At 33.0% G+C, this 140,028-nt stretch overlaps 9 protein-coding genes across 11 annotated transcripts; 5 read left to right on the top strand and 4 right to left on the bottom strand.

Annotated features, from left to right (window-relative positions):
- Nucleotides 1-14,587: 14,587 nt before the first annotated feature.
- On the bottom strand, nt 14,588-15,451 carry LOC100803397 (uncharacterized). The gene has a single exon (XM_006587982.1). The coding sequence runs from the start codon at nt 15,449-15,451 to the stop codon at nt 14,588-14,590; it is 864 nt and encodes a 287-aa protein (XP_006588045.1).
- A 26,765-nt stretch (nt 15,452-42,216) lies between these two features.
- Nucleotides 42,217-43,396, top strand: LOC100500568 (uncharacterized). The gene is made up of 2 exons (XM_003533762.5): nt 42,217-42,716; nt 42,907-43,396. The coding sequence occupies exons 1-2, from the start codon at nt 42,617-42,619 to the stop codon at nt 43,032-43,034; spliced, it is 228 nt and encodes a 75-aa protein (XP_003533810.1). The 5' UTR covers nt 42,217-42,616; the 3' UTR covers nt 43,035-43,396.
- Nucleotides 43,397-51,145: 7,749 nt separating this feature from the next.
- On the top strand, nt 51,146-53,835 carry LOC100306308 (50S ribosomal protein L18, chloroplastic). Of its 2 annotated transcripts, NM_001249876.2 has the most exons (3): nt 51,171-51,464; nt 51,843-52,004; nt 53,528-53,835. In NM_001249876.2, exons 1-3 carry the CDS (start codon nt 51,294-51,296, stop codon nt 53,675-53,677), a joined length of 483 nt encoding a protein of 160 aa, NP_001236805.2. In that variant the 5' UTR covers nt 51,171-51,293; the 3' UTR covers nt 53,678-53,835. The 2 variants fall into 2 exon arrangements, with proteins under 2 accessions (XP_040860705.1, NP_001236805.2); XM_041004771.1 differs by having other exon boundaries at nt 51,146-51,464; nt 51,843-53,774.
- A 1,844-nt stretch (nt 53,836-55,679) lies between these two features.
- Nucleotides 55,680-59,127, top strand: LOC102667872 (protein MAIN-LIKE 1-like). The gene is made up of 4 exons (XM_006587981.1): nt 55,680-55,801; nt 58,545-58,644; nt 58,740-58,967; nt 59,056-59,127. The coding sequence occupies exons 1-4, from the start codon at nt 55,680-55,682 to the stop codon at nt 59,125-59,127; spliced, it is 522 nt and encodes a 173-aa protein (XP_006588044.1).
- On the top strand, nt 58,744-60,414 carry LOC121172823 (protein MAINTENANCE OF MERISTEMS-like). The gene is made up of 3 exons (XM_041005426.1): nt 58,744-59,400; nt 59,436-60,026; nt 60,110-60,414. Exons 1-3 carry the CDS (start codon nt 59,188-59,190, stop codon nt 60,188-60,190), a joined length of 885 nt encoding a protein of 294 aa, XP_040861360.1. The 5' UTR covers nt 58,744-59,187; the 3' UTR covers nt 60,191-60,414.
- Nucleotides 60,415-68,940: 8,526 nt separating this feature from the next.
- On the bottom strand, nt 68,941-72,912 carry LOC100306045 (uncharacterized). Of its 2 annotated transcripts, none has more exons than XM_014779540.2 (5): nt 72,535-72,912; nt 69,999-70,104; nt 69,697-69,868; nt 69,488-69,545; nt 68,941-69,381 (listed from the first exon to the last, which is right to left on the bottom strand). In XM_014779540.2, exons 1-5 carry the CDS (start codon nt 72,669-72,671, stop codon nt 69,234-69,236), a joined length of 621 nt encoding a protein of 206 aa, XP_014635026.1. In that variant the 5' UTR covers nt 72,672-72,912; the 3' UTR covers nt 68,941-69,233.
- Nucleotides 72,913-79,662: 6,750 nt separating this feature from the next.
- On the bottom strand, nt 79,663-81,054 carry LOC102667763 (3beta-hydroxysteroid-dehydrogenase/decarboxylase-like). The gene is made up of 5 exons (XM_006587980.1): nt 81,045-81,054; nt 80,825-80,958; nt 80,539-80,709; nt 80,245-80,331; nt 79,663-79,779 (listed from the first exon to the last, which is right to left on the bottom strand). The coding sequence occupies exons 1-5, from the start codon at nt 81,052-81,054 to the stop codon at nt 79,663-79,665; spliced, it is 519 nt and encodes a 172-aa protein (XP_006588043.1).
- An 8,939-nt stretch (nt 81,055-89,993) lies between these two features.
- LOC100810501 (uncharacterized) lies at nt 89,994-94,519 on the top strand. The gene is made up of 6 exons (XM_003533761.5): nt 89,994-90,857; nt 91,351-91,448; nt 92,882-92,906; nt 93,619-93,739; nt 93,833-93,967; nt 94,131-94,519. Exons 1-6 carry the CDS (start codon nt 90,521-90,523, stop codon nt 94,333-94,335), a joined length of 921 nt encoding a protein of 306 aa, XP_003533809.1. The 5' UTR covers nt 89,994-90,520; the 3' UTR covers nt 94,336-94,519.
- Nucleotides 94,520-99,046: 4,527 nt separating this feature from the next.
- On the bottom strand, nt 99,047-99,587 carry LOC106794337 (secreted RxLR effector protein 161-like). Its single transcript, XM_014761581.1, has 2 exons — nt 99,361-99,587; nt 99,047-99,257 (listed from the first exon to the last, which is right to left on the bottom strand). The coding sequence occupies exons 1-2, from the start codon at nt 99,585-99,587 to the stop codon at nt 99,047-99,049; spliced, it is 438 nt and encodes a 145-aa protein (XP_014617067.1).
- Between the last annotated feature and the right edge of the window lie 40,441 nt (nt 99,588-140,028).

The raw sequence follows: 140,028 nt of genomic DNA, 5'->3' as shown, positions 1-140,028 counted from the left end.
TGTTTTCTATGATTTTGTTCATGCGCTAAGCCAGCCCTGCTCACTAAACGCAATTTCTTCTCTGTTTTGTTTTATTTTGGAATTGGGCTTAGTGAGCCTGCTCGCTAAGCCAATCAAGTTCCAGTAATCTTTTTGGGCTAAGCACCTGCTGGCGCTAAGCCTGTGTAGTGTGTCACGCTAAACGAGCAGTCTCACTAAACGCAATTAGCTCTTTGTTAGAGAATAAGGCTTAGCGAGTCATGCTCGCTTATCCACCATGTTATGTCAAGCTAAGCGAGTGTGTCTCGCTTAGCCAAAGTATTTGTTTTTGTGTTGTCGCGCTAAGCGTATAAGGTTATTTTCATAAGGAGCCTAAGCGAGCAGTCTCGCTAAGCGCCCAGACTATTTTCGTGTTTTATTTTTCTGCTTTCAGTTGAAATAAAAACTAGTCTAACTTGATTCGTGTGCTTCTTTTTTATGCAGATGGCCTCCAGGAAGAGGAAATCTACAGCGTCCCGGCTCCAGGAGCCTTATGACACCACCAGATTCATCTCTGAGGCTACCTGGGAGAGATATTCCCAGAATGTTCACTCCCGGAACATCCTTACAGAGAAGAACGTAAATCTTTTTGTCACAGAGTACAACGAGTTCCGCCGGGAGCTCGAGAGGAGGTGTTGGCATAAAGCCTTGACCAAGCATCCTAATGGTCACATAGATGTGGCCCTGGTCAAGGAGTTTTATTCCAACTTGTATGATCCAGAAGACAAGTCCCCCGGGCAGGTCCGAGTGCGAGGGAAACTGATTAAGTTTGATGCCGCCTCCTTTAATGCCTTCTTGGATACGCCATCAGTTATTCAACCAGGGGAGCAGTACACTTCATATTCCATCTTCTGCAGGTCATGCCCAGATCCTTAGGAGCTTGCTTCCAAGCTTTGTATTCTAGGGCACGAATTTGTTTTGAATGCTGAAGGAGCACCCTGGAAGCTCCTGAGGAAAGATCTCACCACTCTAGCGCAGACATGGAGTGTTCTTTCCTACTCCAACCTCGCTCCTACATCACACACATCTGATCTTAATATGGATAGAGCAAGGTTGGTGTATGGATTAGTTATGAAGATGGATATGGACGTGGGCTCACTCATCTCAGGTCAGATATCACAGATGGCCCAGTCCAACTCCTCCAGGCTTGGATTTCCTGTACTGATCACAACTTTGTGTATAGCCAGAGGAGTTGTCTCAGATTCCCTCACCTTCGAGTCTCTTATCCCTGCCATTAATTTGGCATACATAAAGAAGAATTGCTGGTACCTGGATGATCCTTCGATCACATTTCTAGGGACTCGCAAGGCTTGGGCTCGAGGATCTGAGGACCCATCTTCTTCTGTTCCCCCAGCTCCTACTTCTACATCAGCTTCTTCTGCATTAGCTTTTCCACCACCATCAGCTCCAAGACATGTTGGCACCTTCGCTCAGAGCTCAGACCTTACAGTGCCGATGTTGTAGAGCCTCCACCATGGCCTATGCCTGGTGATGCAGAGCATCCATAATATAGCTCAGCATCGGCCCATTATCAACATGGAGGAGTTTACAACACAAGTGCCCTGCCCAGGAGTCTAGCCTTCTCCTTTGGAGGGAGGTGAGGCTTCTACAGCCCAGGAGCCTCAACCACAGTCAGAGGCCACTCCAGAGACCACTCCACGGACCTCACTAGTCACCACACCAGTTTTGGAGGTCTTAGATGAAGAGGACGACGCTGTAGACACAGATTATGCAGCAGACATGGCAGTAGCCCAGAGCACCTGGGATCCATGGCCCCTTACAGCTCAGGATACTCCTCAGCCAGCCCAGGATGCTCCCTCCTCACCTCAGGACGAGCCTACAGCACCACAGGAGGAGTTTTGACAGGATTTTTATGCATTTTTCCTGTTCTTGATACATTTTTATGTTTACTTTATGTTTTTAATTTCAGCTTTTCCTATTCTTGATACATTTTTATGTTATTTTATGTTTTTAATTTTAGTTTTATGTTTCAGTTCATTTAGTTAGTAAATATTTTCTAGCTCGTCGAACAGTTTGCAGTTTTATTTATGTCGTGGTTTGCCTTGATTTGAAAATCTTGTGTTTGTGAATGATTTGAATTTATCAATTGCATGGATAGAGTGAATTGTGATGCATAGATCACTTGCTTTGAATAAGTATGCAGTGGTTAGAAGAGAAAGAACATGAATTAGGACATGACTGAAAATGTTAGTTGGTTTGATAGGTAAATTGTGAAGGTAATCATTAGCCACAACCCGATGAGTTATGTGATCTTTAATTGTGAGAGAACTACTAGCATTGGGTACTAATTTTTGCATGAATCTCTGAATACTGAATGGATGCATGAATTTTGGAAATGATGAAGGTCATAATTGATTAAAACAACCACTTAGCCAAAAAGCTTACCCTGTTCATGAATGATGAATCCCTTGCACCCATGTTGAGCTTGTTTTTGATTGATTGAGCTGAACCTTGAGCTTGTAAAGTCATATCTCCATCTACCTTTTTCTTAGGTTGTAGGAGAGCATTGTGGTTCAAAGAAAATTTGTCTCAAATTTGGGGGAGACTATTGGGTGAAGACATGATTGGTAAGACAAATAACAGCCACACAAAAAATTGCCAAAAAGCAGCAAATAAAAGCTGCTAAAATAAAATAAAATAAAATAAAAGAAGAAGAAATTTTACGAATAAATGTTGTGTGGGCTATTATTTGAAGCTAAGTGCCTTAAATGTAAAAGGCAAGTAATTGAAGCTGGAATAAAAAGGAAAAGAGTTTATCTAAGGATGAATGCTCTCCCAGAACTTAAGCTTTTGCATCCTAGAAAAACTATGGATTGTTTGCATCCCAGCCTCATTACAAGCCTAGAAAGTCCTTCAGATTCAAATTGTGTTTTTGTAATCGTATGTCATGAGATGAAATTCAAAAGTTGGGACTTGTGTTGGTTGTTGATTGATAATAGCTTAAACACTTGTGCTTGAGAGAAACAGTGACCGTGAGGATTTGGCTTGATGAACCTTCCTTGATATTTGTCTTGCTTGCTAGCTTATTTCACTTGTGTTGCTTAAAAACCATGCTCCTATCTTTGAAATTCTATATATCTATATGAGAAGCTCTTGGTTGAAAGCATTGCTTGCCACTTGTGTTCATGTGATTGAATTCTTGTGAACAAACACAATTTTGAATAACCACTGTGAGCATATCACTTGAGAACAAGTGAATTGTTCTTTCTTTGCTTGAGGACAAGCAAAACTGTAAATTTGGGGGAGTTGTTAGTCGTCATTTACAACTAACTTTTGTATTGAAAAGCTTTATTAAAATTATGTCTTTTTTCCAATTTATGGTTCTTTTTGTAGGTTTATACATATTTTTAGGTTTAGTTTAATTTTTATGCAGTAGATATTCCCTTCAATGTGAATTAATGAGTTTTCAACTTCAGTTTCAGGTGAAAATATGAAGAAATAGAAGGTTGTTGCAGCTGGTGTGTCGCTAGGCGAGGCATACGTGCTTAGCAAGCAACATCCGCTAAGCGAGGCATCAGCTCGCTTAGCGAGTTAGGAGAATATGGAAGAGAATCTACCATGTATGCACATGCTCAGTGCGCCATCAGCTTGCCCAGCGAGTGATTTGTCTCTTTTGGTGCCCAACGCCCGTGACTCACTAAGCCAAAAATCACTAACTCGCGCTTAGCGCGAAAATGGCGCTAAGTGAGCCTTCGAGGACAGAAAGCCCTCAAAAGCTTAAGGTGGCGAAAAAAGGAGGGGTCTTTAGCCTCAGAGAGCAATTGTGCATTACATGAAAGAAGCATCAGGGCAAGAAAACACCAAAACCCCTAGCTTTCAAGAGGATTTTAGGTTTTAGAGTAATTTGTAAATTCCTACAGGTGGAGGAGACATCCCTACCACCGTGTAATATGTATTTTGCTTCCAAAAACCCCTATTGTAGCTTAAAGGTGGTAACTTGCCATGGAAGGCTAAAGCTTTTGTGGGGAAATTCTGCTGAGTCTTGATGTAAATATTTTTTACTATCTATTTAATGTTGTTTTGATGTGTTCATTGCTTCTATCTGTATTTAATTCTTGCATGCTTTTGGTCTGATCACCCATTTATGTGTAAAGTTGGGATTCTTAGCATTGGAAAATGTTTTGAATCCTTAGAACTGGATAGGGCAGGGCTAGATAACTGTATTGTTGGACACAGGGTGAAGGGATTTAGTTTTTATTATGTTGTGACCTTAATGTTGTTCGATTAGGCTAAGTTCGACGAGGGATTCGAGAATGAAGTTTAATTAGAATTAGCTCATTCATGCGAGGCATCGTGGTTTGGGATAATTGTCCTCAGCATAGAACACAGAGACAACATTCGATAGAGAAAAACCTTTAATTGCATCAAGTTACTTAGTAGAAGGACCCAGTGTTTTAATCATTTGTTTATCTTTCGTATTTAGAGTTAATTCTTTAGTTATCTTTAGACTTGCAATTATATCCATTGTTTATTTCCATTTCATGACTTTATACAAATTTCCACTTATTGAATGAAAGTTTTTCTAAATGAAACAAACTCCCTATGATCGATACTCGGTTCTTACCATTTTATATTACTTGTGACTCAGTACACTTGCTGATAAGATTTCATAGTTGAGCGAACTGCTCGGAACAGGTACCCAACAATGTAACTAAGAATGTGGTGTAAACTTTCATTCTTCATTGTGACCTTTTTTTTTTCTTTCTTTTTTTTTTGTTTTTGGTGTTTTGTTTATTTTTGTTTATTTTATTTGCAGAGGAAAATGCAAGGATCATGCATGAGTGAACATAACATGCAAACAATGAAAATAGAATGCATGCAGTGGGCGGAACAAAAGCATGCTAAATGAAGATGTGTGGCAATGCAATGGCTTATGCAAATGCAATGCATGAATATGATAAATGATAAATGCAGGAATGATATGTCCACTAGGATGCCATGAAAAGATGCATGATGAAATCAAGGAACAAGCTAGAGTGAGTTTTCTATGTGCCCCCTAATTTAGGAACCTAATGGAAAGGATCCAAAAGTCCCCTTCTAGTGACAACTCCTAAGGGTGGTTTCATGTAACTTTACTAGCTTCTAGAGATATCATTCCCTTAAGTAATACATTGTGGCGATAGGGTTGAGCTAAACTCATGAAAAACTCACTTTCTCACATTAGACTTATTATTCGCATTTTATTGTGAAGCCTCAAGCATGCTCACTGAAAATTCCTTTTGTAAATTGAAAAGGATGGAAATTACATCCTGTAACAATCTCGTTCCCATGTCATGTGCCAGACAAATTACAAATCCTGGAATCACTGAATTTGTGGAACTGTATGGCACTGGAAGTTGTATATGAAATTGATGGCATACACATAGGGCAAGAGGGTAGCAATCAAGGAGAGCAGAACATTCCACTGAGAAATGTCTTTAGAAAATTTACCAAAGCTAAAGCATTTGTGGAATAAGGATCCTCAAGGAAATATCCGATTTCGAAACCTGTTTACGGTTAAGGCTGCTAAATGTCAAAGTCTAAAACATGTCTTTCCATTGTCTGTGGCCGAAGACCTTGTGCATCTCCAATTCCTTGAGATAAGTGATTGTTGGGTAGAGGAAATTATTGCAAATGACCAAGGAGGGATAGAGGCAGCTCTTGGTTTTGTTTTCCCAAAACTAGTGTCCATAAATTTTTTAAATTTGCCAGAACTTGGATACTTTTGTACTGGAAATCACAACCTCAGAATTGTCGAATAAATTATAAACTGTTGAGTGCCTTGCAATGAAGACTTTCTCTCAGGGAATCTTAAGGGCATCAATCCTTGAAAGATATATTTGACTCAGGAAGGAGATCATTTGTACTGGGAAGGTGACCAATACTACTATAAGAAAGCTTTTCGATAGAGGTATGTAAGTATTAATCAGAATTCAACATCTTTGATTTCAAGTCCTATATTTATGATTTTAATTTGTTACACCATAAAATCTTCAATGTAGTGCGTCATGTTTTTGTTGAACATGCAGATCTCCAAGTAAGATTAAGCATTTCATAGAAATTCAAAGGCTAGCGTAGGATATTCGTTGCTTGCACTTGCACCTGTTATTTGATGACGTGAGAAGTCTTCTGATTCCGCTTGACAAAGATCAATTGGTTATTGACTCCCTTTGACTTGTGTGAAACATGAATCTGTTCTTTAGATTTGTTGTTTGAGATTGAAGAGAAAGTGAATTTTGGTGTTGATTAACTTTCCCAGTCTACTTAATGAACTATAAAAATTTAGTTCTGTAGGATTGTTAGGAAGCTGTGATTTGAAGAAGCACCCAATCAAGAAGGCCATGCAGAAGGAAGAGAAATTGAACATGTGGAGTTGAGGACCCAAGTTCAAGTCCAAAAACTGGGATCTGTATGCTCATTGGTAGAAGGTTTTCTCAGCAAGGCTGCATTAGAAGGATAGGTGTCATAAGTGTCAACAGAAAATAGCATCACACTGATAAATGGTACAAAAATTAGATACCCTTGATTTCAATAGAACAGGATCATGTAAGTAATAGATCTGCTGAAAAATGAGATGTTACTGTTCAAATGTAAAAGATAATGTTGCCCAAAGAAGCCCTTGTTTAGCCAGCACTTTAGGTTGCACAAAAATAAAAAATTTCAAAAGTAAATTTACTCAGCTGTATTTTAGCCATTAAATTATTAACTCTTTTTTTTGCAGTAAATTATTAACTCTAAACATATTTGATATTGGATGTCATACATGTTACACAAATAATATTTTATCCTTAATTATTAATTTATATATTTTACTAATATCTAATTACCAAATTCATCAAGATTAAAAAAAGTGTGTTAATTGATAGTAATAAATTTATCTTAAATTTATAACTTTTTTAAAACTATCCTTGTTATTAATATTTTTCTCTCTTCTAATGATTTTTCAATACATTAATTTTCTTCTTTCAATGAAAAATATTTCTAGTCTAAAAATATTAATATTAGGAATATTATATATTGGTCTTATAAAAAGAGAGAGGAAGTATATTTTATGCATACTGCATTAACATTAAATGATGTTTCTGTAAAAAAAATCTATTTTTTTACAGCATTATTGTTTAATTTTTATTTGCTATTATGCGTGCAAGACATGTCCGGTTGACCACCTAGTCACCAATCCCTCATCTACCAATGAACCTTTTAATTGGAGTGGTGATTTTCAAAGATGTCTCTTTATGATTGTAGGGTAGATTTTGGTTGAATTTTTCAATCTATTTTGTATGTTACGGGATTAGTATGCTGTTACTCATAGTTAGTATACTACTAATCATATTGTAGTTTTGTCAAGATTGTTATGCATTTCCGCTCAAGACTTTGGTTACTTGTAGGTACATGTTGCAGGCTTGCAGCTTAGGCAGGACACATCTTGTGTTCTTACTTGAGCTTGTTAATGCATTTTTGTTGGCTTTTTTTAGTTAAGCATTAATGGAGGGTAAAAAAATAGGGTTTGGATTTTTTTAATATAAAATGGTATAAATGGTAATAAAAAATTTAAAAATAGCAATTAGGGGATTACAAATAGTAAATGCTCTGTGTTTCTTTGCCATAGTTTAATAATATTGGGCTTGGACACCCATTCTGTTTTTGTCATTAATTTTTTGGTTAAACTCACATGAAGTGCTAACAATACACTCTATAACACATTCTTACTAGCACACTCCTTACTATAAGTTAAAATTTATTAAAAATTAAAAAATCATGAAAAAGAGACTCATTAAATAGGATGTAAGATCCATAAATTTTTGTGATTTCCAATCGATTTCAATTAATAGGAGAGTGTGTTGGTAGGAATGTAATAGAGAAAATGTTCTTAACATTTCTCCATACTGATATATGTAATAAAATGAAGAAAAAAAATAATTCAAATTTGTAAATATTATATTTTATATAGAATCCAAGATGATAACAATAAAGTAGACAAGTAGTTAGAATTGCAAAAAAATAGGAAAGTGTAATAAAAAAAATTATTAAGACGACAAAAAGATTAATTATATGTGACATTTTTTGTCCTTTTGAAACTTTGAGAATACAAGTAGTGACCAACCTAGATTATTCAAATTATACCTTGATTTGAAACTTTAATCATAGTAATCCTTATATAATAAAATTATCTAAGAAAACTATTAATGATAATGATCAAATTAATAAGGAAAATTGTTCATTTTACTTAATTATGTTGTATGAAAATTATTTTTAATTTAATGAAACTTATTCTTAGGAGAGATTTATGTAATTTACTCTCAAAATTATTAAGGAAACTATATACATCTTATTATAAATGTAACGGGGTGGGGGAATATTTTTTTGGTCTATCATTACACATGCACACATGTGCATGTAAATGCATGCACACACATTTATAACTTTCTTAATTGTTTATTCATTTTAAATTAAACATAACCTTATATCACCATTTAAATTGTTTTTCAAGCACGAAAGGTATAAACCAGAAAACCATAGTTAAAAAAACTAAGTTTTTTGTTCAAATGAACATAAGCAAATTTCAAAAGTATAAGAAATATGTAATTATCCTTAAACTAGTACAAAATGAATTGTAGAGAAATGATGACACAAATAAATTTGTTGATGTTGCATAGTAAATGTAACAATGTGACAATGTATAATTGTGTGTCTTAGTATTTATATATTATAAATAGACTAGCTATTGGTGTCCTAGAAACTCTTTTCCCTAGGATAAGCTAGTCTATCTCTTCTTCTATTTTTTTATATATAAAAAAAATCACAATTTTCAATCCTTATACGAAATCAAACTAAACCTTATATTAAATAATTATAATTAAGTAAAATCAATTTATTTTCCAAAAAAAATAGTCATATTCTGTTAGGAATTTTATAATTCTTAATTAATTAATATGGGCTACATATTATATTATAACATTTATATTAGTTATTTACATTTAAATGGGTTCAATATAAAGTGATCTATTTAAGTGAGCCCATTAGACTGCCAGAAAATTGATATGGGCTTAATGAGCGGAAACCAGTTTGGCCCATTAGGGGATATTGAGAACCCTAATAGGTTTAAAACATAAGGTATGGTTATGGTCCCCAATATACTAAATCAACAAACAGTTTCTCCTTTCCCCATCTGAAGAGAAAACGAAGGTCTCATAAGGAAGAAGGTGATTTGGTTGAGGAAGGTCATTAAACCAATTGTTCGTGACCGCTGTAAGATTCCGCTGCATGTTAATCAAACTCTATGGATCCAGGTATTCCTTAAAACCTCTTGATAATCTGACGTAATGTGTTTTGATGCTCATTTGGTATTTTATAAGGTTTATTGAAAATTTCCAACAATATTCCTCCAATATAGTATTAGAAACTTGATTCTTAAACTGACATATATGAAATAATATCTATTGAGAGAAATTATTTTTTGTTCAATTTGTTATCTCAAGAGCTTAATTCTTAATTATTTCTCCATGCAATAGTACTATAACACAGGCAAAAAAAATAATTAATATTTTTTTTTGTAAAATTTATTCAATTAAAAAAATCAAAGTAAGACTTTTAAAGAAATTTTCTTCAACATTTTGAAAAATAATGCTTCGTAAGGATATTTGATTTAAGTAATAAAAAAATCTTTAGTCCTAAATCCTAATACCCCAAAAGGTCAAAACCCTAATGAGACTCTAGACTACCTATTTGAGAGCGACAAAGACGACCAACAAGCTTTTCCACATTGAGCTTCAGTGTTCCAATACAAAAGCACTCGATTTCAGATGAATTGTGTGGCTTTGAACTTCAAAATCTATTATAGATTATATGATTCACACCTACAAGCTTCTTTGAATTATGTGGAATTTGTTAATTCATCTTTTTAGGTAAATTTCTTTGCTTTCATCCCATTCTCTCTCTAGTTCATTGTCCCTGCCTATGAGAAATCTTTGTATTCTTATGTTATTACATTATATCTGAAAATTCTTTTTTCTACAAAGGATTTTTTTCATGTTTCATTCTCCTTGTTATTGTTATTTGTTGAGTTAATTAAGATCCTATATTAGACTACTTGGTCAAATGACCTAGCCTTCAATCAAGAAATATGCAAATTGGATTTTGCACCCGAACCTGACCTAATGGCTATTGCTTCCTATACTCCCTTTTTGTTTTCTACACCACTAGAAAATAGGTTTTCAACATAAGTTATTAAGAATTTTCAATATCAGTTCATAACCAATGTTAAAACTACCGATGTTAAAAGTATCAACGTTAACATTGATTATAAAAATCGATGTTAAAATATACCACACAACATTGGTTCTGAAAAAATCGATATTAAAGCACTTTCTACATCAGTTCTAAAAAACTGATGTTGAATGTTCCTTTATAACATCGATTTTGGACAAAATCGACGTTGTAAAGACACTTTCTATATCGATTTTAGACTAACCCATATATTTTTTTGCAAAAAAATTAATAATAATAATAATAATAATAATAATAATAATAATAATAATAATAATAATAATAATAATAATAATAATAATAATAATCAAATTACATAGTTTAATCAATTTATTAGGAGTGCCTAATTTCTATTTCACGTGTGCCACTATTTATTGGTGTTAAATGATTAGACTATCATGTTTCGCTATTTTTAAGAGTCGGTCAATTAGAAATAGTTTTCTCAATTAAAACATAAAAGTAAAAAATTTAAACTTACAAATCATGGTAATCTTCATTTCCAGGGCACAAAAGAATTGAAGAACATGGCTCTGATTCATTTTCTTCCATCGTACTCTTAAGTTGGATCAAACAATGTAATGGTTCTACAAGAATAAAACATATACCTTTAATTTTATTGTGCAATAAAAACACTGGTGTTTATGAAAAACATTGGGGGAGGGGGAGGAAACAAATCCCCAGAAACTAAACACTAAGAATGATTTTTTTTGGAGTATGTGTGATATACAAAATGTATTTTTGTCATCACCATATATTCCAACTTGAGGCCGTAGATTTACCTCACCTAATTCCAAAATAAGATGTTCATAGCATGCCACTTTTTCAAAGAAACTATAAGAAAACATAAGTTACATAACCAATTTAAAGTCAAACTTCAATCACAACACAAGAAAATAAAAAAACAAATAAAAAGACAGGCATGAGGAATACGTAAAAAAACTGGAACATCTACCTGGTCAATCAAGTTAGTTTAGTGCAAATGTCATTGAATTCTTTAGATGGGCCATCAGCATTCAAGAATTAGCTGTAGTTCCTTTTCAGCAAATTGATGAAGTCTCTCCAAACCAGATTTTGCCTCACCTACAAAGAAAAAAGAATCGTGGAAACATTATTAATTAGAGGCAAAACTTAACAAAAAGTGTTTCAATATTTTTTAATAAAAAATATTATATACTGAATTTCTCGATTCTAAATTAATAAATGACATTATTAATTAGAAAAACTTAATTTGTCTCGATTGATCTAAAAGTGAATAAAAAATAAATATCATTCACTAAAAAATAATCCACTGTCCAATTTTATAAAAAATTATTTCATAAAAATTAATTATTTCAGTTCCCCTTGCATATGTAAATATACTATATAAGAACAACTTTTGTTTTATTTTATTTTGTTATTATAAAAATTTACGTATCTTTTTTGGAAATATAAATACTTTGTTTCACTAATTCTGCACTTTTCTAAGAAAAGGTTTATATAGAGACCTACATCATGCAGGATATAACTAACTGCATAATTTGTGTAGCTTTAAAATACTGTTATTTGTACATTGTAGAATTACACCTCCTACTAATTGGTGGGGCTACATATGGCAATTGTAAAATTACACATCCTACTATCCCTGGTTAACCATCCTAGATATAAACATAGAAACAAGAAAATAAGTCTCGAGAAGAAAAACGGAAGAACGTTAGAAACATGAAGACAAATATATGCATATTGTATGTATATTTCAAAGCATTGGATTGAAGAAAGAATATCTTATTCATTTTGAAGTTTTAAGAAAAACTGAAAACAAACCCACTAGTAAGTTTCCCAAGAGATTATCTAATCCCAATGTCATTATGATACTTTTTGTTTTAAATGAGAATTATGAAAAATATTATTAGTAAAGTCATCAATGAAACCAAAAATCCTACAGCATGATGCAGGTACTCTTACACTTCCTCCGGTATTAGTTCCTATGATTGAAAAAATAGTTCAAATTATTATGATGCCAAAATTAAACTCACTGGAATGGAAAAATAATTTTTCCTACCACACTAAATTTGATTATTAAAGTGCATCGTGGTCTTATACCACACTAAATTTTAAGGGTGGATATACACCCTTACGCAAATACTTTAGAGACAAAATAATCATTAAGGAGCCTTGTCCTTTCCATATAATCTATTGACTGACTAAAAGTTATATTATTACTTCCAACTCTAAGATTTAGCCTAACAAGCCACAATTTACATGACAATGATGACAGTAATATATTATCACTCTTTTCACATGAAATTTCATTTAGTGATAGAGATGGTCCCTAGCAACTTAAAAATAATGCTTAGGATTATAATAAAAACCAATGGTTCTTTAGAATAAGTGAAAAAAATGAACAAAGAAAACCAAACCTGTAGCCATTTCATCAATGACAGTTTTACCAACACAAGTGACACCTGCTCTGAGGAGAGCCAGAGCTGTTGGAGCAATAGAGGTAGTCACTGGATGAGTCCTTGCCTAGTCAGGATTCCCGAAGCTGAGATGTATCCTTCCGTGTCGAAACTGTTTGACACAAACACTTCCTTCAAGTTCAAGATGCAGAAGCATGAATTCACAAACTAGTTGACTTTGATGTCAGCAAAAGAGAATTTTTGACAATCATAATTGAATCTTTTAACTGTTTTTACACTGACATCCTTCTTTTACAAGAAATTCAACATAACTCCTAAACTTTTTATTTATGGACCATACATGCAGTCTCATTAAAAATAACAAAGCAAAGAACATAAGTGTAGTTTTGCAAATAATAAAGGTTTCAACAATTCAGTGTAGTCAACACTAACCTCCAGAAAGGAGAGTGTATTTACCTCATATAAATAAATGATGGATCTTCTTATCAGTTGACTTAGTACATGTTTACTTGTGAGGTTTTGGAGGAAAAGAAAAGGGAGGTGCAAACAATGTTGTTAATGACGTATGGCGGTTCATGGCGAAAAGTCAAAAATTTGCCATAAAAATATGGCGGATGACATAGCGACAAATGGTGGACGTCATGATGGACAATATATATATATATATATATATATATATATATATATATATATATATATATATATATATATATATATATATATATATATATATATAACAATAGATAAAAATTAAATATAAATAAAAAATTAAAAAAATAATGGATCGCATTCAAATAAACTAAAAGTTTCATGAGTTCACATAATAACCAAGTACCAACACCAAATAAACTCATTCAAGAGTTCAAAATAACACAAGGATAAAAGCATAATGCAAAGTGCAAAGTAAAGGTTGAAGCTCTAATCATCTTCTTCAATCCCAACATAATCATCTTCGTTGTTATCATAAGGTAGTGGAGCATCTCCCTCTCCCTCTTCTCCATCAAATGCCTCAAAATTAACCATGATTTCATCTTCTTCAGATTCAAGTTCAATATCCTCAAACTGTAGATCCTAATCATTTTCTTGGACTACTTTTTGCTTCCTTGATGAAGATCCAACAACCATTTTTCGTTTTTTAGAAGTGTGGGCAGCAATAGTAGGACTAATACCAGCACTTGTTGGTTGCTTTCTTTCCCCTTTTATTTCTGCCTAGTATACATCCTACACTCTCCAACCCCCGAAGCCTCATACACAGTTGCCCAATTTAGTGCATCATCATCTTCAAATACCAAATCATTTTCAGCATCATTATCATTATCTTCATCCATCTCTCCCACGAGCCATTCATTGCACACATCAATATCATTAAGAGAAATTGGATCAATTTCATCTCTTGCATTATATCTTTGCTTCAATTGTTGGTTGTATTTGACAAACACCAAATCATGTAACCTCTTGTGTTCAAGCCTATTTCTTTTTTTGGAATGAATTTACAACATAACAAATAAATCTTGATATCAATCTCAAATACACTCCAAATAAAACTTGACCATCAAAATTAAATAAAAATTAAAAAGAATAGTTAAAGTTGTCACAATTACTTGCTCAAATACATTCCAATTTCTTTCACATCCTGAAGCACTGCAAGTCAAACTCAAAATTTTAATAGCTAGCTTCTCAAATTTGGAGTTTGTGACCCAAACATTCACCACCAATATGCTACAATTTCAACCAAGAGCATAACTTAGAATTATGAATTATAACATTAATATGTAAAAAAAATAGTATAGTATTTGTATTTGTCATTTGGTAAAAGTTTATTGATGGGTTTTCCTTTGAGCCATTGCAAAGTCAAAACCAAAGTGTTCAGCACCAATCTTGTAAAGATGCAACTCAGTTAGAATTTTCTATTGCACATCAAATTGTGGAACCAACTTCTTAATGCAATCAAACAATCCATTGGTGACCTCAAAATCAAACTCCAAATCATTGTTGTCATAAAAGAACTCTGGATTTAAGAAGTGGGCAGCTGCATGCAATGGCCTATGAAGCTGACAATTCCATCTTTTATCAATGATTGCAAACACATCTTTGTACTTGCTTTCATTATTGTTGAAAGACTTGATAATTGTTTCTTTTGCCTTGTCCATTGCTTCATAAATATAGCCCATGGCTGGTTTCCTTTCACCAACCCCAAGATGTAGCACTTTGACAAGTGGAGCCATGACTTTAAGAGTGTAAACCACACTATTCCAAAAAGAAGGCATGAGCACTACCTTTGTAGCTTCTTTCCCCTTAGGCTCCTTAGATAACTTGTTTAAGATCCATTCATCAGAAATAAACATCTTTCTAATATTAGCTTTCTCTTTGTGGAGCCTTTCCAAGGTTAGATAAGAAGTGGAAAATCTAGTAACAGCATGTCTCACCAATTCCATCTTGTTTGTACAATTTCTCAACAAGTTTAAGGTACTGGAATGGGCATAGATAAACCCAACTAGATTAATTGCCCTTCTAATTGTCTTCCTTATCAAGGGAAGCTTCTCAATGTCTTCAAGCATCAAATCAATACAATGAGCTGCACAAGGAGTCCAATAAATATGTTTCCTTTTGTCCTCTAACAACTTATCCGTTAAAACATAATTGCTCTCATTATCAGTTACAACTTGAACAACGTTTTCTTCTCCAACTTCCTTCACAATAGCATCAAGCAACTCAAAAAGATTTTCACATGTCTTTACAAAATCAGAGCCATCAACAGACTTCAAAAACATTGTACCAGCTAGAGAGTTAACCAAAAAATTAATGATGCATCTTTGTTTCTGATCAGTCCATGCATCAGACATAATAGTACAACCATACTTGACCCATTGCTCCCTGTGGCCTTTCATCAAATTTTCAGTGTATTCAACTTCCTTCTTTAGGAGTGGAACTCTAATGTCATGATAGCTTGGAATGGGCAAATGTCGCCCATATATATTGACCAATGGCTGCAACCATATTCTCAAAGCTTTTCAATTTAATGAGGTTGAATGACAAACCAGCTTAGTACCAAAAGCGAGCAATATATTGATGCACGTTAAATACTTCATTCTTATATATTGACTCTCTTATGTTTATTTGCCTCAACATCTCCATTTTTCTCCGATTGATTGCATTTTTTGGATTCTTACAAAACCTGTCCATTGGTCCTTTTTTAGTCTCACACTTTGTCTTTGGAGCCAAAGTAGTAGCATTGCAAGAGTCAGCAAACTAATCTTCACTTCCATCACATCCAATTGGTTCACCAAATTCAAAATCTCTTATATTTGTCACATTACCACTGCCTACTATAAGTGGTCCCACTTTTTTGTTAGACATACATTCCTTCAGCTCTTTGACTACATTTGGTGGATTTTTCTTGCAAGATGCAACGTTACCTGACTTCCCAATCAAGTGTTCTTTGGCTTTGTTTATTCCTCCCTTTGTGATTTTTCAACAGTAATTACAAAGAATGGTGTTTGTATCCCCTTCCACAAGTGGATGACAATACTTCCAACCAGGGTCTGTCTTATTTTTCCTTGTTGTAGTTGCAGTTGCAACATTAGATGATGGTTCAATCATTGTAATTAGTAGAAGGGGGCTGAATAGAAAAAAAAAAAGCAAAACCAAAAATAAAAAGGGTGTCAAACAGAAAAAAAAAATAGAATAAAAAAAAACAAAAAAAAATAGAACCACAGTGTTGTCGTCGCAGTCTGTAGTCGTTGTCGCCGGCGGCCATCGCCATAACTGTCATTCTACCACCATCGGTAAGGCTATGGCAGCCGCCATCGCTATTTGGTGGCATTTTTTCAAAATACCGCGATGCCATAACTGCCATTTAACAACACTGGGAGCAAAATTATCATTTTTTTATTCAGAGAGTTATATATTGTTTATTCAAATAAATAAAGGATTAGAATATCATTTTATATCTTCATTTTAAAAATTACCAAAATTAGAAAATACTTATTAGAAATGAAAAATTTGTTTTCCTTTTCCTCCCAAACCTTACTCCCAAACATACCAGTCAAAATCAAACAAACATTGAGAGGTAGAGAAACAAATCAAACAAATATTGTAATAGTTGTTATATGTCTGGACTGTTAGACCTGCAAATATGATATTTTCAGCTCCCTTCCAACATTTTTCTAAAAGCATTTAATCTTTACCTAAACCATTTTTGGAATAATGTAGCCTAATTTAGCTTGCACAACATTTTTCTAAAACCATTTAATCAGATTCACACTCAACTATTGAGACACTTCATCAAGCATGACCATTTAACCCACATTATTATCCCAAATCATGTTCACATCATAAGCATATGATAAATTGTCTAGGGCAAGTAATAAAAGTCAAACAACACCAGATTTAAAAAAAAATAAAATAAAATAAAAATATCTTAGCCTCAAATTAAAGCAAGGACAATATAGTACCCTGGTCATAAGTCATAACTTCACTCCAAAAGAAAAAAAAAACAAAATTAAAATTGGTGAGTAGTAACTAATGAGAAAGAAGGAATGGGGGAAAGATCACAAGTTCCATCCTAACAAGCAAATAGTACTCATCAATCTTACAAATTCACAATACTTTGCCACAAACCATAAATCTTACAATTTCTTACAAAAACCCCAAAATTATAACATTGTGACCACAATTGCAATTGCAAACCACTTTCAAAAACAATATACTCTAAACTACCTAATAATGTTACCATTCTTATGCAACCAATCTTAATATGTTCAGCATTATACTTTTCCATCATCTATATATGATATCATGACCAATTCCATTTAAGGTACCTTGTGTTTCTTAGCACATAAATAAAAAGCAATCATGATGAACATTGGACGCGTGAAATCAGCACTTGCACGGTGAGAAGCTGGCAATGATGAAACAAATTGATCCTTATATTTGTAGAGGAAAGAGCAGATAGTTTAGCAAAACACATGAACTTTCAATAGCGTTATGGCATTTCATCAAACATGTGGTAGATAACTCACAATTTAAGACCATCGCAAACGAGAGGGATAATGCAAACACAACCGAACTGAATCGCCAATTCCCTTTCTTATAATTTCATCCTGAAATCACCAAACAAACGCTTTGTTAGCAAAAAGAAAGAAAGAAAGAAAGCTTGAACAAATAGAAAGAGAAAGAAAATGAACTTGACACCAAGGCCGTTGTGGAGAGAATTATAGGATTTGATGTAAGCTCTTTTGGACATTCCGTTGAGCCTCACTGCAAAGGATCGATCGACGAGAACGTCGAGTCTCATGGTGCCAATTTCCAAGCATATGAGAGATTTTGCAACCTCACCTTGATAACGCAAAACAAAGAGCTTCAAAATCGAATAAAATGGAACGGAATGGAAAGGAAAGGGGCTTATGACTCCGATGATGGAGGAATTGAATTGAACATCATAGAGGCGGGGGAGCCTGACAACTTTTTGGATGACGAGTTTGGAATGGAAGAAGAAGAAGAGCCCCAAACGATAAGAAGAAGAACCTAACTCAACTCCCTCGTTTCACATCAATGCACCAACTGAATGCACGCTCATGAACCAAAAATAGAAAACAAATTCAAATTAAAAGAAAGAAAGACTAAATTAAATAAAACGACATTTGGTTCGAAACAACTGCATAAAAAAAATGGAACAAGAAAGTATAGAGAATGTTCTAGCATCGCTGAAGGAGAACTACACATCCTTCTTTTTCCCTCACTTCTTCCCCACGCAAACGGGGACTCGAAGTCGAGACTGGATTTGTCATGGAGGGGGTGGAGAAAGCGACACTGAGATGAGAGTGAGAGTGAGTGGGTCAGAGAAGACCGAGAGACAAATTCAACAAAAGGAAAACCCAACATCAGTTATTAAAAACTCAATGTTAACATCATCGTGTTAATATCGATTTTTTAACAAAATCAATTTATTTACAAAAATGTCACTGCCCTTTTGTTAGCATCATTTTCATAAAAAAAATGATGTTAAAGTGATGATATTGAAAGTATTTTTCTAGAGTGCTAGAATGGTCAATCTGGAATGTAAAAGTACATGTTGGAATGCAATCCCTTTTGGCTTTCAGAATGGCTAATCTAAAAGGTAAAAAAAAAACATTTTGAAAAGAGTGCAAGAAGCAACTCGGGGAGTGCATGGAGCAACAACCTCGATATAAGGGTGTTCAAACTCAAATCAAACCATTTGAAAATCACCAAACCAATCCAAAAAAATATAAGGTTGATTACTCCCCACTTATATAGTTCATCTCAGCACTATCTTCATTCGATGTGGGACTTCAACATGCCTCATTTTTCCTCATGTGTCGAGATGAACTATATAAGTGGGGAGTAATCCTCACCTTATAAGCCGGTTTGTAGGGTTGAGCTAAACTCACGAAAAACTCACTTTCTGACATGCTATTAGAGTCTATCCTAATGGATCCCCATGGTTGTCACGCTCTAGGCAAGTAGCCTTGAGCGTGAAGGGAGGCGTGGTCACACCTAGATAGAGGGGTGTGGTGAAAGTCCCACATGGCGGAGGAGTCATGAGGAAAATTGGACATGTTGAAGTCTCACATCGAATGAAGATAGTGCCGAGATAAACTATATAAGTGGGGAGTAATCCTCATCTTATGAGCCAATTTTTTAGGGTTGAGCTACACTCACAAACCACCCACTTTCTGACATCTAACATAACAAAGAAAAACTTGAAGCAATTTGGAATGCTCACCATTTCAGTTGGAGCAGATTTTATGAAATGATGATGGTGACCCGAGTTTTCATCTCGGTAAAGACTCATGTTACATGATCACCATTGCCACTTTTAGTTGCCTCAATACTTGACTCAGGAGAGAGACTGACAAGGGAAAGTCAGGGAACGCAAGTTGATGAGCCTGATTTTGTTAATTTGTCTAGCATCAGCATCCATTTGTCTTTGCTCAGCTATGGCATTGGTCATGAATTTGCATTAAAAAATCTCAATCTCAAAAAGTTCATAAAGGTGTTTAACCATGGACTGTGAGAAAAGAAATTCCATCCTATCACAACCATTTACTTTGATAACTTGTAGTTTAGGAAAGGTCTCTAGTGCATATTCTCTCCATGTTAATCAGATTGTCAAGCATCAGTTCATTTGTAATATCTCATTTTTTGTAAAATAAATTAAAAATCTATATTTAAAAATAAATAAAGTTTTAGAAAAAAATAACAAAATTTTCATAATTAAATAAATAAGGAGAAATAATTTTCTTAATTAAATAATGATTTGAAGTAAAATAAAAATGATATTTTATTTATTCATTTGAAAGGAAGTAAAATAAAGATTTTTATAAAATGATAAAATAAATAAAAACAAAGTAAACAATAGGCCCTGAGTACCCTAGTTATAAACAAAGATATATTTAGTCTGTTTTCACATAAACGATGTGTTTTTATACTTTCTCTTCTTCTCAATTTTGTTTTCCCTTCCTTCTGTCTTGAAACCCTATCTTTTTTTTTCACACACCCAAACTTGTCTCAGTAAAACATTGATTTTGAACTCGATAACCATTGGATCATCGTGAAATTTGAACACCAGGTTTGGAACTCAATTTTACACATACCCAACGATGGGATTTTGGATACAATGTTTGTAGTGAGGGGAATGTCCCTCTCACATACCTCTTTGTTTTTCCCGCATACACTCAAATCTATCCTAGTAAAACTATGACCATGGTCTTGTTAACCATTGGATCATCGTGAAATTTGGACACCAATTTTGAAACGCATTCTCTTACATCTTCACCGTTGGAATTTTTGAAACAATGTCTCCGAGAGAATTTCCACTTGCACGGGGCAGTGGAATAAAGTTTCAATCCCTTCTCATTCTCTCTAACGCTGGGAAACCCTAGCCGAGCAATTAGTGAAAAAGCTTGAGAAATCTCAAGGAACTGCTAGAGATGTCGCTGTCACTGTCGGACTACACACGTGAGCCCATTTAGAGGTAAGGGATGAGTTATTCACAATAAGGGAGTAGTGAGAACATGTGTAGGGATCCTTAGAGGATTAATTGGAATGGGTTTTGGGGTGTTTCTGCAAATTTTGATTCTATCTTTACAATTATAACTGTGAATTATATATGTTTGATGAACCAATTGATGTCCTGATGAGAAATTGATGTATTTTTGTGTTGAATGTGAACCCTAAAAATTGAGTTTTTTCTTTTTCTAATTTACGTGAATAGTACTCTAAATAATCTTGTCTTTAATTACTTATTTTATACAAATTATTGTCTTTGTTTTGTATCTTCCCACAATGATGATCAACATGTTATATATATATATATATATATATATATATATATATATATATATATATATATATATATATATATATATATATATATATATGTTCTGTGTCATCAAATATTATTATTGTTTCATGTGTTAATTTTTAAGATACATGTAAATATGTGATGGTGGATTGTGAGAAGTTAAATTGTAGACATGAAATTTGGTTGTGATTAAGTGTGTGGTTAACACTTGATGTGACAATACTTGTGTTGTGAGCTGTGAATTATACAATAACCAGACTGGTGTTTACCTTGAGAAAAGTCTTTATGGACAAAGTGTTAAAGGGAAAGTGTAGGATTCCTAGTTAGGAACCTAAAGTGTTAAATTGTAACGCAATGTGTTAAACATGTTTGAAACACTAGTGTGAGGTCATGGGTATTGTATAATTCATGAGTAGTGTCTGGGTGCAAAAGTTGTTTTAGGGGTTGAGTCTGAATCAGGAAGGTGAAACCCTAACAGATTCTTTAGAGTCTAGGCCTTAGGGGTAAAGACAATTGGTTTGAGTGCTCCTTTAAGCCTATGTTGATCCCATATGGTTGGAGCATTCTCGCAAAACAGAGTGATCCTGACTGGTCACCTTATGATTTTACTTAGTGAGAGTGACCTGTCATACCCATTATGTGGTGTGTCTTTGATCGAGGCCGTACCCGAATCAAATAAACATTAAAATGCAGTAACTAGGAAGTGATCCTAGGTCGTCTCCCAACAAGCAATGATCAACCAAACGTTCATAACAAATAGTAGGAAAATAGTAACGAATTGAGGGGGTTGTTTGCTTTTGTAAATTAAATAGCGAGTAAAATTGAATTAGAAAAATATCAGAATTGAAATATGTTGCTTCCCCTTGATTCACAAGCAAGTCTCTTATCCTAGGTTGCGAGAATTTATTCTTATTCAGTTCAATCACTTAATCCAACCCTAAATTAAATTACTAAGCGAAATTCAACATAAGGCATTCATTATGTGATTAAGCATCACACACACCAATTACTCACAAACGATCATTAAGCATGAACGTAAATTAAGCGTAGAGACAATTAATCAAGCACTAAGCATGCATAAATTAATAGCAACAAATTCAGAGTAATTAGTGAAGAGGAAAAATTGAACATAATTTAACAGTAATAATAGAACCTCAAAGAGAACTGTGCTTGATCCTCAAGAGAAAACAACGCTGGAGACTTAGCCTTCCATTAATCAATAGAGAACGAAATTATAGATTGAAGAACAAAATTTTATTGCTAAAACAAAAAGTCAGAACTAGAATTGCAAAAACGAAAAATAAAGGAGAAAGAGAAGAGAGAGGAAAGGAGGCCTAAACTAGAACCTTGGTGCTGTTATATAGTTTTTCAGCCCCAAAGCTTACAAATCTGTTTTAAATCCAAGCCCATAAATAAAATCAAATCAAATCTAATCTAGGTAAGATAAGATAAGATAAGATCTAGATGAAATAATATCTAGATGAGATCAAATCTAAATAATATCTAGATAAGATAAGATCTAATTTTGTAGAATAAAATAGTCTGCCCTCTTCAAGCCCAAGCCCAATACTTGATTCAAGCCCAATTCTTCATTAATTCCTGAAATTAGATTAAAAACATCAAATTAGCTAAATGGACCCAAATAATAAAACTGCCTAATTAATTTGACAATTAAGATTAATCAGTACTTAAAATGGTGCAAAAAGGGTTAAGAAATAGGAGAAAATAATGGCACATCAGTCTTGCTATGTACTCTTAAGCGTCCGAGTGTGATTTTTCGCTCACATGGTATCACATTGCATATAGGCTTGAGTCTTAGTATAATTGTTGCATAATGCCTATGAATTGTTTATTATGAAATTGATGAGTGTTGTTACGTCTTCACTCGAGTGTATGATTCATGTGTAACGTGATTGGTGATTGAAAAATTAATTTTAAATGATAGAGTGGTGAAATAACGTGGATTGTATTAAGTTGAGTTATGTTATAATTACTTCTATAATTTATATTGATTATGTCTTTGTTTATCTATATTTTATTTTAAAATGTGATAACTCACTCCCTGTGTGTTGTTTATGTTTGGATCCTGTGATGATCTCGAATCTTGTGTTCGTGGAAGTAGATGACTTTAAAAAACCTCATGTTAGAGGACGTTGAAACACAATGCTTTGGTAGGATGTGACATTAGAGCATGAGTTTTTATTTTAATTGCATGATGTTGTTTTACTTTATATTATTTCACTGTTTAACAAGATTTCTTTTATAAACTTTGACGACCTTGTTCTGAGCTGAATATGTTTTTAATAAGTTTTATTTGGTAATAGTAAAGCAAATGTGGCCTTTTTACCCACATAAGCTCTTTTATGCTTAAAATAAAATCATTTTAGTTAATTCCACATTTTTATATGTTTTTCTTATTTATATTTATATCGGGGTAGAGGATGTCACATCAATGATCACCATAAGTCCACTCTGTTGAGCTAATAATGCTCTCCATTTCAGCACAATTTAGGATTTTAAGATGCTTCATATCGCGAAAGCCCTTCATCATTCAATTCACAAAGTACTTCCCTAACACCCTTCAGTTCAACCAAACATAAAGTACTTCAACTTTTGCCATTAACATCTTTATACCATAATCCATTAGAATGCTTGGATTAGCACCCAAATTGAGCTTAAGAAGTTTCAAAGTTTTGTAATTTCCAAACTCCACCTAGACTATTTCCATCCTTCTCCAATCAAAATCTTGAAGCATTCTAGTCTCCCAAAGGCAAGATAGTCTCTTGGAAAATCTGAAGTATCTTCTATTTGCACATTCAAAGTTGTTAGATTATTCAAATTCCTTAACTCACTTAAACATGAATCAATGTTTTGGCTTTTCCTTCCCTTGATCTCCTCTTGAGCATTATAGTTTCCCATGTAGAGCTTTTCCAAGCTTGTCAAGCAATGGCAGATCCAAAAAAATTTCCTAACTAGGGCAAGAAATAATTTCTAAAACTTTCACAAAATAAAATATCACAAGGTATTACAAAATATATAATATCATGATAAAAGAAATCTAAAGTACTTAAATTTCTACAACTTACAATTGTCCTCTATGCATTTTCATACTTTGAAAATGTTTTATGATTTTTTCATTGTCAATACTAATTTAGTGTGTGAAATGTAATGTCATTCATTAAAATAACTAACACTATAACACCATTAATCCTTATTTCTTTATATCAAGAACACAGTGTTAGTTTTGATTTAATTTTTGAAATCAAATTAAAGTGGTCCCAATTTTTCTCACCCACTTCTTTTGTTTTCTTAACCACTTGGCTTAGTCAAATCTGCTAACGATATTCTAGTTTTAATGATAAATTTGTTAAGAGTATATTTGCATCCTAAAATTGTGGGATCAATTTTTATGATAGATAGAATCTGATCTATATAAATAGGCATAGAGTAGGGGTGTTCATGGGTACGGGTCACCTGTGAACCCAAATTGACCTAAACTTGTTGGATCAAGTGGCCTCGGAGTAATTAAGAAGGGGGGTTGAATTAATTACGAACGTGTCTTGACTAATTAAAAATCTATTCTTCTTAATGTTACTAGATTCAATTAGGCTTTTACTACTAAGTCAAGAAAGTAAAGAACAGAAATAGAAACTTAACCAAAAGTAAAAGAGATAATTATAAGTACACAACGGAAATTAAAGAGTGTAAGGAAGAAGAAGACAAACACAAGATTTATACTGGTTCGGCCACAAACCGTGCCTACACTTGTAAAATCCTTTACAAGCCAAAGATCCACAAGGGATGTACCCTCCCTTGTGCTCTTTGAATAACCAAGTGAATGTACCCTCCACTTGAACTAATCCACAAGAGATGTACCCTCCACATGAACTGATCCACAAGAGATGTACCCTCTCTTGTTCTCAGTATAACAATCCCCAAGTAGATGTACCCTCTACTTGTACCATAAAGGATGTACCCTCCAATGTGTTGGGACAAAGAATTCTCAGGCGGTTAGTCCTTTGAATCTTTATAAGGGGAAACAAAAGATATCTCAGGCGGTTAGTCCTTTGAAATCTTTTGTAAGGGAGAAGAGAGATACAAAAGAATTCAGGTGGTTAGTCCTTCTGTTCTTTTGGCAAAGGGAGAAGAGAGACACAAAAGAATCCAGGTGGTTAGTCCTTCTCTTCTTTTGGCAAAGGGAGAAGAGAATGAAAAAGATGAATAGCACAAGTTTTTGAACAAAGAACTTTTCTTGAAAGAGAAAGTGTTTGAACAAAAACTTTTAGAAAGATGAAGAGAAATGAATTAGAAAGTTTTGTTGAAAATGTTGAAAAATATTGAAAGATGGATAGAGATGTTGTTACAAAATTCATGCCATGGTCACATATTTATAATCTCTTGATGACTCAAGTTAAAGTTTGTGACTCTTGGCAATTTCTTTAAAACTAGTCACCTTTTAAAAATTGTGACTCTTTTGAAAACTAGTCATTTAAAAAGTTGTGACTTTTGAAAAAATCTTCACAAACAAGTCACTTGAAGAATTTTGACTTTTGGAAATTTATTTTTCAAAATCAGTCACTGGTAATTGATTACCATCAAGGTATAATCAATTACACATCAATAGATGTGACTCTTCATGTTTAAATTTTGAAAATCAAAACGTTTAGAACTCTGGTAATCAATTACAAGTATTGCATAATCGATTACACAAGTTTAAAATGATTTAAACTGTTTAAACAAAGGTTGTGACTCTTGAAATTTGAAATCTAACGTTTTAAAACACTGGAAAACTTTTTGGTAATGATTTTGTAAAAACTTCTTGTGCTACTCAATGTTTTGGAAAACTTTTTTAGTACTTATCTTGATTGAGTCTTGAAACTTGATCTTGATTATTCTTGAATCTAGATCTTGAAACTTAATTCTTGAATCTTGAATCTTAATTCTTGAAATTAGATTCTTGAATCCTTGGAATTTGCATAACTCTTGATTCTTTGGCATCATCAAAATAACCTTGGAAGGCATTGCTTCCACAATCCGAACAATTTGAGTTGGATCATTTATGTATTTGGGTCAAAATTGAATCGAATCGATCAAAACTGTTCATGTATGGGTTGAGTCACGAGTTTATATTTATAGATCCAATTAAAACTGAACCGAATCAATCAAAATCGATCCAAATTTTTTAAGTTGTTTGGTTTGACTTAAAATACTGTTAATATTGGGACTCCAAGTATTGAGACTATTAGTGTTGAAACTTCTTAAGGTATTATTTTTAGGTACATTGTTATTTGTTTCACCTTTTTTTTCATATTCATTTTTTTTTGTTATGTTTATAATATTAACATATCATATTTTGTTTTTTGTTTCATCAAATTTGGTTGCAAAAAATTTGGTTGCGGCAAATCTTATTGTAAGAAATTAGTTTGTAGAAAATAATTGTGATTCAAATTATTATAGTAAATCTCATTGAAGAATATTTTGCTTTAGTTTGTATTATTCTATTTTAGAATATTATGTTAATGGTATTAAATGAATCAATTTTACTACTTTCAAACATTTGATAATATTGTGTTAATTGCATTGAATATTTTGATGAATCATGATATATAATAGTAGTTATAAGAAGAAGAAAAAATCAAATTTAAATGGGTAACCTGTTAGCCTGAACTGAACCAAACCTTTCATGAATGGGTTGGGTCCTAAATTTGACAAAAACTGGCCCGCGAACACCCCTAGCATAGAGTCCCCGGTCTAAACACATAGAAAACAATACTCATTACATCTAAAGTGAGTGTGTTAAATGCTAGAAGTATTCTTTGCAATCGAAACTACAAATGTTGTCAAATTCATTTTCTAAATTTTCTTCAAGAGTTATGGTTGGAGGATAGTAATTCTAATTGAATTAAATATACCATCATGCTGTTTATGGTGTATTAATTTATCATTTGGTATCAGAGCTTGTGTATGCCTTTGCTTAACTGTTTGTTATGGTTTTTAGTTAAGCATTTTGGGTTTTATTATGTCTCGCATTCATTCATTGGTTTACATTGTAAATAAATTGTAGAAAATAAAATAGATATCTATATGATTCAACATTAATATAAACCTTATTCTCGTAATAGGCATGCACAGGTAGTTTTAAAGCATGATTACAATGTTTCCTTTATTTAAAAGCCAAATTAATTGTTTTCTATTGCTTTGAGGCTTCTATGCTACATTAAATATATATGACCTTAGTTTATATAGTTTATGACTTTGGAGTTGAAAATGATCCTAGGTCGTTTTCGCAAACTACTAACAGTTGTAATTCTAAGTTATGGTGTGATGCTATGGAAGATGAATTGGAATCTATGGAAAATAATAAAGTTTGGGATCTTATTGAGTTACCTAATGGGATAAAGCCTATTGAATGTAAATGGGTTTTCAAATCCAAGAAGGATTCATTAGGTAACATTGAGAGACACAAGGCCTAATTGGTTGCCAAAGGATTCGCTCAAAAGTGAAAGAGTTGACTACAAAGAAACCTTTTCTCTTGTATCTATGAAAGATTATTCCTTAAGTATCATAATGACATTAGTTGCTCATTTTGACTTGGAATTACATCAAATGGATTTCAAAATGGATTTTCTAAATGGTGACTTAGAAGAAGTTTATATGACATAACACAAAGGTTTTTTTCTCTAGTGATGGGGCTCACTTGGTTTGAAAGCTCAAGAAATAAATATATGGACTTAAACAGGAATCACATCAATGGTATTTGTTCACACAAGTAATATATTAAAATGGTAAGACCGAGTATCGTATCCACAGGGAATTTGTTTCACTCAGAAACTGTACATTCAGTGTGCAAACATTTGTCTACAACTAAAAGTGAGATAAATATCAAGTTGAGTTTTTGTGCTAAAATCTAGTTAAATCTAGACTAAATATCTAAAGTTTGTGAAGTAAAAACAGTCAAGTAAAAAATGTTGGGTCATTCTATTGAGTTTTCCTTGATGTTGTTATGTATTTTTCTTTATTCAATGTTATCCTAGTGTTCTTATGCTGAGAAATTACCCAAACCAAGATCTCTCTAGTGAATGAGCCTAACTCTCTTTAAACCTCATCCTTGATCCCTCAACAAACTCAGCCTAAAAGAGTTGCATTAAGTCTGCAACATAATATGGACTAGATCACTACACTTCATTCCTAGACATACAATTTTCTAACTTGCTCTACCAAATTCTAAGGCTTTAAAGCACTTTCCAATGCTAAAAATCCTAACTATACATACAAATGGGTGATCAAGTCACAAGCATGTAAAAAAAAGCATAGATAGAAGCAATGAACACATAAAAATAACATTAAATAAATAGTGAAAGAATATTACATCAAGGGTTCTGTAGAACTTCCCAACCAAGAGGCTTAGCCTTCCATTACAAGAAATATGCTCTTAATACAAGGAAGAATAGAGTTTAGTAAAAGAAAATGGCAAAGAAGGGTTGAGGATGTCTCTTCCAACCTCTAAAACCCTAATCTCACTCCTCTAACCTAAGCTCTCTTAGCAACTCTATTTTTGTCGCTTCAGCTTCTCCCTATGATCTATTTTTCAACTCCTCTCTTAATTTCCGCCAACTTCAGTGTTTTAAAGACTCCTTGGACGTTTCAGTTTCTAAAGGCTCACTTAGCGAGTCAATCTCGCTAAGCGAGAGTAAGTGAATTTTGGCTTAGCGAGCTGGGCGCACTAAGCACAAGAAGATATAACCTACTCGCTGGGCGAACTGGCGGTGCACTGAGTGAGCACATCTCTAACTGATTCTCTTCTAGGACTTCCCAACATGCTAAGCGAGTTGTATGCCTCACTTAGCAGATGTCACTCGCTAAGCGTATCTGCCTCGCTTAGCAAGACATCAGCTACTTGAACCTTCTCTTCTTTTAGCCTAAAATGGAAGTGGTTTCAACATTAATTCACAAAATTGGAAATATCTATTGTATAAAATCAAACTAAACATGAAAATATGTATAATTCCTACAAAAAGAACCATAAATTGGAGGTAAAGCGCTATTTTTGTGCAAATATTCAATACAAAACTTAGTCGTGAATAGCAACTAATAGTAATTGAAATTCAATAGTGTCATCTCATCATTTGGTTTTTTTTTAGAACAATATGGATAGATGCATATACCATAAGGTCAGTGAGAGTAAAATAATATTTTTAGTCTTATATGTGGATGATATACTTCTTGCAACCAATGATTTTGGGATGTTACATGATGTAAAATAATTCCTTTCTAAGAATTTTGACATGAAGGATGTGGGTGATGCAACATATTTCATTGGCATAGAGATCCATAGAAATCAATCTCAAGGGATTCTCAGCTTGTCTCAAAAGGCCTATATTAATAAAGTTCTAGAAATATTTCGGATGAAAGATTGTTCACCCAACATGGTACCTATTGTGAAAGGTGATGGATTCAATTTGAATCAATGTCCTAAAAATGAGCTTGAAATGGAACAAATGAGAAACATTCCATATGCTTCTATTGTAGGAAGCCTATGCACAAGTGTGTGCAAGACCTGGCATTGATTTTGTGGTTGGAATGCTTGAGACATATCAAAGTAATCCAGGAATAAAGCACTGGACAACTGCAAAGAAATTGTTAAGATATCTTCAAGGAACCAAAGATTACAAGCTTATATATCAAAGATATGACAACTTATAAGTTGTTAGCTACTCAGACTTAGATTTTGTTGGTTGCATTGACTCTCGGAAGTCTCAACATCTGGATACATCTTCATGATGGCTAATGGAGCAATATCTTGGACAAGTGCAAAACAATCATTAGTTTCTACTTCTACCATGAAGGTTGAGTTTATTTCATAATTTGAAGCAACATCATAGGGTATTTGGTTAAAAAGTTTCATGGCCGATCTACAAGTGATTGATTACATTCCTAGACTGGTAAAGGTGTATTGTGATAATCCAGCTGTTGTTTTTCTGGCTAAAAGCAATAAAAGAGAAAGTCAAACATTGACATTAAGTGTTTAGCCATGAGGGAACATGTCAAAGTGAATGAAATCATCATTTAACACATCAGTATTGAACTAATGATTGTAGACCCATTGACAAAAGGCATGCAAGCAAAGTCATTTAAGGATCATGTTAAGAGTATGAGACTTGACTCCTTCATATAAAGTTCCTTTTTGAATATAGTGAAACTTTAGTTATTTATTTTTTGTTGCAGTTTGTTGTATATATTTTGTTGAGAAAGACATGTAATTTGGACTCAATAAATATTGAACATGTTCATTCAGTTAAATTGTTGCTTTTACTAAAAGTGATTACATTCTAATACACACATGAAAGGTAATGATCATTTTAGAGAACCTACCGCCATGATTCATGTGGTTAGCATCTTCGATGTGAGCATAAAGTTATCAGTGTTGTAGATATCATAAAGTGTGAGAAACATTGGACTTAGTGGGAGAATGATAGTTTTGATTTAAATTTTGAAATCAAAATAAGGTGGTCCTCATTTTTCTCACCCACTTCTTTTGTTTTCTCAACCACTTGACTTGGTCAAATCTGGTAAGAACATTTCAATTTTAATTATGAAGCTGTTGAGAGTATATTTTTGCATCCTGAAATTATGGGATTAGTTTTTATGATGGATAAAATATGATCTATATAAATAAGCATAGAGTCCCTACTCTAAACACATCATAAAACACTCATTCCATCTAAAGTGAGTGTGCTAAAGGCTAGAAGTATTCTTTGCAAGTGTTGTCAAATTCATCTGTCGAATGCTCTTCAAGAGTTATGGCTAGAGATTAGTAATTCTAATTGAATTAAATATATTGTCATGTTGTTTCTGGTGTATGAATTTATCACATAGTATAGTACAAGAAAAACACTCCTAAATGAATTATATCATGGAATTTTTGAAAAGGTACATGTTTTACTCACATCTTGAAGCAAGTAATTCAAGTTCTTTGTTATCTTTGTCTTAACATAATTTATTCATTTTCTTCCTCCTTCTCAATCCTTGAGCAACCCACTAATAACAAGAAAGACTATTTATTTGTGTGATTCTAGGAAAATGAATTGTCTATCCTTGTGTAATCTTTGTATGTAATTTGAAATTATATCTTTTGATTTTTTTTAACCAATCTTTCTTTATCTCATATTTTTATTATCTTTATCCAATATAAATATATAATTATACTAATATCTTTTCAAAAAATGTAACAATTTAATATATCAAAACAATTTAACCTATCTTTTCCATTACTAAAAGATATATTTAAATAATCTTTATTTAAATAATTATTAGATTATTTTTGGGATGTTACATGAAACGGTGTGTTTCATGTAGTGTATGGTATTTTTATTTTGTATTACTGCAACAATAATGAGAATTGAAATAAATGGTTTGGGTTGGAGCCTATAGTTTTTTTATTGAATGTCTTATGTTTGTTTGGACTTTGGGTTAAAAAATTCAAATGGAGCAATATTTTTATTATGGAGCAATTTTTTTCTATATACATTAAAAAATAAAAATAAAAATTGGTGGGGGCAATTGCCCCTACACCATATAAGATGCATTCGCCATTGTTGTCAAGCTCAATATCATGTTGCAAGGGAACACTCCTAGCGTTGAGCAATCAATCAAATCTAGCAACCTTAGATTGCTCAATCCTCTTATTTCTGCAAGGAGCTCTCTAAACTCATATTTTTCATGGTTGAGAAATTCAAAACTTGTGATTTCCCCAACAAAAGCTATGTCTTCCAACATACATTTACATAGATTCAATGCTTGGAGGTTTGTCAAGAGACTGAGAGATGCAGGAAGGGAAGGAGTACAATTTAGACCTCATAAATTCAACACCTTCAATTCTTGCATTTGAACAAACAAATTATCAAGTATTTTCAAATAGTTACCTTGAATATTTAGTTGAAGTATCTTCAACTTGGGACATTCTAACACCTTGAGAAGTTCGCGGATAAAACACCAGTCCAAGAAAATATGATGACAAGTTCTAAGTAGATCCATTCCAGGCCATTCTTTCAATTCCTTATTTCTCTGCACATTAAAGAAATGTTTATGCCTAGATGAAATGGAGGTAGACACATGTTGGGCCACTTCAAAGGTCATGATCAAATCTCTTTGCCCTTCATTAAGTAACAAAGAAGCAGCTCTTAGGTTGTCTATCAATTTGTAAAGCATGTGATAAGTCAAAAGACAATTATGTCTTAAAGACGAATCAAGGCTCTTGATTATTTTGGTTAAATACAAATAAATACAAATGATAAAAGTTTTGTCTAGTATGCTATCAGATCATGATTTATCTTTGTGCGTTTGAAGTTTTCAAACGATACACTTATAAGACGATTTGATGTAGCATTTAAGTGGTGTATTTAAGACCTTCATTTAATACTCTATGTTTAAGATTGTTCTATGTAGAAAACATTCTTCTAGGATATATCATAGTCCTATCAAGAATAAAACAAGTCCTCAATTTGGAAGATGTTGATCCTCATCAAAAGGTGTGCTCTGTTGGTACGAACTTGCTATGATGAAAGAAGTGACTTTCTTGCTGAAGTACAAAACACACTACCCTATCAACATGGACTTTGCATGATGAAGGAGGGTGTGCATTTAATGTAAGAAATAAATGCTTCAATGGACTCAAGGCCTCAGATAAAGAATAGAGTAAAGAATCCAACAGTTAAGAGACAATGAATACTTGGAGATGAAGACTATATATAGAATAAGCTTTGAAGAAAATGGTTACGAATCATCTATTTGAATCATTCTTTTATTCTTTCTTGTAAAGCTTTTTGTAAATTTTTGTAAAGTTACAAAACTCTCAAAACACCTTGTATACCTTGAGAGAAAAGACTAAAAGTGTTGAGTGATATATCCGTCTGTAAGACGATCACTAATTTTAGTCAATGTACAAACTTCCAACATATCTTGTTGATTTGTTTAGATCCAATAGTGACTTGATAGAACAAAGAATATTTGTCTTAAGTCAAGCATGGGATAGAGTTTGCAAGTGTAAACTTGGATAAGTTAGTGAATAATACTTGTAACTTTGATAAGTTCGTGGAAACTTGATGGTTTTCAAGAACTGGATATAGTCTTGGGGTTAAGACAAACCAGTATAAATGCTTTTTGTGCCTTTTTGTTGATTAATTAACAAAGGCTTTGTATTTATTTTTAGATCTTATATCTCTTCTATTTTTCAAAGAAAATTGTTTTCTTCATTGTTAAATAAAATCTAAATCAAAACCTATCTAAGTATTTTTAGGTTTATCTGCATCAAACGATAAAAAATGTGTTTAATAGTCTTAAGAAAAATTTTAAATTTCTAAAAAGACAATTCAATCCCATTTTTGTGTTATTTGATTCTACAAGTTGTTTCTCCTATCTCCCAATGTATCAACATGCTTATGCAATCCCAGAAACCCACCAAACACCAACAAATCTCTTGGGGTATAGTCATTTCCCATGGATCCCAAAAGGAGGAAGAATGTTTTGAGTTCATGACTTTCCAAATGCTCATAACTTAGCTCAATAGTTTGTTAGGATAAAATTCGCCAAAGATTAAAAAGTTGGCTGTAAAAAAAAATGCAATTAAGCCTAAAGTTTATGATGATATATTAAGTATTAAATATTAAGTGTGTAAGATGCTATTGGTACTTGTTATTTGAGATTGTAATATCTTTTTTTCTATAGGGGTGACAAAAGGAGTTGACCCACTTTTTTATTGATCCACTAAAAATGGGTTGGCACCATCCCGCATAAGCAAAATGGGTTGAAAATTCAAGCCCTCACTGTTTATGCTCGGGTTGGCATGTTGACCCGCCAAAATACTATGATAAATATATTTTAATTAATTTTAATTAATTTTATATTTTATAAATACTAAAAGGTGAATACTTACTAAAAAATTGAATGTATTACCTTGATTTTTGAATAATAATTTATTTAAACAAAAAATAAAGTAAATAAAAATTAATAATATATGTACAAAATTTTAAAATCAATATTATATATATATATATATGTGTGTGTGTTTTTCATAAAAAAAAAGGTTGGTGGATTGTCTCACTCCATTTTTCCCTCAACTTGTTTTGTGGTGGGTCAAACAAGACGTGTTAAAGTGGGCTGATGGAGGAAACCTCAACCTAACCCGCAAAATGAATTAGCCAAAATGGGTTGGCCTAAAGAGTCCAACCTGTTTGGTTACTCTTATTTTTCTATTTTTTTTGTTTTCCTATGTATAAAAATAATTGTTAAATAATCTTCTTCATTAACTAGTTTTATAATATTGTCAATCTATAAAAGATGAAATATGATATAGACGAGATAAGATATGAGATGAGAGATGAATGATTACATAAAAAGACATATATGATGAAATAATGTGAAAAACATTAAGAGATAAATAAGAAGAGATGAGATGGAAAGAGAAACAAGGTGAGATGAAAAGCATGAGAAAATAAACAGAAAAAAAAGTGGAAATAAGATGAAAAAAATGATGGAAAAAAAATATAAATTACCACTTCAATGTTTGAATCAACACTGATATTTAATTCGTAGCTTTTACAAAATAAGCATTTTAATCTTTTTTTTTACAGAATATGTATTTTAATCCTTATTATTTTCAAATCGTGCAAGATAACTCTTGCATTTATTATTCTATTAAAAATGAGCAAAATTCTTCATGTGGCAGACACAGTTTAATTTATTTCAAAATCATCCATATGACTTACTCTGTTACTCGGTTATGTTGTATTCTAAACTATATAATAACAGAAAAAATTATTCAGTTATTAAATTTTCAAGTAGGTCCTTAAACTATTTTTATTGGATCTTAAAAAAAAGTTCCTATAATTAGTTTGTAATAGCGTGAAACGGCTAGAAAATATTCATTTTTTTTTTACGATTTTAAAAACTCTAAAGATAAAATTAAAATATTTACAAATAAGAAATTCAATTAAAAAATAGTTTAAGGACCTACTTAAATTTCAAATAGATAAGGAATAACTAAGTAATATTACAACACTTTATAGATTAAAGTGTACTTACAATCTAAAACTAATTACTAACGGTTGAAAATTACAATAAAATCAAACTTATATGTATATATATATATATATATATATATATATATATATATATATGAAAATCTAAAATTAATCGTAATCACAATCTAAAATCTTATTTTCCTATTGTATTGGTCACTAAACATTAATTGTCTCCATTTAAATAATGTAATATTATATTGTTAGCTTCCCAATGCAGTTTTATTCGATTTGAAAATTTCAAACAAGTTCCCCGAATACTTTCCTTTTAATTAAAGTGTTCATGTTCATTGGTTATAACAACATTAATCGATATCTTCCTAAAGAAAGCATTATTAAGAATAATATAAAACACTATGGTTACTTTGAGCGTAACCGAAACATAAAGTCAATACAAAAACATGACTTGCAGATCATGTTTCTTCAATTCAATACTAGTTTAATCCTAACCTAAGAGAATAAGCAATAATATGTAGTTACAAATTTTATAAACACATGAACTGTACATGTTTATATATGCTTTTACTGTATAAATAAAATCACTTAATTATTCATAAAATTAATCCTATCCTAAGACTTTAACTTAACTCTTACAAAATAGTTATTCATAAGATCAATGATAAGATGGAGTAACCTAAATAACTAATAAAAGGGTCTTAAATAAAAGAGAACGAGAGAGAGAGAGATGAAACTAACAAAAGATGGATGCATGTGGGGACCAATTCCCCTGCTTTAAGAGACAAAAACATGCACATAATTGTGTACACGATCCAGAAGTTTTCCAAGAAAAGTTGGGGGCATCAATAAAATAATGGAATGGATATGTATAAACTTGGTATTTGATGATTGCATCCAAGCTTCAGTCCTTGTTAGTGGTACGTTGTTGGTCTCTATTGGCAATATGATCATCGCAACGGATTGTACTTCATCTTGCACTTGCCAACCCTTCCGTTTCCTTTGGACCCTTTCTATTTCGTCGTCTGCAAACGGGGTTAGTTAAGACCATGTTTGTGTCCACATCTACCTCCCCAAGTCCAAGTCCTAGGCCATATCTACCACAAACCACCAATTAGTATCAGCTTGAGGATCGTTTAAGAATAGGTGAGAAAAAGTGAAGCATGACCCATAATTTAGGCCACAACAAGAAGTTAGTACCACATACAAATTCTTAGCATAGTCAACTTTTATTGGATTATGTTTTTATCTTTAAAACTTTTTTTGTAAAATTTAATTTTAGTTCCTAAACAAAATTTTTAGCATTTTGTATCCTTATATTTTTTTTTGTTGATTATTTTTGTCTTTGCTATTAAGTAATAGTGTTAATTAATGACGTAATTATCATATTATCGATCAATCAATAAGTCTAATGTGATAGTTATATATAATTTCATTTTATGAATTATTTTTAATTTCTCATCAACTAGTTTAAAAGATAAGAAATTAAAAATATAATTCATAAAAAATAAATATATATGTGATTAAATCAGACTTCTTAATGATATAATAAATTATGTTATTATCATTTTATTAGTTAACATAGTTATTTGATAATATGGTATAAAATTATTAAGAGAAAAAAATATAGGAACAAAAAGGTTATAAATTTGTTTAAATACCAAAAGTGAATTTTGGAAAAAAAATATAAAAACATAATTAATCCAATTTTCTCTTGTATAAATATTGTTGAACACAAACTGGTGTTTTCATATTAGCAGAAATTCTTTTACTAATTTGGGAATCGCATCTATGAAATAGATAATAGGACTTACATATTTTAGGATTCACAAAAAAATTCTCCAATATAAAAAAATGCTAATCAGTATGTTAATTACTATCTTTTCTCAATAAATTTCCTAACTTTCTGGTCTCACTGATTTTTTTATCAAATTACCAAAATGGGTTTAAAAACTTTAGCATGATGCTTAACAGAATAATTAATCATATGCCAGAGAGAACCTCTAGATATATTCTCCATCGTTGTACACAAATAACGAAACATATGAGATTTAAAAATTAATGGAGGGGGAAAAAATAAAATAGAAAAGAGGGACAATGGAGGCATAAAGGATTTATAAAGAGGAAAAGCAAAAGACCGACCATCCATTGAATTCGCAAACATGCACTCTGCCTACACATGTGAAAACCACCCATCAATCATCTCAATTCGCTGTTCATTATTTCCATTTATAATAAAACAATAATCATAGCAGCAATAATTATCACTGTAGTTGTCAGTCACATTGCATGTGAAAGGAAATAAATTATAAAGTCTAATCTAAGCACTAAATTGAAAAATGCCAAGAATAAGAGGGAGGTAGGTGATGAACCGTTGCATTGGGTTTCTCTGCATTATGACAAATTTATATCAAATGGTGTTAATTAAAGGATGTGCATCTCATAGAGTGTACGAGCTTTGCTCCGAATTGAATGCGTATACCACATAAAAACGACTTACCCCAAATTTGGATATTCTACGACAGAAGCTGCCATTCTTTATGGGGCCTCATTACCCTAATTAAATATATTGACTTTCAGTTTCCTTCGGTACGTTCAAAGTAACCATGGTGTTTATAGTATTCTTAGTAATGATTTCTTAGTTAAGATGTTGATTAATTGTGTTGTAACCAATGAACAGAGATCATAAACGGAAGGATAAGGCTTTTCTGCTGTCTCTTTCCTAGTTATTTCTGTACTGTCTCTTGAAAATCACACAATTTTAAAATTGACTCACAAAATTAAATATTAACACAACTATATGGACAGCACAAAGAAACAGCGAAAAAAAGGACAGCAGAAAGGACAATTTCATAATCGGAAGGTATTCGGAGAACTTGATTAAAAATTTCAAATCAAGTAAAATTACATTGGAAAACTAACAATATAGCGTTAATAAATGAAGATAATATGTTTAGTCACCAATAAAACACGACAATCAAAAGTTTTTTTATGGATTAATATTAGTGTAGTAAAAATAATTTGAATTCATGATCCCTCTTCACATTCTTCCTTCAACCATCAAGTTAGTTTTATAGTTTTTATTTTTTTATATTTGTGATGTATTTTTAATATAAATTAAACTATTTGTTTAGTTATTATAATTGACGTTATTTAAAGTACTAATGTTATTAAAAAATGAAAGTTTTAGTTTTTACATTCTTATTTTTATTAAGGTTAGTCTCTATGTTACATCTCTATTAATAACATAAAAATGTGATTGATAAGGCTAACACATGACAATGTCATGACTAAAATTAATGATTAATCTAATCATTTGATCTCAATTTATAATATCACTTAATCATCATATGAAATGAAACATAAGTTTTAGTATCTATATTATATTAATATAAAATAGTCCTTACATTTATATTATTCATTAACTTTCTTAATAAACATTCTTAATAATGATTCATTAATTTGAATTGTAATTCGTTCGTTTCAAAATATAAGTCGTTTGAAGTTACTGCAGATGTATTAAGAAAAATAATTAATTTATTGAATTCCATAAAAAAATAAATGATTTTCCTAATATATCTTTTTATCTCTACTTAAATAATAATTTTAGAGATTTACTCCTTGTACACAAAATTCTCAATAATAATAACAAATTTCTATTCAAACTTGATGGACTAAGACTTTTCCACTTTACTTAACTTCATTGTATCATGTGTTACTTGTGGAAAAGCCAAATGATTTTTGGATTTAATCAATGATATAAATGCATGAGTAAATACTAGTGACTTAGGAAATAGAGTTCATGAAAATTAGAAAGATTGTTGTATTAATGCATAAAATATTGATTAAGGATAATTTTTAAAAAATTTAATATAATATTGATTTTGTAAAATAACTTATATTTTGAAATAATTTTTCACTTAAACAACTTATATTTTGGAACAGAGAGGGAGTAAGCATCAGCATTGACACTAATTACGAAAGTATGACTATCTCTCATATCAAAGATTGTGATGAGCATCTTTTTAAACCCAGGTTAAATGTGTTTTCCTGCGCCTTTTTTCTTCCAAGAAAATCCTCTAGTTTGTTTTCAACCAGCAACTCCACCCCAAGTCTATGAGATAACACACACACAACTTACAATTAAGTCGACATCTTAAGAAAGTATCTTAATTTCAATCTTGCCAAACCAATGTATAGCAACATTTAGCTTTGCTTCTACTAGACCTTTCTTGTATCATCTAGTGCTTCCAATCTATATACATATATAGAGTACTAGAAGTAGAAGTTGAAGCAATAGATATTTAGGCTTATGCTACTACTTCTAACCTTGAAAAAATGATGCACTAACTACTACAATGTTGAAACATGATTGACGTTGACAAAATCTGTGGATTATTGAATATTATTAATTTGAAAAATCTAAATGAAGACGATGAGTATTTCTAACCAGAGCCAGTTTTGACATTTTAGGGACCTTATAATGAATAAGGGCTCTTATATTTTTTTGATAACCATGTAATTTATGTGAATTATTCATTGATTTTATTGAAGATTAATTTTCACCGAGAAACCTGATTGATCACCATTAACAAGGCTCGAACTTGAGACATTTCTTAAGGGGATTGAGCCTAGTTTCACTTGTATACAAGTATTTACTAAATAACTATATTTTATTTTATTTTTAGACCCCTTTTAGCCATGAGCCTTGGGTTGTCCCACCTTTGGACTATGTCTATGGTCGACCTTGTTTTTAACTATTCTTGGGAGAGTTCCTCAATCCATGCCTAGGCTCTACCACTATCTTATATGTCAACTATAGAGGATAGATTTGCAACATCTCGCTTAAATTCGTACATATGACATGAGGTTGTGTCTTGGATCTAGGAGTAATGTAACACTCCGATTGAATCACACCAAAATGAGAGGGATTTAGAGATTGTGCAGGTATGAGACTGTACAACTGATGATGACTTAAGGTAATTAATTGGTATTACCTATACCAACATGATGCATCTACTTTTTAGTAGCTTATTACATGAGAACTCCACACTTAAGCGTGCTTGACTTGGAGTAGTTGTGGGATGGGTGACCTTATATGAAGTTTCTTAGAAAGCGCTGAAGCAGATTGTCGAGGTTTGTGCATGTATGAGACTGTACAACTGAGAATGACTTAAATGAATTAATTAGTATTACTTATACCAACAAGATGCATCTACTTTTCGGTAGCCTATTATATAAGAACTCCACAGTTAAGCTTGTTTGGCTTGGAGTAGTTATGGGATGTGTTACCTTTTGGGAAGTTTCTCAGAAAGCATGTGAGTGAGGACAAAGCATGTTAAAAAGTCTTGTGTTAGTTTGTGGAGACAATCATTGATCCTGAGAATAGGCGAATAAATTTTCGAAGTCTCGAAAAGGACTACCTATGGAGGGTTCTGACTAGTGGAGGGTTCTGATCAACGAGCAGTTGAATGAAGTGTCACCATGTGAAATATCGTAGTATGAGATCCGCCGAGAAATTGACAATCAAGGATGTTACAAATAACATCAAAGCAACATCAGCCTTAGAGGTTGTCCTCTTTGGTTGATCTATTTTATCAACTTGAATCCTGTTAAGACCCTAGACCGACATCAACTTAGTCACTCATCCTACGTTTACTCTAATTGTCTTGTCACGTTGCCTATTGGAATAGTCAACGACTTTTCTCGCACATTCACCATTGATGTTATGCATCTTATGTCTTTAAGTTTGTATCTAACCTTCACTCTTTCCTTCATCTGATGATTTCTGACTTAGGTGTTGGAGTCCTGGCAAGTGATGACACCTTAACTCGTCCTTATTGACTCATACATGTATCCACTCAGGTCTACCCTAGTAAATAACTAGAGTAATAAAATATCAATTCTTAAAATTATATATATCACTAATAAGAAACCATTAATTTCAACCACATCATTGTCATGATCAAACGTATCAGTTACATGATGTCATTAACAAATATGTAAATATAAGGATTGATCCTCAACACAAATTAATGCAAGTATAAAACTAGAACTGACATTATTTTTTCATCAAGGATCTAATTGTTAAAGTAGAATTAACTATAGACACTAAATAATTCATTTAACTTTTAACATACAAGTATAAAAAATATAAATAATTGCATATAATATCATATAAAATCAATATTTTTATGCTCAAATGAGATAATATTATTTAAATGACATTTTAAAGCATAAATGGTTCCCTTAGATGTTAGTGAATGTCATGTCAACCCATAATATATTAGAATCTACGGCACCATTGCATTTGTGTTCCCATCTTATTATTCTATTCTATCTGTTGAATATTTATATGAATCCATAGACCATACAATTCCAAAGTTTAAAAAAAAATATGGGCATTTTTATGTCAATGTTGGGGTACTGATGGGTCTGAAAACGAAGGTCATCATACATACTTATTGGAGACCCCCACAACACAAGGGTTGGTTTTTCTTTTGGATGCCTTGAGTTCAGTCATCCATGTTCCCATTTCCCCACTAAAGCATGTGGGCATCACATGCCATGAAATGGATAACTAATCCTTTGTCCAATGACTCAACTTGTTTCATCACAAATGGCTCAGAGTTTGCAGATCAGCATTGGGGTTTGGTTCCTCCCTTCACAGAATCACCACCTATCATTGTTGACCCCAATGAGATAAACTACCATGAAGTTAAGACCCGAGAGACCTAAAAACTTTTGCTTAAATTATACCCATTATTATTCCTAACCCACAGAAATAACTATAAACATGTCAATAGTGGTGTATGAAACAAGGAGCCGAGGAGGTCTAAAAGGGGTAACTGAACATGAAATTGTGCACCCAAGGTGTATGATTTATTTTCAAAGAGGATGAGGGAACAAAGAATATGTTGTAGAAAGGTAATGAAAAATACCAGAAGCTATTAAATATGGCAAAGAAGAAAGTATAGGCTTTAACCCTTTTTAAAAAATAATAGAATCCTTCATTGATCATGCGAATCTATTGGTGTAATATTTTTCTAATTTAATCAGTGATCTCAAATTAATTTTGATATATATGCTTTTGTGTTAAATGCTCAGGTATTTCTTGACTTGTAATAATTCTCTCCGATTGGAACATAATTATCTATAATAAAATTAAAAAATACTTGTATATATGAAAGAAAAAAATAAAGAAAAATAAAATAATAGAATCCAGTGGAAATGAATTCACGTGTGAGGAGGGTCTGTGAGGAAGCGTGCAGCATGTGCTTGGTTACAGTCGGCGACCTTTTGTTTGATGAGATAAGGGAATTCAATAAAGAGTGATTTTCCTTCCATCTATAGCCTCATCTCACGGATCTTGCTTTCTCTTTCTCTCCTTCCTTTCTTTGTGTACCTCTTACAATTTCTTATATTATTGTTATTGTAATAGTCTCCCACATAGACATCCCCTGCATAGTAGTATATAAGGCCAAGAGATTAGAGGTACCCCAATAGTCCAATACTTGTTCACTTGGCACCAAATTCAAAGGCTCATCAAAATCAAATACCAATTCAGTTGCGTACCCAACATGGCCTCATGGAAGAAGACCATTGCCACCCCATTCAAAAAAGCTTGCACTTTCTTTAACCAGCAACCCCCAAGGGACCATAAGAATAAGTCTCAAACAGGTGTGTACTTAATTTAACATAACCGTTTGATTGAGCAAAGCACGTGAGTGAGTTATTGTAAATTTTCTGATTCTTGTCTTTAATTCTTACCAACAAAAAAAACATCACAACTATCTTATCTTAACCTCATCAATTGTATGTTGCCAATTGTCATGTACTCGTGTATTGATCATTGGTTTGTGTGATTCAGCAGAGCAACAGAACCGGATTATGGATCTGCACGGTGAAGTCATGGCATGTGGCTATGAAGATGTTCAAGTTATGTGGTCAATCCTTGATAAGTCAAAATCCACAGCCTGCAATATAACTTCTTCATGACACAAAAGTGTTTTTTCCCTTCTTTCATCTACCAAGAAAAAAAAACCCATATATATTCACAAAAAAAAAGGTTCTACTTAAGCGATATTAGCATATGTTTTAGTATGCTAATGTTTCAAGTCATGATTGCATCATACTAGCTTGTTTTGGCTAGGTGACTAGCTTTGAAATCTGGTGGTATGAATGTAATTCTCATTGTAGAAAATGAAAAGAGATTGACGTGTAGCTATTTGATAGGTTTGAAAATCAGTGACCCTTCTTGTTTGATTATGGTGGTGGCGGTTTCACTCTGTAATTTTTGCAAGTAAAGGTGTTATTAACAGGGAATCCCCATGATTCATGAATGGAGAGATTTTTTTTTCTTCTTTTTTTTTTTTTTTATGAAATGTACATTGTTTTCTCTATTCTCTGCTTTTCTCTTTCTCTGCCCTTTTCACTGTACAAGATGGTGATTTTCACCGGGACAGGGGGACAAAACGATTAGATGACCGTGCTATCAAAAAAGTTTTTTCCTTTTTAAAAAAATTATATAAAAAAGACTCCATATTAAAACATACTACGTTTAAAAGTACTACAGAATGTTTTGATGAAAAAAAAACATGGTACACTAGAAAGTTTGAAGAAAAATTTGATTGAAAAGTGAAACTAGGATGGATGGATGGATAGATTAGCTAGAAAGAAGGTTAACCATTTTTATCTAACACTTTTTTTAAATACTCTTTTAAGATCGATAGAAATTGAATGAAATTTTTAAATTTTGATGAGTTTCACTTTTAAATCATGAGAAAAAAATTATTAATCCACTATTTGGTTTATTCACTGTAGCAGCAGTGATTGTGTGGAAATTTTAAAAAAATTGACGAGAGTCTCACATTTTTTATTTTTTTCATATTTTTTTTTCTTTTCATTCTATTCTATCAAACAATACCTAAATGAGAAATGTCATCATCAAAATTAATTATTTTCTAGGGGATATAAGATTGATGTAATGAAGGTAAAAAAAAATAAAAACAACAGAGAGACCTATTGTTAAAAGGAAAGAATATCAGTAGCATTCTTCTAGCTAGAAATGCTTAAATCAAATTATTTGCATGTCATATATATAAGATAAAAAATATAATTCATTAATAACTAATTGTAACCTAGCTAGTAACTAATTTCTAATTAATTATATCACTAATATTTTTTTTCGTAATATAGAAGTATGAATTACCACTTTAAGTTTGTAATGAACAATACATCTAAATAAAAGGAAATTCATTGCAATTATCTAATAAAAAACAAAAAAAAATATCGTGCAATCCCATTGAAAGAAAATGAATCTTTTGAAAATTAATCATCTAAAATGAGTTAATTTGTCGAAACCAACATGAGTCAAAAGTTGCTTCAAATAGGTGTTCAAAGAACAATTAACGCCAATTTGTGGTATAAAGCTTAACTGCCAAAAAAAAAAGAGGTTATGTTCATATTTAACTACTTTGTAAAAATCATCAACCTCATCATCTTAGGATCAGAAGCATAACTTCTCGAGGAGAAGCTTGCATTCTTACCTAACCATTTGCCAAAAGTAAAATCACCGTCAATTACAAAAGTAAAATTCTAGTTTGGTGTAACATGATATCAATTTCATTTTCTCTTGAACTTTTCTTCAATCCTTCCCATGTATCATATTTCTTCAATCCTAAACCACTTAAGAAATATGGTATCATATTTCTTTTTGAAATACACATTCTCTTACTTTTTCTTCTAACCACAATTTGAATGTTTCATGGAATCAAAGTTGTAATTCATGAAGCTTTAAGTGATTACTTCATAGCACCTATTAAATTCAACATGTTTTCACTATAGGTCAAGCCGTCAAGGGCTCTAGTGTCGGTGTTGCTATGTGGTGTTCGTGGTTGCTCGCCTAGTTGCAAACCAGTGTTCACCATGTTTTCAATATAGATGAAGGAATTAATCTGTGGAAGGATATAACATGTTTAATCACAAAATCTTTCATATTAATAAGTGCTTAGCACCAAACTAGAAGATAGAACCTTTATGTAGTTCATGCCAACTTCAACACGATCCTCCCAATTTTCCTTCTACTACAAAGGGGCTATAGGTACCTACAAGGATATTTGCAACGATCAAATTAGTTAGCATGTGTAGGAACTTAGATGTGAGAGATGAATGAATGCATACATTATGGGCAGATTGGGCTATTTGAATTTTATGGGTCGTTAATGAGATGTTTGTGTTAGAGGAGTTGAATCTCCAAACTAAAATTGTCCCATAACACCAAGTTTAAATTTTACAGTTAGTTATTTTAAATAATTTATTTATTTTAAAATTTTGATTTAATTAGGTAATTAGTTTATCCCTCAATTCGAATGAACTAGTGTAAATATTAATCAGAAAAAATGAATTAGTGTTGACCAATGACCAAATCATAATGATTTTTACTTTTTTGTGATTTCACTTTATCTCCAATGTAAAGTTCTTGAGAAAGATTGGATTCCATATTTCCATGGGATCCACCTTGTTGGCGAGTACGCCTTACAAATTTGAACGGAGCTTGGTCAAATATGGCACAAACAAAAGAAATATAACAAACGCGTGCGCGTTATTGTATTCTTTGGCATTCTAAACGTGGTAGGATTTATATGCATGAACTTGTTTACTTAGTGATTTGCACTAAATAAATAATTAAATGGGTGAGTTCTGATGGAAATAGATCCTTTCATACTAGACTTTTATTTTATATATAACCTTAATATGAGAAGAATTTTTATTTATCTTCCTCTTCATAGCTATTACAAAACTACTTTTGTAAACATTAATTTTAAGGGGATTGGGTTCTTTGTCGAATTTTTTATAGGACAGACCTCATCAGAAAAAGAAATTTATTCTATTATTATTATTATTATTATTATAGTACCAACAACACTTGATACAAATGACAATAATTTGTATCTCTTAAGTGGTTTAGGATTTGAATTTTGATTGCTCTTTGAATATGAAATAAATCATGTTGGGAGAAACATGCTCACCTTGTGTGTGTTAAAGATTCCCAACAAATTTATTACTATTCTCAATGGTAATAACTTTGTACCACTATTATGGCTAGCAAAAGAAAGAATAACGAGGAGGTATGTTTAGAAAGTAAAGAGGTACATTTAGGGAATATGGATTTGCAGACCTATTATGGCCATATGTGTCTTTAAATATTGCTTTTAGAGATTTGCTATATCAATCTCACAATTACTATTTTCATCCCCCACATGATAATATTTTAAAACTCTAAAAATATCCTTTTGATGGAAATACGATTTTGTTGAACTATTATACAATGGAATCATATTTATGTTGTTGACTAAAGGGGTGAAAATATTAAACAACAAAAATAAGATTTCATTATATAATAATTCAATGAAATCATATTTTCATTGTTGACTAAAGGGATGAAAAAAATAAATAACGGAAATACGATTTAGTTGAACTATTAAAAACAATGTTATATAAATAAGGACAAAAAATAAGAATAAATATATTTTGTGAGGACTAAAAAAAATATATAGGAATGAAAATGAAAAAATATTAGATTGCAAAGATGAAAAATATATTTAAACCTTATTAGTTTGTTAATTTTTGTTAACAGGGGAATCCAAATGGCAACCTTTCCTCCCTTCAGTTTTTTTTTTTCTTAACCACCCAACTAACATTTTATCTCAAATGTAGAATTATAGATGTCATAATCTTTGTCTAACCTCCAATATAAACTATAGGGTAAACCAGCTCCTTCACAGTCTCATGAGTCATGAATTAATTATACTAGAAAATAGAAATGGATTGTCCCCATTTAAAAATCTAAGCTCTAAATTATTCGCAATATTTTCACTAGCAAGAGTGGTATCAGTGCATTATTTTCTTTCTTCATAATCAATAATCAAGTTTTCTTGATGGAGTCATGGGTTGTTTATTCAGAGGGACTGATGCAAATCTCCATTCGTCTCATTTGGGGGATTCACATGAACCTTTGCCTTGAAAGCACTTTTCAGTTTTCAGTCAGATTTACTGTTAGTAACTCAAATAATGTTGTGCTAGGGAAAACACGGTTGCTAGTGCCAAAAAGGACTATTTACTTTCATTTTTTCTTTTACATTCTAATGACAGATTAATTGTAAACATAAGATTATGCATGGTGATGACCCATTGTTTGCCTTAGAATCCCACCATTAGGAAATTTTTGTGTGATTTACAACATTAATATATTATGTTTAATTAATTAAGTTAGATTCCTGGTTTTCTTTTGTTTAAAATTCTTGATTCTAGATTCTTGATGCAAATGGGAAAATTACCCTTCCTGTACATTTTTACAAAAGAGAAATATTTGCTTGCGGTTTGGAGGACGTTGTAATGCTAATTAACTCAAACAGAAATTCTCTTTTTAAGTTTCATTCTCATGACTCGTGAGGAATTATAGTTGACACAAAACACCCGATAAAATTGAACAATAGAATAAGCCTAGTATATTACCTACAATAATGAATAAAGAAGCTCTGTTACGATCTAAAAGACTAAATAACGGTGACTTTAGTTCTTTCGTTTAATTTTTTTTATTTATTTTAGTTCTTAATTTTATAAAATGTCATTCATTTTAAAAAAAAATTGGTACAAAACGACGGAAAGAAATGAAATAGAAAATAACTAAAATGAATAATACTAGCATTGTGTATCCTTATTCCACACTAATGTGCTACCATTTGTTTTGATATCTCGTTTTATGATTTGCTTTTGTTGCTCCCCATTTGTTATATTTGCTTTATATTTGCTCCCCATTCAGCCTTTTAAACTAAAGGTACTTGTAATTTTTTTCCATTTAATTTGATGAACAAATCTAACTGGAAAGACCGTAATCAAACAAAAAAAATCAATAAAGATGAAGAAAAAAAAATGCAAAACAAAACATTATGATATATTAAAGACTACAAAGTTATTTATGTTGGGTATTTTTAATAAACCTTATAAAATACCAAATGAGCATCAAAACACATTATGTCAGATTATTAAGAGGTTTTAAAGAAAGTATGGATTCATAGGACTTGATCAAAACGCAGCAGATTATTAAGAGGTTTTAGCGTGACTAAGTCACAATGATCACCATTGTTACTCATACTCGATGACATAGATCAAATATGGATAAGCGGCATGGAAATTGTTGGATCAAGTGGCCTCGGAATAATTAAGAAGGGAGGGGGGTTGAAATAATTATTAATGTGTCTTGACTAATTAAAAATTTATCTTTCTTCATGTTACTAGATTCAACTAGGCTTTTACTACTAAGTTAAGAAAGTAAAGAACAAAAACAATAACTTAACCAAAAGTAAAAGCGGCAATTAAAAGTACACAGCGGAAATTAAAGAGTGTAGGGAAGAAGAAGACAAACACAAGATTTATACTGGTTCGGCCACAACCCGTGCCTACATCCAATCCCCAAGCAACCAACGGTTCTTGAGATTTCTTTCAACCTTGTAAAATCCTTTACAAGCCAAAGATCCACAAGGGATGTACCCTCCCTTGTTCTCTTTGAACAACCAAGTGGATGTACCCTCCACTTGAACTGATCCACAAGAGATGTACCCTCTCTTGTTCTCAGTATAACAATCCAAGTAGATGTACCATCTACTTGTACCACAAAGGATGTACCCTCCAATGTGTTAGGACAAAGAATTCTTAGGCGGTTAGTCCCTTGAATTCTCTGTGAGGGGGATACAAAAGATATCTCAAGCGGTTAGTCCTTTGAAATCTTTTGTATAAAGGGAAAGGGAAAAAGATATCTCAAGCGGTTAGTCCTTTGAAATCTTTTGTAAGAAACAGAATATATCTCAGGCAGTTAGTCCTTTAAAATCTTTTGTCAAGAGGGAGAAGGGAAGAAACAAAAGAATTCTCAGACAATTAGTCCTTTGAATCTTTTGACAAGAGAAAGAAGTGAATGAAGAAGAAGAGTAGCACAAGTTTTTGAACAATGAACTTTTCTTGAATAAAGAAAGTATTGAACAAAAACTCTTAGAAGAATGCTTTGAAAGAATGAAAGAAATCTGAGAGTTCTCTCTTTTTAAAATTTGTGTCATGGTCACATATTTATAATCATTTGATGACTCAAGTTAAAGTTTGTGACTCTTGGCAATTTCATTAAAAACTAGTCACTTTAAAAGTTGTGACTCTTTTTGAAAACTAGTTACTTAAAGATTGTGACTTTTGAAAAACTCTTCAGAAACAAGTCACTTTAAGAATTGTAACTTTTGGAAATTTATTTTTCGAAATCAGTCACTGGTAATCGATTACCATCAAGGTGTAATCGATTACACATCAACAGATATGACTCTTCATATTTAAATTTGAAAATCAAAACGTTTAGAAACATTGGTAATCGATTACAAGTATTGTGTAATCGATTACACAAGTTTAAAATGATTTGAAAATGTTTTATCACTAGTTGTGACTCTTGAAATTTGAAATCTAGTGTTTTAAAATATTGGTAATCGATTACATGCTCATGGTAATCAATTACAACTTTGTAAATCAGTTTTGAAATTAATGTTGGCTACTGGTAATCGATTACTACCTTCTGGTAATCAATTACCAGAGAGTAAAACTCTTTGGTAAAAAATTTTGTGAAAAATTCTTGTGCTACTCAATGTTTTGAAAAACTTTTTTTAGTACTTATCTTGATTGAGTCTTCTCTTGATTCTTGAATCTTGATCTTGATTGTTCTTGAATCTTGATTCTTGAAACTTGATTGTTCTTGAATCTTGATTCTTTGAAACTTGATTCTTGAAGCTTTTTGACTCCTGATTCTTTGAAACTTGCTTAACTCTTGATTCTTTGACATCATCAAAATAATCTTGGAAGACATCCCCACCACTGTGCAATTTGTAATTTTCTTCCAAAGCTTTCATCTTGGAGTTGAAAGGTGTTGCCTTGTGATGGAAGGCTAATTCTCTGTGTTGGGAAATTCTGCTCAACATTGATGTAAATTCTTAACTATCTAATTATAGTTGTTTTTATATGTTCATTGCTTTTATCTACACTTAATTCTTGCATGCTTTTGGTCTGATCACCCATTGGTGTGTAAAGTTAGGATTTTTAGCATTGACAAATGTTTTTAATCCTTAGAACTGGATAGAGCAGGGCTAGATAACTGCATTGCTATACATAGAGAGCAGAGTTTTAGTTATTAATATGTTGTAATTGTAATGTTGTTTGTTTAGGCTAAGTTCGACAAGACATGTTAGAACGAGATTTAAATAGAATTAGTCCATTCACACGAGACATCGGTGTTTGGTAATTTTGCTCTCAGCATAGAACACAAAAATAAATTTAAATAGAGAAAAATCCTTAGTTACATCAAGCGTTCAGTAAAAGGATCTGACGTTTTTAGTCATCTGTTTCTTTCACCATATAGATAGGTTACTTTGTAGTTAATTTATAATTTTAGTTTATACCTTTAGTTTGATTCAATTTACATGAATTTTTACAAATGTTTATTTGTTGGATGAACCTTCACCGAATGAAACAAGTTTCCTGAGTTCGAAACTCAATTTCTTACCGTTTTAATACTACTTGATTGATTTGATGCACTTGTCGATAAATTCGAAGTTGTAAAGAGAGCAAACATAGCCCATATTAATTAATTAGGAATTATAAAATTCCTAACACTTTAAGAAAAAATAATTAAATTTTTTTATCTTTTGGAATATAATTATATTTTATTTTTGGTTCTTAATTTTTTTTACTTGACTTTTGGTCTCGGTAATTTTTTTTATCCTTGTTATATTATTTTATTCCTTCTAATATATTTATTTATTTAGTTTTAGTCTCTATTTGTTCATTTTAAATAGTTTTTTCAAAAAATATTTAATAACAACTATCTTTTTAAGCATGTTAGTAAAACAAAAATGCAAATGATTTACATATTTATAGGGACTTAAACAAACCAATAAATTTATTAAACAAACTAATTAAAAAATAAGACCAAAATATAATTTAAAAAATTATAGGAACGAACAAAATTTGTTGAGAGAACAAAACAAAATATTACTATATTTCGTAAAAAGAATGACATATTTAAGCCAAACAAACATAAAAGAATTTGAAGTAGAAGCCTGAAAAGCGTGAGTGAGGGGTAGTGATAGAAGGATAAGGTGAGGTGACGATAAACCGTGGAAAGTGGAAACGGTGGTGTAGTCTGTGAGTGTCATTGTGAAGTTGGAGACAATGTTAGCTTCTTCTCTCTCCTTCCTCCATTCTTGTTCATCTTCCTCTTTCTTATTGTCAATTTCACTTCCTAATCCCAAACCCTCTCATTCCCTACCTTTCGTGCTCGAAGCCAAAGACAGGACCCGTAGGGAAGACAGGTCCGCGCGCCACACTCGCATCAGAAAGAAGGTCGTTCACTCACTCACTCATTTCACTTTCCCTTTCGCTCTTTGCGCAATTTCTTCGCTTTTCATTGTCAAATTCGACTTTTCTTCTACGCTAATGTTGCATATTGTCCTAGCGAGTTTTTCACGCTAGGAAAATATGCATATATATCATTTTTTTTTATTATTTTTATTAGTCAAATGTTATTCGTTAATTTTTTTTATTAGAATGTTAGTTATAGAATTGGAACTCCTACCTCTCCCCCTTCTTCCTTGGACCCTTAAAGCATCTTTTAAAAGTATCAAGTGAACCTTATAACTCGTACTTAAAATGAAATAACTCTATTCATTTTCAATTCTCAAGTCAACCTTATAACTCGTACTGATTTTTATACTTTGTCAGGTCGAAGGGACACCCGAGAGGCCGAGGCTGTCCGTGTTCCGGTCGAACAAGCATCTCTCTGTGCAGGTGATAGATGACACCAAGATGCACACGCTCGCTTCGATTTCGACAATGCAGAAGACGGTTGCTGAAGAGTTCAACTACTCCGCTGGCCCTACACTTGTGATTTCTTTATATAGATGCTATTATGCAGTGTTCAGTTTTTTCTTTGTGTTGGATGCTGTTATACTTTTTTATTGCTGCCTGATTGGACTCTGTGTTGTGAATGATAATATTGAACATATATTGCCTGTGTTCAGCAATGATAGGGAAACTTAATTTCCCATTTCGTGATTGAAAGACTGTGCTTTCTGAATAAAATTAGGGGTCAATGGTGTTTTTTGTATATGTAAAATTGCGACTTTTTTGTTTCTGCCCCTGAATTTTCATCTGCATTTCCTAAATTCCTGAGTCTGAATCTGAGTCTGTTAAGTTACTAGTTATTGGACAGTTTCTTGATTATCTCTGTAACAAGGGGAGGCGGAATCCTTGTGTTCCGCGGCTAGTATGGCTTTTAGAAAGATCACAATGTAATTGTGTAGTAACTTAGCAGAGTTAGACTGAGGCAAAAATTTGAGTATTTAGAAACAAAATGGAAGGGCTAATTGGCGATTTCATAGGGAGGAAAAACACCATTAACCCTATAATAAAATACCAATTAGTGGAAAATAAATTAGTACTTAGAAACTCTATTCAAAGAGGAAACAATATGCACTTCAAAAGGCATTGTTCGCTGCCCTCACCTTTAGGTAGGGGTGGTGTGGACTCAAAGAGAGATGCATTACAACTGATTTCATCTCTCTTTCTCTCACACACTCTATCTGTTTATGAATAAACTCAGTAGAATACCTTTTACTATTAGCTACCAGATTTTTTCTTAGATATAGATTTCAAGTTTCACGTTTTAGCAACTGTACCATTGAAAAATATTGAGTGGGGAATACTGAGGGAAGCCAACAAATGCAGTGAGAAGGATGAATCTTTGGGTTGCTTGAGTATAAATATACACGTGTTTTTGTTGTAATCATTTTAAGTCAGCTACATCAGTTGCTGCAGTTGAAGGCTCTATTGCTTGACATGAAATAGTTACATCTGATGATGATGTGCTTTCACCATTCCAATTTAATTGTTTTGTTTTTATTTGATTCACAACACTATATATAATTACAGAAGCAAGAAACACTTACATCTTGAAGTTCATCTCCACTTACAGTGGTAATTACTAATACATTATAAGTAAATTATATTTTTAACTGACCATCAGAGTTCATAGATTTTCGTATTTTTCTCAAATGTGTTAATGTATACAAAAAGCATGATGCAAAATGAGTCAAACCAAAGTGGCTACCTAACAGTGAACTTTACAATGTTTTATTAAAAAAAATAATAATCCTCAATCTGTCTAAAAATTCAATTATGCTAATAATCTTCAAAACATAATTGATATCTTCACCAAAACAGTTGTACCATGCTGGTTCTGTTCATTTTAGTCTTAGAAATGTCTAATTCAGTATCATATAAAGATATTGTTTTCAATGGTTATAATGCCACTGTCTCCTTTGCTTAAAAGGTTTTCTTACCATATCTTTTTTTTCTCCATATACTGGATGATGGTCCTGATCCTTTGCAATTTTTTTTTGTTTCAGGAAGTAGCAAAGAGGATGGGTGAGATCATTGCGAAGTCCTGTTTAGAGAAGGGGATCACAAAGGTGGCCTTTGATCGAGGTGGATACCCATACCATGGCCGTGTTCAAGCACTCGCTGAAGCAGCTCGTGAACATGGCCTAGATTTCTAAACTGAGTCTCTCTCCTTTGTATCTCTTTGTATTTCATGTTTAAATTTATAACCCGAGGCTTCAACAATTTTTTTAAATGACATTTCCTTATTTCTAATGACTTTATTGTGATCCAATTGCTCCTATTCATCTATCAATTTCTTTTTAGTTCTAGACAGTTTTCCTCTAGTCATCCTAAAAATGTTAGATGTGTTTATATTGTGTTCAACTCTTGCAATCATTAAAGTGTTAGACTAACATGTGACATTTAAAAGCTGATTGGAAGCAGCGAAGTATTTATAACAAGCCAAAACAGGAAAGAGACTGATTCATATGAAGCTACTGCTATACTGTTATAGGATACGCGTAATTTGAATTTCTGGGTATCACTCAGTTTAGCCAGTGGTATATGAATTTCCAATGCCCACCTGGTACATTTAAGCCAAAAATGCCTTGAGAGTTGAGACATCCTGGATCGCATAAAACGAATTAAAAAGCATCCAGTAGGGGGACATGCTAGGTGCACCCAACAATATTGTTAATGCACCCAGTAATTATGTGAATGGGCAAAATTACCCTTGCTTAAAATTTTAAAAAGAGGCGCCCCCAACAGCCCCCCACCTTTCCGCCTTCTTTCTTTTCTTCTACTGCTCCTTCTTCTTCCCCGCCTCCGCGCCTTCCTATTGCCATTTCTGATCAGCCGTCATTGCTGCGTTTTTGCCGTCGAGGTTAGTCTCCCCTAACTCCCCTCCCCTTTAATGTCCAATGGTCCTGTAGCATTTAGCCTAGGATAGTGGAACCTTAGGGTAGAAGACGTCGTCGGAAAAAATGGGGAAAACGTGGACCTGGAACATTTGGTTCTTCCAGAAGAACCGTCTTCCGGGAACTTTCCGGAAGAACCACTTCTTCCGAAAGTTCCAGAAAAACTTCTTCCGGAAAGTTTCCGGAATAAGGTTCTTTCAGAAGAATCAAATGGTCATCTGGAAGAACCTTATTTCGGAAAGTTTTCGGAAGATGTTGTTCTGGAAACTTTTCGGAAGATGGTTCTTCCGGATGACCATTTGGTTCTTCTAGAAGAACCTTATTCCGGAAGACGTTGTTCTGGAAACTTTCCGGAAGATGGTTCTTCTGGATGACCATTTGGTTCTTCCAGAAGAACCTTCTAGAACGTCTTCCGGAAAGTTTCCGGAATAAGGTTCTTCCGGAAGTAGGAATTTTTTTAAAAGAATTTTGTTTTGCTTTTTTTAATAAATGAAGTTTTTATTTTATTTTTATAAATTAAGTAGTGTATGTTTTAGAATCTTTTTTTTAAATTAGGTTTGGTTTTTTTATGACAAATGAAGTTGCTTTTTTTTATAATTTAAGTTGTGTATGTTTACTAATTATTTATTTTTAAATTATTTGTGTTTTTTTTTATAAATGAAGTTATGTGTGTTTTGGAATTTGTTTTTTTTAAATAGTGATTTTTTTATATAAATGAAGTTGGTTATTTTTATAAATTAAGTTGTGTATGTTTTGAAATTTTTTTTAATTAGTTTTTTTTATTTTTATATATAATTTTAGTTGTGTATGTTTATTAATTATTTATTTTTAAATTAGTTGTGTTTTTTTGTTTATAAACGAAGTTGTTTTTTTTTATAAATTAAGTTGTGGATGTTTACTAATTAATTATTTTTACATTAGTTGTGTTTTTTTTTTATAAATGAAGTTGTTTATTTTTTTATAAATTATGTTGTGTGTTTTGAAATAAATTTTTTAAAATTAGTCTTATTTTTTTTATAAATGAACTTGTTTTATTTTTATAAAGAAAGTTGTGTATGTTTTGAAATAATTATATGAATAGTTTATTTGATCCAAAAAAATACGTGTTCTACATGATTTGCAGATCATGGTTAGAATACGAGGTTTAGGTCGTGTTATAGGTAGAGTTATAGGCAGAGATAGACAATATGAAGATGATGCAGTTGATGTTCCATAGAGGCGTAGGCTTACTGCATCAGCCCGTAGGCAATGAGTTCATCAGATGACTGAGGATGTTCCTCACATGACTGAGGATGTCCCTCATATGGCTGAGGATGCACCTGAGATGACTGCGGACGTACAGGCAACTGTTGCAGAGGACTTAGGTCGTGATGGTGCTGAGGGGTCACATGTTGATGATGTGACACCCTCTACCTCGACATATAAATAAATAAAATATATAAAAAATATCGGTAACCAAATTCACACGGGTAAAAGGTTCACATTCACTTCACTATTATCAATTAAAACTTATTAAAAATATATTCGGCTCGAAACAAGGCCGTCAAAATTTACAAAAATATTTTGTTAAATCAGCGAGATAAAATAAAATAGACTAACATTATACAATTAATATAAAACTTATGCCCCACTATCACATCCTATCAGAGCATTGTGTCCCGACATCCTTCAGCACAAGGTTCCTTTAAGCACTTCACCTAGCCATCTGTTCCCCCGAACACAAGGTTCAAGATCATCACAGGATCCAAACACAAACAGCAAACCGGGAGTGAGTTATCACATTCCTAACTACTAGAGAGAAACAAAACAACATATAGTAGCCAAATACAATTTACTTAGCATATCTCACATTATTTCATCACTTTGTCATTCAAAATTCACTTTTCATCTATCAATCACACTTTTCAATCATCAATCACATTACACAAGAATCACACGTTCTGATCAAGACATAATAACACCTCAATTTGATAATAAACAATTAGCAAGCGCATGAGACAATTTATGCTAAGACTCAAGCCTATATGCAATGTGGTACCATGTCAGTGAAAAACCTCATCGGGCGCCTAGGAGTACATGACAAGACAAACCACACAATAGTAAGTCAAGTCACTCTCACTAGGTAATATCATAGGGAGACCAGTCAGGGTTACAGTGTTTTGCGAAAATGCTCCAACCATATGAGATCAACATAGGTTTAAAGGAGCACTCAAACTGTGTGACTTTCAAGGCCTACACTCCGAAGAGTCCGTCAGGGCCTCTCCCTCCTGATTCAGGTCCAACCCAGAAAACATTTTATCACACAGACTCTATCTATGAATTGTACAAAACACACGACTTCTCAATTATTCTCAAAATAATTTTAACTCGTCGCCATTTAAGGGTCTTATCATTAACTCGTCGCCCTTAAAGGGACTTAACATTAACTCGTCGCCCAAAAAGGGACTTAGCATTAACTCGTCGCCCTAAAAGGGACTTAACTTCAACTCGTCGCCCTAAAAGGGACTTAGCATTAACTCGTCGCCCTAAAAGGGACTTAAGATCTTGTGATTGTACAATTCATAGTTCACAACTCAATACACATATATATCTCAATCATATACATACTCAATTTATCACATACACTTAATCTCAATCACAATGGTATAATCTCAATTTAACATGTTATCTCACCTCATGAATCATATACACTTTACCTATAAACTATGCAATACACACATCTACTCAATTGTTTTCAAAATCATTTTAACTCGTCGGGTTCCCACAGTGGATCCCATCACAATACTCGTCGCACTTAAAGGGTCTTACAATTGTGTGATTGCACAGTTCATAGTTGACAATTCAATACACACATCTCATCTCAATACACATGTATTTCATCATCCGTCACATGTTCAATTTATCACATACTCAAAGTTTGAATCATCATTTCATAACCTCAACATAACAATTTATACAAAAGATTTTATCACAACATGGAATGTAAAACCTCTGAAATAGTTCCTCATAATTGTATCAAAATCAATTAATCAAAATCATGGGTTAACACAAAAACATCAAGAGCACTCAAGTTTATCAATCAATTCTCATCAGGACATCAATTGGTACATAGAACACAATAATATTGTATTCATAATCATAAAGAAAAATTATAATTCAATAAACATCCCAAAATAAACCCAAATTTAGTTCTCTAAGGATCCCTACACATGTTCATTCTAACTCCCAATTGTGATAAACTCATCCCTTACCTCCTCTGAGCAGACTCACGTGTCTTCAGCTAGTGATAGTAACATCTCTAGCGGTTCCCTGAGATTCCTTCAGTTATTCATCCGAGATTCCTTCAGTTATTCCTTCGACTGCTCCGATAGAATTCCCAAACGTCAGAGAGACGGAGAAGAGATTGAAACCTCCACTTGTACTGTCTTCATGCGATTCCTATTTCTCCCTCCACGAATAATATCTCAAAAATCCCAACGGTGGAAGTGTGCGCAATTAAATTTCGAACAACATATCCAAATTTCATGAAAATCTAACGGTTTACGAAACCGGGATCGTAATTTTACCGAGACAGTTTTGAGTTTCTACGGGAAAATAAAAGGCTACAATGCGAAGGGTATTTCTCTTAGCTCAAACATAATATCGAAATTTCCAACGGTGAGAATGCTCAGAATTGGGTTGCGAACGTGGTGCTTAAATTTCACAATGATCCAACGGTGAATGAGGCCGAGATCGTCATTTTTCTGAGGCAGGTTAGGAGACGTGTGGGAAAAATAGAGGGTTTTGGGAGAAAAGAAAAAAAACGAAATTGTGAGGTAGAGGAGGCTAAGGAGTCAGTCTGAAAACTTACCTATCATGTTGCTATTTATAGCTAGGGGCATTTTAGACCTATTATTTACTCTATTTATTTATTTATTTATTGTTTTATAAAAACAAACTTTATTTTATTCTCTATCAAACAAATAAATAAAATACATTTTTTATTTTCTCTCAAATCATTATTTTAATTAATAATTATATCTCCTTATTTATTTATTTATAAAATCTCATCATTATTTTTAAAATTCTATTTATTTATAAATAAAAATTCTTTTTAATCTAGTTTACGAAAATTGGGATGTTACAGTCTTACAAATGATGCTGAGGAATTTCCAGGTGGGCCACATGACCCATCAGTGTTGACTTTATTTGCGGACCATGTTGCACATGTCATTTGGAGTGGACAGGTATTTTAATTTGTTAATTATTTCTTATTGTTGATTTGTTTGTCATTAATTTTTTTTATATTTGTATATTTGGAATGCTTTGTACTTCAATTTAGGAACGTTCTGAGTTGAAGTTGGTGTCGCATGGGAGGAAGGTGATGTTAATTGGGAGGTCAGTGCCTAAGATTGAAGGACTGGTTGCTGTCACAGGATTAAGTCCATTGATCAGGTGTTCAATTGTAATCGGCGATCCTGGACTTATATCCGCATTTGTGGAGATGTGGCAGAGGGAGACCAACACATTCCACCTTCCAATAGGAGAGTTGATGATCACACTGGATGATGTGTTGTCACTCCTCCATCTGCCTATCAGTGACGCCTTCCACAGCTTTCATGCTCTTTATGTGGACAAGGCGATATTTTTGTTGATAGAGTTGCTTGAGGTGTCTGCTGAGGAGGCTAGAGCCGAGACAACACGATCACGCGGGGCATATGTACGGCTAGGATGGGTTCGAGACATCTACGAGATGAGATGTCAGGCACGGCGATGGGTTGTAGCAGCTCATGCTTATCTACTGCACCTGGTGGGTTGCACTTTTTTTTTCTAACAAGAGTGCAACATATGTTCATGTGGTGCATCTAGAGGCTTTTCACGAGCTGGGTCAGAGTGGTGGTTATGCCTGGGGAGTTGTCGCGCTGGTTCATATGTATGACCAGTTTGATGAAGCTTCTAGGACCACGACACGTCAGATTGGGGGGTACCTGACTTTATTACAGGTAAATTTTGTGTTTTTAAATATGTTACATTGTAGTGCTGGATCTATGAGCACTTTCCGAGTGTGCATCAGTGTGTCACAGATGATGTGTACGAGGAGACGTCCCCACGTGCTTCCCGGTGGTTGACGATGAAGGCGCATATGAAGGGAATTACAGGAGCGTCGTACCGGGCACGTTGTGATACTTTGACGGTCACAAATGTGTGTTGGTTGCCTTACAGTGAGCATCGAGGGGTTAGGGAGTTTAAGCTGATTTCATCGTTCCAGGGTCAGCTGAGATGGGGTCCTATGGTGGTCACAGTTCAACCGGAGAGGGTGCTACGACAGTTTGGTTACATTCAGAGCATCCCTTCGTCGCCTGTTAGCGCTTCGTTGTCATATGATGATATAGATGACAGGTGGATGCATTCCGCGGACCATGTACTAGCTGTGGGTGAGCTTTGTGTAGTCCCTGGGCAAGTATCTACGGATTACATGGAGCGGTTTTTCCAGATATCTCACCCATTCATGATACCAACCCAGGCAGGTGACCAGCCCAGACATGCACCTGCTCCAGACCATGAGGAATACATGCAGCCGGCCATCCCACGGGTTCCAGTGACATTTGACCCCCCTCGACATGCAGTGGTAAGATTATTTGCGCGTTTAATGTTTGATGAATTGTTATTTATTTTAAATTTTGTAATAAATGTTTTTTATGATTGTCACAGGATGATTACGAAGGCTATGAGGCGATCATAGAAAGGTTGGAGCGTGTGCTCAACCTTAGGATGGTCACTGCAGGCACATAGTTACATAATATTATGCAAAATTGTCTCACGATCCCCAGGGGGGTGCTAGTGCAGATGGGAGTGTCAGGGCTCGACAGAGACGGCGCACAGACCATTGATTATTGTTTTTATGTTTTGTAGTTGACATAATTTTTTGTATTTGTTACACTTTTTTATTTAATATAGTTTACTTGTTTTGCACTGTATATTATTTTATGATATTAATTGACGTATCGATTCTGATTCTAATCCTGGTCCTTAAGCGAAGTTTTGGACTCTTATGAATTTTTGATAAAAAAAAAAAAGTGAAGCTAAAATCATGACTTTCGTTCATAAGAATGACATTCAAATTATAAATTTTTAAAAATAAGATAAGTAATTGTTTGTCTTTTAAAGTAAAAAGATGAAAATGATATTTAAGTCGGAAAGAACTTTTAAAGTAAAATGATGTAAATGATATGTTGTATTTATGTAAATGATATTTAAGCCTCTTGTATAAGGTTGTTTGGACGTCAAAGAACTCAAAAAAATTAATGTCGTACATCGGTTTCATCGAATAACACCTCAAAAAAGAGACACAAAATTGAAAAAAATAGGAATCAGACTATTTTTACATGTTTAAGTATCCATGTTTGGGGTTTTTTTTGGATTATGTGCGAGTCGCCTAAGACATTGGAGGGGCGCTATTTTTCATATTTGGACGTTAAAGAACCCAAAACAATTAATGTCGTACCCCGGTTCCATCGAATAAGACCTCGAAAAAGAGGAACAAAATTGAAAACAAATAGGAATCGGACCCTTTTTACATGTTTAAGTACCCATGTTTGGGGTTTTTTTTGGATTATGTGCGAGTCGCCTAAGACATTGGAGGAGCTCTATTTCTCATGTTTGGATGTCAAAGAACCCAAAACAATTAATGCCGTACCCCGGTTCCATCGAATAAGACCTCGAAAAAGAGGAACAAAATTGAAAACAAATAGGAATTGGACCCTTTTTACATGTTTAAGTACCCATGTTTGGGGTTTTTTTGGATTATGTGCGAGTCGCCTAAGACATTGGAGGGGTGTTATTTCTCATGTTTGGACGTCAAAGAACCCAAAAAAATTAATGTTGTATCCCGGTTCCATCGAATAACACCTAAAAAAAGGCACAAAATTGAAAAAAATTAGGAATCAGACCCTTTTTACATGTTTAAGTACCCATGTTTGGGGCTTTTTTTGGATTATATGCGAGTCGCCTAAGACATTGGAGGGGTGCTATTTCTCATGTTTGGACGTCAAAGAACCCACAACAATTAATGTCGTACCCCGGTTCCATCGAATAACACCTAAAAAAAAGGCACAAAATTGAAAAAAATAGGAATCGAACCCTTTTTACATGTTTAAGTACCCATGTTTGGGATTTTTTTTGGATTATGTGCGAGTCGCCTAAGACATTGGAGGGGTTCTATTTCTCATGTTTGGACGTCAAAGAACCCACAACAATTAATTTCGTACCCCGGTTCCATCGAATAACACCTAAAAAAATGGCACAAAATTGAAAAAAATAGGAATCGAACCCTTTTTACATGTTTAAGTACCCATGTTTGGAATTTTTTTTGGATTATGTGCGAGTCGCCTAAGACATTGGAGGGGTGCTATTTCTCATGTTTGGACGTCAAAGAACTCAAAAAAATTAATGTTTTACCCCCATTCCATCGAATAACACCTCAAAAAAGAGGCACAAAATTGAAAAAAATAGGAATCAGATCCTTCTAAGTATGCCTAAGGTCTGAAGGTCAAACAATTAAAATAAATTATATTTGGACCAGTCAAACAACACATTCAACTTTATTATGAAATTTAAACACGTCGTAAACAGATAAAATTTACATGGAAAGCAAAGAAATAAACATTGCATTCAGTCGTTTAGCGATGTCGCAGTCACCTCGTCTTCGAATTCCATAACATATTTAGTAAAGATAGCTAAAATTTCTATTGGCCCATATTTTTTCTAGTAGTTAGACTGTACTAACACCTTCAGCACTTCATCGTTGGTCTTCAGCTCATTAATTTCATATTTTAAAAGTTTATCTGAGTACTCAAAGGGACCTGGTTGGCAGAAAAACAATCGTCTTACCGTTTGTGATTCATGAATTCCAAGAGGGGGAATTCCTTTAGGTGCAACTTGCTTTATTAAATCCTTAAGTTCATCGATGGTACATCATGAAGGAATTTGAAATTTCTTTGGATTTTTTCCTGTGAACGTGCATCCAACAAATTTGTTCTGGGGTGGCATGTTCCATTTCCCTTTGTAATACAGGATCGCGTCATGAGTACGGGGCATAGTGCGTTGAAGTAAGTTTATTACTCCATCTGCTGTTCTTCCAACGGTGCATAATAACTCAACGGACCAACACACAAAAATTGATCATTACACATTAACATTGTGTTGATATCGTCATCATTTATCAATTGCATACATTGAAAGCGAATCTGGTTACCTGTATGGGTGAATGGCTGGCGGTAGTGAATTTCATCCAAAAATTGTTTGTCGGTTAGCTGAAGGGTATTGTGTACTTGAATGGGCACCAGAGTGGAAGTTTGGAAGTAAACCCCACTATCATTGTGAATAATCGATCCATTTGAAAAAATGAAACCCAACCTTGAGTTGACAATCGTCTGACTGCTAGTTTCTCCTAAAAATGCCATACTTTGTGTATCAATTGGGAGACTATGTGAAAGCAAGATAATGTGTGATTTATTAGTCGTGTCTCATATATATACATGGTTCTCACCGAAAGATTGCTTCACTTTTTTTACAAAAAAATAGACACGCGTGAACATGTTTCGTGTTTATGTTTCCTTAAGAATGTGTAGTCAAGTCAGTCAATGTGGTGTCGTGCTCAAACTTTAATACGCATGCATGTCATTATGTGTTGTCAATTATGACAACGATGTATCGTACACGCGTAATTGATTTTTGTTGGACCAACTAATTTTTTTCTTAACAAAACGAGTACTTAATAATATTAATTGGTTATTAATAGCTTACAACAAATTATATCGCATAATGAATACAATTACAAAAACAATGCATGTTTAGTCTTCATTTAGGTTGACATAGTGTCTTTTGAATGACATGAAGCTTGTGTACTGCTACATTCTACTAATATATGGAGTTCTCCACTGCTTTGCCTGAGAATAACAATTGCTTGAGCACAACAACGCTGGAGGCGGTAAAGGACAATGGTCTTTCAAATAAACCTGTTGTACATGAACAAACATCATTAACTCAAATGAATCAGGAAAGCCATTGCATAATTGTTATACTAACTATCTTCAATGTACCTGAACAAAATGATTTCCAAACACGTGACCGACACATATCATGCGGTGCCCAGAAGAATCGGGTGGTGGTTGACTTCTAAGAGGAAAAAATGTCATGCTTTGTTGTCGGGACAACGATACAAGGATTACGTTATACCGTGATGCAATCACATATCTCATCTCCGTTATATCCATCCACTTATCCACACTAACCTGAATCAAGCAAACATACACATGTAAGTTATTTAAAGTTTGTTTTTAAAAAAATAACCTAAAAACATACCTCTGAAAACCCATCAACAAGTAGGGACAGCCTTAATTGTTCAAATCTCTTTGTGCCATCGAAGAGGTTGATGTACTCATGCAACCATCTGCCAAGTTCTTTAATCAATTCGTTACGCACTAACGGCCACGAATTTTCCCCCATACCTAATAAAGTGGCAATGGACCGATATCCACAGTTACCGTCCGCTTTCACATCCACAACGTCAGGAATGAAACCTTGTATGAATGGCGCAAATTGATCCAACATCGAGATGATCCTTGTTGGCTGAGGCAGTTCAAAATATGATGCACTACGTTTGACTAAAGAGTTGCTGCTTTGAACAGAATGAAAAGCATCAACATGCTCCCAGTAAGACAGATCACGCTTTGTGGATCTTTGACTTCTTTTCATCGGTTTCTTCAGTGCACCTTTAGTGTTGACCTTTGACGGAGGAAGGCACATAGAGTTATGATCAGGGTATGCAATATCTCGAAGTTTACTCTTCAGAGTTACTTTGCCACACACATCAAGTTCCTCAAACCTTTTAGATATGGTCTCAATCTCTTCCTTGATGCTGACTTCGTCCTTACATAACCCTTGATCGGAAAAGCAAAGTCTCCTCCAGAAAATATGGACTGACTCCACTGGGATGCTGCCAATAGTATACCTAGAAAGCTCACATGCATAAGGAAGACCGTGCGTGCTTCTCATCACACAACCACAAGAAGAGGGATTATTGCCGAGATAACGTAGACGATCAACCTCAGAAGCAATCTCATTTAAAGCGTCCCTTGAAACCATCCCAAGAAGTCTCTTGTATAAGGTTTTTTTAAATACATGTCCAACCACATGCGTACTGATTTCAAAGGATGTTTTAATTTCAACGTGTTGCAGCGTGATCATGTTGTTCATGGCATCCCAAACACTACACAGGTCTCCAAGACTATTTTGTAATACTCTTTTTAGAGCCCAATGAGTTGATTCAACCCTACATTTAAAATACACAACAAACATGAAAAATATACAACAATTAAATACCATTTATTAATAATCCTTACTAACAAAAAAAATAAGTTCTTAATACCTGTTTGTTGTTGCGTTGCCTAGGTGCATGACCTTATTCGTCCATGTTGTAATAAATTTTTCCTTGTGGGAGATAATCCATGTGTCATTAACATAGTCAACGAACATCGGCCAAGGCAAATAAGCAATTTGAAACTTTTGAAGGGACTCGGCGAACTGGTGTTCGGACAGACAATCAACCAAAGTACCCCAATTATCCATTACATAGTCTCAGGCATTTTTTTGACCGGTTAAAGATTTGCACTTTGTCTTCACATTCTTATCGATATGAAACTTGCACAACAAATTTGTACACTCCGGGAACACAGTTTTCACTGCATTCATCAGTGCTAGGTCTCTGTCAGTGACAATAACAACAGGGAGGCGATCGTTTCTTAAAAATAGATCTCGAAATCGTTCCAAAGCCCATACAATATTATTAACACGCTTAGCCTCCAGATATGCAAACTCAGCAGAGAATGTCATCGCCATTGGTGTCACCTCAACAAAGTCAAGTAGTGAGAGTCTGTACCTATTTGTTTTGTAGGTACTATCTATAAAAAAACACCAGATGACATGTATTTCATAACTTTACTGCATCTGGGTGACACCAAAACAGATCACGCACCACAACTTCATCCTTCAATGTATGCCAATGAATGTATTGATCACGTTCGAGAAGCTTCATCAGATGTTGCATTTCGGTATCAGCTCCTCTTATTGAAGAACGATATACACTTCTTGCATTGTAAATTTGCTTGATCATGGTGCAACTGTTGGCATTGTGCTCCTTCAACGTTAGCAAGATATTTTTTGGTTTCATCATCGACTTTGTCATATCAGCAATAATTTTGTTTTCATCCTTAGTCAATCACCCAGCGTATGGATGTTCAACTAAGGACTTGGCCAATTCATGATTATGAATCCCACAGATCAACTTCACCATCCAACTTTCCCCTTCATGCACTGGTTTCCCACGAAGCCTGAAGGGACAACCACATTTCCTACTCCCAGTGTCTTTTCTAACAAATTCTTTATTCATACACTTGTACAGACCACTCCTTTCACACCCAATTAACACAAATGAACTTCTTCCTCTGCTACCAGTATCTGTGTCAGACCTCATAATCACTGCAACAAATCCGTTTTCATGGGCAACTGTTCGAGCCCACTACAAAACATCATCTCGAGTACCAAAGACCTACAATGCAACTCCGACATATTAATTTTTATACGAAACATACGTTCAACCAAATGACTCAAACTAATGAGCATGATTACCTGACAGGTATTAAAAGCATTTGAACAATCAACATGTGGTTCATTCACACCACATTGTTCTTCATTATCATAATTCATATGAACTTCTTGTGACATCGTATAGTCATACGTCCATTGATCTTCGTCCATCTTAATGACATATTATTAAATTATGCATCATACACAAGTACATTCAAATTACCATATAACCATATCTAAGAATTGACTACATATTAACTAACAAACATATTAAGAACTAATACAAATACATTCAAAATTTATAACTACATTATTTACTTAAACTAAACTTAACACTATAATTAACAACTAATATAACATTTTTCTACTACAACAAAATACAATTATTTTACCTAAATCGTTTAATATTATACCAAAATCATTATACCTAATTAAACAAATTATCCACAATTTCAAAAATTTCAAATACAAATATTACAAATTATAATATTCATATATATATATATATATAAATTTTTTCACTAATTTTAAAATAGAATTCTAAACAAAATTTAAAAAATTAATATTCCGGAAGAACTTCTTCCGGAAGTTCACAGTTCTTCTTCCAGAACAACTTCTTCCGGAACACCTCCTTCTAGAAGTTCAGAGTTTTTCTTCTGGAAAAAGTTTTTACCATTTTACTGTTCACTTTCTCTAACAAATCTACACACAAAAACGCAAACAAAACCAATACATGCGTACTTCCGACGAAATAGGAACAACAACTACGACCGAATACCAACAACAACGACGAAATGCGTACCACCAATATTTAACCTTCACTGAACGGCTACTTCAAACACACAAACGGAACCACCAAAACTTTGAAAGCTTTTTATGGAAAAGGAATACGAAGAACACCGGGATGAAAGTGAAAGCAAAAAGGTGTAAAACGGAAAAATAGCACAGTAAATTTAAAGAAAACAACACAGGGACAAAATCGTCATTAAATATGCATTAAATATTATTTTAATTTTGGTTATTATTATAAAATGAAATCTATATTTACTTCACGTTGTTATAAAATTAAAATTATTTATTTATTATATATTAAGTTTTGTAATACAAATAAAATGTTATCATAGTAAATATTTTATTTTTTTTTAAAATATACCAATTAAGTAATTTGTATGATTCAAATTATACTCAATTGTCACAATTTATTATTCAAATTTACATGCATGTAAAATATGAATTACAAATGTTAGCCATAATTATGTATACTAATAATTTATGTATAATAATATTATTTGTTTTATAACGTAATTGATTTATCAGAAGAAAAAAAATTCATTTAAAAAACAACATCTGGAAGAAGAAGTTGGTCTTCCGGAAGAACCTTCTTCCGGATGAAGTTCTGAAAGACCAACTTCTTCTTTCGAAAGTTGTTTCGGAAGAACGTCTCCCGGAAGTTCATCCGAAGGAAGGTACTTCCGAAAGATGGGATTGCATAAGGGCAATTTCGCCTATTCACTATTTGCTGGGTGCACCAACAATGTTGTTGGGTGCACGTAGCATGTCCATCCAATAGGAGAGTCACAGGTGAGTCCCACAAGATTGTTGATGTTTTATGTGTGTCCAGTGTTTCTCTTGCATAAAACTGTTGTCTCTATTGGAGGAATAATCATCACAATATCACAGCTGAACACTTTGATGAAATAGTCCGGGCTATATATAAGGTTACGTTATTACCATATCTTATTGCGTTGCCAATGCATAACTGTGGTGCCAGAAACCAGTGGGGTGAACAATTCGATTAATAACAACAAGCTCACAAGCTGAACAATCTTAGCTTAACCTTGCATATCTGCTCTCGTTTGAACTTCCAAAACTGCATTGACGAATCATGACCGTTTCATTAGGATTTGTTTTGAATAGACACTTGGACAAATGAACATATTGAATACTTGTGTATATACCTGTTGTCGGATTATTAACATCTATAGTTAAATTCGGCATCATTAGGGAAACAGGAATTTGCTGCCAAAATAAATTCCCCTAGCCAATGCAGTTCTACCTAAGGCGCCGATCGTGGTTGGATTCACCTTGTCAAAATAAACTAGTTATTTGCACTTTATAAATTACTCCTCTTATGTACATAGGCACAGAAAAATCATATAATTCATGTAAATTTACACATTGAACCACTTAAATTTCAGTCAAATTGACTGATTTTCCCCTATAAAACTTAATTTTTTTACGCATTGTATATCATATATACAAAATCAGTTTGTCATATTTTTTTAGTAATATTACTCGTAGAGTTGGCTAAAAATATGTAATATTTTATTTTCATTGATTAAATATGCATAATCCAATAGGTTGTTCTTTTGCACTTTTTTAATTTTGTTTTTGGTAAACACCATAGACTTGTTTCCTCTCCTCTCCTAAATTTTAATAAGTTAGTAGACAAATGTTTTAGCCACCATTTTTCATGAACACATTCAAGTTATAACAAAAAAAGCACATGGATTGTGAGGATTGGCAAAAAAGACCTTTGTAAAACAAAATTATTTATTGCTCACTTTTATTTATATATTGAACAGAATATGTCAAGGTCTACTATAAATTTTTAATTACAAAAAAAAAAATCTAAGGAATTTCTTATATATTTACTTGATGCACATTTTGCAAAAGAAACAGTGATATATATAGATTTACTCCCTTTAATAAATTGTCTTGTCAAATACAAAAATTGAAAGTATTAAGCATCTTTTTGTCTTACATCTAAAATATTCTCAAATCTTACATTCTTAAGATTCAATTAGTTCATCAACCTTTTCCAACTAATTATAGTTCTTCTCTGCCGGGAACAAATAGGAAAAATTAAAGGCTCAACGGTGTAATAAAAATAGAAGTTGGAACATCAACACAATAGATAATCAGTTGTCCACATAGTCTCATACAAGAATAACAGTTTACTATAGAGTGATCAAAACACATAGCATACTTCCTAGACGTGGACAGATGCACACAACTTTCAAGTCACACTGTTACAGACCATTTCAGGTTTAGTAGCTATGTTACATATAAAACACAGTTACAGACTTCATAACCTAATACAATTACATCAGTGTCTGTGATTCTACATTCATACTCATAGTCTTCCACACTATCACACAACATAGAACGGAGCAAACACTGGTTATGCTCAAGAGGCAGAGACCGTTGGCTGAAATTCCTCCTCAGATCGGTTCAAGGAAACCAGTTCTGGTGCATTGTCAGCACAGAAGTTGTTCTCTATGTTGTCAGCCACTTTTGTGGTTGATGAGGAAGGATAAGGTGCCTTGCTCCCAAGCCTTTAACAAAAATAAATGATACGTATAAGAAAATCATGCACAAAATTGGAGACTCTAAACTGATTAGATATTAGATTCCCCATTAAAAATCGCAAGTAGATAGTACCTGTCACGACGCTTCTCAAGAAACCTTTGAAGTGAATGCCTGCGTGCTATTGGAAATTCTGAAAAGAGACATAATGCAAAAGCCAAGCCAGGAGGGATTTAAAAGTTTGTTACATTAAAATAGCACAGTGCAGTTATTAAAGGGTAAATGACAAAGAAGACAAAATTGTTTGAGAATATCATCTCTAAATATCATAATGGGAAAATTACCAGCTTGGAGCCTGCAGATGGAACTCTTCTGCGAGGAAGCAATATTGTTAGTGATTCCATGTGGAGAAGAAGGCCTAGAGGGAACGGGTGAAATGAGGGTAGTTTGGGTCACAATCTTCTTCATTTCAGTAGACTTGGCAGCAGCAGCAGCAATAAGCATTATTTCATGCACCTGTTAGTAAATAAAACAATGTATGATTAGAATTGCATCATAAGCTCGCAACATGTAAAGTTAGAGCCAGGATTGAAGAAACAACAGCTGCAAGATTGATTCATGATTTAAAAGTGCAGCAAGGGCATACCTTCTCTGCAGGGATTCCATCATAGACACAAACACTCCCATTATAGAAGATGGTAAGCTGATTTGCACTAGGAATCACTGCATTAAGTCCAGATGCTGGCACAGACCTAGAAGAGAAAATAATAAATAAACAACCAATCAGAAACACACATGAGAAAACATCAGTTAGCATGAACTTGATGGAAATGTAAATTAGACTTTCAAAAACCTTTGATGCTTTAGTTCTAATAAATTTCCTCTTATATTTTCTAAATTTTAAAGTGAGAAGCTTTTTTTAGTATTAAGAGATGTGTGAAGAATTAATTTTCAATTGAACATTTGAACTCTAAACAGCTTAGTATAAGTGCATGCTTGTTTTAGCCTTTCTCAAGGGAAATGATAATCTTTAAAGATCCTTCAAGAAGCTACCAAAAAAAAACGTTTTTTTTCCTCACAAAATAAGCTAATCCAAATATGAACTTAAGTAGGTGTCTTTATAATTGGTGCTTACAACAACAACAATAACAGCATTACCCCACTAGGGACCAAAATATGTATCAATGTTAACAGCTTAACATGAATGCAAAAGTTTCAAGTTCTATTGGTAATTATTGACCCTTTAAAACACACCAAAATACTGATAAAAAAAATCAGTATGATTCCCTTCATCAATTTTTAAATCCCTCACTCCAGCAAAATCCTTGACCAATATGGAAAGTGAAAGCCCATTAATTTTTTTTGGATGACCCAGGGTATCCCTCGGCTGAGAGCCAAGGACTAATCCCTCGAGATACTGAAGTCCATTTAATGGTTAATCTCTCTTAACAAATGTTTTTCCATACACAAACCTGGGAATTGAACCCCTAACCACATGCATAAGGAGCAAGGTTATCTGTCAACCATGCTACACGATGTTGGTGTCATTAATAATGCTGCATAAAGAATGCCTATTAAGATTAATTATTTTCAGAAACCAAACCTCTAAACATAAATCAATAACAATCAGATGTAACTTAATTTGTGATCCACCAGCCAATGCCCTTGAAGCCAAGCAGCTAGGAAGCACTTGAATTTGGGTTCCATAGCCAGGGCATAGATAGTATTTAAATACATACTAGAATATGGGTTTATATTTTGAACTATAATATTCTTTTTTATTAAATTTGACAGGGAAGGTCATGTATCATATTTGTCAAGCAAAGACCCTCAGACCATTACAAAGTTGGTAAACTGAAACAGAGTTAAGCCAAAGACATAGATTTAAGGAAAATTTTGCTTTTAAATTTTAATTTCATCAAAGTAGAACTCTCCCTTTCCAATTGGATCCATCCATTATCCAAGTGAGAAAATATATGCACAAAAGCTTTTTTATGAAACTAAACCAAAGGCATTGACTTCAAAATGAGTCCCTGGTACACAATAGAATAGCGACAAACTCATCTCCTTAGAAACAACGAGACATTTAGTAGACTGGTAGAGATGTCACCAATATTGATTCATACCAGGTGGATTAAATGAAGAAATGTTTCAGGTATAATTTATGATAATAAAGTGCCTATCAAACTCAGAAAATTCTACAAGACAGCTAAAGAAAACATCAATACTCTACAGTGTACAGTGTAGCAGAAATATTCCACCTGGAGTGCAAAAAATGATAATAACAAATGAAAATAACAGTATTGATGGTAATGCGTGGATAAACAAGAACACATAAGACTAGGATTCTAGGAATGAATACATCTGATAGAAAAATGGAATGGCACCTACTAAGGACACGAAGACATAAACTTTCTTCAAGTGGGTGGTTTGGTTATGTGAGAGGATGAACAGAGGTTCCAATGAGTAAAGTGGATCAAAGAAAACTTCAATGGAACCATTAAATATGACCAACTGCCAAATTATCCCTTGAAAATTTAGTTTTTGAATGGTATCAATTGATCTACACAGCAGATTCCACCTCGTAGGATTAACTGAATAAGGCTAGGTTGGTTGTTGTGCCCTAGAAAATATTTTCCTCCTCAATTTCCCAGAATTTCATCCTTGAAAAGGAAAAAAAAATCATTACCCAAATCAAACACCCTCTATCCCAAATCTCTCAGGTTAATTCACTTAATCCAAAAGATGGGTCTAATTAAAAAATCCTCTCAATTCATCAGAAAACTAAGGGTAGGGTTACAACTTACAAGCACAATTGAAACCCACTATCTTTACTTCTTCTTTTTTTCCCAATTAAACAACCTTCTCTATACATATCTCCAATTAAACAAAACCCCCTTCAGCCACACAACATAAGTTTAATTTTTTTAAAAAAAAATCACTTCTTAAATGGCCACACAACCCGAAAGCATATGGGTCCTCTATTTCATCTCACACAAACGGAAACCATCGAATTAACACAAACCACTGTCTTATTCTTCATCTCACGGTCTCACATCCAAAAGAAATTGTTCAAAATCAAAAGGGTAATTGAAGAAAATAATAATAACTTAAAAAAAAAAACCGGTTTTGTGGGAACAAAGTGCATGAATTCATAGAAAGCGAGACATAGGAGTTGTTACTTGTTAGAAACATACTTGTTGGGTGACCCATCAGACAAATTGGTCTGAACCAGGTGGTTTTCCTCCGTGTTGGAACATACTCCTTCAGGGGGAGAAGATTCTAGAACCTCGGACTTGACAGTGACACCAGCAGCCATTGTTCGGAGAAAACGAGGGATGATGGATCAGAAGGTGGGAACAGAAGAGAAGAGCAGAGAAGAGAATTGAATGAAAGAGGGCGAAATTTTGAGGAAGCGAGAGAGTCTGGGAATTTTCAACGCTCTGAGGAAAAAGCTATGTAGATTCCTGAAGCCTTCTTCGGTGGTGTGACAAACCATCAATCGTTGCCGACTTTTCTATTAAGACATGTGTTTTTTGTGCTTTGGTTTTTCTATTTTTTATGTGGTTTCTTTATTTGTTTGTTTTCTGGTTTTGCGTCTCTCATAAGTTGCAGTCACATGGCCTGCTGGGCCCACTGGAAATTCCTGACGTTTCAACTCACTAAGTTTTCGTTTGTTTTATTTTATTTTTCTCGAGCAGATCATGTTATGTTATGCGTTTGTTTTAGCTTGAGTGGGTGTTAGATGGAGTTTTCTACTCTTCAAGATAAAAACGTAGAAGGAAAGTAAATGTTGATCGGGGTTCAGTTGGAAGTAATTGAAAATCAGACACAATGTTGGTTAAGTATGTGTTTAAAATATTATCCTTATGAACCTACAATCTTATTTGGTAGATAGTATTTTGATTACTTTTGTTTTTGATATGATAAATATATTTACTCGTTGACTTTTATTAATGGACAAACTTATCACTAAAATAATTGGTAATGTGATTCATCTCTAATAGTCAGTATAGGAACATAAAAAATCAATTCTTTGATTGTTAATCCTTGAATAAATGTTATCAACACAGAAAAAAAAATTATTGTAAAATAATAAGAAAATCATTGTTTGTATTTAATCAAATATTATTTATTTAATTATTTTTTATAATTTTTTCATAATAAAATATGAATGTCTATTAGTATATGCAATGACATCAAATTACAAATTATAATAATAAAAGTTTCTTGATTTTTAAATTACTTTTATTAAATCATATACAATTTTTTTATTGACTAGTCATTTAAAAAATCATAACCTTAAAATAAATTTCAAATAAGGTGATTGTTTTTTACAAATTAAAAGTGTCATTGGAATTACAATTTTTCCTAAAAAATTATTCAAGAATCTAATTTAACTACAATGTTTTACAATAAACATTTTTTTTACTTGAAACTTTCATCAAGCATGAGCTTAAAAAAATTATTTTTAGTCTATAAAACTATAAAACGAGTATTCTTTTTTCTTTTAAACTCAACTTAATTTACAAGTTTGTTAAAAAAAATTGTCTCAATCATTATAATTTTTTTTCAAATTATAATAATTAGTCACAATCTACTATTAACATGTTAATATATTTATTGTACTTTTTACACTTTCGATAACTAAATTTTATATTTTCATCTTTTCAGAGATGCATTTCTCAACCGAGTGAGAAGACTAAAAGTGAAAAAAATATTATATGACTAATATGTCTCTATGTTGACAATTAGAGATGACTACGTTGACAATCATTTTAGTGACAAATTTATTCATCTGTGACATGTAAGCTATTTTATTAATGGTGACAAACGAAAGCTAACATCCGGATATATTTATCGCATTTTTTACATTTTTAGGGGACTAAATTTTGTATTTTCATCTTTTTAAAATACATTTATTAACCAATTATATGTTCAGAATAAAAGTGACTATTTATCAAAATCTTTAATGAGTATTTGATAGATGAATAATCTATTACATGGGCGGCTTCTATCATGGATTAGTATTTTAAATGATTCATGGGTGTAACAATAATATTAGTCTTTGGATTTATTATTAGAATATTTAAATGGCAGAAATTAAAAGTAAATAATTATATAACAATTAAAAAAAGTAAAATGACAACTTAATTCCTACTTTTTTCTTCTCACCTACTTCACCATCTAGAAAATATCCATCAGGAACTAAGGATTTTGCACAAGTTTTTCTCTCACAACGGCAAATTTATCCTTGTTGTGCCAGCCTCTAAAGGTGGTCGCACAACCATTGGCACTAGTGGCACACATGTTCTCGCATCACCTGTGGCACACGTGATCTCTCCTTGCTTGCAACACACCGCTCTCATTACGCCATCAAACTCAAAGGCATAATTATTTTTTGAAATCTCGTGGATAAAGAAAGAAAAAAGGTAGTTGAGAGAAAATATTTTATTATAAAGATAATGTTATAAAAATAAAAATAAAAGGAATAAATGAGAAGAGGATATAATGTCTTGAACTAAATAATAAAATAACAATAACAAAGTAACTTAAGACATATTAACAATGTAATATAATATACAATAAGTATAAAGAAAAATATTTTTTGGGAAGAAATTTTAAATAGTTTGGGTTGAAACGCATAAACGTTATCCTTAGAGAAAAAAAAAATGTTCCACTACATTGGTAGAAAAATCTCTGATTGTGCTTCTCTATCAAGATACGACAATCTGTTGTTCTGATCATATGCGGTGAAAGGATTCCAGAAATTTTTGAATACCAATATTCTTGCTCTTAAGAAAATAATTTTTTTATAAGAAAAAAAAGTGAAAAAATTAAAAAAAAAGTGATATTTACGAACACAACCCGAGTCTAATATCTAAAAACTCTCAATGTGTAAGGTGGAACGTGCACGAAAAAGAATCTCAACAAACCAATTATAATTGGAACTAACCACTAAGCTTAACAAAAAAATCTTGTTAGATTAAAAAATAAAAATAGAATAAAACAAATATTTTATTTTATAAAAACAAAATTAATATAAGTAATAAATTATATAAATTTTAAATTATAAAACAAATATTTACTAACATCTCCCCACATATTTTAAAATATTTTAAGAAATGCAATTTGTATAGAAACATAAAAGATGGAGCATGTGAAATTATATTTCAATGTAAGAAACATTTCGAGTTTGAGCCTTATACCTAGTGTTGATGGACCTCAGAAAAATATAGAGACTTAGTTGTCTTAAACTACACCTTATTTAACTAGACTTTAATACACAACCCTTGCAATATTGGTGTTCATTTAGGTTCTAATTAGTGGTTGTGCGTTACACGACCTTACGCATGTATCTTATTTCGTGAGTGTCACTTAGAGATTAGTCCATATCTCACAATGACGACCTCACCACCACATTCACGAGATGAATCCTCAAAGAGTTGTTTGTGACCTTCACCCCTACAATAATTGTCATCGGATTCATTAAGAGATATTTTTTTATACCAAAAATAATAAACATATGTAAATACCTCAACATTAATATTATCACAATTTATAATACACCTCGTAGGAATGTGAAACAGGACAACTCCATAAAAATTATTTTGGTGTACTTTAGTCAACAAACAATTCTGTTGTTACACGTTGAACTTCATTCATGGTATCACTAATCACACGAAGACGAGTGTTTATTGTTGTGACTAAACAATGAGCTTTAATTACATTCCCCTCGACGACTCGAGTAATTGTTGGCGCATCAACCCTTTTGTAAGTGGATCTGCAATATTGTTTCCTAACTTGACAAAGTCAAGAGAAATAACACCATGATAAATCAAATTTCTAATAGACTTATATCTCACTCTTAAGTGTCTTCTTTTTTCATTAAAGTTTTTGCTAGTAACTTTATATGTAGCAACTTGACTATCACAATGCATTGAAATTGGAGGTATAGGCTTATTCAACAATGACAAATCACATAGCAAATTTTTAAGAAACTCAGCGTCACTAGCAACAATTGTTAGGAATTTTATAATTCCTAATTAATTAATTAGTGTGGGCTACATATTATATTTATTAGTTATTTACATTTATAGGCTCAATAAAAGTAATGTAATTTGGTGAGCCTATTGGACTATCATCAGAAATTAATATGGGCTTGATAAGCGAAAATCAGTTTGGCCCGTTAGGGAATAATGAGAACTCTAACAAGTTAAAGCAAGGTTGTGGTCCCTAATACACCAAATCAAAAATTGTATTTTCTTCTCCCCATCTAACGAGAAACCTAAGGTCCCAAAAGAAAAACGGTGATTTGGTTGAGGAAGAACACAAAACCAACAGTTCCTCAGACCCATCAATTTCGCTGCTTATCATGGATCCAGGTATTTTTCACAACCCCTCTTGATAATCTAAAGTAATATGTTTTCGGTGATTATTGGTATTTTATTAAGATCCCTAAAATATCAAACAACAGTGTCTAAAGCAATAATTTCTATTTTCATGGTAGAACGTGAAATAATAGTTTGTTTAGCAGATTTTCATGATACTACACCACCAACTAAAGTAAAGACATAATGACTTGTCAATTTTAATAACAATAGGAAAACATGTATAATGAATGTCATAATTAATGGTTCCTTTTAACTATCTAAAAACCATTTCTAATGCAGTCCAATGAGAATGATTTGGATTATTAGTATACTTTCTTAATCTACCAATTGCATATATAATTTTAGGCCTAGAGAAGTTTGTCAAATTCAATAAAGAACCAATAATTTGATAATATTTATGAGAAGAAATTCCTTTACTCAAATTTTTATTTAACTTAATGAATGAGTCATAAGGAGTAGAAACAAGTTTCACATCAAAATAATTAAACTTCTTCAATAGCTTTTCAACATTTGCAACAAAAGAAGAAATGTTAGATATTTTATTAATAGAAAGAGGCAAAAGACTTAACTTAAACAAATCATCACAAATGTAGCCTTTACCAATAAAAACACCATGTCTAGTAATAACAACTCTATTGGACTCAAAAGCAACCTTGTACCCTTGTTGGACTAACAAAGAAGTACTTATTTAATTTTTCCTAATATTAGAAATGTGATATACTCCATCTAAAACAAGAAAATTATTTGAAGATAGCACTAGCTTCACTCAACCTTCTCCTAACACATGTGTCATACTCTCATTCCTCATGCTCACAGCAGGTGTGCTTGATTCTTGATATAAAGAAAATATTTTTCTTATCAGCACATACATGAACATTAGCCCCAAAGTCTATAAACCAATCATTTGAGTTAAAAACACAATTTAACTCAAGGCTAGTGACATGGTACGTGTCAAATGGGGAATCAAAACGCTTGGTTCCAATTGCATCAATTTCATCTATAAAAATAATGCATGGTGACTTTTCTTTTGCTAGTTGAAAGGCATTGCGAACAAGTTTTGCTCCATCTCCAATGAACATTTGTACAAAATTACAGGTTAGATCATTTTAATCAAAACCCAGTTGAGAGTTGTGAATACAAACAATAATGGTCTTATTGTGCAAGTGAAATAGAGGAAAAGGGTAACTAACTTATTGATCAATACAACACTTGCACTATACACCTAATCACACTTAATCTTTTTTATACACATTCATACTTATTCTATTTCTTTATTTCATTTAATTACATGCATCATTGATTAAAAGGGACCCCTGCTTACCCCACCCTGCAATCAAACGTTGAAATGTGTCCATTTCACGACACTACAAGAAAATGAGACAACATCTTTTACCCTATAAACAAGAAAATGCAAATATCCAAGCAATCCTACGAGCAAGGTATTTATAGATGTTGGTGTTGCCCTCCCTTATACTTATGTCAGGGTTATTTTAATTAGTTAATTTTTTGATTAAGGGCTAACTATTCTAACAAGATGAGACACATATTCGTGCAATAAGGTATACCTATCAATATGCTTCAATTCATTTCATTTCCACCAAAAATTGCTTTGACATTAACTAAAGATAGAAAACCTTAATTGATGTATGTAAACATTGCAATGCAAGTTTCTTGCATTATGTTTTTAACCTTTTCCACCATCGAGTAGCTTATCTGCTTTTGATCGCTTAGTGGAACTCCATCATCTTGAAAAAGATGAGTCTTTGGCTAAATGAGAGAATGATTCTATGGTTAATATGACTCATTCCTTAGCAAGAAGTTTGATTAATGGCCTACAATTATAGCAAGGATTTTTTTGACTTGGTTAATAGTATAAGAGGTCACATGTTAAACAAGTGGCCTCAGATATCTTAAGAAGGGGGGGTTGAATTAAGATATTACAAACTATTTCCCCAATTAAAAATTCTACTTTAATTTTAATGCAAGTTCCAAGTTCCCTTAAAGATGAATTTCTAAATGATGATTCAAATTAAACAATCTGAATGTAAATGTTAAACAACAATAAATTAAAGAGTTTAAGGGAAGAGAAAGTGCAAACACAGTTTTTATACTGGTTCGGCAAAGTCCATTGCTTACTTCCAATCCCCAAGAAACCCGCTTGCGAGTTCCACTATCTCGCAAATCCTTTACACTTTCTGAAACACACAAGGACATCCCTTCCTTTGTGTTCAGATGGTTTACAACAAGAGACTCTCAGTCTCTTAGCCCTTTGATTAGAAAGAGAAGAAGAAGAAGATGATCTCTCTTGAAAGAGATAGATGTTTACAATGAAGCACTCAATTCCTTATTGAATAACACAAGTGTTTGGCCAAGGAATGTTGGATGATAAGATATTTTTGTTTGAAAGGATTATGCCTTTTGAGAACAGGGAAAACTCTGAAGAAAATTCATGCCCAAGTCACCTATTTATAGGCCTTTGATGGCCATTCAAAAATTCAATGAAAAGATGTGACTGTTGGCAGATTATCTGAAAACTCTCCACTGATAAATCGATTACAATGTTTGTGTAATCGATTACACAGTTATTTTTCTTCAAAAGATGTGACTCTTCATTTGAAAATATTTGAATTCTAACGTTTAGAGCCAATGGTAATCGATTACATGTTTTGTGTAATTGATTACAAGGTTTTTTAAAATATTTTTGAACGTTATAAGCACTAGATTACAATGCCATGGTAATCGATTACACCTTTGAGAAACCTTGTTCAGAAATTTTTGGGCTTCTTGTAATCGATTACCAGACAACCTTCTGGTAATCGATTACCAGAGAGTAAAATGCTTGGAAAATTTTTGTTAAGATAGAAACTCACTTGGTCAATCATTTGTGCTTTTCAAAAACTTTTCTAAGAGTCTATCTTATATCTTATCTTGAGATCTTTTGCTTGACATCTTGCTTTCTTCATCCTTGAAATTCATCTTGAATGATCTTTGAAATTCCTTGGCATCATCAAAATAATTCTTGAAGCTTTGTTTCTACATCACAAATTGGAAATAAAGAAAAAACACAAATAGCCCTTTGTTGCCTCTAGAAATGAATGAAATAGCAAGCCAAAGGAGCAAATATACCTAAGAAAGTGCTAATTTGTTATGATGTCTCCTAAATGGATAGGAAATAGTCAGTGTGGCTAGCTAAGAAAATGTAATTTATAAAGCTTTTTTCCTCTTCTAATACTTCCATAAGCTATATCATTCAAACATGTCAAAATATACAACTAAACATCAGTAACATTGAAAATAATATAATGCCACTCATATATCAAAACAGGTTGCTCAATTTTACCTTTGATATTCAAGACTTTCAAACAAAAGTGAGAAAAATTCCCAAAATTTCATAGGCTCAAGATTTGTGATGAAAAATGTCTGCACAAAAAGAAAAATACTTTATACATGAATAATTGATCAGAGCAAGCAGTAAATTGATATTCAATATATACACACCTTTCCTGCTACAAAAAATTTTTGGAAATTTAAGGCTTCTTCTGCACAAATATAGGCATGAGTAACATTTTCAGAAAAAGGTGAAATCTGAAAGATTATCACCAGTCCTTATAATAAACTGAAATGAGAAATTGTTACTCTAAAATAAAGACTTGAAGTCAGCAACGCCAACCAATATGAATCACATGATATATGTAAACAACAACAATAACAAAAGTGTTATCCCACTATATGAATCCTACAAATGTACAATTACAAACCAAAATAACAAATTCTAAGAAAAAAGAAAACTACCTTTGAAAAACCATATCTTGATAATTTGAGAAAGTATGGCACAAATTCTGGGTCACCAAGTCCAAAAACATTACTAGGACGAAGAGAGCATGTCAATACGCCATCAATGTCATTGGCACTCAGGATCAAAGCTTCCACTTGAGCCTTAAGGTCATTTAACGTGTTGTTAGTCTGCAATTCACACACCCCTATTAAAAATGCTTATTCATTTGCAAAACAAAATAATCTTATCTAGCCATTAACAAGTACCAAAACAAAAAAAAAAGTTGGTTCAACAAAATCTTACTTTCCACGTAGACACCAACCACTCATCTCCATCATGAATATCATGCAAACCACCATCTACAACATCTACTGAATCGTTATATATCAAGCATCTCACTCTACATTCCTGGCAAGCACTTATGACATTCTTTGCACCTTAAAAATCAAACATAAAATTACGTAACCAAAAACTTCAAATCAGCAATTAAAATGAATAATTAAAACAACAAATGGAAGAGAACCTTGAACCATAAGCTTATAGCAAGTATAAAAGTTATTCACCTTGAACCATAATTAAAACAACAAATGGAAGAGAACCTTGAACCAGAACCTTGAACCAAAAAGTTATTCATTGCTTCTATTTATAGTTAGGATTTTTAGCATTGGGAAATGTCGAATTTTGATGAGATTTTTTGCAGGAACCCTTAGAAAAATGATATCTCGGAGTTCCCCAAGGCTCGTAATTTAACTTGTTAGAGCAAGCTATAAATCTGTATGTATAGGAATGAAGTGCAGTGATCTAGTTTATATTATGTTGTAGGCTAAATGCAACTCTTTTAGACTAAGTTTGTTGAGGGATCAAGGACGAAGTTTAAAGAGAGTTAGGCTTATTCACTAGAGAGATCTTGATTTGAGTAGTTTCTCAGCATAAGAACACTAGGGTAACGTTAAATAGAGAAAAATACATATTAACATCAAGAGAAATTTAGTAGAACGACCCAATGTTTTTTACCTTATAGTTTTCACTTACATAATTCTAGATATTTAGTTTATGTTCAAATAGATTTTAGTACAGAATCCAACTTGATATTTACTCTGCTTTTAATCCACACAAATGTTTACATACTGAATGTACAATGTTTGAGTGAAACAAATTCTCTGAGGATACGATACTCGGTCTTACCATTTTATGCTACTTGAGTGAATCGGTACACTTGCCGACCAACACTAACAGGTTGGTCCCTTCTAACAAAATATACATCACTAGCAAAAGAAGGAGTTCGACTCCTAGTCTATCCTTCAATCGTATAACTTCAAGAGGTTGCAGGATCTCCCTCAACATCAATGTTATCAGCTCCTGTGTCAAACACGATCATCACAGTCATACAACATCACACAAACACAAATGCAAGGGTAAGCTTACACAAAAAGAAATCATATTATAAATGAAATACAAGCATGAGACTATAGTTTAACAGAAATTTGAATAAAAACAATTATTCTCAATTCAATTCATACATATTATACCATAAGCTCAAATCATACTTGAATCTCAAATACACCTGTAATTGTGTAATAAAATATTGACATGACTCCATGGAGATTTCTACAACTTATGGGTGATCCCCATAGACCTCATCCCCTATCATGTTCTAGTTCTCTGACCATTAAGGGAGTCTCATGAGTTGACCCTGTGGAGGTGATGTGGTTTTATCAAAATTAGACAAGTGTGGGTAATGACTTACGTCTATAAGGTTTGCATGACCTTACATTTATAGGATTTCTCCCACTTGTCTAATCTATAGGCTCATTCTCGTTAGCCACCATAAAAAACCCCAGTACTAGGTTGGGAGTCCACTAAACACTCTCAACTTATGTGCCTACCCATAAGTAAATGTCATGTATGCATGGTACATTAGGCCAAATGATACTCCATGTCCATACTCATTCTTAACAATACACTTAGGAACTTATCTAGCAATTCCATAAGCTCAACAATTCATCCATTTCAACAGCAACACGATAATTATCAACAATAAAATCATAGGTCAAACCAAACATTATAAATATACATCTACCTACCATTATAATTACTTTATGCCTCATATATATGGCTCTGATAACATCTCTTAAGTTTTTGGGTTACTATCTCCTTCATTTCCTATTATGCATCTATGTCCTTAGTGACTTATAAACATGATAGTTAAAGCTATACTAACTCAGTTAAGTTCATGCTTGTCTCAACTAAAAGCTAAGAAGATTATTTCCAACTTTTATTTTAACACCAAGACCTATTTTGAAATTATACTTTCCCTAAAATTTCCATCTAATTGAAACTTTTACTTATTACCAACCACTTGATCTTTGTTCACTAAATTGATCGTTTTTTGAGTTATACACAATATTTTAAAATGAAACCAACACCATTAGTTAGCTAACATCTAGGGATACAACTTTTATGAATGTCACTTTTCCTAATTTGGTTATTTGAGTTACCTAAAGGGTCACTCAACTTGTTTAGCAAGTAAAGCTCTCTTTTTTCCTTAGAATTTTCTTGAGGCAATGGGGTTTGTTTGCCTAGCAAGACTGCATAATTCTGTAGTTCATGTTTTTGCCTCAAAATAGAGCATATAAATCTAAATCCAACCCAAAACCAAAAATGAACAAAACAACATAAACATCCAACATTCAACAACCTGAAATCATGAAAAACAACATCAAAACTCCATGCACCAATAATTTACATAGTAAAAGCTTCCCTTGCCTTAAAGAATCTCCTAGGTTTCCAAGCTCTTGAAGAAGGAAGAAGCAAGGAGGAGGTTAGTGATTTTGAGTGAACCTTCCCAAATAGTGATCTATGATCAGTTAACAAATCTTATGTCAACATCAAAATAGATTAAAAAAACAAGATCCTAACACAACCTATAAAAGAGCTTAAGCAAAAGGAAAAAAAATGAGCTCAAGGGACCAAAGGGGAAGGATTGTTACCTACCTATTAAAATCAAGTACGGTAACCTCTAGGATTTTGGAGAATCAAGCCACCATTGTCTGGGTTTCAAGATGCAAGCTCTAGAGGAAAGGATTCTTGAGCACCAAAGGAGTGGAGAGAAGGAAGAAGAAAGAAAATGGAGAAAGAAACTCTAAGGTTTGAAAATGTGAAGGATTTTAGGAGAAGAGGTCTGGTCCTCTTTTCTATCTATTTACTATTTTCTTCTATTCCCACCTATTTTCTATCCATTATTGTGACTAGATACTTGGGCTCATAACTGTCTAGGCCCAACTACACTCAAAATACACTAAAACTTAGCAATTTTACTAAACAAACACCTCAATTTACATAATAACACACTCAAACATATATCTCTCAAAATAAAGTAAAATAAGATCCCATCACACAAAAAATAAAATAAATAAAACATGACATTACAATTATTATGGTGGAAATTCATTTGGATAATAAAAAATAAATATATTGATATTGTTCTCTTAATTCTAATAAACTACAAATAACTTATTTTATTTATTGGGACAAAATAACAATTATGAATTCTTTTATTAAAAAAACTAGCAATGTTCTAACTTTTAACTAAGAGAACAATGAGATTAATTCATAAAATAATTTGAACAAGTAACAATGCATTCAGAATGTTATGCAAAGTTAAAATATCTTTAGAAGTAAAAATATAATCGTTTATGAAATCAAAATAGAAAAACCTTCAATTGCGTTCCTAATTAGAAAACTATGTGAAAATAAATTTCAGAAGGAAAGATAAAATTGTTTATGAAATCAAAAAAGAAAATTTTCAATTACATTCGCAATTAGAAAAATTGTGTAGAAATAAAAGTATAATCGATCGTGTAATTGAAATACAATGTAAAATGAAGAAAAATAAAAGAATGACAATTTAGAGAAGAAATGGGGATTGGAAAGAGTTTAGAGTTTGTAAAAGAAATGTAGAATAGAATTTCAATAAAGTAAATTCATCAAAAGAAAATGAATGACATTAAAGATAAATTGCGTTAAAATATGAGTTCAAATATACACATTGTTCCTAGGATTGGGAGCCTGTCTCGTGCGACGTGTTGGTGGTAACGAAACTTGTGCAATTGTTCTCCCCAAGGAAAAAATGACTACTATTGTGCTTATTTATAGTTTTTGGACTCAACAATTGAATTGCAAGATTTATGCATTTGTACAACTTAAACAAATAGACTATCTTAGATGTTGACAACTATTTTGTTTCTTTTACAAAAAAAACTCGTTGATAATTGTCTTCTTCGTTTTTCATTTACGTCTTTGAATGATTTGTCTTTAGAAACTCGTCTCACAAATCAAATTCACCAAATACTTAGAAACTTTTCAAATGTTTCATCAAGCAAATCTCTTTATCAATTTTCACCTTTCAATTGTTAATTCATTGAAATGAACATTACACCTCTAGTAAACTTTCTTTTGATTTGGTAATCAAATCTTCATTTGATCATGTGATCAAATGACTTCCAAATATCTCTAAACAATATATGCACTTGATTCTAATGTCAACACTTAATCATAATTACATCATCTTACATAAAATCACTTTCGATTCAATCATAATATACTCCTTATTGAATCACTAATCGAAAACAACATTATATCTGACAAATCAAATCAACCATTTTTTGAACATGACAAAATCTTTACACTTGGAAAATTTTGAGTGAATAGGCAATTTAGTCCCTGAGATTGTACCCATTTTGTATATTAGTCTCTAACTTAATATTAAATTCAAAATAGTCTCTATCTTTACAAAAGTGTTGCAAAATTGTCCTTCCGTTAAATTTTAAAGTAACGCCGTTAGTGAGGTCAATTTTAGTGCCACGTGGACTATCCAAAGTGGCACTAAAGGATGACGTGGCATGACACGTGAACGTGCCTCCTAAAAGATGTCACGTCATTTGATGATAACAAAATGAGTAAATAGATAATTTAGTCCCTGACTTTGTACCCCTATTGCATATTAGTCCCTAACTTAATGAAAAATTCAAAATAGTCCCTATCTTTTGCATAAGTGTTGCAAAATAGTCCCTAACTTAAAAGATGCCGGAAATCGTGCTTAAAGTGTCCATGTATTGCAAAGGTTGTGCCTAGCACGATTTCTGGCGGCACAGATTCCTCCTTGGATTCCTTGTCATCTTTTGATTCCTTTGGTTTTTTCTCTTCTTCTTTCTTTTCTTCTTCATTTGCTTTTTTCTCCTCCACTTTGTTTTCCTCTGGTTTTTTCTCTTCCTATTCAAAACACACACAAAAAAAATCAGAACACGAAATGATATATTGATGGTAATTGAAGAAAAAAAAAGAGGAAAATAGAATGGTTATGCAGACCTCGCCCATTGTTGTTGACGGCTACAGAGATAAGGTTGTTACTGTGGATTTTTGGTTCTTTTTATTTGTGCAAGTGTGTGTGGGTTCTTTTCGTATATATGCCTCAATTGGTTCAGAACCATCAAATTTAAAGAAGCCACTCATTTTATCATCATCAAATGATGTGGCACTAAAATTGACCTCACTAACAACATTACTTTAAAATTTAACGAAAGGACTATTTTGCAATACTTATGCAAAAGATAGAGACTATTTTGAATTTTTCATTAAGTTAGGGACTAATATGCAACAGGGGTACAAAGTCACGGACTAAATTGCCTATTTACTCGTTTTGTTATCATCAAATGACATGACATCTTTTAAGAGGCACGTCCATGTGTCATGCCACGTCATCCTTTAGTGCCACGTTGGATAGTCCACGTGGCACTAAAATTGACATCATTAACGACGTTACTTTAAAATTTAACGGGAGGACTATTTTGCAACACTTTTGCAAAGATAGGGACTATTTTGAATTTAATATTAAGTTAGGGACTAATATGCAAAATGGATACAATCTCAGGGACTAAATTGCCTATTCACTTGGAAAATTTTACTAACAGTCCCAAGTTGATTAAATTAAACGATTAATCAATTAAATGGTTCTTTTCCCTTTTCTAGAAAAACTAAAAGCATTTTAACATATTAAACCAATGGTGATCTAGATTAAGTGTTTTCACAAAATCATGACCATTTGATTATTAGATTGGTGTAGGCTTGAGGCAACTTAGTCTTAAAACTTAATTCAAGATCAAATAAAAGAACACACACATCATCAAGGAAATTACTTATCAAAACTCCAATTCTTCAAAGTCTTCATTGGTTGAGAATCCATCAAATCTTCAATTCCTTTCAACTAGGTCCAACAATAATATATATATTATAAATTAATTGTTATTATTATTATTATCATTATTATTTTGATAAATTGATTATAAATATTATGAATAAAATAAGATATTATTATTAAATAATAAATATAAAAATACAAATAGTAACTAATAATAATAAAAATAATAAATACTAATATTAAGAGTGAAATAATTTATAATAAATAATAACAATACATTTTTCTTTACTATTAAATTATTTTCTTTTCTTATCTACCAAATACTTTAATTCAAATATTTTTTCTTTTTTTTTACTTTCTTTTACTTCAACCAAACAACCTTACTTTACACTCTCTTCAATTGGTTTCATTATTTGTTTCCTCACACTTATATTCATTTTCTTTTCTCTCAACTAAAGTTCATCATTTGCTTGGAGAGCAAATCATTGAGTTTCTTAAGCTTACTAAAAGGGTTGATTTACATATTCGTTGGAAGAGACAAAACTCACTTTAATAATCTTTACACCTCTAAGATTTATCTCATAACTTTTCAGACTATTGGAATACCTTACTTCCTGTAAAAGAGAAAAAGAAGTTAGGATTTCTTTCACTTTAACAAAATGCTTTTTCTTTTAATTTTTAAATAATTATAAAAGACACTATTTAATTTTTTTAACAACTTTCTTTTGGTGTTTCTATATGTAAATCTTTAGAATCAAGGAATAAAATAAAAATTAAATGATATTTAATATATTTATAATTATTCTTGAAAAATGTTTTCTCAAATTTAATCAAGAGACTTGGTAGAGTAAAGTAGTTCTTTGTTGTAAATTCATGTTAATTTATGGATAAGAAAAAGAAAAAAAACATAACGTCTTAATAAATTCTATCAACTTTTCCAAATTATATCGCATTTTCAATAAAAATATTAAGCCATCAATCCTATTCAAAACTAAGCTTTCGGCCCGTATACTACATTTCACTATGTGTGTCCAGATACATAAGGGAACGATAATTTTTTTTGCTTGGTGTCCATTTTTTGCTTTTCGATTCATTGGGAAAGTAACAGAAACTCTACCGACACTGACCTTTATTTCAATTTGTCTTTTATATATATATATATTACGAATTTTTAATTTCTATAAGCAATTTTACGTTGAAAAAGTGCAGAAATTTTATTACATTAATACTAATATGTAACAATTAAACTCTTAAATTTCTCTATCCAAAAACATTATTGTTTAATTTCTGAAATTAAATATTAAAATAATAATTAATACAAATATTTTTTTTTAAAAAAATTCTTTAATTACTTCTCAAATTTTTATAAATTTTTTATTTTTATTTGGGATGGTTAAAAATTCTTGGTTAGTTCCTGACTTTATTAAAAAATATTTGTTTTATTTGTATTTATCATTTTGTATAAAAAAGACCAAGTTAAATAACTTTTGAAAAAAAATCAATGAATTTGTTTTAAATATTAGAATTAGAATATTAAAGTTGTATAATTTAAAAATTAACTTAATTTTTATTTTCTGATTGCGTTATTGGTGGGACACTTTTTTTCATGTGAATAGAATAGCCATTCCACCACCGGTTCCTGTATCTTTCCAGTTCTACTTCGCACTTTCAGTGGCAGATGTTATGTTAACACAAAATTTGAGGTAAATATAAATAAGCAATCACATAAGTACGAACAAGCTTCTTTTTTTTTTTTTTTCGACAGATAAATACGGGCAAACTAAAAATGAGAAATAAGGTGTTAATTATTTGTTTTAATTTATGTTTTCTAGTCTACGTTAAATTAAATCAACAAAATTTAACCTTTTCTCTTAAGAGAAATTATCATTTTTAATTTATGTACGAATTTAGTAATTTAAAAATAATTAATTTATTATCCAAATTACTTCATCCATACACATCTCCTCTCTCTCTCATTATATTTTACATGTATAACAGATTTATATCCTATAAAAATGTGATTTTTCACTGTTTATATTAGAATTTTATCGATCTGTAATTTATAAATATATTTATAAGTGTATATTAAACTTTAACACCTCCATTAATCCTCGTGAACCTTAGGATCCAAACTTTTAAGTTTGATAATAAGAAACAAAATGCAAAACGCAACATCCTTTTAAAGCAAAAGGGAGAGTTATGAGTCAATTAATTAACACTTTTTTTTAACACTCTTTAATAATTAATATTTTATTGTTTTCATTTATATGCATGGTATGATGTTATTTTTATTATAAAAAGATCATTTCAATTTTTCACTCAATTGTCGTAAGTAAAAATATACTTATTGCCAATGTTGGCTAATAAATTTTAACTAGTTTTTTTTATAGTAATTTTTAGTATTTTTTTAAAAGTTACTTTAAAATATTAGCTTTTAATTTTTTTTATATCTGATTCTATTTTTGTCTCTAATATATTTATTTAATTTCTTGATTATCATTTTTTTAAATAAATCATAATTTTATTATTTATCAGATATTTTATACTTTTGAGCTATTTTGACAATTAATTATACTAAATACTTATAATTTAGGTTATGATTATTTTTAGCAAAATTTGACAATTAATTATACTAAATACTTATAATTTAGGTTATGATTATTTTTAGCAAAATTAGCTACTAAAGTATTTGAAAATGTAAAATAATATAAAACTAATAAAATAATGATTTATTTTAAAAAAATATTATAAAAAAATTGATGAATATATTAAGGATAAAAATAAAAAAAATAAAAATTAAAGTTAGAAATTAAAAAACATTACTTTAAATATTGATTTAAAAAACACTAAAAATTACTAAAAGAATATTTTTTTACCAAATAGTCAAACACATTTTTTACGTAGTAAAACAAGTTAAAGAAATTGAAGTAAGTAGATATTAGAATATAAATTAGAATAAAGTTGATTTACCAAACTTTAAGAAATGGAATGAAATTAAATGTTAAGATCTCAAGTTGATTTCTAAGATAATATAAATAGAAAAAAAATAATTTTATCTTATATTTTCTCTAATAATAAATAATTTTTAATTTTAGGAGTTATTTTTATTTTTGTGATAGAAGATAAATTAAATATATCAAATTCTTTAGATATGAGTAGATTACTTGCTAGGAGTGTGAAGGCTTATCGACAGCAAGTAATTCAAGTTTATCTTATTGTTTTTTTTTGGACAACAAAGATTATGTTAATTATTAGTTAGTTAACATTAATCTTTCAAAAGGAGCCACTCGTGTCTATATGAGCCGCCTTGATCCTGTATATAACGTTGGGAGAGAAATCAAGATCTGAGAAGTTTCACCTTTCTTCAACCCCTCTTGCTCTATTATAATTTAATATCTTCTAGAGATTCTTCTCGTGCCAACCCATTTATTTTTCTCGCAGGTTTCATGTCAATTCTGTTTGTGTCCGAGGTTTGCCAAGTTTTGTTTTTTATTTTCTGAAATCTCATTAATATATTGTTCAGACATTCCCATTTTGAGATTTTATCTGTTAGGAAGAGGTCCTTTTGCTTCTGAATGAGAGTGTCCAATGAAAGTTTGGTCCTTGATGCATAATTAAATTGTTCTATTGAGTGGTGGCAAGTCAAAAAGGTCTCGGCTTTTTCGTAAGAGAATATTGTTTTTTTTAGTAAGATTATATATGGTGTTGTTGCTATATTTAAATTAAAGAACCTGCAAGGCCCTGTGTGCTTCTTGTTTCAGCATTGCCATTATCTTCTTCTTCTTCTTCTTGTTCTTCTTCTCATGGCTCTTATGTTAGGCTATGATCCTTGTTCCCATTTAAGTAGGGCCTTTTCCCATTTTCCTTCTGTTTCTTCCTCTGAGGCTAACAGAAACGTTGGATTCACTCTTAAAGCCTGTTTTGATGCCAATAGCGGTGATAATGCCAATAGGGTCTTTGTGAAGGAAAAGAAAAAACCCAATGGTTTTGCATGTGTTCCTCACCCTCCCTTGTTAGGTGGTTTAGAGAAGGGTATTGATGTTGAAGATAGATCTTTGGGTGGAAGTCCCACCAAACCCTTTTGTTTCTCTGATCAACAATTGCCCCAGAAACTTGTTGTTGCTGTTGATGTTGATGAAGGTATGTATTGATGTATGCATGTGCCCCCCATCTTTTTTTTTTTTTTTTAAATCTTATATGGTATCTTCTTAGGCCTGGCTTAACTATTTTGTCATGTAATTTTCTTTGAAGAACCTGTGTGATCCTGTTCAAGTTTCATCAATTAGTCTGGATCGATATTGCATTTCCTGTCCTTTTATTTTTTTTAGTGTATTTTTTAAACAACATTAAATGATTAAGAAACTGAGTCAGAAACCCCCTCCCTGGGTGCATGAAACAGTCAGTTTATTCTGCAATTCAAACATAAGCTTGAGGCATGTTACATGTATTATGTATAGTTTCTTTAATTTAATTGGTCAATGTTTGAGTTGAACCTTTCTTTGAATTTTTTTTGCTAAATGTGAACTTATGTCGTTGTTGGTGATTCATAGAACATAAACTTAGCTCTAGCATTATCTACTTTTGTGTTTTCCTTTAATGTGTACTTTTTTCATTTGCTTTTTTATATAAACAGTATTAGGAAACTTTGTGTCAGCTCTGAACAAGTTCATAGCAGATCGATACTCATCAAATTGTTCAGTTTCTGAGTATCACGTGTATGAGTTCTTCAAGGTACACTTGATAGCGCTTTCAGTAATTCTATTTTTTATTCATGATAAGTAATTGGAAATTTGAAATTTACAAATTTTGTATTTACAATAATACAATAACTCGCATGTTCTTTCAAAGGCTCATTTCCCCCCTTATTCACTAATCCTCTACAAAAGAATTGTAACCTTAGATTTCATACCAAAAAAATGACAACAGATGTAGCATTAGAAGCTATTGGCAAAACAGTTGCATGGAAACCCAACTTTTATGGAATTAGGCTTATTTGAGATGATTTAATTTTCTTTGGTATTGATCTTCCATGATGTAATTTTATGTTTAATCTATGACTAATGATTGATAATTATATACATCTAATTTTAAAGGTTTGTTAGCTTAAGGGCGTGTTAGGGTCCAGTTGCAATAGCAAGGTATGGGATTTGAGTCTCTCATTGGAAGTATGAGATTCTAGTATGGGGTTTATAAGACATTGGACTCTCCAACTACAACGTCTAGTTTTTGTGGTGTGGTTCTCCTAAGGTTCTTATCAGGGTGTTGGAATTTGCATTGTATCACATGTTGTTATCTATTCTTCATTTTGCCTGCATAGTATGAGTGGGGAACTCTCCTCTCCACAAATGTAGTGGTTGGCATGCAAACAGACGTTCTGTTTTGCTTTCCTTGGTTTCACACTTTGTGGTACTTCTTCTTAACCTTATGTCCTATTCTACTTTCTTTTCAAAGTACACCAAACATAGAACAAACCCATCTGATATGTTCAGCTCAGTTCTAATGTGTCTACCAAACTCTACCAAAGTGATGAAGCGTCATCAGTGAAATTCTGCCATGAACTCTTTTATTTGTAGCAAGGAAGTCACAGATGTATTACTAATGGGTTCACTTACAGGATCCAGCCAGGACAGAGAAATAAATTCACATGGGCACTGAATATTGTTTAGATGCCCAAATTGTTTGAGAGTCTTACAGTCATTTAATTTTCTAGTTGACATCACATTGAATACTATAGATTATTTATGATATATTCAAGCTATTTTTCACTGTGTCTTTGAATCTTACAATTTGATACAAATAATGATTCACAATTCAAAAATTAACTTAACAATTCACAATTCGAATTGTGATTAGATATATAGATAGCTGCTTGTATAAATGGAACCATGCATTTCTGTTAACTCTTAATTCTGTTCTATGATGGGTTTCTTGGCGTCTGTAGATTTTTCATATTTTTCTTTGAGTACATTTATATTATCTTTCCTTGAGCTGCAATGTACTGTATGCATGAGGTGTATCTGGCTTCTACCACCTTGGTGCTATGAATGGAAATTTCACTGATGAAAAGATAATTTGTGCTTTTAATAACTCATTTAATCCATTGTATTGCATTGATGAGCATGTCTGTAAGTGAGTCTGATGCACCTTTCATTTTTCTATTGCAGATATGGAACTGCTCACGTGATGAAGGTAATTGCATATCTGTCAATCACATAGATATTGCATTGTGTGAAATTGTGAATTAGTCTTCTGTCTTCCTACTTCATTTCTTATGAAAATTTGTGGGATAATTAGATATAAATTATTTGTCTTTCTTATTTCATTTTCAGCAGTTCGGTGATTGGAGTGTGTTATGTTTTGAAATTTGGCATCTTTCAGGAGATCAGGTCTATTGTAAATCAAGTTCTTAAATCAGTGTAATTGTGGACCAAAAAATTGTCAAATTATAATTTTTTGCATACCATGCTAATAGGGAGCAACCCTTGTCATGGAAAAAAGGGAAAAAAGAAAATAAAGTAGTCCAAGATCCTGAGTTATATTCATGCTGCAGTATATACAAATGAAGCACCAACAACAGAAATAGAGCAGGTGTAGTATTAAGATAATGGAAAATGAGAGCCTAAGCTCTTAAAAAGGATACAACCAGAGTCTCAGCTCCTCAGAGAAAAATGCCTTCCTATATTCCCCACTCCAAATATTCCAGACCTTGGGCTTCCCATGGTTACAGGATGTTAAATATCTATGATTCTATCATATTCATATTCTTGTATGTAAACTATTGATTATGTGGACAGTCTAACAAATCAATAACTTTATTGAGTTGTTTTATATGATGAGGATTATATGCCTAAAGAAATTCATAAAGTTTATGCGTTGTTCTGAATGCCTTCTTGTTGTGCAGCAAATACCCGTGTTCATGAGTTTTTTGAGACACCATACTTCAAGTCAGGGATCCAACCTATCCCAGGTGCTCAGACATCCCTGCAGAAGTTATCAACATTTTGTAGCCTATCAGTTGTAACGTATGATGTTGGTATTGAATAGTTATTTTACTTTAACCTATAGCAGAATCTGGTCAGCATCAACTAACAGCTATTTGTATATTATATGATCAGATCTCGGCAAAATGTAATCAAGGATCATACACTTGAGTGGATAGAGAAGCATTTTTCAGGATTGTTTCAGGAGATTCACTTTGGAAACCACTTTGCCCTTGATGGGATGTCTAGACCAAAGTCGGAGATTTGTAGGTATGCCACTTAATCCTGCTCACCTTCATTTCTCTGCTTTTGCCTAAATCCGTTGTTTCCTTGTCAACATTTTTTATCTACGCTCTGGATAGGCAAATCCAAAAAGCTGAAAGCTTACTTGTTCCAATGATTAGTTGCTGATAGATTCCTTGCATACTGTTAGGTCTATAAATGCTACGGTTCTCATTGATGATAACCCAAGATACGCCATAGAGTGCGCTGAAGCCGGAATTAGAGTCCTACTTTTTGATTATGAAAACTCGTACCCTTGGTCCAAGACCAATTCAGCTGATGAGCATCCCCTGGTGATCAAAGTTAAGAACTGGGAAGAAGTTGAACAACAATTGATGTCATTGGTAGCTTTGTAGTTACTAAAATCCTGCAGCAAGGATTTGTTAAAAGCACTCTTATTAGATTAAGTAGTGGATAGTTTCTTATGCCTGAAATATCTAATTAAGACACCATAAAGGTGAAATTAGGGGAAGTAACTGCAAGAAGTTATAGTCCTGTTTGGAAAAATATAAAATTACCTGATTATATTTTTTTTCCCAATATGAGAAGTAACAAACAGAAGTTTTTCACTGTGAGGGAAATTATCACGTATTCCTATATGGATCATTAGGAAAGATTTGTTTACATACTCGATGAATATTTAAGTGAAATGCATGTCATAGGGTTCTATCATCATCTAACAAAGCATTCTGGACCATCAAGTTCTTTAATGTTGGATGTATCTTGGTGAATACTACAGAGGTCTTGTCCCATTAGCTGTTGGTTATATGAATCAAATGAAATTATGTTGTCACAAAGCAAGTCTTAAAAAGGCAAATTAGATATAAATTTAGCCCTTTTAACTGTTTTGTACATAGTTTTTCTCTTTTTCCCTTCAACTCAAGTATTGGCCTATTGTCCATATGATCTCTCTTATTTGGGCTTCTTCCGGTCTATTTCTCTGTTTACTTAATAGGTGGCATTCTTATTTTTTCTATATGGGATAAATAAGTATATGTATCTTGTCTTTTATGCTCAATGATTCAGTGCAACATCCTCATTTTTGCATGACTCTTGTTCACTCTTCATTGTCCAATATTCAAGAATGAATAGCATAAATCATGGTTGGTCTTATGGTTATACGCTAACTGGGTTTTAAAAAACATCATTTGGTAACAAATAACACCTTAACTCCTGAAGCTTTTTTCAATATCATATACCTAACATAGATCGGACTTTGTAAGGTAGATCTAACCCTTAATTGTTAACTTGTAAAATGATATGGGATCAGTTTGTTTTAAAGTTATTTGTTGAAATAAATACTTATTTTAATAAAATAAATAATTTTTATTTTTTTTAATGTGTATGTCTAAATTGTTTTTTTTTAAAATCAATTTTTTTTTCCTTATTTTAATACGAAAATCCTATTTATTTTTTTAAAAAGTATTTATTTTTAAGTTAAAACAAACTCACCATAATCTCATTTTTCACCTCTATGCGCTCTACTGTTAGCATGCTTCATAAGCTCTCGACTAAATAATATGCAGAAGACTCTTGGATGCGCTTAATAAGCTCATCAAAACGAGAGTATAAAAACATAAGGGAGTTGCTAGGTGCACCAGCAATTATGTGAATGGGTAAAATTGTCCTTGTTTAAAAAATGCGGATACCTTCATACGGAAGAAGGTTCTTCCGTTGTTATTTTCAACTGCGGAAGAACCTTCTTCCGTGTCATCTCGCAGAAAATTTCTTCCGCAGGAAGCAACGGAAGAAGGTTCTTCCGCAGTTGAAAATAACAACAATGGAAGAACCTTCTTCTCTAGATTCCCGCGGAAGAACTTCTTTTGCGAAATTGCACGAAAGAAGGTTCTTCTGCGTGAAAGAACCTTCTTCCGTGAGTTAATTTGTTTTTTTGGTTTTTAAATTTTTGGATTATTTTGTATTTGTCTATATTATTTTATATTTTGTATTTTATATTTTACTATTACAAAATTTAATGCATATTTAATTTGGGTTATTATTACAAAATAAAAAATATTTATTTAATATATATTAAATTTTGTAATAGTAAAAAAAATTTGTGATAGTAAATATCTTTTATTTTTAAAAAAATATATGAATTAAATATTTTTTTTATTTAATTTGAGTTACTATTACAAAATTTAATGTATATTTAATTTGAATTACTATTACAAAATTTAATGCATTAAATATTTTTGTAAATGTAACCTGAATTAATACATTAAATATTTTTTATTTAATTCAGGTTACTATTACAAAATTTAATGCATATTTAATTCGATTTATTATTATAAAATAAAAAATATTTATTTAATATATATTAAATTTTGTAATAGTAAAAAATTTGTAATAGTAAATATTTTTTATTTTAAAAAAAATATACAGATTAAATAATTAGTATGATTTATATCAAAATTAATTATCACAAAATTTATTATTTAAATTTACATATTGTGATATGTATAGTAACATTATTTATCACAAATTTTTTTATTATTAAAATTTTTAATATATATTAAATAAAAAATATTTAATGCATATTTAATTCTGGTTACTATTACAAAAATATTTAATGTATTAAATTTTATAATAGTAATCCAAATTAAATAAAAAAATATTTAATGCATTAATTCGGATTACTATTACAAAAATATTTAATGCATAAATTTTGTAATAGTAATCCAAATTAAGTATATATTAAATTTTGTAATAGTAATTCAGATTAAATCAAAAATATTTAATCCGCATATTTTTTTAAAAATAAAAAATATTTACTATCTTAAATTTTTTTACTATTAATATATATTAAATAAATATTTTTTCTTTTGTAATAATAACTTGAATTAAATATGCACTAAATTTTGTAATAGTAACCAGAATTAAATAAAAAATATTTAATGCATATTTAATTCTGGTTACTATTACAAAAATATTTAATGCATTAAATTTTATAATAGTAATCCGAATTAAATAAAAAATATTTAATGCATTAATTCGGGTTACTATTACAAAAATATTTAATGCATTAAATTTTGTAATAGTAATTCAAATTAAGTATACATTAAATTTTGTAATAGTAACCCAGATTAAATAAAAAAAAATTAATCCATATATTTTTTTTAAAATAAAAATTATTTACTATCACAATTTTTTTTATTATTACAAAATTTAATATATATCAAATAAATATTTTTTATTTTGTAATAATAACCCTAATTAAATATGCATTAAATTTTGTAATAGTAAAATACAAAATACAAAATACAAAATAATATAGACAAATACAAAATAATCCCAAAATTTAAAATAAAAAAAATAAATTAACTCACGGAAGAAGGTTCTTCTGTAGTTGAAAATAACAACAGCGGAAGAACCTTCTTCCATGTGATCTCGCGGAAGAACGCGGAAGAACTTCTTCCACAGGAAGCCATGGAAGAAGATTCTTCCGTGAGATGACACGGAAGGTTCTTCCACAGTTGTAACATTAACTGCGGAAGAAGGTTCTTCCGAAACATTGAGGGGTATTTTAGAAATTATAAAAAATTGCTAGGTGCACCAACAATCTGGTGCCCCTAGCAATTCCCAAAACATAAGAGTTCAAAGTTTACCAAGTACAAATCCTTATTGAGACTCCACTTTTACCTCAATCTTTTTTATAACAGCCTTCCACAAGACTTTTTTTGCCGTTGTATCAGTCATTTTTCACACAATTATGCATACTTTTAAAAACAACTCTATTTAGGTATTGTATTTGAGTGTGAAACCTACAATATTTTATTTACACTTAAACAACTCTGTTAGAATTTAATTTTGATTAATGTAAATATTTATATAGAATTAACTAATTAAAAAGTTTTGAAGATATTTTAAAAGTAATTATTATAAGATTCATTAACTTTTATTTATATAGTAATTCGTGATTAGATTTCGGTTTGAAAATTTTTACAACTAAATTCATTCTACATACCAACCAAAAAAAATGATTCTTATTTTTTATTTACTTTCAAAACTAGTATTTTAGATTGGTTATTATACATAATAAATTTTTATTTTATATAATTAAATTAACAAAAATAAATCTTTTTGATATGTAAAATATATTTATAATTAAAATTCACAATGAAAAAATATTTTTGATATAATATATTATATTTTTAATTTACAATGAAGAATTCAAATTGTGATATAAGATTGATAATTTTTTAAATTCAATTTAGAGATAGAGATTAAAAAATGGTAGATTCAAATGTATAAACGGTTAAAAAGATAAAGTAGACATAAAGAAAGGCAATTTAATTTACTTTTTGTTTATGGAGGAAATCTTATAGCTTCTCATTCGTAAGAAACTTAACGATACAAGTAGGAATTCGATGATAAATCGTGGGACTAGCAACAACAGTCACTGGCTTTTCAAGACTAACAACTATATTTGCTTGTCTTCTCACAAACTTTACCTGAAAGCTAGGAAAGTAAGACATGATATGCTTACAAACTGTTTCAAAAACAACTTGATGCATAGCAGAAGTGTAGAGCCATTGTGTAGCCAGTAAAAGGCCTAAAGCTTCACTCACCTTTAACTTCCAGAAGGTTGTTCTTGGCTCAAGCGATTCTAGCAACAACAAAGTCACCATTAACATGTCTAACATGATAGAGCAAGACAATGTTTAGAGAGAATGATGATGAATGAATGTTATTGAAAAATATCTATAAATTGGATTACATCAACTCCATATATATGTGGAGTGAATACAAACTAACTAACACAACTGGCACAAGTTAGTTATTAACTAACTAACCTCCAAACCCACCTAACTTTTGAATTATTAGTTATTCACTAACTAAAATCTCCCCTTAATTGAAAAGCTCTTACTATCTACAACACCAAATGCTTCCTTCAACTTTACAAATCTATCAATCTTCAAGGCTTTTGTCAATATATCAACAACTTGCAGTACACAACTTCAATCCTTCCATGATTGACTTGCTCTTGAAGAAAATGGAACTTTGTTTCAATGTGTTTGCTTCTGCCATCAGAAACTGGGTTTAGCTAAATGAATAACATACTTGTTATCCACTAACAGTTGTATTGGCTTCTTTGTCAATCTTCAATTCCTTCAACACTAAGTCAAGCCACATAGCTTGATAAGCAACAAAAGACCTTGCTATATACTCAGCTTCGCATGTTGAGAGTGCCACCACAAGTTGCTTCTTAGAACACCATGAAATTGGTGCCTCTAAGAACTTGAATATGTAGCCTAAAGTGCTATTCTTGTTTGACCTATCCCCACTCCAATCAGAGTCAGAATAGCCCATCAATTCATTCTCTTGCTCACTAGTTGCTAGGAAATAACACACCATACTCAAGTGTGCCTTTGATGTACCTCAAAATTCTCTTGGCTACCATCAAATGACTTTTCCTTGGCTCAAGCATGTATCTGCTAACCAACCCAATAGAGAATGCGATGTTTGGTCTACTATTGCATAAGTACCTTAGATAGCCAATTAATTTCTTAAACAAGGTTGGATCAACCTCATCATCATCATCACTTGCAACATCTAGCTTCAAATCCACTTCTGCTAGTGTGGTAGCTGGGTTGCACTCAATCATGTTGAATCTCTTCAATACATCAGTTGCATATTTCCTCTTATGTAAGATAATACCTTATGAAGTTGTTAGGAATTCCATTCCAAAGATGTATAACAGTTTGCCCAAGTCTAACATCTCAAACTTAGTCATCATCTTAGCTTTAAATTTCTCTATTTCTTCACTATGGCTGCCACTCACATGCAAATCATCAACATATAGGCAAATAAGAAGTATTCCTTCAGTTTTCCTTTTCACATATACACCATATTCAACTATGCACTTGGTGAATTCATTATGAATTAGAAATGAATCGATCCTTCTATCTATGCTCTAGGTTCCTGTTTAAGACCATACAAGGCCTTATTCAACTTGTACACCATTCTTTGCTTCCCTTTGATCTCAAAACCTGGAGGTTAAGTAACATAAACCACCTTATCTAAGAATCCATTTAGAAATGCTGATTTCACATCCATGTGGAATAGGGACCAACCATTGCTACTAGCCAAAGCTATCACCAATATCATTGTCTCCAGCCTTGCTACTGGAGCAAATACTTTAGTAGAGTCCATCCTTGGCTTCTGCCTGAATCCTCTTACCACTAACCTTGCTTTGTGTCTAGCTACTGACCCATTTGGATTCAATTTCAGTTTGAATATACTTTTTACATCTATGGCTTTCTCGTGAGGAGGTAGCTTTTCTCAGTCAATTCCCAGATGTGATTCCTCTCAATTGCTTCTAATTCTTTAAGCATGGCTTTCTTCCACACATCTTCCTATAGAGCCTCTTCATGATTGATTGGTTTTGCATAAGTTATTAGAGAAAATGGACTAAGTCTCCATAAGGTGTGACTTCACTATCATGAAGTATCTCATAATCTGAGAGTCTAGAGGGAATGTGCCTTTCCTTTTGTGGCCTTTGAGTCTGATTCACATTAGCTGCTGCTTCAATCTCATCATTTGATTCCCTTCTGTTCTGCTCACATTCGAAGTGAACATCTTGTACCTGAATTGAAACACATGAATTTTTTACTGTTGCTAGCTCCATCTTGCCAATTCCATGAATCAACTTCACACACAATCACATCCCCGTTGGCTTCAATTTTCTGTTTTATAGATTTATATAACCTGTATGCACCAGTTGGATGATAGCTAACTAGAATCATAGGCTTACTCTTATCTTGCAACTTCTTTCTCTTTGCATCAGGAATGTGTTTGCAACATAGGGAACCAAACACTTTGAGGTGACTCACCAATGGTTTTCTTCCAGTCCAATACTATTCAGGAACTTCCTCCTTTAGTCTCTTGGCGAGACATTTGTTGTGCAAGTAAGCTAGAATAATTACTGCTTCGCCCCAGAAGTTATGTGGCAAGCCTTTTTACTTAGGCAAACTCCTTGCCATATCAAGTACTATTATGTTTCTTCAATATACTAGACCATTGTGTTGTGGAGTATAGGGTGTTGTGACTTCATCTTGGATGCCACATTTCTCACAAAAATCTTCAAACTCCCTAGAGGTATACTCTCCACCACCATCTGTCCTCAAAACCTTGAGCAGTTTACCAATTTGTCTTTAACCATTGATTTGAACCTTTTGTAAACTTCAAACACTTCACTTTTAGCCTTTATCAAGTATAGCCACATCATTCTAATGTGTTCACCAACAAAAGAGACAAAGTATTTGTTGCCACCTAGTGAAGCTACTTCAAAAGGTCCACATACATCAGAATGTGCCACATGCAACACTTCTAATGATCTCATTGGAAAATATGAGCAGAAAAAGTTCCTAGGTTGCTTACTAGCACTACATACCTTACACATTCTATCAGGCACATGCACATTGGGGAGACCTACCACCATGTCTTTAGACTGTAATTGACTTAGGCTTCTAAAATTTAAATAGCCAAACCTTAGATGCCAAAGCCAACTTTCCTACTCAGCCACTGTTGCTGTAAGACACTATGCATCTGCAACATTGATTTTGGCTTGAAAGGTTTTGTTCATTGAGAGTGAGGATCTAAGCACCAGGCTTTGTCTGGGTCAAACAACTCAAGAAATTTATTTTGCTTAATCACTAAGAATCCCTTTTCCACCATTTGTCCCACACTCATGAGATTGTACTACATGCCATGCACAAACAACACATTCTCAATCAATGTTGTCTTACCATCCTTTCTTTTGATCGGATATTGCCAACTCCCTCAACATTCAAGGTTTTGCTATCAACTAGCTTAACCTTTGTGGATCTGCTTGTGTCAAGATCAATGAGCCATTCCTTATGCCATGTCATATGGTTAGAGCATCCAATATCTAGATACCAAGCTTTTGAAGAAGAAACACCTCCAGTGGTTATAACCATAAACAAAATTGGGTCTTAATCAAAATCCTCATGTGGAACATTGGCTTCTAGGTTCTTTACTTTTTGTTTTCTATTTCCTTTTCCTTTTTTGTGCCAACACTCCTCAACATAGAGGCCAAACTTATCACACACAACACTGAATCTTCCTTCTGTTTTTCTTCTTTCGATTTCCCTAATCTAAAGAACCAATCTCTCCCTTATGAGAATGCTTTATCTTCAACCTTGGACTTTCCTTGATTGAAATTCCAATTTCTCTTAGAAATTTTTCCTTGTTCTTGCTTTCCTTTCCATTTTGCAAAATTACCTTTCACCTGTGCCTGCAAAGCTTGATCTGCTTCTTTGATCTTGTTCCTTTGAATCAACTTCAATTTTTTTGCTTCTAAAGATCCTTGCAGCTCCTCAATTTTCATGATCTCTACATCTTTAGATTTTTCATTCACCACCACAATGCGATTAAAATTCTGAGTGAGGGTGTGCATGATCTTGCCTATGATCATTTGATCTGTGATCTATTCACTACAACCCTTCATCGCACTTGTGAGACTTAACACGTGACTAAAATAGTTTGCTACTCTTTATGATTCTTCCATCTACAACAATTCATACTACCTCATTGATGCTTAGAGTCACACCTTTCGAATCTTTTCTCCACAAGTGAAGCACCTCTCCAATATATCCCACACTTCCTTGGTTGTACATGCTTTGGAGATCTTGTCAAAGATACTTGCATCCATGCTCTGGTGGATCAAGAACAAGGCTTTGCTATCCCTTTTTACTGCATCATTGTGTATAGCTCTTTGTGCATCCATAGGATTATCACCAAGTTCTTGGCATCCATTCTGCTTAAATTCATTCACATCTTGAAACCGAAAAAACACCTTCATCTGCATACTCCATCGCTCCCAATTCTTGCCATCAAGAATTGGCAAATTCCCAGGGAATCCACCATTGCCCACCATGATCGCAACAACAACAGTAGAAGGAAGAAGATGTAATGATTGCAGTGACAAAATGGAAGAGGAATGTGTTCTCTCACACTCAACAAAATCTCACAAACAAATCTCTCTTGATCTTGCTCTCACTCACTCGTGATCTCACACACTTTCCCTTGGATCTTTACAAGGCTCTTGATACCAGTTTGATAGAGCAAGACTCACTCACACAATGTTTAGAGAGAATGATGATTAATGAATGTTATTGAAAAATCTTTATAAATTGGATTACATCAACTCTATATATATGTGGAGTGAATGCAAACAAACTAACACAAGTTAGTTATTAACTAACTAACCTCCAAACCCAACTAACTTTTGAATTATTAGTTATTCACTAACTAACATAACACACACTCCTTCATGCTCTCCATTCATTTTGAAACATGAGGGCTCTACTAATTAAGACATTGGAATTGAGGTCTTAGTTGTTATCCAATAACTTTTCATTCCTCTTTTTTCACAAACCCCATAGAATCATGCCAAACTGTTCTTGGGGTTGAACATCCAACTTCATGAGGATCTTGAAGCATAAAATCAGCAACATTATCACTCTGATCAAGTTCTTCATGAACAAAATTCCATAAAGGCATCATATGTCAGCAAGCTTGGGCGTTTCCTCTAGTGAAAAAAATATGCCATGCATTTTCTAAACTTGTAGGCTGACTTGACATAGAAAATGCTAGTGGACTGGATATGAATAATTTTGGCAGCATCATGGTTGAGAATGAAAGTTTTTTACTAGTAGGCATGATAGTGCATAAAACTCACATCCAAAAGGAGAGAAGATTAAAAATATCTATTTTAATTAAGAGAGTACAAAGAGTAAGAGTCACACACACACACTAAATTATGTATTCTAATTTCCAATAAAGAAATGCCAACAACATGTTTTCTAATACACCTTTTTATTTTTTGTAAAGGGGGGGGGGGGGGGGGGGGGAGGCCTTGAGGTAGAAAGGAGCATCCTGAGTCCTGACCAAGTTAGCACCCTCAATCCCACACTGAAATGACCCCAAAATTTATTAATGAAAAAAGGAACTACAAAACCAATAAGTAGGTGAAAAACGCTATGCATGCAACAAACCCACCTATTTCTCAAAATACATAATTTATTGACAAAAATTTATTAAAAAAACATACATAAAGACGATATTTTGAGATAAAGATAAAGATAATCTCAATTAAAATCAAATTCAACAAATAACAACATAGTCACACAATCCAAAGTTTCAAGGTAGAATTATAAACAAGATCATACTAACAAAGGATCAATTAACCAATACGCCACGAATTCATCAACTAGTTCTTAGTCTAAAATTCTAACAAGATAAAAATTCTTCCAATTAAACTAAAAATTCAATTAGGTGATTGTTTCAACAAATTGATATGCAAAAATAAGAACGTTATTTTTTTAGAAATATAGTTATTCAATATTAAATCTAGTTTAAATAGTATAAATAATAAGATTATATAAAAAAATATAAAAAAATATAATAATTTTTTATAATATATTATTTAATATATTTTTCATATAATAAATATAATTGTACAATCACTTTTGTCTATTGTCTCCTTTTTTTTATTTGATTTGTTTTTCATCTTTTTAAACAGGTCCCTAATATTATATTATCTAATATTATAGCATTTGTGTTATATACGTAATATATTAAATGGATATACTATACTATTTATTTTAATATATAGTATAAGTGGTGCAGTAGAAAAAGAATAAACAATCTAAAAAAATAGAACGATAAAATACTATTATGTACAAAGAGATTTACAACAACTCTACCTTACTCATTTTTTTCAAAATAATAATAATAAAAAAAGAAATCTACCTCATTCAATCAATTAAATTATACTTCCTTAGTTCCATACAATAAATACAAACATACATATTATTATCTCTTTCCATCTTTGTGTTGTTTTTCTACCACATCACTTATACTATTCAAAAATAACATTACAAATGTTGATTATATATTTATATTAATTGTATGAAAAAACATATTAAATAATAGATTATATAATTTAATTATTATGTCTCAACCACGAGCCACACCAGAGGTTCCTAGGGGCCCACATCATGACACTGCTGCTTATCAGCCCACCTTTGTCACTCTAGAGTAGTTTCAGCCTATGATGCAAAGTCTTCATCAAAAGAACTACAGTCTTCATTAGGGGCATTGTTGGCTCATGCAGAGAATCTATCAACTCTCATTGAAGCAGCCGGTCATGACACCTCTGACTTTCTGAAGCGAGTTTCATGGTCTGGGGATAGTCTTCCTCTTTCATAGGGGGTAGGTGCCTTTGGTGTTGTTGGACCTTCTGGAGATGCAGCAAAGGATGGAGTTGATAAGGATTATGTTGCTGATGTCACTGCTGCTCAAGGAGCATGGGAGTCATGGCCTACTCAGGATTGAGGCCAATGCCATCTTATCTTTAGACATCTTTTATTTTTCTGCACCTAACTTCTTTTTAATTTCTGCAGTTTTTAATTCCAGAATGTTAGAGTAGGTTTAGTTTTAGCATGTTGGCAGTGTATTACACTTTGATTAACTCTAGCAGTTTGATGCATGTATGGACGTTGTGGTTACTACTGTTTTGGGGCATGTCTTGGATGAAGTTGACTACTTTTGATGAGATTTTTGTGTGCTTGTTGAGTTGAAAGTTTGTTGTGAAAACCACAATGTTTTGAGTGAACACGTGTTGTCGTTGATTGATGGTTTTATAAATTGAATGTGCATGGGTGATTTTGGTTAACTTGTATGACAAAAAGCACTTGTGAAAGAAAAGATAAATGCTTCACGCTACCCGTGTGTATCTTAATTGTGAGAGAACAATTGGTTTTGTCTTCTGGATTTTGCATGATTATTTGAATTGTTTGAGTGCATACATGATCCAGACATTGTGATTAATCTTAATGAATTGTCAAATCAAAATGTAACATGTCTATTATCTATCAAAGGAAATCATTGGGTGTGGCACAAGAAACTTGGACATGATAGCTTGAAATTAATCTCAAAGCTACAAAAACAAGACCTCATAAGAGGATTACCAAGGGTGTCATACAATGATGATTTGCTTTGTGAAGAATGTCATAAAGGGAAATACATTAAAACCTCTTTTTCTAGCAAAAAAATTGTTTCCACTTCAAGACCACTTGAATTGTTAGATATTGATTTGTTTGGTCCAACTAGAACAATCTTTGTCAATGGAAAAAAGTATGGTTTAGTAGTAATGGACAACTACTCAAGATGGACATGGGTCATGTTCCTTGCTCACAAAGACGAGTCCTTTGAAGTCTTATTGAAATTTTGTAAAAGGATTCAAAATGAAAATGAGCATGCATTACTTCAATTAGAAGTGATCATGGTAGAGAGTTTGAAAATGAAAGTTTTCATCTATTCTATGAAGAAAATGGAATTCTTCATAATTTTTATACTCCTAAAATACCTTAACAAAATGGTATGGTTAAAAGAAAGAATAGAACATTGCAAGAAATGGCTATACCATGCTCAATGATAACTCTACACCTAAACACTTTTGAGCTGAAGCTGTGAATATTGAATGATACTCACAAAAAATAAATTATATAAGACATATTTTTAAAAGGACTCCATATGAATTGTGGAGACGACGAAAGCCCAACATTTCACATTTCCATCCTTGGATCTCAACGTTTCATTCTAAACACTAAAGAAAGTTGGGAAAGTTTGACTCAAAGTGTGATAATGGAATATTACTTGGATACTTTGAAACATCTAAGGCCTATAGAGTCTACAACTCTAGAACCTCAGTTATGGAAGAAGTTATCCATGTAAGATTTAATGATACCAAGCCTGATACATACATATCAAAGCTGGATGAGTTTATTGCAGATCTAAGGCTGGACGATGGCATTGGAGCACTAACATAACAGTCTATAGAAACAGATACATCTAATTAAGAAACAATTTCAAGGGGAGAGAGAACCAACTAGATGAATCCTCAGAAAGAACTATGCAGAAAGTCAAATCATTGGTGATCCCTCAACCAAAGTTCAAATAAGAGCATCCCTTAGACAACAAGGTTACCCAACTCTCATTTATGAAGTATGACCAAAACATGTTGATGGTGCTATGGAAGATGAGAACTAGGTCAAATCTATGCAAGGGCAACTTGACCAATTCAAGAAAAATGGTGTCTGGAATCTTGTAGAACTATCCCAAGGAAAGAAGGAAGTATGTGCTAAATGAGTGTTCAAAAACAAGTTAGATGAGGCAGGTAAGGTTATGTGAACAAGGCAAGGTTAGTTGTTAAAGTTTACTCACAATAGGAAGGTATAGATTATACAAAAGCTTATGCTCTTTTGGAGGCAATAAACATTTTATTGTCATTTATTGTTATACTAAAATAAGATTATATCAAATGGACATAAAAAGTGCATTCCACAATGGACTAATATAAGAGGAAGTCTATGTAGAACAACCCCCTGGGTTTGAGAGTAACACTTTCCACAACATGTTTTTAAACTCATTAAAGCTTTGTATGGGCTAAAGAAAACTCCTTGAGCTTTGTATGAATACCTTAGTTCATTCCTTTTGAAAAATGGTTTTGAAAGAGGAAAAGTGGATATAGCTCTATTCTGCAAAAACTATGACTCCTAATTTATATTAGTACAAATCTATATGGATGTCATCATACTTGGTGCTACTAATGAACCTCTATGTGAGGATTTCTCTAAGTTAATGTAGGTTGAATATGAAATGAGCATGATGGGAGAATTAAAGTTCTTCTTAGGATTACAGATCGAACAAACCAGCAATGGAATCTACATTCATCAAATGAAATATGTCAAAGAACTTCTTAAGATGTTCAAACTAGAAGATGCAAAAGAGATGAAAACTCATATGCATCCAACAACATGTGTTAGACTGGACGAGGAATCCAACAAAGTGGACAACTTCCAATACATAGCAATGATTGGCTTATTACTCTATCTAATCATGTCCAAACCTGATATACTGTTCAGTGTTGAATTATGTACCAGATTCCAACAAGATCCAAGGAAAGTTCACTTAACTGCTATTAAAGGAATCTTTATATATCTAATTGGAACTTCTAATCTTGGTCTTTACTTTAAGCACAAAAAAGAATTCAGGTTGATTAGTTAGTGTGATGTTGACTATGCTGGTGACAAAATTGAAAGAAGAAGCACTAATGGAAGCTACCATCTCATTTGTGGTAATTTGGTCATATGGATCAACAAGAAGCAAGGATCAATAGCATTATCCACTATAGAAGCAAAATATATATCGGCAACAAACTATTGTACTAAACTAATCTAGATCAAGAATCATCTGGAAGACTATACTATTGAAGGCAACATTCCAATCTTTTATGACAACAAGGCTGCGATAAGTATCTCTAAAAATCCTACCTTACACTCTTAAGCCAAGGACATAGAAATTAAACTTCACTTTCTTAGAGATCATGTTCAAAAGGGAATAGTGGAACTACAATTTGTACCCATTGATGGTCAGTTTACTGAAGAAAGATTGATTTTGTCAGGGAATTAACTTGGAATGGTCTATGTAAAAGAATGAATGATTAATATCTAAACGTTTGTACATTAATATTATTCATCCAAAGGACATATCTTCTAATGGCCATACATCATTACATGCATGACTGAACGCTCACTAATGGATGAGGCATATAAGCCAAAAAAAAATACTTAGTAAAACGTTGTGTTTCAATTGGTGCATTACGTTGTCATTGAGTAATGAGCCTATTAATCACCTTTCAAAAGCCCAAAGAACATGCCTATATTCCTTATATATAACACCTGTAATTAGGGCAAACGGTTCACTTCTCACAAGTAATCTTCATCAATATTTCAAAATCCTCTTTATCTTTTTTCAAGAAACAACAGTCAAAAACCCTAAAATCATCATGTCAAGCCCTAGTGACAATAACGATCCAATAATGACCATCATCACAAGTAATGCCACCACTGTCCACACATAAGGAGAGCCTATCATTCACATAGAGCACTTCTATGACATTGGAGTGCTAGAAGAGTTTGGGCTCAACATAAAACATACCCTGCTCTACCGTGGTATGTGCAACTACTTCAATGATCCACAATTGATATACCCTAAACTCATTAGAATCTTCTAGAGGAACACTCAGTTCAAGGACTCGAAAACCATTGTTTCTAGAGATCTTAGAAAAGAGGTAGTGTTTTCCATGGACTCTATCGCACAAGTCATATGGTGCATTTCAAAAGGAAGCACATACCAAGAAGACTAAGAGAAAGCATATGAGAGCCATGTCCTAAAAGCTCTATACGGGAACAAACTCAGAGAAGATGATGGGAAAAAGATGTGAATCATGTCTGTTTTGATGATGATGAAAAGAAATCACCTAATAATGATTGTCATCATCAAAAAGGGGGAGAATGTGAATGTATGAATACATGAATTTTGATGATGCCAAAGAAGAATCAAACAAGGTTGCTTCAAAGGATAAGCATTGCTTTAAGATTAATACAAGATTGCTTCAACAAACAAAGTCTTGCTTCAAGATTAACTCAAAATCAAGCCTTGCCTCAAAACAAAGTGTTTCCAAGACATGCAAGGCTCTGGTAATCGATTACCAGGCAATGTAATAGATTACCAGAAGACAAGTTTGAAAAATAGCTATTAAAAAGGGTTTTGAATTTGAATTTTGAACCTGTAATCGATTACCAGATGTTTGTAATTGATTACCAGCAACGAAACTCTTGAAATTCAAATTCAAAAGTCATGACCCTTTAAAATATAACTGTGTAATCGATTACCAGAAACATGTAATTGATTACCAGTGAAAAAATTCAGAAAAAGCTTTTTGAAAAGACACATCTCTTCAAACCATTTTGAAAAGGCACGAAGGGCCTATATATATGTGTGTCTAATTTCAAAAAGCAAGAGAGAGATATTCTAAGAGAACTTCATTGTCAAATGCTCTCTCAAAAACTCTTGGGCAAACACTTGTAAATCTATTAAGAGTTCATCCAGGAACTTCAATTGTAATATCTTTCTCATAAAGAGAGAATTCTTCTTCTTCTTCTTATTCAAAGAGATTGATTAAAGGACCGAGGGTCTCTTAAGTTGTAAGAATTGCTGAACACAAGGGAAGGATTGTCCCTGTGTGGTTCAGACTTTGTAATAGGATTTTTACAAAGAGAGTGAAAAATCTCAAGTGGGTTGCTTAAGGACTGGACGTAGGCACGGGAAGTGGTCGAACCAGTATAAATCAAGTTGGCATTTCTCTCTTTCCTTATCTCATTTATTATTGCAATAAATTTTGTCTTGCATGTTTAAAGAACATTATTAAATTGATTATTGCTTCTTCTTCTGCATTCCGAACCTATCATTTAGAAGGGGGTTAAAAGCTTGTTAGTGAGAAATTAATTCACCCCCTCTTAAGTTATTGAGGCCACTTGTATAACAAGTGGTATCAGAGCGGGATTCTTGTTTAAAGTTTAAAAACTTCAATAATAGATATGGCCTCATCTAAATTTTCATTTCCCGAGGGAAATTCTATTAATAGGCCTCTTATGTTCAATGGCGAGGTTATCACTATTGGAAAACCCAAATGCAAATCTTTATTGAAGCCATCGATTTAAATATATGGGAAGCCATTGAATTTGGTCCCTTTATTCCTACAATGGTAGTGGGAAATACAACTATAGAAAAACCTAGAGAAGAATGGAATGATGATGAAAAAAGAAAGGTTCAATACAATTTAAAGGCAAAAAATATAATCACTTCTGCATTAGGCATGGATGAATATTTTAGAGTCTCAAATTGTAAAAATGCAAAAGAAATGTGGGATATATTACAAGTAACTCATGAAGGCACAACTGATGTCAAGAGATCTAGAATAAACACTCTCACACATGAATATGAACTGTTTAGAATGTATCAATATGAGACCATAGAAGATATGCAAAAGAGATTTACTCATATAGTTAATCATCTTGCATCATTGGGAAAAATATTTCCTAATAAAGATCTTATTAACAAAGTATTGAGATGTTTAAGCAGGCAATGGCAACCAAAAGTAACAGCAATTGCAGAATCAAGAGATCTCACTAATATGTCTCTTGCCACTCTCTTTGGAAAACTTAAAGAACATGAAATGGAACTTATGAGACTCCATCAACATGAAGAGAATGATATAAAGAGAAAAGGAATAGCACTCAAAGCCTCATCATCTTCTATTCAAGAAGAAAGTGACAAAAAGGACTTGACTGAAATAGAAGAAGATGATGATTTCAGATTTTTTGTGAAGAGGTTCAATAAATTTCTGAGAAACAAAAGAAATCAAAGGAAATCAAACATCAATCCAAAGAAAAAAGGAGAAGATTCCTCCTTAGTCCTAAAATGCTATGAATGCGATCAACCTGGGCACATGAGATTCGATTGGTCCTATCTTTAAAAGAAGAATGGAAAAATCCAAGTTTGCATTTCTCTCTTTCCTTATCTCATTTATTATTGCAATCAATTTTGTCTTGCATATTTAAAGAAGATTATTAAATTGATTGTTGCTTCTTCTTCTGCATTCCAAGCCTATCATTTAGAAGGGGGTTAAAAGCTTGTTAGTGGGAAATTAATTCACCACCTCTTAAGTTATTGAGGCCACTTGTACAACTAAAGAAAGTAGAATGCAAACTTATGTGCAACATGGCTAAGGTCTGATCCAAAATCATCCAGAAAAACTTCATGCACAAGGTTGAGTCAAAGGACTCGGCTTCTGGCTTTCCCAAATTTGTGCTATTCCATTTGATGGATGAGAGCCCTTTTGACCTTCCACACACTATCTACATCAACATTCTACAAAACATGAAGACTCTTGGAGGAGAGGACCACATATACTATGCCACCCTAGTCAACAAACTTCTTTGGGAATACCAAGTCTTCCATGTATTCAAGCAATCCATCATCAATAAAGGCACCTTCTATGCAAGACAACAACACTTCAGTGTTGTCAATCTCAAGGAAAATAAAGTGGACATCAAGAGGAACATGCCAATTCCTCCAATGGACGAGGAAGACATTAAGAAGATGAGGCAGAAGAAACTTGTCAAAACAACTATTGATGAAGAAAAGCTTCTTCAAACCTTTAGCATTGCCAAGGAGGTAAAAATAATCATTCAAGAGCAAAAAATCAAGGTCAAGACAAGATGACACACTCATCAGCAAGAAGAAGATAAGGAAATTCTTACCAAAGAACAATAGATGAAGAACATGAAGTGACAAACCTTATCTTCTAGTGGCACAACAGTCTTGTCCAAAGATTACTCCTATTAAGAGAAATCTAAGGCATTCCACTGAGTAGGTGTACAAGGCTTAACTACTGAGGGAACTAAGTGAAACAGAGGATGAAGCTCCTTTTATCATCCTAAGGAAGCGCATGGTTAAACAATCACTAATTCTTATTGTCCAAAAAAAGCAGAAGATTGAAAAAGGGCAACAAACAATTCCTCTAACATTCTAAGGAATTGGAAGACGAGCAAGTTGCAAGGTCATCCCCCTTAAAGAGGTGCTTGGACAACCATCCTCCAACAACTCTAGTTTGTCTAATAGCGAGGTAACACCAACTCTTACTCCTCAACCATCAAGTCCACCTTCCACACAGCCACACAGACCTTCATCCCCATCAACACATCCAAGTTTAAACCCCTTGAAGACGTGACCGGAGGCAATGGAACAACCCAGCAACTGAAGCCATTTCTCGCAGAAAGTTTCTTGTTGCTTTCTTCAACAAAAACCAATAGAACTACTACAAGAAGAGTGATATAATCCAATGTCCTCCTCAGGAACCCGTCCAGAGGCAACACACCATTGTGGAATCTACACCCTTGATAAGGTATGACTACATCCATATCCCCTCAGATGCTTATAGGACTCTATCCTCATATGATATTGTGTCTCTAGATACCCCTTCTTGTATGCGACCAGTGTATCCCAACCTGGTCAGGATGACTCCTCATTGGATGTTTAGTTGAACTCCAAGAACCACTTATCCCTCTTGTAAGCAAACAAATTTTTAAGAAGAAGGCACCTATCACCAACAGTGATCCATTTGCCAAGACTCCAAGGTTTTGCATTCCTGAAGAACCCATAAGGATGGACCCATCAAAGGAGAACTCCAATCCTCATATCCAATGGTCCAAGGACGTGAACATCTGATAACTGCTAAATATGAGCTATTTTTTATAATAAAAATATATTGAAAATATCTTTAAAAATATTTATTTAGCAATTATTTTTGGCTTAAATATTAAGATTTGATAACTTTCTTATTTATGACTTGCATATATGAAAAGGATGGATTAAAAGAGAAAAAGATCGAGAAAATATAAAAAAATATCAATAAGGAAGATTTTTAGCATTAGGCCCAAGTCCACTCCAACAACTCTAAAAAGGGAGTCAAGCTAAGAAGGAGACATAGAACCCACACACTGGGTCTATCCCTTAGGGGAAACCCTCTTTCCTTCTTATTAGTCATCTATCACATTCTTCCATTCATCTCAACCCCCTAAATTGTAAAGCCCTCAATGACCATGAGTGGCTAAACCCCTAGTTAGGTCCTGGCAGGCCTAAAAGCCAAGCGATGTATGATGTACTCACTATTTATCAATGCAATACCAGGTGTTTTCTATTCTATTATGTTTTCTGCTTTTATCTTGTATTATTCATCTTTATATTCTTTTAGGGGTTAGACGCTCGGGAGAGGGTAACTTCTAAATAAGATTTAAAGAAAATATGCATGCATTAGTTTTAGGGGTTAGACACTTGAAATAGGGTAACTTCTAATAGAACAAAAAGAAAGGATTTCATAAGAAAGTCATTGCTAGACATAGAATGATTATTTTAAGCCCATGCATTCTTGCAAACATATAGAATTCATACTTCATGCATTTTATTTGTTGAGTTTTTGCAAAGGAATTTGGGAGATAGATAAATAAAATAGACTTGTCATCGTGAGAAATCATGGACAAGAAATGAATAGATGTGGGTATAATAGAATCATCTAAATTGATAAAGAAAAATCATAAACTCATACATCCTAGGTAAACAAGGCATGATATGTCCCAACATTATCACGCTCTGATTTTATTTTATTTTATTTTTATCTTCTATTTTTCTTATCTTATCTTATCTTTTTTTATCTTTATCTTAATCTTTTATTTTTCTTATCTTTTACTTTTATTTTCTTATTTCCTTTATCTTATATCTTTATCATCTTTTATTTAAATCTTTTATTTTCTTATCTTCTATTTTGATCTTTGAATCTTTATCTTATCTACTATATTTTCTTATCTTTATTTTAAATTCTTTATCTATTGCTTTTAAATTGGGTTTGCATTAATTTAAGTACACACAAAGTCCCTGTGGATTCGACACTCGGATTTCTGAGTACTTTACTACTTGTGACAAATTTGGTGCACTTGCCAACGAGTTAACAAGTTTTTGGCGCGGTTGCCAAGGACTTTGTTTTTCGTACTTGATTATTTGCATATTCCAATTTCAAATAAATTAGTTTTCACTTTTTATTTTTTTATCTTGCTTTGTTTTTTTAAATTTTTTATCTATTATTTTTTTAGTTGCTTTATTTTATTTTTCAATTTTTTCTCTTTATCCATTCTTATTTTATTCTTTTCTTTTTTTAAAAAAAAAAAAAAATTAAAAAAATTAAAAAATATATTTTTAATTTTTATTTTGTGATAACGTGCATGGTAGTTGTTTCTTTTGTGAATAGTGCACATTCCTTCTTGAAGAACGCATCATGGCAGATGTCATATCCTAATTTCGTCTGGGGACCATTGTTTGGTGGCATGCAACCTTCACTCAACCGCCTCAAGGTACTTAACACCCATCGCTAGGTAACCTGTAAGGTTCCGCAACATTTCGGAAGTAAAAAAGAAGCATTGTTGCGCAATCCGTAAAGTTCTGCTACATTCCGCAAGTCAAAAGGAGCATTGTTGCGTAATCCAGAAAGAAAATGGGTGTCGTTACGTAATACGTAAAGTTCCGTAACGTTTCAGAAATGAATCAATAAAAAAACACAAAAGGGGGGTGTATCTAGTAAAATGGGGGAATGCAAATAGCAATTATCAAATCTGGGCCCTTCTAGAGGATTCTGGGCATTTTCTTACTTAAAGTGGAAGCAACCTAACTCACCTGGGCGAGTGTGGGCGAGCTGAGCTCGCTTGGGCGGCAACCTCCTCCCCCATTTTTCCTATAAATAGGCGAAGGGAGGTTGTTCCAAAGCACCCCTAGCCCCCTTGGCTATGCATTTCAGCTGTTTTGGGTGAAAAAATTGTTTCCGTGAACAAAATCCAAGTGGAGGTGCTTCCATAACACTTCCGAGACGTTTTCGTGAGCAAATCCGTGAAGGTTTTCTGTCGTTCTTCATCCGCTCTTCGTTCGTTCTTCATTCTTCAACCGATAAGTTTTCGAATATGAGACTTTCAATTCATTTCTTGTTTTGTTGGCTTTCATCTTTATTTCGTTCACTTTCGGTTTCTTTTCTTCTGCTTTAACGAGCTTTTTACCGTTTATTTAAGCCGTTTTCTCACCTAATAAATGATAAAATGAATTTCAACCGATCATTTGTGTTGTAATATCGTTTAATCACTGTTAAAACAAAATCTAACCGATCGTTCACGCTGTAACCACGGTTAAACCAAAAAAAAGCAAAATAATAATAAAATAATCAAAATATCTTGAATAATAATAATAAAATAATCAAAATATCTTTGAATAAAATAATCAAGAAAATCAATCGGACGTTTTTCTTTGGAAGTTTCCTTGAATGAATTGACTAATAACCAATGTGAAACTAGGACTAAAACTAACTCACAAATCAAGCTTCGTCCGCAAAAGTCACTCAACCGTTTTAAGGTCTAACGCCTTAAACAGTCCTCTTTGCTTTTATCGGTTAACATGGACTGTTCAAAAGCATAAAATCAACATGTAACTTTACCACTTTTGCAAGAACTACGTAGGTCTAAGTTCCTCATTGCAATTGAGGATATGTAGGAGCAAAAGCCCCGCTTTTGTCGACCACCCTAAGAGATCGTTAATGATCCAACACCTTAACATTTCTCTCCTTTCAAAAACAAGAGATCGTTAATGGTCCAACGCCTTAATGTTTCTCTCCTTTCAAAATCAAAAGATCGTTTAATGGTCCAACGCCTTAAATGACCTTTGTTCGGTTAAAATTGATCTTGCGGAAAAAGATCAAAACAACTTAACCAACGTTTAGTTCTTAAAGAACTACGTAGGTCTTATTTCCTCATCGCAATTGAGGATACGTAGGAGCGAGGGAAACACCCTTGTCGACCACACCAAAATTAAAAACATAAAAAAGCATAAAAACACAAAAAGGGAAAATAAAACATTTTGAAATCATATTTGCACACTTGATTAAAGGTTGTCGTCCCTTGTGATTGGCGCGTGGGGTGCTAATACCTTCCCCGTGCGTAAAAACAACTCCCGAACCTTTCACAATTAAAGTTCGTAGACCACACATTCCGGTTTGTCTGACGTTTTCCTCGAATAAATGTTGTTGGCGACTCCGTGCATTTTCCTCCCTTGGAAGACGCACCCGTGAGCCCTCGCGTCGCCCTCTCGTCGAAGGGTAGGTTGCGACAGTAGAAGATCGTCCATAGAGGATGATGCTAAAGGATTAGTCTAGCTCTTTTATACCTCAATACTTCACCAACATAGCCAAACCAGATGTGCAGGCAACCAACATTTCATATCCATATTCCCTCATCCAGCTTATCCAGGGGAATCTATTTCACGGCCTACCAAGTGAAGATCTGTACGCACATCTGGCCACATGCATTGACATTTGCAACATGGTGAAGATAGCAGGAGTGCCAGAAGATGCCATCTGCCTTAATCTATTTTCTTTCTCCTTGGCCGGTAAAGCAAATATGGCTTCGTTTGTTTAAAGGGAATAGCTTACAGACATGGGACGAGGTGGTGGAGAAATTCTTGAAGAAATACTTCCCAGAGTCAAAGATTGCTGAAGGGAAGATTGAAATCTCTTCATTCCATCAATTTCCTGACGAATCCCTCAGCGAGACGCTTAACCGTTTCCACGGACTGCTCAAGAAGACGCCTACACATGGGTATAGTGAACCAATGCAACTGAACATCTTCATAGATGGCCTGCGACCACAATCAAAGCAATTACTGGATGCATACGCAGGAGGGAAGATCAAGCTAAAGATATCGGAGGAGGCAATGGAATTTATAGAAAACATGGTGGCTAGTGATCACGCCATCCTTCGTGATCGCACGTATGCCCCAACAAAGAGAATCCTTCTAGAGCTCACCACTCAAGATGCAACCTTGGCACAAAACAAGTTGTTGTCTTGACAAATAGAAGCCCTAACAGAGACCCTCAACATGCTTCCACAACAATTAGAAGCAGTAAGTCCTTCTCACTCTTTTGTTATGCAAGTAGGAGGATGTCACACATGTGGAGGAATACATGAGCCTGGGCAATGTATAGTCCAAGAAGACCCTTCCAGGGAAGTAAACTACATGGGAATACAGAATCCCCATGGATTCCAAGGTTACAACCAAGGAGGACCGTTAGGATTCAATCAAGGCCCACTAGGATTCAACCAAGGAAGGACTTTCACACAAGGCTCTAGCTGGAGGAATCATCCAGGGAATTAGTATAACAAGGAGCACAAGAGTCAGCCAGCCTAGAACTTCAGCCAAGGATGAAGATCTAATCAAGGAAATAATATCAACCAAGGGGTACCACCCTATCAACATTCCAGCCAAGAGCCAAGTCATCAAGAGAAACCTACTAACATAGAAGAGTTGTTGATACAGTTCATGCAGAAGACTGAGTCACATCTGAAAAGCACTGATGCAACAATTAGAAATCTGGAGGTACAACTAGCTAAGCTAGTTGTTGAAAGGCCCACTGAAACCTTTGGGGTCAATACTGAGATGAAGCCCAAAGAGGAGTGCAAAGTAATTTTCAATGGGAGAAAAGAGAAGGAAAATAAAATTGAGGAAGAGGTGCATGATGAGAAAGAAGAAAAGAAGGAAGAGAAAGAAAAAAAATAAGGAGAAAACACAACAATGGGAGAAGTGCTTACAAGTAGAAATTCAACCAAAAAGTATTCTCCAAGTCAATACCCCTCCTCATCAACTGATTGTCAAGGCAGAAAGGCATGGAGAGCATGATAAATCTTTAAGTGTCATTCTTTCCTTGATCACCAACACTTTCCTTGCAACAATATGGCAGATGTTTCCAGGATACATGAGTTTCATGGAGTCTCTAGCTAAGAGGCGAAAATGAAAGGAGGATGTGTTTTATGCGACCTTCATGCCACCTTGAAGGCATTGGACCCGTCAAGCTAATGATGTTAAAGAAGCGCTTACTCGGAGGCAACCTAGGATTTCTTATCCTATCTCTCTTTTAGTTAATTGCATTATGTGTTTTTTTTTTTAGGATAGTTGGGTTATTTCTTTTCTTTATTTTGATTTCTTGCAATTTAATTCCAGTAGTTTAAATTTAGTCATTGAATAAAAATTGCATGATATTTATGAAGTCATTGTCAAAGCTTTTTCTGAAGGACTCAAACACTTGAAAGGCTGCATACCATTTTTGAGAAAATGCTGGTTCCATGAATGCAAGTGTCAGTTCAAGTAGTGGAGTATGAATCACAACAAAGAGAGAAAAGATTAGCTTGTTTGAAAGAAATCATGGTGTGGTAAGCCAACAACTTTGTCTTGTCTCGGTGAGTTGTGTGAAACCTACTTGTGAGAGAACATTTGTTTTTAATTTCTTGCTTTTGCATCATTCTTAGACTGTTTGATTAATTACATGAGGTGGAAATGATCAAGGCCATGTTTCTTCTTATTTTCAGTCACTTAGCCAAAAAGCCAACCTTTGATGATAATTTATCCCTTGCACCCTATTGGAGCCAAAAATGATAATCATGTTTTTTTTAAAAAAAAAAAACCCCTAAGCCTACTTTAATTATCTCCTACCTTGTTTTAGGGTTTAAGAGAGCATAAGAATTTTAGTCATGATATACCCCTAATTTGGGGGAGGGTTAAGGTAAATAAAAAAAAATTCTCAGGAAGGTAAAACAACACACAATAAGGCACCCTAAAAAAAGGCTTGTAAGCCCAAAGTTTCTTTTTTTAAAAAAAGAGAGAGATATAGAAGAATAATAAGGGCAAAAAATAAATTGGTGCCATAAGTGTTGTTAGAACAATAAATTGAGGTTGAAAAATAAATAAGCCTAGGCAGAATAAATTGAAGTTTTTCTAGGATAAATGCTCTCTTATAACCCTAATTTTTGAAATCCTAGAAAAACCATAATTTCTTTGATTAGCCAGGCGACATTACAAGCCAATAAAAGTCCTTAGTGATCCACCAAGTGTAAGCATGATAACTTTAACTGAGATGAAGTGCAAAATTGGGAATACTAATTGCAGGTCATAGAATTTTAAACACTCATCCAAGACACTTGTGCGCAAAGAGAAACATTAAATCCTTTTGAGGAAAAATGAGGAAAACCGACCTGATTGATTTCTGCTACTAACCAATTCTATCTCAATGTTTGTTTGTGCTTTCATTGTAAGATCATAGCAAATGCAAGAAGGTCTAGCTAAGGGAATTTGAAAAATTGCAAATATTGAAAGTGTTGGAGCATTCGGAGCCTGCTCTCATTTTTGTTTTTGCTTGAGGACAAGCAAAGTTTTTAATTTGCTCCAATCCTCATATCCAATGGTCCAAGGACGTGAACATCTTAACTTCTCGCATAATATTCACTCCCTCTATCCCAGCCTATCTAAGACCTTCTCAAAAGGAACTTGATATGATTAGGCGAATATTGAAGTAGATGTACATAACGAATCAAGCTACTGCTTATCTTCTTGATATTTACATCAATCGAAGCATTGATATAATGTGGTACCGAATCAGATGTCTCCAAGATTGCCTATCTGCGATGAAAGCAAGAACAAAAGCTTCAAGCTTTCCTTCAATGAAAAAATGCCCAACAGACAACAGAAAGTCCAACTTGTAAATTACCCCAGAGACTAGAAAACTTTGTTCCAAGGTCTGAAATTGATCAGGGAGCTAGATGTTGATGATGCTTGGACTTTCTGGAATCAGACTATGTGGAATGAAACAAAGAATATTGGTCCTTCTAACTCTGATAAGGTACTTGTCACTAACTAAAGGGATTCTATACAAGTGATGCGTCCAACAAAAGTGTATCACTTTGATGATGCAAATGCATGCTTTGTCAAGAACCATGATGATGACTTCATCAAGTGTCTAAGAAAATTTCCTATCATTCAATCATAATGTCTTCGACCTCAAAAGGATGAGTCTAGAGAAGTTGGAAGCCTGTGTCAAGCACTTGCATGAACAATAGACGATTGACAGGGCTCAGTATAAGGATACTTGGAAAGCAAGGTTGGCAACTTAGGAAAAATAGAAATCTGATGCAGAAGCCAGATGCTAGGCCATTGCTAAGAAAAAGGCTAAAGAAGAGGTTGCAAAAGCTAGACCCAGTAAAGTGGTTTCCAAACCCATTGTTCATGCTACAACATAGGAAGTAGATGTGTCCATTCCTACCCCTATTGTTGAGACCCCAATGGAGAAGGCTAATGAGGCTATTACTGATCCCACCTCACATAAAGCCACATCCAAGGACACTACTGTTGTCATTGTCCACACAACCACTTCTTGATCCACTCCTATCAACTATGCACATCTAGAAGTTGTGACCAAGTATGAAGTGAAAGACATGATTGGCCAAGCCATGGACAACTTTGCTATAAGGCAGAGAGCTAGAAATTAGGAGTGCAAACGGTCCATGTAGGAAACGATCACCATCCAATTCAACAACCTTAGTGCATCCTTGATTCGAAATCTCCAACAAGCTTAACTAAACATGTTCAGTGTTGCTATTGTTGCTCCTGCTCCACCTCCATCTGTCTAGCCTTTACCACCACCACTAGTAGGTGTTCCACCTACTCTTCCACCCACCGTTCAAGCTGAAACTCTTAGCCTTGACCCTCCACCACAAACATCCAACCCTTAAACACTTCCCACATCCACTACCAACTCCAATATACCACCACCACCATCCCAACCACCATTTCCTCCTACTCAAGGTTAACAATGATATCCTTCATCACTTCTTTCACCTTTAAACCCACTATCTTTTTGCTAATGACAAAAAAGGGAGAAGTGTTATGAAAGAATTATTTATGTAAACACCAGTGCTACTTAATAAAATAAGGTGTTTAAAATTCCAATATACATGTGTTCATATTTATATACTATCATGCATAATACTATTAGAGTTAAAAGTAGTTGAGAGCTTCCATACCTAGAACTCTGATCTTTTATCATACATACTAGATTTATTATGATATTTCTCTGATACATATAGCAAGTATGTTTTCTTTAATGATCAAAATTTATATAGTTTGTCATCATCAAAAAGGGGGAGATTGTTAGAAACTGGATGATCCATACATCTCTAAAGGTTTTGCTGAAAATAAAGATATAAATTTGTGTTAACTATTTGGTTATATGTAAGTTGACAGGATTGATGACTGGAAGCAACACGAGGTAAGACTTGTCCATATATTCATACCTCGTCCACTAGAAGAAAGACGTACTCATCCAATTGAACCAAACACATTTAAATATGCACACTTACAAGAATAAATTTGTTTATTCCATGTTAAATGATATTGTTAAAATACATATTTGTAAGTCTATTTTATCATTCTTTTTCTATGTCTAACGACTATGTTGAGTTATGAAGAATAGATTTAGAAAGTATTGATCCAGAATCAATCAAAGATGTGCATCAATTGTTAATAGCTAGAAACAAGAATCAAAGATCAACAACGGTCATATTTTCAATGTTGAGGATCCTCTGCATATTTACAAACCTCTCAGTATAAGGGGGACATCAAGTTCTTGAAGAAAAATGACGAAGTAGACAAAAGTGATAAATTCGTGCATTCAAAAGAGAAACACTAAGCTTAGAGAGTTTATTCTTTGTATTTACAAAGGTTTGTTTTTTAGATTAAGGTCTTCTTTGTAAACACACTCTGTGAATGTTAGAAAATATTTTATTCTATATCAAACTATTATTTGTGAAAGCCAAGAGTGGCTTAATGACTAAATAATACTTCGGTTTTCTTAGATTCCAGGAGGGGTCAAAGGGTTGTGCCAGTAGTGGCCTAGAGAATACTTGTTGTAATCAAGTTTGATTAGTGGAACCCTTTACTGGTTAGTAAAGGAGAACTGGACATAGTTGATTGAACTAGTATAAAGCTAAGTGTTTCTACTACTCTTCGTTTTGGTTGTTGTTAGTCGTCTTATACGACTAACTTTTGTATAGAAAACATTTTTCAAAACCTGTATAGTTTCCCCAATTTATAGTTATTTTGTAGGGATTTGTAAATAAATCTTGTTTTATTGTTATAGCTGTCTCTAAAGTATCTCCCATGTGATTTAATGATAAAATTTGCACAATTTCAGGTCAAAAGAGGCAAAAATATTGAGGTGCTAAAGGGAGTAGTTGCGTTCAGCTCACCATTTGGGCTCAGTGCGCATCTAACGCTAAGCACAGCTTCAGCGCGCTTAGTGCGATAAAAGAATCTGGCAGACCATCAATATCAAGGTCACGTGCTAAGCGCGAGATCCGCTCGCCAAGCCTAAATCCACTAACTCACGCTAAGTGCGACGTCGTAGATTTAGAGCCTATTTAAAGTCTAACTTGTGCAGAATTAGGGTACAGACACAGTTTTTGAGAATTCTAGAGCAAGGACACCACAGTGCTAATTTCGAGATAGAGGCTCTGGAGGCAGCAAGAGGAGCAGCTTTGCAGAGAAGCCTAGGGTTCTTCAATTAGAGAGAGATTAGTGAGCTGCAAAGTGATTGTGAGATGCTGAGAAGAGGAGGAGGGATCCCCCTTCTTGTGTAAGGAATAATTATTCTGTACTCTCAATCTCATTTGTGTTAGGGTTTTTCTGTAATGGCTAGCTAAACACCCTTGTTGGGGATTTCTAAGGAACAACTGATGTAATTACTTTAATATCTAATTAATTGTGTTATATGTGTTCAATGCTTCTTTCAATGCTTAATTTCTGCATGCTCTTGGTCTGATCATCCATTTGTGTGTACAGTTAGGTGACTTTAGCATTGGGAAATGTATTGTTGCCTTAGAACTTGATAGAAGCAGGACTGAATAACCACATTACCAGGGATGGATTGTTGGGGTTTTGGTTTTCTGAATATGTTGTTACGATAATGCTGTTTAAGTTAAGCCTAGTCTTACAAGAGGGATCTGCGAACGAAGCTTAAGTTAAATTAGTCTAAACTTACGAGGGATCGAGGTTTAGTATTTTAGGCTACAACATAGAATACAAAAGCATGATTGATTAGAGAAACATCTTCATATGCATCAGCTTGTTTGTTAGAAAGACCCAACACTTTTTACCTATTGATGTCAACTTTTACTTACTTGCATTTACTGTTTTTACCATAAAAGTAGTTTATTTCTATTTTAACAATCCATTATCAATGTTATTCCAACAATGCCTTATTTCTGAATAAAACTTTGTCTAATAAGCAAGTTCCCTGAGTTCAATACTCGGATTACTCCGTTTTAATTTTAAATACTTGACGACCCGGTGCGTTTTCTGGCGAATTGGATTTCCCTTGAACATATTTGTATAAAGGAAAATCAGACTAAAAAGTAACTGCAGGGGAAATTCAACAGTTGTCAAAGTATTTTTCTAAGCATGTTATTGACACATCATTGCATACAAGTTTTTCATTGAGAATTGTCTTTTGTTAACCACTAAACGAAAATCCATTTTTGCTTAAGAAAACATTTTCTTATTACTCGACAACAGTCCATGTTTGCTTAAGAAAACATTTTCCTATTACTGGATGACCGTACTTTGAAAATATCCTTGATCAACAAATTACTTTCATTATGAATATTTGTTATTATTATTTGTATATTACTAGTTTTGTCCTAAGCATGTACTTGTGTTGTGATAGTGTGTATGTTCCTATACACGTGTGTATTTTGTGTATATTATTATTATTATTATTATTATTATTATTATTATTATTGTTGATGTTGTTGTTGTTGTTTTTGTCGGCGTCTTCTTTATTAAATTATATTTGGTATTAAAAGAATATTAGATTAACTTCTTATAGTTAGAATTCTTGAAAGGTTGTCTAAGTCTAGTGTTAGTTTTATGATGACAACCCTTGAAAGATTACATCATATCTTGAGTTATAGTTGTCGTCTTGAGGTGTTGTTTGTGTCGTTAGAAAGTTTGCTGAAAAAGATACAATTCTTTCATACATCTTAGAAACTAAAACCAGCTTCTATCATAGAGAAAATCAGCTTCAACGTAGGTCACTTGATCATGAAAAATACTCTAAGTCCTACATTAGGCAAAATATACTCATGAACCCTTTTCTTCCCCTATATATAGTGGAGACCACAAAGCCTTATATGCACCAAAGAGTAGAGCGGGCTTAGTGTTAAATGTGGAGCCCCTCATTGTTAATATTTTTTTTTATTTCTCTTAGAGTTTCAAAACTTGGGATATATAGGCAACTTGGGGTTGTGTTTTAAATCACACCCATGTTTTAGCCTTAGTAAGAGTTTAGGGGTCATGGTGGATGACGCCATTAATTTCATGCAGGTTAGTAAGAGTTTGTCTCTATGCTTTCTAGTTGAATGCTTTCCTTTATCCTTTCTAAGCTATTTTCTTCTTTAGTTTTTGGTGTTAGTATTTTATCTTATCTTACGAACTAGATATCTTATCTTAGTTTAGGAGAATGATATGGAAACAAAGAGATGTAAAGAGAGTAACCAAAAATGTGATATTAAAGTAAAAAATGAGTTAGAAAGATGACCAAACTAGACCTAGGTGTCTTCATAAGAAACGTATCACTACATGTTAGCTAACAAATGACATTGGTTTCACTTCATTTCAACTTCTGGAACTCTCTATATAGAACAATTAGTGAGAAAATGTCAAGCTGACAGGATTGTGCAATCAATTTGTGTTCTTCCTAATTTTAGGTATAGTAAATGATTAACTAGCTTTTAAGGTAAACATAGAAATTGTACATAATTTTCTTATCTTTGAAACAAGATACGAATAAACTTTATTGAGCTAGTATAACTCTAGATATATCATGTACACTATACAAAGGTCACAAGAGTACAAGAGTATATAAAGGAGGTAATATCCCAAGAACTTAAGAAATGATATAAGGACTATAGGTGTTAATAGATAATTAGTTAATAGGAAAATGATATATAATTTTGATGGATTGAATAGTGTACTACTTAGTCGAGTGTGCTTAAGGATGATTGTGATTGAATTATATATGGGAACATTGTTCCTTTTGACTATGAACATGATTTTATGTATATTGAAATGAATGTGACATGTAATGTGTGATTCTTATGTGTATGACATGTGGATGCCATGGTACATGAGTAAGATTTGAAATGTTTAGAGAACCTAGTCCATGTGGGATAAGACTCTTTATGTGATGTGATAAGTGAAACCATGTGCATCCTATGTGATCATGCATCATAAGATGTGGATATGTTTTTAAGATGGATGATATGATCGAGCTTAATCGGGGAGGGCATGAATGAGTTGAAGAATGACTCTATCCTTGGGGGTATCCAGTTTAGAATCTCTGCGTGGCTCATGTTGATCCCATGGGTTGGAATATCCTTGCAAAACTAGGTAACCCTAATGTGTAGCTGGCAGTCTTGTCTCGGTGAGAGTGTACAAATAAAATCATGTGGATTCATTACTACGTGTCCTCTCGAGCTTCTTTCACAAATATTTTTTGGTATTACATGCATATAAGAAAAGGGAAATCCACATCGTATTGCATATGTGCATTGTCTAACTTGTGTGGTTTATGAAGTGGATGCCATGTATGGCTTGTGTTGCACTTATGTTATGTGTGAATGATTCTATCCATAGTTTTAATAATGAATATTTATCTATAGGTGATACTATTGTAGAGACTTGTAGTGGGATGAGATGTAGCTCTTTAAGGGCATGATGAGAGATATATCTAGAATGACACTATGTGAGTATAAGCTAGAACAAATATTCTCTTAGAGCATAAATTGACGTAAGCTAAGTGTTTAGGAGTAAAAGTCAAATAAGGAAAGTGGAGTTACCACAAGAAAGAGAGAGAGAGAGAGAGAGTTGTAAAATTAAGTAACTTACTATTTAAAGAATAAATATCACGATGTTAGTGAAGATGAACTAGTATAGTAAGCATTTACAAGGGATAAGTTAGCAGAAAGTGTTTATGATCAAAGGATGTAGATCCAACCTTAGATGTGGTAAGGTTTGATAAAGACCTTATGAGTGTAAACCATGAGAAACAAATGATTGGGTTGTTCTGGTAGAGGAGTCCAATCCAACCTTAGAGTGACTTGAGCACTCATTGAGACATTATGTCTTACACCTTTAAGTTCCCTCATTTTCAATAAACAAGTGATGACTCATGTTGTTAGAGCACGGAGCTTTGTCATAAAGGAACAAAAAAACAAGATAAAGGTTGTTATTAAAGCCAAGAAAATTGAAATTAAGTATATTGTGTGTAATATTAGAGTTAATCACTTAAGTGAGAATGACTAGTGTTAGTCAAGACAATAACTGGATGAATTTCACACCCACATACTCATCTCACGATTCTTAAACTAATTAACACTAAGATTCAATACTAAAAATTATACATTTAACATCGCTAGGTTAACATCGGTTTTTGGCAAAACCGATGTTAACACAAACATTGTGGCATACTTGTAATTAAGACCAGATTATTAACATCGATTTAAAAAAAAAACCGATGTTAACATCGGTTTAAAAAAAATCGATGTTAACACAAACACGGTGGCATACTTGTAATTAAGACCATTTTATTAACATCGGATGTTAACATCAGTTTTAAAAAAACCGATGTTAACATGACGTAGTTAACATTGGTTTTGTGAAAACCGATGTTAACATTACGTAGGTAACATCGGTTTTGTGGAAACCGATGTTAATAATTCTGTTAACATCGGTTTTGTTAACTGATGTTGTGGTTTTACTTAAGTTTACAAACTCAAAAGCCAAAACTTCTCGCGCTCATCAGTCTCTCGCAAACCCACACTCTTGCTTCTCCCTGACCCTCGATGCTCACTCTCGCAAAGGCACCCTCAGGCTGTCGTCGTCACTGGCATTGTCCCTAACCCCGACGATGAGTCTCGCATAGCCATGCTTAGGCCGCCGTGCGCGTCGTGATGCTCACCCTACCTTCGTGTTTTGGTAAGTTTTGTTGGTTTCCTTGAACGACCTTCGTGTTTGAACAAGCTTCCTTGTGTTTGAACAAGCTTGGTGTTTCAACATGCTGACCTCACCCTCAGGTCACAAGCATTGTGTTTGAACAAGCTTCATTGGTTTTCTTGCAGGCATTCCATTGGCACGAAAGCAGTCTTTGATCGTGTTTGTACTCGCAATCACAAGGTAAGTTTTGCTCGCCCCACCCTCGCAATCTTCACCATTATGTTAACTTCCCTTAGTTATAAGTTCCCTTAAACTGAGATTTTAACTTCCCTTAGTTGGTCGCAACCTGCATTTGATCTATTTAGGAAAGTTGTTGTTTTGACTGTTTGAAGGTTCAGATACCTTGAAACTAGGTTCAGGCCCTTCAATTTGCACTATATTAGAGGTGAGTTATGTAGAAGCAAGCTTCATGATGATGAATCAAGTTGATTCAAGAAGTTTTGATAATGACAAAGATGATGATAAAAAGCCCAAAGAATGATTTCAAGATTGAGTCAACAAGTTCAAGATCAAGTTTCATGAGAAGAAATCAAGAAGATTCAAGAATCAAGAGAAGTTTGATTTCAAGATTCAAGAGAAGATGAATTCAAGATTCAAGAGAAGAAATCAAGAAGACTTCACAAGGGAAGTATTGAAAAGTTTTTTTCAAAAAATAAACATAGCACAGTTTTGTTTTTCAAAAGAGTTTTTCTCAAAATTTTCTAAGTTACCAAAGTTTTTACTCTCTGGTAATTGATTACCAGTTTCCTGTAATCGATTACCACTGATAAAATTTGATTTCAAAAGTTTTCAACTGAATTTGCAACGTTCCATTTGATTTCAAAATGGTGTAATCGATTACAAGATATTGGTAATCGATTACCAGTGTATCAGAACGTTGAAATTCAAAATCAATTGTGAAGAATAATATCCTTTCATAAAAAGCTTTGTGTAATCGATTACATGGTTTTGGTAATCGATTACCAGTGACAAGTTTTGAATAAAAATCAAAAGATGTAACTCTTCCAATGGTTTTCAGTTTTTCTCAAGATCATAACTCTTCCAATGGTTTTCTTGACCAGACATGAAGAGTCTATAAAAGCAAGACCTTGACTTGCATTTCAAATAACTTTTTTAGATATTCTTTTACGACCTCTGAATCTCTTTGAACATCTTTTTGAACTTCTTCTTCTTCTTCTTCATTTGCCAAAAGCTTTCAAAGTTTTCTGGTTTCCAAACCTTGTTCTTACACAGAAAACAAAAGTGTGCTATTCATCTTTTTCATTCTCTTCTCCCTTTGCCAAAAAGAATTCGCCAAGGACTAACCGCCTGAATTCTTTTTGTGTCTCTCTTCTCCCTTTTCCAAAAGAACGAAGGACTAACCACCTGAATTCTTTTGTGTCTCCCTTCTCCCTTTTCCAAAAGAACAAAGGACTAATCGCCTGAATTCTTTTGTGTTTCCCTTCTCCCTTTTCAAAGAATTCAATAAGACACACGCCTGAGAATTCTTTTGTTTCCCCTTCACAAAGTTTCAAAGGACTAACCGCCTGAGAACTTTGTCTTAACACATTGGAGGGTACATCTACTTGGGTTATTGTAACTGAGAACAAGAGAGGGTACATCTCTTGTGGATCAGTTCAAGTGGAGGGTATATGCACTTGGTTGTTCAAAGAGAACAAGGGAGGGTACATCCCTTGTGGATCTTTGCTTGTAAAGGCTTTTACAAGGTTGAAAAGAAATCTCATGGATCGCAGGTCGCTTGGGGACTGTATGTAGGCACGGGTTGTTGCCGAACCAGTATAAAACTCTTGTGATTGTCTTCTTTTTCCCTACACTCTTTAATTTTCGCTGTGCACTTTAATTATCGCTTTTACTTTTGGTTAAGTTTCTATTTCTGTTCTTTACTTTCTTAACTTAGTAGTAAAAGCATAATTGAATCTAGTAACATTAAGAAGGTTAGATTTTTAATGAGTAAAGGTTCATTAATAATTAATTCAATCCCCCCTTCTTAATTATTCCGAGGCCACTTGATCCAACAAGTTAGCCTATTGGCAATTACCCCTTTGTTCTTAGTGATTATTATTTGTGTTGTTGTTGATGAAGCTCTGTTGCTACAGGTTTAGGAGTTGTAGTTGCTATTTCTTTCATCCACATAAGGAACATTGCAAGTAAAAGTATTTATTTGTTCTGTAACATTTCACTAAACCTATGGTAGTATAGCATGGGTTTGTTCTATAGTTGCGATATGTAGTTGGCTAAACTCTATGTTATGTGAGGCATTTGGTTCTACATTCCATATTGACTTTACCTTGTAGAATATGGATAACCTGAACTGCATGTCCTATAGTGGCAAAACTATGCTATTTTGTCAGCATATAAACATGTTTGCACCCCTATATAGTCAATTATTGTACATGGATACCATAGAAAGTAGAAAGAATAATATTTTTTCACTTGATTATGCAAAAAACTGATTAGAAAGATATAGAGTAGAGAGAAAATGGAGATAGAATTTGTCTGAAAAAGTATATATGCACATATAAGTTTAATTTGGATTGGAATGAGTTGCTTTTTCAAATTGAATCTGAAACCCAATCCACAGTTCACTCTTTCTTATTAAAAGGACAAAACACATAGTTTAGTGTTTCTAATTAAAGGTAGTATGCATTCCTTAGCCAATTTGGTCGTGTTTTCTTTTATGTTTTTCCCTCCTATGCACTGATGTCATGTATCCATTGAAAGAGGCAATACTAGGAAGGGAACAAAGTTGTTAGACACTCATGCCATGTATTTGTCAACTTTGGCAGTTATTAATTGGTGCATTCCTTAGCCATTTAGGTGCAATGTTCGTCTGCCCCTTTGGAAATAGAATGCCTAACTCTAGGTTTTTCACTGCCTGCATCAACCCATCTTTTTAGCCTTTCAAGTAACTTTGTCCTTTTTGAACAAGCAATGTCACTGTGATGATGACCACTAGTATGCTCATCAAAGGAAGGATCACTGTGATGCTCCAAAAGGGAATTGTGTTGTTCATGCTCCGAATCATAATTGATAACTAGCACGTATGGCTCCCTGAAGCTAGAGAAAATCCAAATAAAGCCCTGAAAAACTAGAGAAAATGCACATATTGAATTATTGTTATCCAAATATCATAATTTGAGTTGAGAACTTGATAGTAAAGACATAATGAGAACATGATCACTTTTTTAGAGTTTTGTCTTTCATTTAACTATGATACTTTAATAAGTAATGAAAAGTTTATATGAACTCCACAATTTTGTAGGCTAAGTTATTACATAGTTGTTAGTCCATGCAGTTTGGTTATATGAGCATTAGTAATGTTACATAGTCTGGTTAAGCATGAGCTGAATTACTTTGTCGTAGTTGAACTAGGTTTGGCTTTGAGTTCTTCTAATGCCATTACTCATTAGTTCTCAAAGGTTATTTTCTGAAAATTGTGATACATATCATTGTTGTGGCAGTATGGCCCATGGCTAATTGGTATATGCTTTTATTTTTAGGTTATCATTTACTACTACTTAGTGGCCTTGTTTTGGAAGCTGTTTGATTATAGCAACTCCAGGTAAAGCACATTGTTACTACTGCTTATATATACATGTATATGTGTAAAACACATTGTTACGTTGTTTTTAATCGTAATTCCTAACTAGTAGTGGTTGTAGTTTATGTTCGTTGTGCTGTTTTGTGCTCATTTGAAATATGCACTCACATCATTTTAAGCAGAGATAAATGTCAACATTTTAGAATGGTTTGATTTTTCACAAGTGTTTACAGTCCCCTCAATCAATTTTGGCCTTGAGTGGCATGATGGTAAAAAGCAGTGGGTAGAAATTCATTAGTCTTTGTTCCATTGATAGGATTAATAGTTGGTGATGGGTGTTCATCAATTATTAGTTAGGATAAATAAAGCTACCGAATGAAAATCAAAGTATGGATTCCCAATGTGATAGCCTCAAAAATGCTCTGCTCTAGGAAGAGTTAGTTGCCTTGCTATTTGGACTGTGCTGCTCATCATAACATGTACAAATGTTTGTTACCAATTAATGTTTTTATTACTTGTTCACTGCCATTAATGACAACCGATATATGCTATACAAATTGTGTTCATGATGAGTGAACCTTAGATTCTCATTTGAGACTGAATGCAATGGTTCTTGCGGATAGTTTGCATTAATCATTGTATTCAATCTTGAATTGTCCGTTTGGACAGTTTGGGGAGACTGATATTTTTATGGTAGATTCATGTGTTAAGGTTAACATTATTTTGTTTAATTTGATGAAATTTTGGTACAATGCATTTGTAGTTGTTCTCTGAGTGCATACTTGATTATCGAGAAATTAATTTCACCGATTTCATGTCGTGTACATGGAGACCAATGCAAAATACTGCCGAAATTTTGTCAAATTTAACAAAATAGAATTAACCTTGACGTATGAAGCTACCATTAAAAAAGGTCTTCCTGAATGGGATAGGGCCACACCTATAATAAAAAAAGTGAGATTTTCATGCATCAAATAACTTTGTGAGTATCACGGAGTTATTATTTGGATGGATCGAAGTTGGATGAATGAAAGTTGCATAAGCCCTGCATATGAGGAAGGCGTCGAATTGTTCTTGCAATTTGCCTCCGAAAGAAGTCGACCGGATGAGGACAGAAAATATTATTGTTCTTGCATCAATTGTTTGAATGGAAGATGACAAATACTGGACGATATACGGGAGCATCTATTGTGTGATGGGATTAAGAAGAATTACACCACATGGATATGGCATGATGAATTGACAGACATGCAGGGTGAGTCCTATTCTGAACCGTTTGATGTAGAATTGGCAGATCACTTGGAGGATATGATTTGTGACCTTGAACAAGAGTCTTTTCAGCAAGCACATGCCCCTATGTATGATACATTGCAAAGTCATTCAAAGAAGCCTTTGTATCCGGGGTGCAATAATTCATTGATGTTGTTGTCGACGGTGATAAGTCTGGTTAATGTGAAGGCTAGATATGGGTGGAGTGACAAAAGCTTTAGTTCACTGCTTGAAGTAGTGCACAATCTTCTTCTAGAGGAAAACACATTGCCTAAGAGTTACTATCAGGCGAAGAAGATATTGTGTCCAACGGGTATGGAGTATCAGAAGATTCATGCTTGCCCGAATGATTGCATACTGTACAGACATGAATTTGAAGAAATGTCCAAATGCCTTAGGTATTGGGTATCGCGGTACAAAGTCAAGGATGATGAGGAGTGTAGTAGTGATGAAAACTTAAAGAAGGGCCCCCCAGTGAAGGTGTTATGGTATCTGCCGATCATTCCAATGTTTAAATGTCTTTTTGCTAATGGAGACGACGCTAAAGACCTTACATGGCATGAAAATGGGAGAAACTGTGATGGAATGGTCCGTCATCCGGATGATTTCTCCCAATGGAAAAAGATAGATCGTTTGTTTCCGGATTTCGGCAAAGAGGCAAGAAATCTTAGGCTTGGACTAGCCAGTGATGGAATGAATCCATACAACAATTTAGGCACTCGACACAGTTCATGCCCAGTTCTACTAGTAATTTACAATTTGCCTCCTTGGTTGTGCATGAAGCGAAAATACATGATGTTGTCTATGATGATATCGGGCCTAAGACAACCAGGAAATTACATTGATATTTATCTAAGTCCGTTGATTGAAGACCTGACAAAGTTGTGGGACGAGGGCGTTTTAGTGTTTGATGGGTTTCAAAATGAGACTTTTCTAATGCTTGCAATGCTTTTTTGTACAATTAATGACTTTTCAGCATATAGGAATTTGAGCGGTTATAGTGTTAAGGGTCATCATGCATGCCCCATCTGTGAAGAAGACACAAGCTACATACAACTGAAACATGGTAGAAAAACAGTCTACACTAGGCATCGGCGTTTTCTAAAACCTCATCACCCTTATAGGAGATTGAAAAAGGCATTTAATGGAAGTCAAGAGCACAAAATTGCACTGATACCATTGACTGGTGAGCAAGTCTTCCAACGAGTTGAACACCTGAATACTACATTTGGAAAGACCCAAAAGAAGGAAAAAAGTAAGACTTGCATATGGAAGAAAATGTCAATTTTCTTTTATCTTCCTTATTGGTCTGATCTGGATATTAGACATTGTATTAATGTTATGCATGTGGAGAAAAATGTATGTGATAGTGTCATTGGGACGCTCCTTAACATTCAAGGCAAGACGAAAAATGGTTTGAATACTCGTCAAGATTTAGCTAAGATAGGTATACGATCGCAGTTGCATCCAAGGTCTGATGGTAAAAATATATACTTGCCTTCAGCTTGTCATACTTTTTCTAGAAATGAGAAGATCAGTTTCTGTCAGTGTTTGTGCCAGGTCAAAGTCCCACAAGGATACTCTTCAAATATTAAGAGCCTTGTGCAATTGAAGGATCTAAAGTTGGTAGGGTTAAAGTCTCACGATTGTCACGTCTTGATGCAACAATTGTTACCAGTGGCCATACGAGACATTTTGCCTAACAAACTCAGGTTAGCCATAACTCGCCTGTGCTTTTTCTTCAATGCCATATGTAGCAAGGTCGTTGATCCTGTGAAGTTAGATAAGCTAACGAGGCTGCTATTATATTGTGTTAGTTGGAGATGTATTTTTCTCCTGCTTTCTTTGACATCATGGTTCACTTAATTGCTCATCTGGTCAGAGAAATCAAATGTTGTAGTCATATTTTTTTGCAGTGGATGTACCTAGTTGAGTGATACATGAAGATCTTAAAAGGGTATACGAAAAATATACATCGTCCAAAAGCATCTATTTTTGAAAGGTACATTGTAGAATAAGCCATTGAATTTTGTTCAGAGTACATTGAAAAGGCTAAACCGGTTGGGCTTCCCGAGTGTCGGCATGACGACAGGGTGGGCGATAAGGGTTCAAAAGGACTACATGTTATCACTCCAAGTGTAGAACATTTGTTACAAGCTCACTTGTATGTGTTGAATAACAACAATGAAGTTTTTCCATACATACTTTAGCATGAATGTTTAGTCAAAGAAAGTAATCCAAAAATGTCGAAAAACTGGGTCTTGAAAAAGCATAGCAAGACTTTCCTTGATTGGTTTAAAGATACAGTCTTTTCTGATGAAAATGCTTTTGAAACATTAAGAAAGCTAGCAGATGAGCCTAAAAGAAATGTTATAACTTGGCAAGGATACGACATAAACAAGTATTCCTTTTATACAAAAGCACAAGACGAGAAAAGTACAATGCAAAGCAGTGGGGTCACCCTAAGGGCTGAATCTCAACACTTTGTCAATGTACATGATGACAATCCCTGTATAGCTTCCATCCCTTAATTTGGGTTCATTGAAGAAATTTGGGAGCTTAACTATGTCAAATTTATTGTTTGTGTTTTCATATGTAAATGGGTTGACAGCAACACCGGCGTGCGAACTGATGATGTGGGATTTACGTTGGTAGATCTAAAGAAACTAGCTTACCCGAATAACACTTTTATCATGGCAGAACAAGCAAAACAGGTATTTTATGTTCAAGACCCTTGTGATGAAAGGTGGTCAGTGGTTCTACACCGGAAAACAATTGGTGTTAATGTAGAAGATGATGATTCATACATTGATACTTATGTTAGTCTTTTTTCCACACAAGTGTCACCTAACGTCGTCAGAGAAGAAGAAGCTGACGACGTTCATGCTAATCGTAATGGTCATGATGAAGGAGAATTAATTAACATCATCTAATGTAATTTTCTTATTATGCGTGCAATGATTTGACTCCATTCATTTACATAACCGATTACAGTTTTTTGATCATGTTAATTAAGTAATGATTTCTTCTTTGCAAGCAGATGGCTAGTCCACCCAGTTCTCCTCCTCCTCCTCATGCTCCTCCTCCTCCTACAAAAGCAGCATCACAGTCATCGTCTACTTTGAAGCGGACAAGAAAAGCCACATGGCTATGATAATTGGCGACTAGACCAGTTGGGGCTGACAGACTAGTGGTCCATGTTGATCCTACGACCGAAAAGGCTGACAGTCCCCCCAAGAAGAAATTAAGAACATATTTGGGGATTGTCACTCGTGATAAGGTCGACGTGACATACGAGAATTGGAAGCAAGTCCCTGTTGCTCAAAAGGATTTGACATGGGAGGATATTCAGGTATTCTAGTTTTCATCTTGCATATTGCTTATTAGCCAAAAAAATTCATTTATTAACAATAAAACCTAATTTATTGTTGTGGAAGCAATGCCTTCCAAGGTTATTTTGATGATGCCAAAGAATCAATAGTTAGGCAAAGTTTCAAGCAAAGATTCAAGAATCAAGTTTTAAGATTCAAGACTCAAGAATCAAGTTTCAAGAATCAAGATTCAAGAATAATCAAGATCAAGATTCAAGAATCAAGAAGAAGACTCAGTCAAGATAAGTATTAATTTTTTTTTTCCAAACATTGAGTAACACAAGAAGTTTTCACAAAATCTTTTACCAAAGATTTTTACTTTCTGGTAATCGATTACCAGAAGGTAGTAATTGATTACCAGTAGCTAGCATTGTTTTTCAAACTGATTTACAAAGCTGTAATCGATTACCATAAACATGTAATCGATTACCAGTGTTTTAAAACGTTAAGATTTTCAAAATTCAAAATGAAGAGTCACATCTGTTGATGTGTAATCGATTACACCTTAATGGTAATCGATTACCAGTGACTATTTTCAAAAAATTCATTTTCAAAAGTCACAATTCTTCAAGTGACTTGTTTCTGAAGATTCTTTGAAAAGTCACAACTTTTCTAAGTGACTAGTTTTAAAAGAAATTGCCAAGAGTCACAAACTTTGACTTGAGTCATCAAAAGATTATAAATATGTGACATGGCATGAATTTGAAAATGATCCATCATTTCTTTCAATCATTTTATCTTTCAATCTATCTTTCAACATCTTCTTTCATTTCTTTCAACAGAACTTTCTAGTTTCATTTCCCTTCATCCTTCTAAAAGCTTTTGTTCAAAACTTTCTCTTCCAAGAAAAGTTCTTTGTTTAAAAACTTGTGATATTCATCTTTTTCATTCTCTTCTCCCTTTGCCAAAAAGAATTCATCAAGGACTAATCGCCTGAATTCTTTTGTCTCCCTTCTCCCTTTTCAAAGAATTCAAAAAGACACAGTCTAAGAATTCTTTTGATTCTTCCTTTTCCCTTAAACAAAATATTTCAAAGGACTAACCGCCTAAGATATCTTTTGTTTCCCCTTCACAAAGTTTCAAAGGACCAACCGCCTGAGAACTTTGTCTTAACACATTGGAGGGTACATCTTTTGTGGTACAAGTAGAGGGTACATCTTTTGTGGTACAAGTTTGTAACTGAGAACAAAAGAGGGTGCATCTCTTGTGGATCAGTTCAAGTGGAGGGTACATCCACTTGGTTGTTCAAAGAGAACAAGGGAGGGTACATCCCTTGTGGATCTTTGCTTGTAAAGGTTTTTACAAGGTTGAAAGAAATCTCAAGGACTGCAGGTTGCTTGGGGACTGGATGTAGGCACGGGTTGTTGCCGAACCAATATAAAAATCTTGTGTTTGTCTTCTTCTTCCCTACACTCTTTAATTTCCGCTGTGCACTTTTAATTATCGCTTTTACTTTTGGTTAAGTTTCTATTTATGTTCTTTACTTTCTTGACATTATAGTAGAAGCCTAATTGAATCTAGTAACATTAAGAAGGATAGATTTTTAATTAGTAAAGGTTCATTAATAATTAATTCAACCCCCCCTTCTTAATTATTCTGAGACCACTTGATCCAACAATTGTTTGTTAGGCTGAATTTGATATCCCTAAAGCATCTAACGTTAGGACAAAGAAGAAAATACTTCAGACTGTTGGGGAGCGGTGGAGACAATTTATTTCTAACTTGACGTCAAAATGGGCACTTGCAGCCGACAAGGACAGTGTTGATGACAATGTATGTGAAAAATACGACATTAGCAAGGAGAAATGGGCCCAATTTTGTCAAAGCCGCAGAGACCCCTTGTGGAGGTATGTACATTGTGATTTTCATTGTTTTCAAGTTTAAATTCACTTCTTATAATACATTGTAATCATGAGTTTCATTAATGTTTAATTTTTGCAGGATGTGCGGAAAAAGGCACAAGCCATCCATAAGTAAAACACTGTCCCCCATGTGTTGTCTCGTGGGGGTTATGAATATTTAGAAAATAAGCTGTTGGATGAGAAGAGAAAGAAAAAATAGGAGGAAGCTACTCAATCCGGAAGCACTAAGACCGTGATTGATCCTCCATCTCCCATCAAACGACACGTGAAGTGGAAGATGACCCACACCAAAAAAAACTTGTCAGATGATGTCTGAGGCAGCAAAGGAAATTGCTGAGAAAATTGTAAGTCACTTTTAATTAATAATTGTAATTAGTTATGTTTATTTTGTCACAATCTTTGGCATGAAAATGTGTTCTGTACATGATTCATTGGAGGAGCAGACGTCACAGGATTCGTTTGTCCCCCATGGAAGTTAGGATGTCCTGACTACTGCCATTGGGCGACCAAAACACCCTAGTCATGTGCGTGTTGTTGGAGCCGGTGTGACCATCAAGCAATTACTAGCTTGTAATTTTAGTTAGGATGTTAGGAAACTTTGTAATTTTAGTTTAATTCATTAGTTTACTATCTTGTTTTACATTTTTTACAATTAATGTAACCTTTTAGCATTAATTGAATATTCTTTATTCATAGTTATTAATAAGTTCTTTATTGATATATAGTTATCAATTGATTTTTTACAATTGATAGTTTACTAGCTAGCTTTCTGCTAAAAATTGTTTCAAAATAGAATGCAAATGATATATGCTAACTGTTTTAAAATTTGCAGGTTAATTTTTGAGTTTATTGAAAAAATAGACAGTGTATTTAAAAAAAATCCTAATAAAAACATCGATTTTTTTAAAAACCGATGTTAACCTACACAAACAATATCGGTTTTTCCAAAAATCAATGTTAACATCAGTTTTCAATAAAAATCGATGTTAACTATTAACGTTAACATCGATTTTCTACAAAAACTGATGTCAACTTCCAACGCTGCTACCTTTTTTTGTATAATTCTTATTATATAACATCGGTTATTTAAATAACCGATGTTATCGTTTTTACTTTAACATCGATTTTCAAAAACTGATATTAATGTTAATATTTTTCAACGTTGGTACTTTCCACATCGGTTATTTAAATAACCGATGTTATCATTTTTACTTTAACATCGATTTTCAAAAACTGATATTAATGTTAATACTTTTCAACGTTGGTACTTTCCACATCGGTTAATAACTTATGTTAAAAGTTCTAAATAACCAATGTAAAAAATATATTTTCTAGTAGTAATTAGTCTAATTCATATCTTCCCAAGCCAGTTTACTTGTACTTTATGAACAACATATAACAATGGTAGCTACCGTGTTTGGTTAAAGTCAAAGTCATCCGTTGCCTGTTTGGTTTTAGCTCAGGTAATAAAGAAGCCACAAATAGTAGTTAATTTTGTAAAAAATAAAGACATGACACATACACATCCCCAAAGGGCAACAAAAAAGTCTGAATGTTGAAAAGGGTGTGACGCAAGGTTATACGAAATCCTCTCTAGTTAGATAAGTTCTCTTAGCTTTTGACCCTCGCATGCAATGTTGTGCCATAATTAAAGACAGAATTCAGGTGCATTTGATATGCATCAAGGTACAAATGAAAGAGAACAACATAAAATATAGATATGAGTAACATCAAATTTTTTTTATCTTATATATCATTTTGATGTATAATCAACAACACAATAAAAAAATATAAAGTTTACTAAAATAATATTTTTAGTATTAATTAAATCAATACTATGTATATTATTATATATTTTAATATATCATAAATATTATAAATAATATATTAAAAATGTTATAACTTTAATATTTATATATTAAATCATATTTATGGTATATTAAAATATAATATATATTATTTTATATATCTATATTATAGTTATTGTTAATTCAACCTGTGTTTTAAAATAAATAAAAAAAAATTAAACAAAAATAAAAAGATTAAAAGAAATAAAAATAAAAAGACTAAATTATTGTTTATGTATTCTAATTTAGTTTCAATAGTAAATTATGTTTTCTAACTATTAAATGATTCAATTGGATCCTCTAATTATTTAAAATTATTCAATTGAATCATTTTGATTAATCAAGTGTTTTAAACAAGTGATGTGTCATTTTTTTAATAGATGATTTGTTAACGATGTTTATACTTAATTGATAGAAAAAATCTAATTAAAACATTTTAAATAATTGGATGATCCAATTGAACTATTTAATAATTAAAATATTTAATTTAACATTAAAAATAAATTAGAGAACTTAAATATTAATTTAACCCCATAAAAAAAAAGACTACTCTGTGTTATCGTGAATTGGGATTGGAAAGCTTCCTGAAGAATGGAATTAATTTTATTCCATTTGTTAAAGACCAACTACACTCAAATCAAAAGCTCTTAAATTGCTTACAACATTATTTGAGTTTCCATCGAACTCACATTCGACCACTCTCATAATAATACCGTGATTTCACATTAACTTTGGAATATAAATTACCGGATATAGAGTT

This window comes from Glycine max, chromosome 9 (genome assembly GCF_000004515.6).
Source record: "Glycine max cultivar Williams 82 chromosome 9, Glycine_max_v4.0, whole genome shotgun sequence".
In the NCBI taxonomy this organism is placed as follows: Eukaryota; Viridiplantae; Streptophyta; class Magnoliopsida; order Fabales; family Fabaceae; genus Glycine; species Glycine max.
Note: the sequence above shows the minus strand (reverse complement) of the source record. Positions and strands in the feature narration are given on the sequence as shown.

Bases quoted from the DNA above. Each gene is read 5' to 3' on its own strand.
- LOC100803397 (XM_006587982.1), bottom strand. From the start codon at position 15,451: ATGTTTTTGAAGTCTGTTGATGGCTCTGATTTTGTAAAGACATGTGAA.
- LOC100500568 (XM_003533762.5), top strand. From the start codon at position 42,617: ATGGCCTCATGGAAGAAGACCATTGCCACCCCATTCAAAAAAGCTTGC. The intron at 42,717-42,906 runs GTGTGTACTTAA...TGTGTGATTCAG, and splicing joins TAAGAATAAGTCTCAAACAG to CAGAGCAACAGAACCGGATT.
- LOC100306308 (XM_041004771.1), top strand. From the start codon at position 51,294: ATGTTAGCTTCTTCTCTCTCCTTCCTCCATTCTTGTTCATCTTCCTCT. The intron at 51,465-51,842 runs GTCGTTCACTCA...ATACTTTGTCAG, and splicing joins ACACTCGCATCAGAAAGAAG to GTCGAAGGGACACCCGAGAG.
- LOC102667872 (XM_006587981.1), top strand. From the start codon at position 55,680: ATGACTGAGGATGTTCCTCACATGACTGAGGATGTCCCTCATATGGCT. The intron at 58,645-58,739 runs GTATTTTAATTT...ACTTCAATTTAG, and splicing joins ATGTCATTTGGAGTGGACAG to GAACGTTCTGAGTTGAAGTT. The intron at 58,968-59,055 runs GTGTTGTCACTC...TTTTGTTGATAG, and splicing joins TGATGATCACACTGGATGAT to AGTTGCTTGAGGTGTCTGCT.
- LOC121172823 (XM_041005426.1), top strand. From the start codon at position 59,188: ATGCTTATCTACTGCACCTGGTGGGTTGCACTTTTTTTTTCTAACAAG. The intron at 59,401-59,435 runs GTAAATTTTGTG...GTTACATTGTAG, and splicing joins GGTACCTGACTTTATTACAG to TGCTGGATCTATGAGCACTT. The intron at 60,027-60,109 runs GTAAGATTATTT...TGATTGTCACAG, and splicing joins ACCCCCCTCGACATGCAGTG to GATGATTACGAAGGCTATGA.
- LOC100306045 (XM_014779540.2), bottom strand. From the start codon at position 72,671: ATGGCTGCTGGTGTCACTGTCAAGTCCGAGGTTCTAGAATCTTCTCCC. The intron at 70,105-72,534 runs GTAACAACTCCT...TTTCTCTTCTAG, and splicing joins AACAAGTATGTTTCTAACAA to GTCTGTGCCAGCATCTGGAC. The intron at 69,382-69,487 runs GTACTATCTACT...TTTTTGTTAAAG, and splicing joins CTTGAGAAGCGTCGTGACAG to GCTTGGGAGCAAGGCACCTT.
- LOC102667763 (XM_006587980.1), bottom strand. The intron at 80,710-80,824 runs GTAAGATTTTGT...TGTGAATTGCAG, and splicing joins GGTTGGTGTCTACGTGGAAA to ACTAACAACACGTTAAATGA. The intron at 80,332-80,538 runs GTAGTTTTCTTT...ATAATCTTTCAG, and splicing joins CAAGATATGGTTTTTCAAAG to ATTTCACCTTTTTCTGAAAA.
- LOC100810501 (XM_003533761.5), top strand. From the start codon at position 90,521: ATGGCTCTTATGTTAGGCTATGATCCTTGTTCCCATTTAAGTAGGGCC. The intron at 92,907-93,618 runs GTAATTGCATAT...CTTGTTGTGCAG, and splicing joins GAACTGCTCACGTGATGAAG to CAAATACCCGTGTTCATGAG. The intron at 93,968-94,130 runs GTATGCCACTTA...GCATACTGTTAG, and splicing joins CCAAAGTCGGAGATTTGTAG to GTCTATAAATGCTACGGTTC.
- LOC106794337 (XM_014761581.1), bottom strand. From the start codon at position 99,587: ATGATTGAGTGCAACCCAGCTACCACACTAGCAGAAGTGGATTTGAAG. The intron at 99,258-99,360 runs GTACATCAAAGG...GAGTGGGGATAG, and splicing joins GTAGCCAAGAGAATTTTGAG to GTCAAACAAGAATAGCACTT.